Source organism: Cricetulus griseus, chromosome 3 (genome assembly GCF_003668045.3).
Source record: "Cricetulus griseus strain 17A/GY chromosome 3, alternate assembly CriGri-PICRH-1.0, whole genome shotgun sequence".
NCBI classification, from domain to species: domain Eukaryota; kingdom Metazoa; phylum Chordata; class Mammalia; order Rodentia; family Cricetidae; genus Cricetulus; species Cricetulus griseus.
Window position 1 is genome coordinate 274,019,779 of NC_048596.1, and position 121,896 is coordinate 274,141,674.

Below are 121,896 nucleotides of genomic sequence, written 5' to 3' on the forward strand. Positions count from 1 at the left end.
ATACTAGGGAGGCTTCCAAGCTTCAGGTTGTGCCTTTATCTATACTCCTTTTACACCACTAAAAACTGTCAGGGATCCCAAATCAACCACTGACCTATACTCCATGCTAATGCTAGCAGTCTGCTAAACCGCACTATACTGAACTCAGTAAAGGCAGATTTGTTTCCCCACTATTCTCCCACACATCTCTTGCCCTCTTGTCTTGACCAGAAGCATCAGGAGGTTTGCTTGGAAGGAAGCAGTCACTTATGACCGAGCTGGGGCTCTGAGAAAGAACTTTTCTTGCCTGTCCTCTCTTTCCTGTCCCGACAATCACGACTATTCCAAAAATCCTGAATGATACCTCTGCTCCTCAGATTGAATCTTGCCCTGATCGCATTATAAAATGGCTCCCCCTGCAGACAGCTAGACTCCATGGTGAGATTGCGGGGCTCTGCTCACCCTATCACGGCATCCCACAGACAGAACTGCGGTGGGACTGCAGGACCCTGCTCACACTGTCGAGACTCCCCCTGCAGACAGAGCAGACTGCTATGGGCTGTGGTGGACCCCATGTGCACTCACCCTGGCCTCCTCTCCCTACTCCTCACTCTAACTCCAGACACACTGACTCCTGGTCTTCTGCTTTTCAGTCTTCACTTAAGTTGTTCCCCAGTCTGAAGGGCTAGCCTCATAACCTTGTGATGTCTGAGTCACATCTGCATCTTTGATGCCAGGACAGGGTCAGGCAAATTTAGGCCTGGGGCTCATGCCTCAAAACCCAGAACTTGGTTGGCTGAGACAGGAGAATCATGAGTTTGAGGACAACCTGGGCCACACAGTAAGACCATGTTTCAAAGGCAGTAGTAATTTGGTAAACCAAAAATTTGTTTCTGACAAGTCTCCCCTAAATTACATATACCAGTACTTAGTTTCCAAATTTGTGGGAAGATGACACACATTCAAACAGCCAGTTAAAGGAGGCAACTGAAGCAATTACCTTTGTTCAAGGCCCTGCTAGCATAATCACTTTCTCATCTGCTCACACACTCACCATTTACTCAGCACATGGCAGACTATGAAGCTCCCTCCAAGGAACCCCTTATTTAAACTCTAGGTCAATCCATTCAGCCTCTCTCTTCCTAGAGTGAGAAACGTGTCTTCATTCCTCCATCACCAGAAATCAGCCCGAAGTCTGCCTGTGTTTAAACTCATCAGTGACATGGGGTGAGTGTTCCTTTTGTATGACATCCTAGAGACCCCTTCTGAGGCTGGGCACTGCCGTCCCCATTAAGGACTAGTAGCACCATCTTGCAGGCCTGCAGCAGCTAGAGAATATACGAGGGAAGAAGGCTTGGGATGGGGAAGTGCTTACCCAGGAGATGCCGAAGTTGATTACTTTCCTCTGGTCTCAGCTCCCCTCAAATGAGGGCCCGGTGACCCTGGACTGAACTCAAAAGTGAAACTTGGGGACGACTTGTTATAAACTCCCCGAGCTCCACCTTCTTCTTCAGCCACCACTGAACAGACACATGCTAATTGGGGAAAGTGCACCTCCCCACAAGTCTGCCCTATGAGGAACCCAGGGTGGGCATGGCCATGGTACAAGCAAGCAAGATGATGACAGGAACCTGGAGGCCCCAGTTGTGTTAAAGATTCCTGTAGCACGAATAAGAAAAACCCAGACAGATACTGGGGTTCAAGCTTAAGATCAGAAAAGCAAAGCAGCCAGCCACCAGAACACTCTAACCTCTATGAAATCTTCAGACTGAAAAGAGAATGAGCTCCCAGCCTTATATTCCTCTCTAGTGCTGGGATTAAAGGCGTGAACCACCACTCCCTGCCTCTATGGCTGTGTCTATCTTTTGCATTCTGATATTCAGGCAAGCTTTATTGGTTAGATCATTAACAAAATATCACTACAATGCTCTCTGCAATGCTAGGAGCTATTTGTTTTATAAACACTAGGTTTTGGAGTGGTAAGTTCCTTGGAAAGAAGAAACCAGCCTGGAAATATGTGGTTACAATAGGCAACTTTTCAAACTGTAGCAAGTAGAACTGTGTAGGAAGCAAAGAGGAAGGAAGAAGGGCCATCATGACTCTGCAGGAGAGCAAGCTGGGCGAGTTGAAGAAGTCCTTTCACAAAGAGAGCATGCATGCAGACAACTCTCAGACAGGTGTCTTCATAGAATCAGGTACAGCTCCTGGGGCTTCATGAAGATGCCCACAGGTGACAACCAGACCAAGGAGTCTAGCCTTTAGTCTTCAGGCAAGGTGGGATGAGTGGTTTATATGCAGGTCCTCCCTTTTGGAGGATGGGGTACTTAAGCTTCTGTGGAGCCACTGTCACTACGCTCTTACTCCATTTAACTGTTTTCCTAAAATGCAATCTTGGGGGCACTAATGCACACTGCAACAATCTTCACTTTGTAACCATAGGGGTGTGTCTCTCTGTGTGTGTGTGTGTGTGTGTGTGTGTGTGTGTGTGTGTGTGTGTGTGTTCAGACACCCATAATATACCAATACGCCAAAGAAATGAGTAATAATGAAAAGCCATGTGCTTTTGGAAGAGGGACAGATAAAGGGGCCCAGTGACCTCCAGGATTCTCTTCAGGGTACTTAGAAGAGCTTTGTCTTCAAACAGTGAAAGAATTGGGGCAGTCAAGAGAAATGCATAATTTAGCAGTCTTGATCAAGGTGTGGTTCCATCACTCAGCTCTGACCCTGCAAAGGTACTGTGATAAGCTGTTCTGTCATTCAAGGAGGCCAGTCTGAATTCTGCTGGAACCTCTGCTTTGGGGTGTGGCTTCTGTATCACAGTTATCATTATTGAGACGGAAGCACTGTCCTGAGAGACTTTGCTGTTCCTGGATACAAGATGACTGAAGGTTTAGGACAATGACTTAACTTTGTGCCTTCAGCCTTGAAAGAAGAGAGAGGTTAGAGCAATGGGCTGTGACTCCTTTGCAGTCTGAACAACCTTTTCACAGAGGTTGCCTAAGACCATCAGAAAACACATTACAATTCATAACAGTAGCAGAGTTACAGTTAAGAGGTAGCAACAAAGATAAGTTTATGGTTGGGGGTTATAACACAAGCAACTGTATTAAAGGTCACAGCATTAGGTCGAGAACCACTAGGTTGGAGAGACAGACACTCACATGCAGAGAAAGCAGGAGTCAGAAACAGTGCCTAACAAAAGCAGCTTGTAGGCACCTGTGACAACACGGGCACACGGGTGGGCGCATTAAAACGTAAGGCTACTGCGTTAGCAGTCACACTATTACCCAGTTAGTGAGGCCTCCACAGGACCTAGGTGAACAGAGGCGGCTCCTGCAGCAGCTTCATTGTGATCAGACCTACAAACATGGCGGGCACAGCCCTACCGGTAGTTTACTGGTCACCAACCAGACATACAGGCTATGAACCATGGCCAAGAATGATGTTGGAGAAAGCCAACTGACCGTCATCTACAACACAGCACCTTGCTGAGTCGGAGGCTCCAGTCCCCTAACTTTGTTTAGTTGAGGGAGAATACAGAACTGAATGTAAAAGGCCTAGCTGTGGCTCGTGACAGCCCAGTCTTGAGTCAGCATGAGGATGTGCTCCTGAAGGTTGTCTTCAAGACTCCTTGTCCGTGATTCTGAAAGTCCTGTTTTCATTTCACCAGGAAGTAGGTCCTGACCCTAGTCATGGGGTGTGCTATAGACCTCCTAAGTCAAGGCCCATGGAGAAAAAGGCCGCAGGTTTTGAGGCCTGTGAACATTTGGGTCAGTCCTGTCTGTAGCAGAAGCACAGCAATACTCAAGCAGACAGCAGATGGCCACTGACCAACAAGGGAAAGTCAAGTCCTGACAAGGTGCCCTTAGTGCAGTCTGAAACCACCAGAAGCAACTGTAGAATGGGGAGAGGCAAACATTGCAAAACTAGATTATCACTGTTGGGCTGGAAGGCCAGGCCCTCCCTGCTTTGGGTTTGCTCCTCACAGCCTCCAGCCCACAGCCAGACAGGCAGGCCGCCAGCCCACCATCTTCCATTTCCTGTGTGCTCTGGATGCGCCTTGCAGCTCTCTCAAAGGCACTACACTGTTTCTGTTGTCTCTCGGTCCGTGTTCATTTGTATACAGTGACCTACTGATACCACTGGCCTCTAACCTTTTCATCATTCTCCCCCCATCTTAAATTACAGTTCAGTTATCAACAGCAATGGACTTAGGCCCAGCTCTGACCCCAACTTGGGGCCAGACTACTGTATTTATTAAAATCATCTACTTACCTTACCTGCTCAGCTGTGGGCTCTCACGGTTCCTAGACACCTTTAGAGCCTCAGGACCAGGTTCTAGGTCTGATATGGAGCATCGGTTATCTTTTGCTAAACTGAAGAGACCTCCCACATCAGTCCAGGGCTTTTGAAACAGCAAGCAAGCAACTTCTTCCCCCCATTCTGGTACAGGTTTTCAATACTCTTCCTAACTTGAGTGGACTATTATGGACACTCAAGTTAGGAAGAGTATTGAAAACCATCTTCCCACTGGTTAACCACCAACTTTCCATGGGTTTACTACTTGCCCTTTCCTCTCAACAGTTCACACAGGCTAAAAGCAACCAAGGCTAAAGCTGCCTTGACACATAGGTAAGGAGCCCATCCTGAGCTCCAATTTCCAGTCATCAGTGTTTCGACTCAAGGGGACCTCAGAAACAACAAAGACAGTATGAACTTTGATACCAGACAGATCCAGGTTCAAACTCCACCCATTTTCCCAGTGATTCAGGAAAATTTTCCAGTTTTCTGAGTTTGGGTGGGTTTTGTTGTTGTTGTTGTTATTATTGTGTATTATAGGACATGAGTGTGTAGGGGAAAACACACATCATGGTGAGCATGTGGAGGTCAGAGGAATTTTTTGTTTCTGTTTTTCAAGACAGGGTTTCTCTGTGAAACAGTCCAGTCCTGGCTGTCCTGGAACTCCTTCTGTAGACCAGGCTGGCCTTGAATTCAGACCACCTGCCTCTGCCTCCCAAGTGCTGGGATTAAAGGCGTGCACTACCACCCACAGGGAGGTCAGAGGTCTTTATAGATTAAACCCAGACCATCAGGCTTATGCAGCAAGCACTTTACCTGCTGAGCCATCTTGCTGGCCCCAAGTCTGAATTTTCCATGTATAAAACATAATTTCTCCACAGGATTTGCTTTAGACCTGTAAACATGGTAAACGTCAGCCTTGGTGTACATTTATTGAATACCAACCAGCCATATAGGCAGTAAAAGGTAGGGAGGTAAAAGATGATGCTGGGGAGGGCAAAATGGCAAATGGCCATCACCCACAACACAGCATCCTGTCGAGCCAGGGATTACAGTCTCTCAACTTTGTTTCACTGAAGCAGAATACGGAATACAATTTGAAAGGCCCAGCTATGAGTCATGCTTATGACAAGTGCTGCCAGAACTCCTTGGGTCTACTTCTGTTTGACCCAATGTTTATCTGTTTTGTTTGAGATAGGGTTTCTCTATACAGCTCTGGATGTCCTTGAACTATGGAGATCAGACTGGCCTTGAATTTATGAGATCCACTTGCCTCTGCCTTCCCAGTGCTTCGATTAAAGGCGTGTGCCACTATTACCAGATTTTTTAACTTTTTTTTTTTTTTTTTTGAGATAGGGTTTCTGTGTAGCTTTGGAGCCTGTCCTACCACTTGCTCTGTAGGCCAGGCTGGCCTTGAACTCACAGAGATCCACCTGCCTCTGCCTCCTGAGTGATGGGATTTTTTTGTTTTGTTTTTTGTTTTTTTGTTTTTGTTTTTCTCGAGACAGGGTTTCTCTGTATTGTTTTAGAGCCTATCCTGGAACTTGCTCAGTAGACCAGGTTGGACACCAACTCACAAAGACCCTCCTGCCTCTGCCTCCTGCATTAGAATGTGCGCTGCCATCTAGAACCACCACCCAAACGGAACTTGCTGCTGCCACGTCTCTGTAGCAGCAAAAGAAAAAATTTGGTTTAAACAGATAACTGTGCCTGGTACCCCCACTGGTAAATCTGCTTTTAAAAAAAAAAAAAAAAAAACTGCATAGGGGCTGGAGAGATGGCTCATCGTTTAAGAGCACTGACTGCTCTTCCAGAGGTCCTGAGTTCAATTCCCAGCAACCACATGGTGGTTCACAACCATCGTTATAAGATCTGGCGCCCTCTTCTGGTGTGCAGATATACATGGAAGCAGAATGTTGTATACAAATAAAATCTTTAAAAAAAAAAAAAAACTGCATAGAAACTAATACAACAGGGTTCACTTAAAATTTTCAGGGGAAGCCAGGTGGTGGTGGCACACACCTTTAATCCCAGCACTCAGAGGCAGAGGCAGACAGATATGGGTGAGTTCAAGACTAGTTCTACAGAGCTAGTCCCAGGACAGCCAGAACTACACAGAGAAACGTTGTCTGGAAAACAAAATTCCAGGGGAAGAATGGCAAGTTTCATTTCTATTTTCCTGGCTTATAATTCTTAACTGGGTGAGTGCAGCAAGATAAACTTATAGGTCACTAAATGGAAGAGATAACAGTAAAGTAGTGGGATTCAACACCTTTGGCGCATTCAAAATGATGCTGGTTCAGACAATGTTCAGAATTGTGCAGTGCAGTTGAAATGAATGGGGTAGTATGTCAGAGATTAGCTATGAAATTCATTCAGGAACATATAGCTTATGAATGAAAAACTACTTCCTCAATTAAGATATCCCACCCCAAAGCTCACAACAGAAACATAAAGAAAAATCTCCATTTCATACAAACATAGATAAATATATTTAAATTTTAACTATAAGCAAATTCAAACAGACTTGTAAAACAGAATACTATTCACAATCGTCTGAATAGATTTTATACAACATAAAAATCAGGATGCTGAGTGGGTGCTGCTGGTGACAACAACAGGGTCAAAACTCTCACAACAAACTAGAGACCATTATAATTAATGAACACGACCAACCCAGCAATAATGGTTCTGGTCATCCTCCAGTCCCAAGAAATTCAAGATTTTCTCCTCCTTCCTCTGCCTGATTTGGTCCGTGACCGGAAAGTAAATTGGTCTTTAAAATCCACTAAGCAATTTGTGGCTTCTGAAACAGGAACAAAAGACTTGATGGGAGACTCATTTAAGTTGAGCTGTGAGAGGGAACTCTGCGTCTCTCCACTGCAGCTAGCCTCTTCCACCTCTGGTGAAGGTATCCTAGACAGAAAGAAAACATTCAAGTGAGACACTGTGTGTGTGTCTGTGTGTGTGCCTGTGTTATGTCTGTCCAGCTCTTTACATTTTTTATTTTATGTGTAAAGATGTCTGCATGTATATCTGTATACCACATGTATACCTAGTGCCCTTCAAGGACAGATGAGGGTGCTGGCTCTCCTGGGACTGGAGTTACATACAGATGGTTGAGGACACACACCATGAAGATGCTGGGAATTGGGCCTGAGTCCTCTGGAAGAGCAGCCAGTGCCCCCCCCCCCCCGAGACAGGGTTTCTCTGTGGCTTTGGAGGCCGTCCTGGAACTAGCTCTTGTAGACCAGGCTGGTCTCGAACTCACAGAGATCCACCTGCCTCTGCCTCCCGGGTGCTGGGATTAAAGGCGTGCGCCACCGCCCGGCTTGAGCAGCCAGTGTTCTTAAGGACTCAGCCATGAACTCAAAGATCAGTCTGCATCTGCCTCACATACTGGGATTAAGAAGTGGCCAACCATGCCTGGTTTTACAAAGCTGGTAAGCACCAAGGATGGGCCATGCACTACAGTGGAGGCTTCAAATATATTAGTACACATAATTCCTGTAATATTCTAGCCATGTACGTTGTACCACTCTGCTTCCACAGATGAGGCTACTGGGTAAATCACATAACCTAAAGCCATGGAAACATGGAGAGACTATAGAGTCAGATCCAAATTCTCAAATCTAATAGAATTCAGGTTTGGATGGGAATTTAAAAAAAAAAAAAAAAAGAGTAACTTATTTAAACATTAATACAGCTATCCAACCAATTCTTAATGCAGATGTAACAGGACCAACAAGTTAAAGAATTGCATTAGTTCTACAGTGATTTCTATTTTAATATCTTAACTATCATTCTACACAAAGAATCCAGCGTCAGGCTTATACTTGCCAGAGCTGCTAACTGACACACTTCAGTGCATACCCCAACTTACCTGAAGGTTCTTGCTTCTGAAGACTTGGTTTTTTTCTCTACACCTGGAGAGATAAAAGTACTAACATTAGCAGTCAGAGCTTCTCACTGTCTGGTGCTTTTCATCAGGCCTATTCAAGTAGCTCAGATCTCCAATCCTTAGAGCAATGGAATGTGAGCATTAGCATCCAGCAGGCTCAGCTGCAGGTGAACACTTCTGAATGAATCATTCAGATCCAGACTCAGGCAATAAGGGCTACCAGGGGAGATCTGCCACCCGAGAGATTCATGACCTGGACCTCTAGGAGGAGGATGTGAGACAGGCTCTTTTTACAGTCATCACAAAGCAAAACAGATTTGCTTGGTGGTAATAAACTATTGTAACTAGACAGTAAGCAAAAAGTTACTCTTCAATTTGCATTTGGTAAATTTTAACAATAGCAACTAATAGGAACAATAGCAGCAATAGCAACTACCACTCATCAAAAGCCTACTAATGCCAGGGAACACCGTTAGTGCTTCACTAGATAATCAATGCAATCTCTGAAGTCAGTATTACTAATGCTCCTGATGAACCTACTCTAAAGTCTCCCTAAATACTACCCACACAAAGAGGGATTACTTCCTGCAATTTCTTAGGAGTGTAAGTTGGGACACTAAGCTAAAGAAAGGTAACATATGAATGATTTACAAACATTCAGAAGAGGCAGTAATGTCTGCATGTGTGGTCTTCCATAACTGTTCCTGTAGGAGATCTATTTTCTGGCAGCATGTTTTGCAATCTGGAACAAGCACTCCCCAGTTTAACAAGCAGTCCAGACTCTAGGCTTTATAATGCATTACAGTAAACCTATGATAGGTAAGACAAGGTATCTTTTCATCCTTCCTTGGGAAGAGACAGCCTAGGTTGAATTTCAAAGGCTGGCTGATTGGCTCAAAGAAACTTCACTTATAATCCCCAACATTCAGGGGAAGGCTTCGACTTGCTGTCTTCACTGGAAGGCCTGCACAGAAACCCAGAACATTGGTCTCAGGTCTTCACCTGTGCTCTTGTGCTCAGACTGTTCCAGGAGACTGAGCAGTCGACCTCGACCTTGGCCTTTTTCCTGTGACAGAGAAAAGTAAGAGAAGCATTACTTCACATCAAGACTTAAAACACGATTTACTTAGTGTTGTGGAATCATCTTTTTGTACAGGAGCACAGCTTTCCAGGGGTGGTGCATACCATTAACCCCTGTGAAGAAGTGTGCCTCTGATTGGTTTAATAAAAAGCTGAATGGCCAATAGCTAGGCAAGATTTCCTGGCAGAGAGAACACTGGGAAAAAAAGAAGGCAGGAGATGCAGAGCAAGCAGGATGGGCAGTCTGGAAGTAATAAGGCCATGAGTCAAAAAGTATATTAATAGAAATGGGTTGATTTAAGCAATAAGAGCTAGTAAGAAACAAGCCTAAACTAAGGCTAAGCTTTCATAATTAATACAACTTTCCGTGTCATTTTTTTGTGAGCTAGTGGCCCAAAGAAAAGCCTGACTACAAGTTAGCCCAGATCAAATCTTTACCAGAAGAAAAATGTGGTGGCACAGCTGGTACTAGATTTGTCTTTGCTTTGTAATAAATGAGAACAAATTAGAAGAACAGCAACTGTAATAAAGGGGTTAAAACACTGTATCAGGAGCACAGCTTTCCAGGGGTGGTGCACACCGTTAACCCCTGGACTCAGGATGCAGAGGCAGGCAGATCTCTCCAAGTTCAAGGGCAACCTGGCATACATAGCAAGTTTAAAGCCAGTCAAGACTACACAGAGAGACCCTATAAAAAAGAAAAGAAAGAAGGGAGAGAGGGGTTGGGAGGGAAGGAAAGAGAGAGAGAAAGACTCAAGGATTGCTTCAGCATCAAGTCAAATCCACAAATTACATTAAAGAAGAGCCTTTGGGCTGGAGGGGTGGCTCAGGGATTAAGAACATGCTGCTCTTTCAGAGGCCTGGAGGTCAATTCCCAGAACTCACTTGGTGGCTCACAACTACCTGTAGTTCCAGTTCCAAGGACTCCTAGGCCTCTGGCCTCTGGCACCCTAGGGGAAATGGATTCATGTACATACCCTCACACAGACACATACACACATATACATAACTAAAATCAATAAAAGTCAAGACTAAAAAAAGGAACAGCTTCTGCCCTATGTTAAATTTGAGGATTTTTTGTTTGTTTGTTTTGGGGGGGGTGGTTTAAGACAGGGTTTCTCTGTGTGGCTTTGGCTGTCCTGGAATTTACTCTGTAGACCAGGCTGGCCTGGAATTCACAGAGATCTGTCTGCCTTTGCCTCCCAAGTGCCTATGCCACTACCATCTGGCAGGAAATTAATTTATTTTTTTAATGCTATCTAGTAATCCTTTATTTGAATCAGTCACACCCTCCAGTCCATACTGGTTTATTTTTACATAAGAATTATTCCTGCCCTTCCTCTTGTTATTTCGTCCTCTCTCACTCTTCTCTCCTCTCGCTCTCCCTTCGTCTCTCTCTTCAACCCCCCTTTTGCTCCCCCCCTTTTAATAAACTCCATGGTTAATGAAAAGAAAGAAAGAATTCCTGGCTGAATATTTAACATTGCAAAATACAGAGCATCTTCAGTGCTCCTCAGAGTTGACTGATATTTTGATTTTCATTATCACCAGTGCTAAGAACCCTGCTTCACATAAACACACACCACAAACTGACAGGTATATGCTTAAGGCCATTTCAGAAACTGATGGAAATCTGTCTTAATCCCAAGCCAAACTGCATTACAAATTTTTTAGGCAACCCACATTAGCAACTCAAATAGCAATTTTTAAAATCAAACATTCTCACAAAATACAACCAAAGATACAGTAATTTGCCGGGCGTTGGTGGCGCATGGCTTTAATCTCAGCACTCGGGAGGCAGAGGCAGGTGGATCTCTGTGAGTTCGAGACTAGCCTGGTCTACAAGAGCTAGTTCCAGGACAGCCTGCAAAGCCACAGAGAAACCCTGTCGCAAAAAACAAAAAAACAAACAAACAAAAAAAAGATACAGTAATTTGGGAATAGGATGTTGTCATAAAAGTGACTGCTATGAAAAATGGGGACCTGAGCTTGGGTCCCAACACAAATTTAAAAAGCTGGTCCCAAGCAGCTACAGCCCTAGCATGAGGGTTGGGGTAGATAAAGGCAGATTCCTGGAGCTAACTGGCTAGCAAGTCTACCTAATCAATAAACACCAGGTTCAATGAGAGACCTTGATTCAAAGGATAAGTTGGGCACCTGGCATAAACACAGGTACTTCCATGGTAAAACAATATTAAAGGTTATGCTTTCCATAATTAAACCATTATGTTTTTATCAGAGTAGAAACTTTACATGTACTGTAAAAAGCACAGCAATTAAAACTGCCATAGTCTTGAGTCTGAGTGGATGAGTTTGAGCCAGCATCCTTAATCTGTAAATCTCACGTCCAGTGAGAGATCCTGTCTCAAAATAGGTGGATGATTCCTGAGGAATAACACCCAAGTCTGACCTCTGGCCTCCATATATAAATGTGTGTGACACACACACACACACACACACACACACACACACACACACACACACACACACACCCTCACCCTCACAAGCACAAATCTTGTATGAAGATAAACAGGAAAAGACAGACAGGGAGAACGGACAGACGGATGGAGCTTTTCCTCAGGCGCGTACCTTTGGCTTCCTCAGCCGTTGCTGCTGCTTCCCCTCCACAGTTGCGCACACTCTTGTCCTCTTACTCCCTTCAGTCCCAGCCCCTCTGTCGCGCCTTGCGAGCTGGAGACAGGCCTCTACATGACACTGATACTCTCCAAGTGGGACCAGGGACTTACATAGGTAACACTTCTCCTTCCTGGGTAATTAGAAGAGGAGTGGGGTGGGAGGGAAGGCAGTTTTAAGATCTGCTTTTGCCTCTGAGCTCTAGGAATGTTTCATATTGTCTTTTTACATCTCAAAAATGTCTGCAGAGGAGACTTGTCAGCCAATGCAGATTCACTCAGTGGGATCACCAATAAAATTAACCCTCTGCCAATCACAGGGACTAAGTGATTAGCAGTTTTCCCTGGCTGTGTCTCTGTACCCTGCTGCTGCAGCAGTGGGATGGTAATGAAATCAGCTCTTCTACCTATCTCAAACAATGCTGACTGCTCCTCTGATATGAAACAGTCTGTCAAACTCTTCTGAAATTAAGTTAATCGTTTCTTCAAAGAGAAGTTAAAATTTCGACAGAAAAGGGAGTACTAAAAGCATTAAATCAATAGTGAGAGTTTTACCATAGTAGATGGATTTGTTTGGTTAGTAAATCAAGTCTGTCTATATGCTAACTTCCTTAACACTATAACCTGATGCATCAAGTAGGAAGTTACTAAAACATGTGGCTCTGCCAGAAGTTTTTGCACAATAACATAGTTACTGTTATCTTTTTTATAACAAGTTGTTTAGAGAAAGGAAAGAGTGTTCTTGATGTATCAATGAAGACAGAACTGTGGGAGTTGGTGAAAAATACTTATTAACTATTTTCTCGGTGGTCAGTACCTTTCAACATAATTTCTCAATGAATTCTTCAGCTCTCAAGATTGTTACAGCTAATAAATACTCATAGCTGATTCATAAGTTCATCTTAAACTTCCTCTTCTGACCATTACTGTTCAGTAACTATGGCAAAAGATTTGCTCTATAGAAGATTTTCTCTGAAGGACAATAAAATAACAGAAATAACATCTCAAACTATTCACTTACCTGGAAGAATGCAAGTAAAACTCTACCTTATGAGAAAAGTTAATCTAGGGAAACAGTAGATCTTCAAAGGTTGTCAATTATTGCAAAAAGCACTATTAATTCTTACGATTAGATTAATACAAAAGTAATTTTGTTGTCTGCACTGTTGAAATTTGTCATTTGATAATGACATATACTCTTAAATAAACACAATTATGACGTACATCATTTTAATGTGCATTTCTCACTTTACTGCTTTTTGGTAATGGCATATTACTTGTTATATTTATTTTATAATATGGAAATTGGGTAAAATAAAAATTGAAGCAGTCTTCGTATTTGGCAAAATAGGTGGTAAAACAGCTGAGGCAATTTGCAACATCAACAGGTTTTCGGCCCAGGAACATACAGTACAGTGGTGATTCTAGAGCCTTGAAGCTAAGAAGCTTAGTGGTCAGCCACAGGAAGTTGACAAGGAACACTCACTGAAGCTAACTCTCTTACTCGACTCAACAAGTTGCCAAAGAGCTCAATGTGAACCATGCATGCTGTTCAAGCATTTGAGGCAAAAAACTGGAAAGGTGAAAAGGTTTGATAAGTGGGTGTCTCATGATTGAACTGGAGGGAAAAAAAAAGAAAATTTAAATTGTTTTGAACTATAATCCCTCTTATTCTACAGAACAACAAACCATTTCTTATTAAGATTGTAACATGTAACAAAAAGTGAATTGTGCATGACAACTAGTGATGACCCACCAGTTCGGTGGCTGGAAGGAGAAGTTCTAAAGCACTTCCCACAGCCAAACTTGTACCAAAACAAGGTCAGGGGTAACTAGTCAGTGGTCTGCCGTTGGTCTGACCCACTGCAGTGTCTAAACCTAGGGAAACAATATGTCTCAGACTTGTGATCAGCAAATTAATGAGATGCGGCACTGAGAACTATGGGGCCTGCCATCAGCACTGGCCAACAGAAAGAGCCCAAATTCACCTTTAGGACATCAGACCGCGTAAGGCACAACCAACCCTTCAAAATTCTGTTTTATTTATCTGGCCTTCCAATCAACTACCACTTTTTCAAGCATCTTGACAACTTTTTGAAGGAAAATACTCTATCATCAGAAGTTTGCAGAAAATGCTTTCTATGGGGGTTAGCAAGCTAGCTCTGTGGATAAAAGGCACTTCCCTCTCCCCGCCACCTCTTTCCTCTCTCCTGCTGCTTCTATACCTGGAGGCTGGTCTCCCCCCTCCCCTTTCCTCTTTTTATGATCCCTTTCCCTAATTTAAAAAAAAAAAAAAAAAAAACCCTCTGGGGGGGAAAAGAAAATACTTGTCACTAAACCTGATAATCTGGGTTCAATCCCTGGGACCCACATGAAAAAAAAGGAAATCAGCTCCTACACCTTGTCCGCTGATCTCCACACACAATTTGGGAGGTGGGAGAGGAAGAAAGATACTTTCCAAGAGTTCCTCAAATCCTGAAGCATAAATTTGTACACTACAGGAAGAAACAAACTTTTTTCCAATGGCAAAAATGCACTGACTATAAAGGTTTCTATTTTGATTAATAAAGTGTGGTTGAACCTAGTCATGATTTAGAATTCATGGTCTAAAACCCCAGTTCCTTTCGACTAAACTAATGTATGAGACACAGCAGCACTATAGGGAAGACCTGGACATTTAAAATCAAGCAGACTTTGAATCTGTTACTGTTGGCCATATGACTTAGTTACAAATAATTTACTTTTATTTGGGAGAAAAAGAAAGAAAGAAAGAAAGAAAGAAAGAGAGAGAGAGAGAGAGAGAGAGAGAGAGAGAGAGAGAGAGAGAGAGAGAGAAGGAGGGAGGGAGGGAAGGAAGGAAGGAAGGAAGGAAGGAAGGAAGGAAGGAAGGAAGGAAGGAAGGAAAATTCGCTGAGGGCATAGTTCAGCAGCTGCTTGCTTAGCTCATGCAAGGTCCTGTATTTAATTCCTAGTACTTGAAGGGGCAGGGGAGGGGGGGAGGAAGAGAAAGAAGTCTATGCCACCCACTGTTTATTATACAGTTAATGAAGTATCTACAATGATGACAGGCATATGATATCAGGTGCTCATTAAACAACTAATACTTTAAGTGCTATCTCAGATACATCTTATTAGATGCTGAATATAAACAAAAATGAAAACGAGTGTCTGCACCTGAATAGTGTCTTGTCCAAGAACAGTGAGATTGTAAACAAACTTAAGCAATATGAGGATATAGTCCAAGAGGTCTATTAAAGCAAGATCCCAGAGAAGGAAGAATTTGTTAGTTGTACTAAGATACAGCTAGATAGCAATAGGGAGTTCTGATTTACTATTATATAGTGGGGTGGTTACATTTTAACAAGCTAGAAGACAGAGTTTTTAATGTTTTTACCACAAAGAAATGATGAATGAATAGATGTTTAACCTGATTTTAAGTATTACACAATGTACACATGACTCAAACATTATATGAGACTCCATTAACTTGTACAAGCTTAATGAAATTTTCATACATTAGTTTTTAAAATGGAGATCATTATAGAAAATCATAATGTCACAACACAGAGAATGAATGACTGTGGGAAGCCCAGCCCTAAATATAATTCCTGAACCTAAGGCTCAGGGAACATCATGGAAGACAGGACAGAAAGATTTTAAGAGCCAGAGAAAGGATGGAGAGACGGATCAGCAGTTAAGAGAACTGACTGCTCTTCCAGAGGTCCTGAGTTCAAACCCCAGCAACCACATGACGGCTCACAACCATCTCTAGTGGGATATGATGCCCTCTTCTGGCATAAATGCATACATGCAGATAGAATTCTCATATATATACCGGTTTTACAAGACAGGGTTTCTCTGTGTAGCCCTGGCTGTCTTGGAACTTACTCTGTAGACCAGGTTGGCCTTGAACTCACAGAGATCCGCCTGTGTCTGCCTCCCGAGAGCTGGTGTTAAAGGTGTGCACCTCAGCCACCACCACTGGGCCAGAGGAAAGAAGTCTACTGTGAGACTGTGTTTCCTAAAAGCTACATCTATGATATCTCAACAACATATGACACCACCAACAGACATGGTAAAGTAGAAGGGGGAATCAGTCAACTAACAACTACTTAGAGATGGAGAATTAGTCTCTCCTAGGGATGAGCCCCTAATTGGTTATCTAACACCAGTGGTCAGCCTAGAAACCATATACATACAAACAACACTAAACGTACTCAGCAGGTTGTATTTATGTGTGTCTGTGTCTATGCACAAGCATAACAATAACAATCAAAGAAGAGAGGACATGAATTTAAAAGGTAGAAAAGGGGGACACAGGCAGCTGGAAAGTGGAAAGGGAGAGGGGAAAGTATGTATATATTTTAATGAAAAAAACCAACCCTGAAAACAAAAGTTTCTGCCAAACATCTCACGATTCTACATACTGTTAGAAATGGATTTGCTTTCAGGAGGCAGCCTCTATACCTGACCCCTTCCTCAAAATGTGCTCTCTTAGTCAAGCTACAACCCACACCCCAAGGAAGTCTTCTATATTGCTCAACCTCTTGCAACTCAATTTCTATATAACATTGCAAAATGTTCACTGCTTCCCCAAAGCACTAAACACCAATATATAAACTCAAAGGAAACAGAAACCCAAGAGCAGTTCAGAAGCAGGATCTTTTTTAATGTATTGAAAAGGAATAGATGGGAGGGGCACTGAAATAAACTGTTAATAAGAGAAATACAGGCTTCCAAACAATAAAGGAAGGACAGACAACCAAAGAAACACATGGTAATAGGAACTGGTCTCTTCACTCTGTCCAAGTAATGGTGTGTTAGACAAAAACTTGATGAATGCATTGTGCCTACTTACTTGTTGTCCAGGGTAGTCTGTGTCCTACCATCACGCTTGTTCCTGGCTTCTCTTTGTCTCCGAGTCAATACTTTCCCATTTATAAAAAAAAAAAAAAAAAAAAAAAAAAGGAAAGAAAAAGAAAAAATTAGTAGGCAGTAGATTGAGGGTATAAAAGAAACAACATTCATATGAAGAAGCAGTTTAAAACTGTTCTGTTGTGTGGGGAAGAAGTCCCCTGACTAGAAAACCACAACCTTTCTAATATTGAAAACAACACTTGTGACCAAAACTGCCAGCCAAACCATGAGATCTAAAAATCCAGTTCAGGCCAAGGAAGGTTTCTGTGTATAACCTATACCTTAGCAATCAAGGAAGGGACATATACATTCCCCCACCAAAATTCTGTCTAATATGAAACATATTCCAGTAGGTACTCTATGAAATGCAGTAGTGACAGCTACAAGTGAATACCAATGGGCACAAACCCCAATCCTTACAAATTCCCCTGCATTCCATTAGTAAGTGAGGAAGGTTACAACAGGGAGCACAGCCGGTCTCTTCCACTACACTAGGACCTTTGACTTCTACTAGGTATATGGGTTGAGTACAGGTGATGTAAATGTTTGTTATCACATCAAAAGATATCTGCTTATAAAATCATAGTTCCTCTTAATGACCTTGCAGGTTATTTAATCAAGTGTTTGCTAGTCTTTGCCATAAAAATACTAAACATTTCTCTTCAAAACATGCCTTCTTTGCACTTAACACATCACAGAGAGTTTAGAAAACTTAGAAATAACCTAGCCTGTGAATCACTTGAATTTTCAGCTTGTATAATCTGGGTTACACCATCAATTGAATAAACTTCAATTAGGTTACAATTAAGGACTTGCCACACAAGCATAAGGACCTGAGTGTGATCCCTAGCACCCATGTAAAAACATCTATACAGCAAGTTCCAGAACAGTCAGGGCTACACAGAGAAAGAACCACCTCTCTCCCCCAGGTGAGCTGTGCTCACATTTCTGTTGTCTTCATGTGTATGAAGGTATGTGTTTCTTTTTCCTTCTTCTTTATTTCTTTTCTTTTATTTTTCGAGACAGGGTTTCTCTGTGTAGCTTTGGAGCCTATCCTGGCACTCGCTCTGGAGACCAGGCTGGTCTCAAACTCACAGAGATCCGCCTGCCTCTGCCTCCCGAGTGCTGGGATTAAAGGCGTGCACCACCAACGCCCGGCTGCTTCTTATTTATTTCAACACAGGGTCTTGTTATGTAAGCTGTTGGTTTCACCTTGTATTCCTGACCTTCCTGTCTCTGCCTCCTCAGTGCTAGGATGATACTGCCCTCAAACCCTGATACCAGAGTTGAAGTCCCAGAATAGGACCCACACTGTGGAAGGAGAGAACTGATTCCCACTAGTTGTCCCTCTGGTCTCCACATATGTGGTAGGATGATCATGCTTCCCCTGCCCCCATTCAAATATGCACCCATACTACTCATATATAAAATTGAATTGAATAAATCCCAAAGTACATACAACATGGTAAAACATATAAAGGTCTTCTGAATTACTCAGAGGAGGGTCTCTAGGCTGATTAATCATGCAACTAATTTAATCAGAGATTTGTGTAAAGGCTGCCTTCTCTCACCTTGGGCTTCAGTCAAAATTATTTTTCTCATCACAAGATTTTCACTTAATAAACTCTTATTCTCTCAGGTGCTAGCTTCAATAATTTTATTGTATTGATAACTTCTAACTCAAAAATATAAGTCCTTATAATTCCTCTCCCCACCCACCCCCAAAAACCCCAGACATCATTGGGTCCATTTTAACAATGGCACATTTAAAAGCTTAGAGGTCTCAAGCTTATAAGTTCCTCCTCTGGAACATGATTTATGATAGACTCCAAAGCCAGGATTGCAATGCTAAAGACCCCTTGTCCCTGCTAGTAATTTTTAAGTTTAGAAATAAGCTTGCCTATTGTTTATTTCATTGTGATACTGGGTATTGAACTTAGAATCTCATGATTGCGAGACAAATACTCTAACACTATGCAACATTCTTAGTTTCCTTCTTAAGAGGAAATAATAATACAGTATTATTATTATTATTATTATTATTATTGTGTGTGTGTGTGTGTGTGTGTGTGTGTATGTGTGCATGTGTGTGTATATATATGTGTGTGAGTGTGTGAGTGTATGTGTGTGTGTGTATATATATATAAAACTAGTTTGCCTTGTGCCTAGTTTGCTCAGTATCTTTCCTCATAAAATCAAAAATATTCTTGCAATACCACCACCCTAAAGAAAAGTTTATACCTTGAAAACAAACATTACATTTATGTAGATATGAAAGTCCAGAAATATTAGATTTTTTTGATTCCTCAATCTATCATGCACTGAATAACTTAGAAGTTGCAGAAAAAGTAACTGATCTAATTCTTACTAGTCCTTATATTTATAACTCAATTGATGTTTTTTGTTGTTTTGTTTTATTTTTGGTATATAAAACAGGCTGAGGTCTGCCTGCCTCTGCCTTCAAGTGCTGGGATTAAGGGTGTGCTGGGCCCCAGGCCTAGTCCTCAACCATTTCTTTTGACTTCACACCCAACCCTCAATCATTTCTTTGACAGCTTAAATTTTTGTTTAAGCAAATTGCCATAGTGTTTTGTTACCTGTCTTTTTTATTATATTGATCCATTTATTTGTGTGTGTACATATGTATGTGCACAGTCAAACGTGTGGGTACATTTGTAGCATTCAAATGAAGGTTAAAGGACAAGTGCTTTGTGGGAGTTGGTTCTGTTCTACCATATGGATTCTGGGGATTGAACTTAGATCCTTAGGGTTCACAGCAGCACATTTACCCACTGAGCCGTCAACACTGACACTAAGGTTTTTTTGGTTTTGTTTTGTTTTTGTTTGGTTTGGTTTTTCGAGACAGGGTTTCTCTGTGGCTTTGGAGGCTGTCCTGGAACTAGCTCTTGTAGACCAGGCTGGTCTCAAACTTACAGAGATCCACCTGCCTCTGCCTCCCGAGTGCTGGGACTAAAGGCGTGCGCCACCACCGCCCGGCTGACACTAAGTTTTAGTTAGGGTTTTCATTGCTGTGAAGAGACACCATGACCATGGCAACTCTTCTAAAGAAAGACATTTCATTGAGGATGGCTTACAGTTTCCAGCTTAATCCATTATTGTAGTGGAGAGAAACAGGGCAGTGTGCAGGCAGACATGGTACTGAAGAGGTAGGCAACAGGAAGTGAACTGTGTACTGGGTGTAGTTTCAAAACCTGCCACCACAAGGTGATACACCAACAAGGCCACACCTCCTAATAGTGCCACTCCCTATGGGCCAAGCATTCAAACACATGAGTTTATGGGGACATACCTATTCAAATCACCACATGTTATATGTGAAAGACTTTAGTTTGCTGAGAGAAAAAGTTTTGAAAGATTTTAGTTCACAGAGAGAAAAAGGTTCCCACAGGCCTTGGCCCATTACCAGGAAGCTGGCCCCAGCCCCGGGCACATCCTATGGTTTAGACGGGGGCGATCGCCAACACAACCCTCTTTGGGTCACACCTGGCTGGCCAACAGACAATCAAGGACTTTTCAGGGTACGTGCTGTGGTTTTTCCTTTGTAGAAAAGCAGGCCACACCTGGGTGACCACTCTAACATGAGATCATACTTTGTAATCAATCATTTTGTGCCCCTTGCCTGTATGCTGATCTGCGGTTTTTTTCCTATAAAAAGGAGCTTGCACCCCATGCTGGGGTGTGCAGCTTTCCCGATATTGCTGACACCCGAATGCTCATTCGTTCAATAAACCCTCTTGCTTTTGCAGCTCTTGGTCTGGTTTCTGAGTCTCAGGGGCTCCTCGGGATCCTGAGGCCCTTAGGGGTCTGGGGGTCTTTCATATGTAAAACTTTAAAATAACTTTTTTGTTTTTACAATAGTAGAAATGAACTTGGGGTTTTATGCATGCTAGGCAAGTGCTCCTCCACTGAACTGCACTTTTAATTTCTAGACAAACTCTCACCAAGTTGCTCAGGCAGACTGACCTTGAATTTAACTCTGTAGTCCAGGCAGGCCTTGAACTTTGGATCTTGATCCCTCAAGCTTTCTGAGTAGCTGAGGTTACATGCTTAGACCACCATACCTGGTTAGAATTTTAAAGTAATATTTATCTTCTGACCAGTGAATTATACCTTAGGAATCTATTCTGAGACAATCTCAACTTAGAGCAGACCGTATGGACCAAGATGTTTTCCCAAAGCGCTATTTATTATAATGAAAACTAAACAAGCCAATGTTCAAAAACAGGATTAAATCATTCAAGTATATAAAAGGAGGAGGGCTGGAGAGATGGCTGCTCTTCCAGAGGTCTTGAGTTTAATTCCCAGCAACCACATGGTGGCTCACAACCATTTGTAATGAGATATGGTATCCTCTTCTGGCATGCAGACATATATGTAGGCAGAACACTGTACACAGACATAATAATAAATAATAAATACATACATAATGAATCTTTAAAAAAGAACACAAAAGAAAATATGCCAAAATATTAAACATAAAATGGAATGGTGAGGCGGTGTTTGAGAATTTTTTCTCATTATACCATTCTATATCATCAAAGAGTGTGTGCCACTTTCATAATCTAAAAAATTATGTATATTTAAAGTACCCTAATAAAGTACACAAAGCCCATACTAATGGACAATGAATACAGCTGGAGTGGAGCTTTCTGAGACTGATTTTACTGGTTAATCTTTTCCCCCCTAAAACAGGGTTTCTCTGTGTAGCCCTGGCTGTCCTAGAACTCCCTCTGTAGACCAGGCTGGCCTCAAACTCATAGAGATCCGCCTGCCTCTATCTCCCAAGTGCTGGGATTAAAGGTGTTCACCACCATCACCCAGCACCAGCTAATCTTAATATCAGAAAAAGACAACAAGACAGTGTGTGCCTCATAGCTTAATTTGATAATGAGATTTACAGTATCATCTATGAAACACACTTGAAAGAAAACAAAAACACCTGAGGTGAATCTGACCAAGCCTCAAATCCAATTAGCAGTTTCCAGAAATTATACTCTAGAACAGAGAAACACATTAAAGTACAGCCAGCAAAATACAGTAAGAAAAAACCTGTGGTTTTTGTTTTTCCCTTTTGTTTGGAATCAGGGTCTCATATATTCCAGGCTGGCCTCAAGCTTACTATGTATGAGACTGACCTTGAACTTCTGATTCCAGGGAGGAAGTTCTAAAACACAATTAACTTTACTTAATAAATGAAGTACAATGGAAAGTCCTGGTGGTAGTGAGAATTCAAAAGATAATTAAAAGAGGTGTCAACCTCTGTTTGGATCCTAGATGACTGGTATGATGATAATGACAATGATATTATATCATAGTAAATTACGTATGTAGCAGGGTTTTCCTTTTCCCTCTTTTTTCTTTTCTTTCTTTTTTTCTTTTTGGTTTTTCGAGACAGGGTTTCTCTGTGTAGCTTTGGAGCCTATCCTAGCACTCTCTCTGGAGACCAGGCTGGCCTCGAACTCACAGAGATCCACCTGCCTCTGCCTCTCGAGTGCTGGGACTAAAGGTATGTACCACCTACACCCTCTTTTTTTCTTTTTTAAGATAAGCTTTTATTATGTTACCCTGGCTGGCCTGGAACTCTCTATATAAACCAGGCTGGATTTTTGCCTGCTTCTGCCTCTCAAGTGCTAGATTAGAAGTGTGCACTACCACACTATGTCCAGGGCTGTATTTTTATAAATAGCCTTTGTCTTTTAGACATGAACACTGAAATATTTGTAGATGAAAAAGTATTATAGAAAACTGCTTCAAAATGCTTTGGTGGAGAAGGGGGAAGAGATCATACACAGTACATATAAAAATAGATTAGCCTCATGTGGGTAATTACTGAAGTTGAAAGATGAGTTTAAAAGAATTCATTATAGCCCAGGACTCAGGAGGCAGAGGCAGGCAGATCTCTGTGTGTTCTAGGCCAGTCTGGTCTACAAAGCAAGTTCCAGGACAGCTAGAGCTGTTACTCAGAGAAACCCTGTCTCCAAAAAACAAAACAACAACAGAAAGAGAGAGAGAGAGAGAGAGAGAGAGAGAGAGAGAGAGAGAGAGAGAGAGAGCGAGAGAGAGAGGCACATACTAAACCAGTGCACATTAGACTGGATCACAGGTAGGAATGTTTCTGTTTCCCCAGATATCCCATAATAAAGATGCACTAATTTAAATCCATGACCCGTGATACATTAGAAAAAAATAGTAAAGGGGAGGAAAGTCTGCTTTGCAGAAGACTGCCAGCTGACCAATGGAGAAGTGGCAGGACAGTGATAAACGACTGAAGTGACATTATCCATCAGTGGGCACTATATCCTCTCACTCACAATGGGAAGAAGGAACCAACCCCATAAGCTGTCCTGAAACCTCCACACGGGCACTGTGGCGGTCAGTGGCCCTTTTGTTCCCTAGTAAATAAATGTAACATAAAAACATATTTAAACTATGGGTGAACAATATTTTGGAATAGGATATTTATACATCCTCAACATCATAAAAAGTGTGACTAGATCCTAAAGTAAAACAGTTTCACCTGCTGATATTCCTTCTGTACACAATACTTGTGAGTGTTACAGGGTTACTTTATTTTTCAAAGATGGGAATAAGCACATCTGGTGGAAGAAAATTGCTAAAAGAGATTCTGAGGCCTGGATGCTGTGTTGCTATTCTCTCATGGATGGAGGGGGGAAGCTCATGAAGCTGAGAGGCACAGGATGCTCAAAACTGTACAGGGCTTACAAGGCCCTTCCAGAGGTTAGATAGACAGCATACAAGGTGAAACTGCGGTCTCATTGAGTAGGGAGCCCCAGGGATGAGGGCTCTGTGAGTGGGCATCCATTTTCTTGTGGAATGCTCCATGATACAACTGCCTGAGAGTCACTCAAGCTCCTATTAAGTAACTCTCAAAGCATACTGGATCACCAAACTAGACTTGAGTGGGGTCATTTTTTTCGTTCTGTTTGTTGGTGTTGTATCTGGGGTAAAAAGATGTTTGTTTACATCTCTCCAAGAAAAGTCATACAACACTGGCTCTTCAACATCAAAACACAATGTGTAGGAATAACTACAACAAGAGTCAACGTTAAAAACAAGATGAGAAGAACAAAGATGCTTGAGATCCTAAGTGGATATGTTGCAGTTAGACACTATGTACTTTGCACATACATACATGCATACAGTAGGGTCTCATGTAGTGCAGTTTCAATGTTCTATGTAGTCAAGGATTACTCTAAACTCTTGATCCTCTTGCTTCCACCTCCCAAGTATTACAGGTGTACACTATGATCACTCCACGTCAAACACTAACTTTAAACTATGTAGTGTCACAAGCCTATAATCCCAGCTCTCAGAAAACTGAGGCAGGAAGACTGCTACAGGTTCAAAGCCAACCAGGCTTCAAACTTGCAGTCCTCCTGCCTCGGCCTACACACTCATCTAAAATGTATCTTAACACTTACACCTAGAAAGCACAATATAGGAAACAGAAATAAACGAATAGTTTTCGAAGATGAAAAACCCTTCTCCCATTGTGAGCACCTCAGCTCAAGCTCCGTGTGCCATTCTCCTATTGCCTTCCACAGTGCCCACCCTACCACCGTATCTGATTGTTGCTCTTTTCTGTACAAGTTTTACATGCTTGTATTTCAGTGATCTATGTTATCTTATATTAGTGCCCCTTTCTCTTAAGTCTTCAGTCACATTTCCCTCTGAAACAACACAGGATCTTCTTTGCATGGCTTCGTGAGTAGTTTTAGCAGGGTATAACAGCTATTCATGTGCACTTCTTATCTATCCAACTAAGCCATGATTTCCCTCCATGAGACACAGAGGCTGTGTCTGATTCATGTTCTCCCCACATCATCTAAATCACATTGCTATCTATTAAACCCATCCCATTTCCCAACTGTGAACACTTTACAATAGATTTTAGCAGCACTTTTTTGGTTGTGAGCCTCGCCTTTAACGGCTGATCCATCTCTCCGTTGGTGGCGCACGACTTTAGTTCCAGCACTTGGGAGGCAGAGGAAGGTGGATCTCTGTGAGTTTGAGGCCAGCCTGGTCTGCAGAGTGAGTTCCAGGACGGCCAGGACTATTTTACAGAGGAATCCTGTCTCCAAAGGAGACATGAAGTAATTCATAATTGCAGCTAGCATTTATTAAATATCTAGGCATAATGCTTTATATATCTACCCAAATACATTATAAAGTGTCTCGGACTCTCCTGACCCTGCTGTTTGATTAATTTTATAAGTGAGGAGCCTAGTTCTGAAAGAGGTAAATATTAGCCAACTGGCAAATATTACTGATAAAATTTAAATGCAGACCTGCCTACCTCCAAACCCCACATTCTATCTACTCTATCATACTGCCCCCAAACAAAATGTTAACCCTGTTCTCCCAGCGTTACCCTTGTCCCCCTTGTCCCCATTCTAATTATCTGTTATGCTACAGCAACCTTAGTGACCCGTAAAACTGCCGTCCTCAGCTTAAACATTCATTCTTCCCTCAAGTCAAACTCCTCTTTATAGCTAAGAGCTATACCTGTTATGTCTCTAGGCTTGTACCTCGCTCTCAGTTGCTGCACTCCAACTACACTCAAGACGTACACGCACGTCTGTAAAGTACTTTTTCCTCTCTGTCTGGAACCATCTTAGTTAGGGCTTCTGTAGCTGCGCTAAGACATCGTGACCTAAAGCAACGTGGGGAAGAAAGGGTTTATGTCAGCTTCAGCTCCACATCACAGTCTATCACTAAAGGAAGGCAGAGGTCACGGAGCAGTGCTGCTCACTGGCTTACTCTTCCTGGCTTGTTCAGCCTGCTTCCTTATAGCACCCAGGACCACCAGCTGAGGGGTGGCACTGCCCACATCCATCATCAATCAATAAAATGTACCACAAACTTGCCCAGACTGGTGGGGACATTTTCTCAACTGAGGTTCCCTCTCCCCAAACAACTCTAGCTTTTGTCAAGCTGACATAAAACTAGCTAGCACAATAACATATTCTCTTCCTGTGATAACTATTATCAGTTGTTAACTTGAGTATATCTGGAGTGAACTACAATCCAGAAATGGAGGGCACACCTGTGAGAGATATTTGCTTGGTTTGAAATGGGTGAATCCACTTTTAGTTTGGACCTTTGAGGTAGGAAGACACACCTTCGATCTGGATCTGAGGAGGGAAGATACACCTTTAATGTGGGCCACACCTTCTGCTGGAAGCCTGTATAAGGACATGGAAGAAGGAAGCTTCTGCTCGTTGCCTGCTTGCCCTTGCCTTGCTAGCACATCCATTCCTCCTCTGGCTTAGAGCCTCCTTCTTTGGGATTCCAGCATATGCTGAAGACAGCTGAGGCACCCAGTACTGGACCTTGGGCTTTCTGCTCACAGCCAGCCATTGTTGTATTAGCTGGACTGCAGCCTGTAAGTCACCCCCAATAAATCCCCTTTCTATATACATTCTGTTGCTCCAGAGGACCTTTTCAACCTTAAAACTCCCTCACTTCCTTTAGGTCTCTACTTAAATGCCACCTTCTTCTTTATATTATTTTTTATTTTATATGAATGAATTATTGCCTGAATGTATGCACCTGACTTCAGAGGTCAGAAGACAGTGTTAAATGCCCTGGAACTGGAGTTACAGATGGTTATAAGCTACTGTGTAGGTGCTGGGAATTAAACACAGGTTCTCTGCAAGAGCAGCAGATGCTCTTAACTGATGAGCTAACTCTCCAAGACCCAAATGCCACCACCTTAAATGATGACTATTTTAAATTGTTACATCGGTGCTCTCTATTCCCTCCTTATGCATTGTTCTTTTTCCTCCTAAAATATTTATCACCAGGCTAGAGACAATTTAGGCAGTTAAATGCCATACAGGCATGAGGGCATGAGTTTAATACTTAGAACCCACATAAAAAGTTGGGTATGATGTTGTATGGTAGTAATCCTAGCACTAGGGAGGTAGAGACAGGAGGATTCCTGAAGCTCACTGGCTCGTCAAGCTCCAGGTCCCAGTGAGAAACCTTGTCTCAAAAAAACAAAGTGGATGGCTCCCAAGGAATGACACCTGAGGTTGACCATGGCTTCCATACCTACGCTCACACATATACACATCCACACTGACACAAAATAAATAAATAAATAAATTTTATAATTTTATCCCCACTTGACATGTTGCTTTCTTATGGTTTATCTTCCATCACTAGAATGTACACTCCATGAGAGTAGTGACTTTTCATATCAATTCAATGTATCTGATATTCAGTAGGTATTAATACAAACTTGCTGAATAAGTGAGTAGAGAGCTTCATTTTTCCTAAGTGTTTACATAAAATGATCTTCAATGTATTTTCCAGAAAATAAATACAGAGGCAGCTTGCTTTTGTTCTAGTCTGGATCAAGGTAGTGAATCTTACTGCCTACAGACAAACCTTTTAAAGAACATTCAATTTTTTTATAGTTCTAATCAGATAGCCATGTCACTTAAATAAACTGAGCACACAAGCCAGTTTAACCACACTGTAGTATTGTAATCAAATAAAACTTACAGCAAAGTTAATCAGACATATCTTTAATGACATGCATAATTGTTATTGTGCTGCACGGTAACTAGGCATAAATGGTAGACATTTCATGTAAATGACACTAATTACTATTCCTGCTACACAGCCAAACCAAGCATGCCTAGGATCTGCTTCACAGAGAAACACAAAGGAGGGAGAAATCTTGGTACTTAGCTCTGAGGGGTAAGAACTCCTTCCTCTACTCCTCAGGAACTAGGCAAATGGTCTCTAGGCTCAGTTATGTGGCTTATTCCCATTCTCAAGATGGGAAACTTTCTCTCTGCAGTATGAGAAGCCTGCTATCCAAGATTTAGAAACTATTTTGAGAGGAATAAGAAACAACCACTAATTTCCATCTCTAACAAGGAAAATGTGACACAGGCAAGCTGACAGAAACTAAGAGATAGATGAAGGCCACACACACTGGTGTCTCCCATATTCCCTCACTTCCCCAGACTACCTAGATCCCCAAATTGTTCCCAAGAAAACACAGACTATGGGATGGTTCCAGTGAGGATTCCCTGCTCTAAAATCTCCTAAGAGGTCTAAAATGCCAGCTGTCACAGTCCAGGCTACCCCCAGCCTGTATAGGACAGGATCCCAATCCACTGCCCTTCTCCCCCCACCACACTCACTTGCAGGGATATTCACTTAGGTATAAACCACGCACTCTAAGCAGCTGTATTTACTTTCCTGAGTAAAAATTTACTTTTCCAGTAAGATCACAAACTCTTGGAAGCAGAAACCTTGTTTTAAAACTTCTCTAGTAACCCACATAAAGGATTAGCACCAATTTTTAAAAACGTGTTCCAGGGGCTGGAGATGGCTTGATGATGAATAGTGTTTGCTGAACAATCATGGAGGCAGAATTTGGATCCTAGTACCCATGTAACAAGCTGGACTTTCCACAAGTACCTGTAACCCCACCTCTGAGCAGAATGAAGACAGGAGGAGCAGTGGAGCTTGCTGAAGTCTAGTCTAGCTGAGAAAATGTGAGCCCCATGTTCAGAGAGAACCTGCCCCAAAGGAACAGGTGGGAGTACTAAGGACACCCAATGCCCTCCTCTAGCCTCTACACACATAGGATCCAGGAGTCACAATTAGGTCATCAGGTTTGGTGGCAGATGACCTTACCCACTGAGCCATTTCACCTGCTTGGGATCTCTTGAGATATGACATGGGTGGTAAGCAGAGAAATCTAGCAGAATTATTAGTCTACTCCAGTTATCTTTAGGGATGGGCGGGCACTCCTGAATCTTTAGGGTCATGGATGGCTGGGCTGCCAACTCATGTACCACCATTGTGGATGAGCCAAGTGGTCCTTTCTGGAAATTTTAACTTATAAAATACTTTACAAATACACAATTTCAGATTTCAATACATCTAAGGTATAAAAATCAAGTGGCACTAAGAAGGTTGCAACACTTCCAATTACCTAGGGCTTCTATTTCATTTGTATGCTGGGTCATGGAGAGCTGGCTATGCTGACACTAATTTACCTACAGGTTAAAAGCATATGTTAGAAAGGCAGAATCTGGATAGAAAAATCAAGGGATATGATTAACAAGAATATTTTCTTGGTTCACATCTCAGATATACTATATCAAAACTATGGCTTTGGTATACTTAGAAAGGTGACCGACAGTTTCAGCATTAAGGACAAACTTATAAATTAGGGACAGTTTTAACAGCTGTCTCTAAGTGGAATAACTATCAAAATAACCACGAGACATTTCTTTTAAATAAAAATGGACGATGCTAGAACTTAGGAGTCTCAATATTTAAATATATAAGCTGAAATGCAAGGTCTACTGCAGCGTATTAGCTTTCCAGCTATTCACAATGAAGAGAAAACGGAACATTAAGAGGAAAGCTTTTTCCCTTTCCCCTTTCCCCTTTCCTCAGGAACTTGGTACAAGGTATTATACCTACTAAGCACAAGGAATACGTATGAACTAGAAACTAATTATATAGAAACAACAGCAACTTTAAAGATAGAGCTATTTCTCCTGCACTGCATTATACAAGATTACAAAAATACTGTGCAAAAAAGTTAAGAGTTACCCTGTCAGCTGGGTATGGTGATGCACACCTTTAACCCTAGCATTAGAAGGCAGAGGCGGAAGGATCTCTATGAGTTCAAGGTCAGCCTGGTCTACACAATGAGTTCCAGGCCAGCCAAGGCTGCATAGTGAAACCCTGTAGCTACATGGTGAGTTGTTTTTTGTTTTGTTTTGTTTTGTTTTGTTTTTTACCTGTTTCCTGCTCCATCTGGCCATTGCAATACATGGCATGCTGTTCAATCTTTGTGGGAAGAAAGTCTTGGCCACACAGTGGGCAGGACACCCGGGCACTAGATGAGAATGCAGGAGTGGGATTTGCTTTCTTCCCATCTCTATTATCAACCTAAAGAGCATGGCAAACAACAATTGTAAGTAGGCAGCTTTAGTTTAAGTCTTTTTTTCCCCAAAGAACAAGACACATCCACATTTTATTCACTTTCAAAGAAACAACACCTATCAGTTTATACCAGATTCAAAGTCAAGGACTGGAAGCAAAGGCTTAAGTACTTAAAGCCTAAAGAAGTCATTAGTTAAGACAATCAATTTTACTAAAGCCTCGTAAGTCTTCTCTCTTGCTTCTATAGTTGCCAGTATGCATGTGGAAGTTTGGGAGTTGGTTCTCTCCTTCCACCTTGTTGAGGTAAGGTCTCTCTTGTTTCTACTATATACTCCAGGCAGGCTGGTTGTCCTAGTTAGGGTTTCTCTGACTGTGATGAAACACCATCACCAAAAGCAACCAGGGGCGGGGCGTTGGAGGAGCCAACATCTTTAATCCCAGCACTCGGGAGGCAGAGGCAGGGGGGATCTCTGTGAGTTGGAGGCCAGCCTGGTCTACAGAGTGAATGCCAGGATAGGTTCCAAAGCCACAGTGAAACCCTGTCTTGAAAAAACCAGCAACCAGGGAAGGAAAGGGTTTATTTCCACTTTTAATTCCATATTACAGTTCATCATCAAAGAACCTGGGGACAGGAGCCAATGCAGAGGCCATGGAGGAGGATGCTTACTGGCTTACTCATCATGACTTGTTTGGTCTTCTTTTTGTTTGTTTGTTGTTTTGGTTTTTTGAGACAGGGTTTCTCTGTGTAGCTTTGAGACCAGGTTGGCCTCGAACTCACCAAGATATGCCTGCCTCTGCCTCATAAGTGCTGGGATTAAAGGCGTGCACCACCACCACCACCACCACCACCACCACCACACCACCACCACCACCACCACCACCTTCAGTCTTCTTTCTTATAGAATCCAGGAACACCATCCTAAAAGGGCTGGGTCCTCCCACATCAATCACTAATTAAGAAAATGCCCTACAGGCTTGCCTATAGCCCATTTTCTGGAGGCTGTGTCAGCTGACATGAAACTAGACAGCTCTCAAGCTTCCAGGCAGTTCTCCTGGTTCTCCTGTCTCTACTCCCAATCTTGATTCAGGAGTACTAGAATTGTGGATGTGTATCATCCAGTCTTTAATATGAATTTCAGGAATCAAACTCAGGTCTTCAAGCTTGTACAGCAAGCACCTTTATCTGATGAGCCATTTTGCTGGCCCAAACTGATTATTCTGTAGGAAATCAAGAGCTTAAAGTGGGTCTGAAAGTTCTAGATGATACTATTCCAAGGTCACTGAGCTTCTTACAAACCTAGGTTCTACTGTTCACAGATGTTCTAAGAAAACACTATATTGTGCACAGTAAAGCTATTTGAGCAAAAGGAGGATACAGAATACACCTTAATTTGCAAGCAGTCTTGAGTTACTGAAAGTTAGTGGTTACTGAGAAGCTGCTTAGCATTCTAAAGTTCACTAAGCACAAAGATGTGATACAAAAGGAGTATCACCAGTGCTCACAGAAAAAAGAAATGTACTGGCCAGGCAGTGGCACACGCCTTTAATCCCAGCCTTTGGGAGTCAGAGGCAGGCAAACTCTTGTGAGTTATAGGACAGCCAAAGCTACGCAGAGAAACTCTGTCTGGGGGTTGGGGGGACACTATATTGTTTTATATTCATCCACTGTTCTATAAAATACAATGAATGTACCCATAACTATTAATGTATTTAAGAGGAAGGAATCTATTATCGTCTCATTGTAATTCTAACTACATCATACAAAACTCAGAAAATTTATGAAAATTCTTATCTTAAAAATAAAGATTTCAGGGACTGGAGAGATGACTCAGAGGTTAAGAGCACCGACTGCTCTTCCAAAGGTCCTGAGTTCAATTCCCAGCAACCACATGGTGGCTCACAACCATCCATTATGAGATCTGGTGTCCTCTTCTGGTGTGCAGATATACATGGAAGCAGAATGTTGTATACATAATAAATAAATAAATAAATAAAATATTTAATAAAAAAATAATAATAATAAAATAAAGATTTCAGCCGGGAGTTGGTGTCGCACGCCTTTAATCCCAGCACTTGGGAGGCAGAGGCAGGTGGAACTTTGTGAGTTTGAGGCCAGCCTGGTCTACAGTGCGAGTGCCAGGATACCGCTCCAAAGCTACACAAAGAAACCCTGTCTCGGAAAAAAAAAAAAAAATTAAAAATTTAAAAAAAAGATTTCCCGTCCCGTCCCATGCCCTCCCCCTCAATACCACTAAAGAGGTCTACTTAAGTATTTACTAGAAAGGAATTAAGGCAGAAAACATGAGTAAAGCAACTTTTACTAGGACCATGTAGCTGATAAGACTTGGTGTCTATAGGACTGTTTCTACTATTTTAAAATACCACACAGGCAAGATGGCTCAGTGGGTGTTTGACACCAACTTGAGTTCAACCCCTAGAACCTACATGGATAGAGAGAACCATCTCCTGCAAGTTGTTTTCTGACCTACACACACAACACACACACACACACACACACACACACACACACACACACACACTGTGTAGAATAAATAAGTAAAAAAACACTACACAAATAAGATATCAAAAGTGCTACTCAGATACAGAATTCATAATCCCTTATAGGTATGGCCAATCTTCGGCCCGCAGGTGTTGTGGAATATTACTTTAACTAGGCAAAGATGTGTTAAAGTCTGTTTATGATGTGGAATATTATGTAAAGGTGTGTTAAATTTGTTTCATTGTGCCTGCCTGACTGACTAGTCTAATAAAAAGCTGGATGGCTAATAGCTAGGCAGTAGAAGAACATGAGGGGCTGGCAGGCAGAGAGAATGAGGAGGAGGAATCTAGGCCCTAGAGAGAACAAGGGAGAAAGAGAAGGGGATACTCCAGGCTAGACAGACAGCCACCAGCCAGTCAGATAGGGAGTAGGACATACAGAAAGAAAGGTTAAAAAAAGCCCCGAGGCAAAATGTAGATTAAAAGAAACAAGTTACTATAAATTGTAAGAGCTACTGGGACAAGCATAAGATAAGGCAGAACATTCATAATAATAATTCTCCCTGTCATGATTTGGGAGTTGATTGGTTGCCCAAACCAAAGTCTGATACACTTAGACCACATCCCAGGAAAGCTGTGAATGTCACCTAATATATTTATAGATGACAATATGATGTCTCTATGACAAAATATTGGAAAACTCCTGTGGCATAAACTTCTGTCCTCAAAAGAAATGTCACCCTAACAAATAAGCCCATTGAAAATACATACCCTACAAATCACCGAGCCCTTCACCCTCCCTACCTGGATTATTAGTAGCTTAGAAAGCTGTTCACTTGGATCCTTCTTGCCATATGACCATTTTTTTGGTTTGGTTTTTTGAAACAGGACCTCCCTCCATACATAGCACTGGCTGTCCTGGAACTCACTGTGTTGATCACCTTGAACTCAGAGATCTGCCTGCCTCTTCCTCACAAATGCTAGGATTAAAGGTGTGTGCCACCACACCAGGCTCTATATGACTCTTAATTCACATAAAAACTTATGAAAGTTTGGCTTGGAACACTTCTCTTATCTCACCTGAGAACACAGTATCTATATGACATTGCACCTCAAGAAAATTCTCAAGCACAATATTGAGAAAACATTATTCTACCATTTCCAAAGAAAACTTGGCTTAGCCTGGCTTGTTGGTGCACACCTTTAATCCCAACACTCAAGAGGCAGAGGCAGGTGGATCTCTGTGAGTTTGAGGACAGCCTGGTCTACAGAGTGAGTTTCAAGACGGCCAGGGCTGTTACACAGAGAAACCCTGCCAAAACAAAAACAAAAATAAAGGAAGGAAGGAAGGAAGGAAGTAAGGAAGGAAGGAAGGAAGGAAGGAAGGAAGCCGGACTACTGTAAGCAATCAAATCAAGAGAGACTGCAAGGTCGCTGTGCATAAGTCAGTGCTACCAAGCAGTCAAGCAGTTACCCCCATTAACAACTAATAGCACTGAATAGTTACAAAATTTTCAAAGCAGATAAACTTTCTATATGCATACCTCTACTTGTGCCAGATCAGCTAAATGTTTTATACACTCTATCAAATTTAATATTCTAAGAAACCCAGTCTTTAAAAATGTATTTGGGGAGCGGGATGGGGTGATACCCGCCTTTAATCCCAGCACTCAGGGCACAGAAGGTGGATCTCTGAGCTCACGGCCAGTCTGGTCTACAGAGCCAGTTCCAGGACAGCTGGAGGTACACAGAGAAAACCTGTCTCGAAATCCCCAGCAAAAAGTTGGGCATGGTGGCACATGATTGTAATCTCAGCACTGGGGAGGCAGAGACAAGCAAGGATCTAACTAAGGCTCAGTAACCAGCCAGCCAGCCTATTGGAATTGATAAATTCTAGGCCTATGAAAGAACATAAAACAAGGTATGTACATGGCTTTACTGCCTCCCAGGACTCAGGAGGTAGACGCAGTGGATCCCAAGAAACCTCCAAGATTACTTAGAGGCATACAGAGACATAATCAACAGCAACGTTGTTTGGTGCAGCAGTGCAGAACGCACACTATAAACTCTAAATAGGGTTTGTGTTCTTTGGCCCTGAGAGCCGCATCGTCTGTAGTGATGGATAGATGCATGCTCTCTGCACGTTAGGATGACCAGAAACTAATACTCTGTTCCCTGATTCCCATTTAGAAGCTTCAATATCTTCTCTAGGGAGAAAAAACAAAAACAAACAGAGGCTATTTTGTTATTATCTAGCAGGATCTATCCTTAGTAGATCTGCTACAGAGGCTAATTCTTCATGCACTGGCATGAGGAAATCCCAGCCTGTCACTGTGACACATCAGGTTCCAAGAGCCCAGTGCATGATTCATGAAAGCAGAGTTTCCAGCCAATTACCTGCAGTGCAGAGACTAGGAAAGGATCTAACATCTACTGTGAAAACTGTTTCCAAAACCCCTTTACACTATAAAAAGGAGTGAGAAAATTAAGTCTCTTTAAAGTGGTCAAGACCATAAACATAAATATAAGCAATTTTTTTATTTCTATAAAAATTTATTCAATCTCCAAACTGCTTTTTACAGCAACAGAATTCCGGGAAATTACTTAGTTAAATCCAAAATGAAAAACATATACAGTACAGGAGCCTGAGAGATGCTCAATGGTAAAGTGCTTTCTACTCAAGCATGAGGACCTGAGTTGGGACCCTGAGCAATCATAGAAAAGCCAGTTGTGCACCCTGTAACTCCTGTACTGGGGGACAGGGAGGGGAAACAGAGATGCAGGAAGCAGAGATTAGGAGAACCCAGGGGCTTCCTGGCCAGCCAGATTAACCAAATGGTGAGCTCCAGATTCAGTGAGAGACCCTATCTCAAAAAGTAAGGTGGGGACTGACTCAGCCTCCATATGAGCACACACAGATGAGTGTACTCAAAAGAAAATATACTCTAAGAATCTTTTTTTTTTTTTCCCTGAGACACAGTTTGTGTGTAGCCCTGATTGTCCTGAAACTCTCTCTGTAGACCAGGCTAGCCTCAAACTCAGAGATCCACCTGCCTCTACCTCTCTAGTGCTAGGATTAAAGGGTTGTGCCACCATGCCTGGGTTACTCTAAGAATCTCAACTTTATGGCTATGGCCAGGGACGGTTAATGATGCAAACAGAGACGCTTGTTATTTTTCTTCCCTTTGTATTCCTGATAACATTTATAAATTTAAGTTGAACAATATACTTATACAGTGATTACCCCCACATTGTTTAATTTTTTCAGCTTCTCTGTATGTAACAGAAAATGTCTATAGATTTAGAGACAGATCTAGTTCAGGTTCTAGTTCTATAATTAACAGCAACATCAACTAGTGCAAATCATATAAACATTTTGAATTTTTCTTTTCCTATCTCTAACAGAAATAGTAAAAGCACTCAAGAAATGGTAAGTGGCTGTGTGTGGTGGTGCACACCTTTAATCCCAGCACTCGGGAGGCAGAGGCAGGTGGATCTCTGTGAGTTCGAGACCAGCCTGGTCTACAAGAGCTAGTTGTTCCAGGACAGCCTCCAAAACCACAAAGAAATCCTGTCTCAAAAAAACAAAACAAAACAAAAAAATCAAAATAAACAAACAAAAAATAGTGATATTTTTATAAACAGTACTGAAATGGTATTTTTTATTGTTGTTGTTTTGTTTTTGAAGACAGGGTTTCTCTGTAGCTTTGGAGCCTATCCTGGCACTCGCTCTGGAGACCAAGCTGGCCTCAAACTCACAGAGATCCACCTGCCTCTGCCTCCAGAGTGCTCAGATTAAAGGTGTGTGCCACCACCACCTGGCCTGAAATGATAATTTTAACTATAAAAATTTCTCTCTTATATAAGTGCTCCCAAAACTAAACTCTATATCACCAGAATCTTTCAGGCCGAGGTGAACCCTGTGTCACACAGAAGACAAACAGCATAAACAAATGAGTGAGAAAACCACAGAGAATGAAGAGTGCTCACCCGCTTATCGCTCACTGTCATTCTGACTCCAATGGGGATGTTGCTGCTATCCGGAGAGTCTTCTCTATTGACGTCAAGGAGCTCAGGGGAACTTAATTGTGTTTCTGTAATTTAAAGAAAGTAAATACCGTTAATTCTCATTTCTTTAACGTTTAGGGTATGATAACCCTAAACTGACAATATCGACCCAATCCGTTTCTTCTTCAAGCTTTATTATGACTAATTTACACACAACAGAACTCACCAATCTTTCAGGTTGTAATTTGGTGGGTTTTGACTAATACATACCATGTAACTACCACAACACAGAAAATGTTTCCAGCATCCCATTAAAATCATCCTGCACCCCTCTGAAGTCCTAACATTTTGCCTTTCCTAGAATATCACCTAAATGGAATCAGCCAGATGTGGTGGCACACACCTGTAATCCTTGCTATTCAGGAGGCTGAACAGCATCCAAGTTCAAACATGAGACAAAATAGTGAGACCGTCTTCTTAAAAGGTTAAAAAACCTCACAGTGTAAGCCTTTGGTGTTGTCTTTACTTAGTGTCATGTGACTGAGGCAGCCATGTTGTCAGACATCAATGGCACATCCCTGTTTTCTGGTAAGTAGTACTCTACTAAATGAATACACCACAGTTTGTTTATCTATTTACCAGTTAATCCATTTGGCTTATTTCACTGTAGTCCTAGTATCAACAGCTACTGATTTCAACAGAAACCAAAAGGTGCCTATATTGGCTCTAAGGTTAAAGGATGAATAGGGAAAACAGAAAGTAGGACAAAAAAATAAGATAATGTACTCTAGGACTGGAGAGATGGCTCAGAGGTTAAGTAAGAGCACTGGCTGCTCTTTCAGAGGACCCGAGTTCAATTTCCAGCAACCACATGGTGGCTCACAACCATCTATAATGAGATCTGGTGCCCTCTTCTGGCGAGCAGACATATATGGAGGCAGAACACTGAACACATAACAAATAAGTCTTTAAAAAGGAAGAAAAGAATATTCTATACAAAGATATGCCATCCTTTAATATGTTTTTTAAGCATTACCTATTAGTTCAACAAATACTGATGGAATAACAAGTCCCAGCCATTGTACTACCTACTACTAACACAGAGATATAGTGTAAATCAGGAGCAGAAAACTATAGATAACTTGTGGGCCCAATGTGGCCAGCAGCCTGGTTTTGGAAATAAGGCCTTACTGGAACACAGCCATATTCATTCTGCTGCATACTGTCTATGGCTGCTTTTGCAGTGAAAAAGAGATGAATAGCTTTAACAAAATATCTAAAGAGCCTAAAATATTTACTAGTCTTATGATGGAGGAAGTCTTCTGTACATATGTTTCTCTTATTGGTTGATGAATAAAACTCTGTTGGCCAATAGGGAAGTAAAATAGAAATAGGTGGGACCAGGAGACTAGGAGGATTCTGGGTAGTGTAGTAAGAGGAGTCACCATGTGATCGCCGGAGGACAGGACATATGAGTCTGGCATTCTCTCTGGGTAAGATAAGACCTTGTAGAACTACATATATTAGTGGTTATGGGTTAATATTTAAGACAGAACTAGCCAATAAGAAGCCCTAGACATTGACCAACAGCATTATAAATAATATAGTGTCTTGTGTGTTATTTGGGGGCTCTGAGGAGGCTGCAGAACCAGGTAGGAACCCCATAACAATCTTAAAAGAAGTTGGGGTGGGGTGGGGTGGAGTGAATTAATATAAAGATTTTTTTGAAGTTGGCTAACTAGAAATTCTAGACATCTATCAATATAACAAAAGAACGGCAACTGTATTTCAAATGACCACAAATCTGGTAAAGAAATGTAAACTCAATGCCTATGTCCCATTCAAACTTTATGATGACACTGCAATTCCAGTGATGGTGAGAGGAAGTGGGAGGCCTTTGGGAAGTCATGAGGTCATAGGAGTGGAGAAATAAAAAGGGTGGGATCAGAAGCCTAGAGAGGGCTCTCACTCTCTGTCTCCCATGTAGGGACATAGTAAGAGGGTACATCCATGAGTCAGGAAGTGGGTTGTATGAGACACTGATATGTCTGTGCTCTGATCTTGGACTCTCCAGCCTGCAAAACTGAGAAACAAACGTCTGTTGTTTATAAGCCACAGTAAAGTGTTTCTTTTTCTTTTTAAAAATGTTTTTAAGATTATATCCTTCTTTTATATTTGTCTGCATGTATGTCTGGGCACCACATGCGTGCTTGCTAGCCACGGAGGGCGGAAGAGAGAACTGGATCCCCTAGAAGTGTTGTTACAGATGATTGTCAGCCATGTGGGTGTTTAAGGGGTGAACCCAGGTCCTTTAGAAGAGCAGTCGGTGCTTTTAACTTCTGAGCCATCTCTCCAATTATAACCATAACTAAGATTTAAAAAAAAAAAACCATCTCAGAAGGTAAACCTTGTTAAGTTCTCACCTGACACCACACCTAACACACTCCTGCTTCACACATACAATGAACAGTCAACATTGGGCAAATAAACAATCTGTAAGATTCTAAACTATCTTCAGAATTGTTAAGGGGTTAAATACACTTACAGTATTAACTATATTTGAAAACTGGACACACACACACACACATACACACTTTATCTATTTTGGTGGTAAAAGGCTCACAATTTTTTGTTTGTTTGTTTGTTTGTTTTGTTTTTCGAGACAGGGTTTCTCTGTGGCTTTGGAGGCTGTCCTGGAACTAGCTCTTGTAGACCAGGCTGGTCTTGAACTCACAGAGATCCACCTGCCTCTGCCTCCTGAGTGCTGGGATTAAAGGCGTGTGCCACTAACTAAGAATTACTCCACATAGACTGATGCAGTAATAAAAAGGATGAACAGATGAATGGTCTAACTATGAAAATACTTAAGAGAGCCTTGGTGCCTCAGAAACAAGCAATGCTGGTACCATCCTGTGAGTTAGCCTTGATTGCCAACTTGACTGATTTAAGAGACCTAGAAGACTTGTAAAGTACAAATGGGCGTGTCTGTGACAGCGGTTCCTGATACAGTTAGATCCTGGGGCTCTAACCCAGTGGTTGGAGTCATCTCTTGGGGATTCACAATGATAGTAAAAGGGAAGAGGTGAGGCCTAGTTCAAGAACATTGGCCACTGATAATTACATCCTTAGGGCAGTATCTTACTCAAGTTTTTCTGTTATTTCTCTTTTTAGTGGTTCTTTTTTTTTTAAGATTTATTTATTTATTATGTGCACAGTGTTCTGGCATGTAAGTGGTTGTGAGCCACCATGTGGCTGCTGGGAATTGAACTCAGGACCTCTGGAAGAGCAGCCAGTGCTCTTAACCTCTGAGCCATCTCTCCAGCTCAGCCCTTCAGTGGTTCTTATACACCATGAGGTAAAGAAACTTCTCTGCCTCACATTCCCACCATGTTGACATTCTGCTCAGGAGCATGGAGAGAAGCAACTACTGACTAAACTCCCTGAAACCATGAGTCAAGATTGGGCTCAGTGGTTAAGAGCACTGGTGGCCTTCCAGAGAACCTGGATTTAACTCCCACGCAGTGGCTCACAATTATCTGTAACAACAGTTCAGGAAACTCGGTGCCCTCTTCTGGCCTCCATGGGAACTGCATGCACATGGTGTATATACTCTATACAAAACCGAATAGTGCTAGCTAATCAGAGAGTGGAAAAATAAGCCCTTCCTAACTGAAGTTAGGTAGCTTTTATGATCATGACTTCCTATCATTAGTTTACAGGTTAAATCCAACTGTTTGGTGACATAAACCACTTCCATGTGGGTGCTGGGATTCAAACCTGGGTTCTCTAAAAGAGTAGACAGTACTCTTAACTGCTTAACCATGTCTCCAGCCCCTAGGACTTTGTTTTTTTAAATTAGTATATACACGGCTTTTATTATCACATTTCATATGCACTTGTTTTTATGACCCTCCTCCCTCCTCGTGCTCCCCCTCCTCCTCCCTCCCCGTGCTCCCCATTCACTACTCATACCCCTCCTTCCCCAGGTAGTCCTCTTTGCATTTTCATATCACGTATATTCTGCTACCTTATTTTTCCTTAGGAAATCCTTTTATTCTTCCATGGCCCCCTTTCTAGTTTTATGACCTATTCCACATCCCCTTACACACATGTAAAAGTCTATTAACTAAGGTTTTGACAATCATTGTATTTGCAGGTTCTTTCTGAAAGATGCCACAATGACATCATACGTCATCATCTCAAACAGGTAGGTTGAGTGACTTCCCAGGATGGCAAAATTCATCAGTTCCAGGCAGAGAAGAGGATAAAGTTTTCTTCTCACAAAGCCACCACATTCTTTTTTTCTTTAATTTGTTTTGGTTTTTTTGTTTTGTTTTGTTTTTTGAGACAGGGTTTCTCTGTGTAACAGTCCTGGTTGTCCTGGAACACTGGATTTGTAGACTAGGGTGGCCTTGAACTCACTGAGATCTGCCCCGCTCTGCCTGCAGAGTGCTGGGACTAACAGCGTGCGCCACCACCACCAGGTGGCAGCAACACATTCTTGAGGGCCCTTGCCAAAACCAGAGCATGCTGGTAATGGAGTCTCTTAGGTTATCATGAGACAGTGATCCAAATATATTTCAAATGTAATAAGAAACCACTTCCATTAAAAACCAACATTACTCACATTCTTAAAACAATAAAATCCTTTTCACAGGCTGCCAAGTGTCTTAAAATATTTATAGGATTTTTCCTAGAGTACATGTTACCTAAGTTTTAGTCTTTGTGGTAAAAAATTGAGAGAAATTAAAATAAGAAAACTATGAATACTCTGACAGGCTATATGTGTTCTAAAGGAAACCCAAATAAGACTTTGAGTAACATCTGTACACTACTTGTTTTCCAGTGAGTTTAATATTAATAGGTAGTTCCTTAATATCACATGAATGAGATTCCTGAGTAATACAATGGGCTCTACTTTTAAGAAAAATGAAGGCTAAAACAAATTCTTTAGAAAGTACAAGTGGCTCATTTATCAAAATAATTATCCATATTATACAATGACTCATCAAAGAGTTCCCTTAGACATGGCTATCTTAGTTCATCTTAAATCCTTTTATATATCTACAATAGTATGTCTTATGCCTAAGCAAGGAATATGTCTCCTACTTTAGATAATTTTAAACTAAAGCATTTAACCAGATCTTGTCTATGATTAAAACTATGCCAGCCACAAAACTACACAAAAATTCAGTCCCTAAACTCATAAAACCTCAAAGAACAGCAGTTTCAAAACTAAGTACTAAAGGGCTTTGCTTAACAAAGAAGGTAACCTGAAAACAGCATAACTTTGAGAACACATAAAAATCAAACATTTAAGTCCCCTTGGCTCTGAATTCACTGTTAAATATTATTTTTGATACGTTGTTGCTTCTTCTGATCATGTAGGCAAGCAAGCAGACAAAAGAGCCAGTTAATTTCAAAACCAAATTACCCCTAAGCAGAAAATAAGTTTGATAATCAGAACCTGTGTCCACTAGAAACAAGTATGTGAGCATGTATACACATACTAGTGATAAGCACATACACACATAAATCACACATAACCCTTCTGCGAATGGTTTAAATAGTCAAAAATTTTAATAAGACTGAAAAGATAGATAAGTAATATCAGAAATTCAGTAAAGTCACGATGTGCTTACCAGGACAAACAGTGATTTCTTCTGCAGAACTCTCTGGCATAAGGACTAAGCTTCTCTTACTGGTCAAAGCGGCAATGCTGAAAACAGAATCAAATGGAAATGAACTCCTCATGAAATAAAGCGGAGCACAGGTCCACAAGCAACGATGAGTCGTTTACAAAGCCATAAGTAAACTGATAGATCCTGTACAAAGTCACAACCAGAAAGCAAGGACTCTGCAGTACAAGTGAGCCAGAAATGGGGAAAATAAGCATGCTTACAAGTTCAGTTCCAGTGAAATCACTGAATGAAAAGAAACTCCCTTTTCTAGTCTTCACAAACCTTCTAGAAGGTTTAGAGGGTAAGAAAGAACTACCAGTGACTATCAGAGAAGACAAAAATTGTACTATAGTATTAAATGTCAAAGGTGTTTTGCATCCTTGTAAGGACTCAGGCATGCTGGCCTGCCCCTGTCACCAGGCAGAACGCACTAAGGCAGTTCCCTGGTCAGCCCAGGTGCAAAGGACCCCTTTAAAAAGAAAGACCTCCACCTACTTACACTCTCTTTCCCTCTCTTTCCTCTCTTCTTCTCCCCCCTCCTCTTCCCCTGGGGCACAGGTCTCTTCCTGGCTCCCTCTTCTGTCCTCTACTCTGTGTCTCTTCACCTCTTTTCTCTTGCCCTCTCCACTTCCTTTTCTAATAAAACTTCTCCCTTAAGCTCTGTCTGCCTGCCATGTTTGTCTCCTCCCCCCTCCCCCCCCTCCCGCCTTGGTCACCCTCACCTGCCATAGAATCCACTGAGGTTCTCCTCTCGATTTATCATAACAATCCTGGCTACCAGTTACAGCCTTCTGAAGGCAAGAGACATATAAACTCAGAAAAAGAGAACTTCTCCTGACAGCACAGTAGTTTTTCCTCACCTTATAGTTAAAAGTTTCTCCATATTTCAAAACACAGCTTTCCAAGCAACAAAAATAAAATAAAATCCCAAAGTGTCCTACAGCAAAATCTGCCCACACAAGTTGAATATCTTTTCTGGGAAAACTTTAATTATGAATGGATTCCCTTATCCAGCCTTCTGGTTTTTCCTGTTTGTTCATGAGTGTGATCTCTTCCTGACATCAAAACACATGGCTGAGAGATCTGAGCATCTGAAATAGTCCCCTCATGCTTCACACAATTTTATGATTAGTTTGATCAAGTATGCAAGAAGACACTTAAAAACACAAATCCTCACATCAACCAAGAGCCACAGAGAAGAGAGAATAGCCACCACTAAGACTCATGATAAATAACTAAATCATGACAGGAAACCACAAGTGATTTCTCTCTCTAAATAAAACATTTCAGAGCATTTGTTATAAACCCAAGCCAGACACAATTTACTCTGCATGTAACATTAGGGCTCTATTCAAAAAGTCCATCACAAGACAATTTGTTGACATTTATAAAATGGGCTAATCAATTTGAAGTCAAACCACATTGTATGTGATTTCAACTCTTTCCTAGTGACAAAGCATATAATCATTTATTAAAACCTACATCTGCTTTGCACAGGCTCACCACAATAAACAGAGAGGCCTACAGGCAGCAGAAGACTAACTCCAGACCAGGCTGGCCTCAAACTCACAGAGATCCACCTGTATCTGCCTCCCAAGTGCTGGGATTAAAGGCGTACGCCACCAACGCCCAATCCAAAAGTGTCTTAACAGCAGGAGAATCAAACCATATTCTTCAGCTTGGGGATAAATACCTAGTACTAACCACCACTTTTTTTTTTTTTTTTTTTTTTTTTTTTTTTTTTTTGTTTTGGGGACAGGGTTTCTCTGTGTAGCTTTGGAACCTGTCCTGGAACTCACTCTGTAGACCAGGCTGGCCTCGAACTCACAGAAATTCACCTGCCTCTGCCTCCCAAGTGCTGGGATTAAAGGTATGTGCCACCAATGCCCGGCTACCACCAAACACCTAACAAAGACCACTACCTAAATTCTAGTAATGGCAACTAGGCCTTAAATTCCATATGAGAGACAGAGACAACAGTCATTCAATACAAAGATCAACTCTTGAGAAATCCCCAAAACTCAGCTGTCAGACCGATTAGCCATTATCTATTACTAAAGAAAAAAGATTGGAAAAGTAACCCCATCAACTAATCATCAAGAATAGAAAAAGTGGGGCTGGAGAGATAGCTCAGTGGTTAACAACACTGACTGCTGCTCTTCCAGAGGACTTGGGTTCAATTCCCAGCACCCACAGGACAGCTAACAACTGTCTGTAACTCCAAGATCTGATACCCTGACATCGACATACATGCAGGCAAAGCACCAATGCACATAATAAATAACATTTTAAAAACAGAAGAAGTGGTGCAAATATATAGCTATAGTATCAGATAAGACACTAACTAAACACAATGGCAGAGACATAGAGTGAGGGAGGTACAGAATCTGTGTGGCCTGAATAACACACAGGTTTAAGAAATCAGATTTGGGGGCTGTAGAGACGATTCAGAGGTTAAGAGCACTGGCTGCTCTTCCTAAGGTCCTGAGTTCAATTCCCAGCAACCACCACATGGTGGCTCACAGACATCTATAATGAGAGCTGGTGCCCTCTAAATAATAAATCTTTAAGAAAAGAAATAAGATTTGGAAATGCATATAAGCATAAGCAGACCAGAAAGATGGCTGTTTCTGGTGAAGCCAGTAAAGGAGACCATCAGAATAAAAAAAAAAACAAAAACAGAGTTTGTCAAAGAGATAGAAGGGAAAGCTTTGAAAATCTACAAAGTAAGTGAAAGCATATTGGAGAAGAGCAATAACAAAGGTATACCAAGTCTGTATGCAGTAGTAGCTATACAGTTCCTCAGCCCAGCAAAGAAACTCAGAAGCTATTTTCAAACACAAGCCAGATGCAAGCAAGGTAGCTCTACCCCTAGGAAAAGACCCAGTTTTTTTTTGGTTGTTGTTGTTGTTGTTGTTTTGTTTTTTTTTGTTTTTTTGTTTTTTTTTTCGAGACAGGGTTTCTCTGTGTAGCTTTGGAGCCTATCCTGGCACTTGCTCTGGAGATCAGGCTGGCCTCGAACTCAGAGATCCGCCTGCCTCTGCCTCCCGAGTGCTGGGATTAAAGGCGTGCACCACCAATGCCCGGTGAAAAGCCCCAGTCCTTATAAGCCTCAAATCCAGTTTCAGATTTCCGTGAGGCAGTGATTACTCCAGTAGACAGATCTGTAGTGGAGACAAATCCCATTTTTGTTACACCATATGGCTTGGAAGGCAGTGGCCAGGAACCAATTTTGAGGAGGAAAAAATGTTGTTAAAAACTGAAATGAGGGGGGCTGGAGAGATGGCTCAGAGGTTGAGAAAACTGACTACTCTTCCAGAGGTCCCGAGTTCAATTCCCAGCAACCACATGGTGGCTCACAACCATCCATTATGAGATCCGGTGTGCAGATCTACATGAAAGCAGAATGTTGTATACGTAATAAATAAATGAAATCTTAAAAAAAAAAAAAATTGAAATGAGGCTGAAGAGATGGTCCAGTGGTTAAAAGCACTGGCTGTTCCTCCTAAGGACCCAGGTTCAATTCCCAACACAGACACATAGCATCTCAGAACTGTTTGTAACTCCAGTCTTGGGAATCTGATGTGTTCTTTTGGCATCCAAGAGTACCAAACACAAATATACATGCAGTTAAAACACCCACACACATAAAAATAAAAAATTTAAAAAATAACTGAACTACCCTGGGGGCCTGAAATCAAGGAACATCCACAGGATGAGGAACCTTAATTTGGCCTGCTACAAACCTTTAGTCTGGGGAGCCTCTTAAAGGCAGCTGTGAACAGCAGCAGGGCTGGACTCTGGCCAAAGGGAACAGGCAACAGGAGGCTGGCTTAGATTAGATCATGTATAAGGAGAGACAAACCCATGCTCAGTAACCAGGAACAAATCTCATCAACCAAGCACTATGCTGGAGTTTAATAGCGCTGAGCCTTAGGCCTGTGAACAGATCAAACTTTACAACCACCTACCTACATTCATTTCTGTTAAGCCCAAGAACTCTGAAGCTCCCGGGGTGTAATGATACCCAAATGGCATCCCTCCAGTATGTTTATTAATACATAGGAGACCCTGAAAATATGAAGGCAGGTCTTTTTGCCTGCACCAATCTCAGTGCTATGGTATGATTTCCATATACCCAGCCCATGTGGAAGACACTCCTTAGATAAACAGCCACTTGAGAGGATACAATATAGGCAGGATAAGGAAGATGAAAAACTCTGCCCATCCACAGAATGCAAAGCTAAGTATGACCCACAGACCCTAACATGCAAAGAAAGAAATTGATTTTGGAGAGAACTCTGGCAGACAGCAACACAGCATAAACCAAAGGAAAGACACACCAACAGGCCACAGTCAAAATGATCCTCCTTCTCCTAACTCTATGAGCATTATTCAAGGATCCAGAAAGAAAGTGCTAAACATCTCATCTTTTCTTCTTATTTATGTTTTGTTCTTTGTGTTTGTATGTGTGGGTTTTCCCCCCTCCATGCTTAGAAGGATTTAAATTTTTTTATTTTGTGTGTGTGTGTGTGTGTGTGTGTGTGTGTGTGTGTGTACAGGCATGGGGATCAGAGGACAGTTTTTGTGAATCAGTACTCTCATTCCACATAAGAATCAAATTCAGGTCATCAGACTTGTGCAGTGAGTACCTTCACCCACTGAGCTTTCATGCAGGATTTTTTTGTTTTGTTTTGCTTTTTGAGATAGGGTCTCTCTATGTACACCTAAATGTCTGAAAACCTATGTAGACTAGGCTGGACTCAAACTCACACAGATCCTCTAGTCTCTGCCTCCTAAATAAAGGGTTTTTTTGAGGGGCAGGGATTGTATTGCATTAAAAATTTTAAAAATGTCTTTACTTGATATGTCTCTTCAAATATTTATCTAATTTTATTTACCCATTTTTTTCCCATTTAGGAAAAAACTTTTCCCTAGTCTCTTAAGACAGGTTCTCATTGTGTAGCGCTATCTGGCCTAGAACTCACTGTTCAGGCTGGCCTGTCACTGCCTGGGAAGAGCTGGATTAAAGGCATGCACCACCAGTGCTCAGCTTTCTTCTTCACTTTTTCCCCCAGTGATTCCTCTTTTCCTCTTGCTCTCTACATTTAGTATCTTGAGTTTACCTTATCAACTTTCTAATATTCATATATTTTTATTTCTCAATCCCTCATCTTACATTTATGAAATTTTGCTTTTAAAGTTTTCTATTTAGTGATACTTTCTTTCTTACTCTCCTTTTTTGTCTCCCTACCCCACAAAATTTTTCTCTAATCCATTTCTTATTTTTCCTTTCATCTATTTAATTTTGTTCTCCCCTTTTCTACCCTTCTCCAGTCTCCTTTCATTATCTCATTCACTTGCTATTTCCACACTTACTTTAAAGAATAATTAACTTTATACCTCATTCTACAGCAGTGTGGCATTTCCAGCTATATCATTGGTGATTATATATTACTGAACTGTAACTGATTTATTTATATTTCTCTATCTCGTACAATTTGATGTTATTGCTGCTCTAGCAGTGTGTTTCCCCCAGTGTATACCTTCAAGAGTAGGCTGCTCATCTCTGTGAGTTCGAGGCCAGCCTGGTCTCCAGAGCGAGTGCCAGGATAGGCTCCAAAGCTATACAGAGAAACCCTGTCTCAGAAAAAAAAAAGAGTAGGCTGCTCAACAAGAAGATCCACCTCAAAATCCAGAAGAGCTAGCTAAGCCAACAGATACATAAATCAGAACAATGAAATGTAAGAAATATAGAAAATCAAGACAACACAACACCTCTAAAAGACTATAATCCTCAACTATGGAATTTTATAGATGAAGCTCTCAAGCGTTTTCTGGTAAAAATGACCAATGATCTAACCTAGCACACAAAGATGTAATCCAGGAATGGAAAGTCAGCAGCATAGGAAAAAAAAAAAAAAAACAGCAAAATCAATGAATAAAAATCATCAATATGAATGAAAAAACAACAAAGAGAAATTCAGAGATTTTTTTTTAAGGGAAGGGAGAGAGGAAATAAAGGAAGGAGGAGGAGAGGAAGCAAGGAGAGAAAGGAAGGAAAGAAAAGGAATGGAGGGAGGAAGAGAGGGAAGAAGGAACTGAAAAGCTTATGAATAAAAAGTGAAGTAAGGTGCTGGAAAGCTGGCTCAGGAGGTGAGAGCACTCACTGCTCCTGCTGTGGGCTCCCAGCACCCACACGGCTTGCACCCGTCATGTGAAACTCCAGTTCAGGGGATCCAATGCCTCCTGCTACCTCTGCAGGCTCCTGCATATAAGCAGGGCACGTACATATACCCAGGCACACACACATACAGTAACGTTTTGGGGTTTTTGTTGTTGTTTTTTGTTTTGTTTTGTTTTTTGGTCTTTTTGAGACAGGGTTTCTCTGTGGCTTTGGAGGCTGTCCTATAACTCAGTAAGTTTTTGTTTTGTTTTGTTTTTTTGTTTTTTAAGTAAACTGGAAAGCATCACCAGCAGACTTTACTAAGCAGAAGATAGAATATCATGGAGAGAGAACAAAGTGAAACAAATACTAGATTCAATTATTACTGAGGAAAAAAAAATGATCATTACCACAACATCTAAGGATTCTGAGATAACATAACATGTGGTACAAACCTTTAATCCCAACACTAGGGAGACAGAGGCAGGTGGATCTCTGTGAGCACAAGTCCAGTCTCATCTAGTGAGTTTCAGGGCAGCCAGGCTACATAGTGAAATAAGACCCTGTCTCAAAAATAAATAAATTAATTCATTAATTAATTAAAAAAGAATCTCTATGATAGACATACAAGAGAAGACAGAGCTGCTTAAGAGGTCAAACACATGAGGAAATGGCTCAAACATTAAAGTGCCTGACAGACAAGTCTATGGACCAGAGTTCAGGTCACAAGAAACCCACTTAAATGCTTGGTGGATATGGCAAGTGACCTGTATGTAATTCCAGTCTCAGAAGGCAGAGATGGGGATTCCCAGAGTTAGCTGGCTAGCAAGACAAGCCATACTGGCAGGCTCTGTGTTGAAGTGAGACACTTGGCCTCAATGAATAAAGTAGAAGAGTGATCAAGAGGGATGCTATATGGGCTTCCACAAGCATATACCTACATATATGCAGACCCACCCATATACAAAAACATGAATACATATACATGAAAATGAAAAAAATACAAAGCAAAGAAACAATATTAAAACCTGTAAAGGAAAACACCAACTCACAAAACAAAGGCAAAAACATGAGGATAATATCTGTCTTTCATCAGCACTGCTCAGAACCAGGAGACAAGGAAAAGACATGCTAACCAATGACAGCAGGTAAGTGCCACCTGGGAGTGCTACATTCAGCAAAGCTATCTCTGAAAGACAACAGCATTTCAGGACAAGCAGACTATGGCAGTTCATGATCATCAAGCTGGCCCAGCAGAAGATTTGTAGATGAACACTACATACAAAGGAAGGAGAAAACCTGTCTTAATTACAAGAGCACAGGAAAGAGTAAAGTTTAGGAGAGGAGTGGCTAAATAAAGGAGATTTAGGAAGGAACCCATCATGTCCGACACTGTAAACCAGCAAACCCATGATAGTAAGAGGGAAGAAAGAACAAACAGCAATTCAACCAACTAAAAGACAACCAACAAAATTACAGGCATTATTAAGTATCTCACTATAATAACTTTAAATATAAATGGCCTTGATTCACCAATGAAAAGACACAGATTGACTTATTCCAACCTTCTGTTGTCTCCAGTAAAAGCCAAGAGATAGAAAATTGAAGCAAACAGAAACCAAAAGCAAGCTAGTAGAGCTATTCTGGTATTTAATAAATTAGACTTCAAACCAAAATTAGTCAGAAGACATAAAACGCCATCACATATTAAAAGGGAACAATTTACCAGGCATGGTGACTCATGCCTTTAATCCCAGCACTTGTGATACAAAGGCAGGTGGATCTCTGAGTTCAAGGCTAGCTTGATCTACATAGTAAGTACCAGGATTGCCAGAGCTATGTAGAGTGACCCTGCCAAGAGAAAAGAAAAAGGGAGGGGGGGGACCCCGGAAAAAAAACCTTTCAATTCTCTCTCTCCTCAGCCAAAATCAAGAAAGCAAACAACAACAAATTCTGGTAAGGATGCAGGGAATTTTAAATTTTATACCTACTATCAACATGGGGGTTCCAAAAAAGACAAACAGAAATGAAAGGAAAGATGGAAGGGAGGGAAAGAAAAAGAGAAAGAACAGGATTACAATCCAGTTATATTATTCTTATGCACACAAAGAACCCTAAGTCAACGTACCACAAAGATACTTGGCATATCCATGTTTAAAGACACATTATTCACAATAACCAAGAAATGGAATCAGCCTAGATTTCAATCAATGAATGGACAAACAAGGTCCATATGCACAATGGAATTTTGTACAGCTATAAAGAAAAATGAAATCATGACATTTGCAGGGAAAAATGGATGCAAGGTTACTATTAAACAAAATAAGCAGATTCAGAAAAACAAAGACCACATACCATGTTTTCTTGTATGCAAAACCTAGATTTATACATAGTATATGAATCTAATACATAATAAACACATGTTAATAAGTATGTATATTTGTAGAGCATGAAACTATGAAGGGGATCATGAGAGGAGGGGGAGAAATAGAAAGCAATGGACTAACCAGAGAGAGGGTTAGAGATGGGCCACAGGAAGAGGGAAGGAGGCAAGTGAGTTAGAACAACTGCACAAATACCAGGAAAGACTTGAAGCCTATTGTGTATGTTAATCTGAAAGGGAAAAGTAACATAAGCAGAGAGAGCCAAAGGAGAAAGAAGACAGAAAGGCAAGCCACAGAGAAACAGTCAGGAAGCTAGGATTAGAGTACAAGAAATAAGCCAGGTAACATTTATACTAAGATGACTAGAGTGGGTAAGAAAACCTTTATGATCTCTTCCAGGCTTAATAGTTTAGGTTTCTAAAAGTTATATATTTGCAATGGGCAGTGGTGGCACATGCCTTTAATCCCAGGACTCGAGGCAGAGGCAGGTGGATCTCTAAATTCAAAGCCAGAGAGAGTTCCAGAACAGTCAGAGTTGTTACACAGATAAACCCTGTCTTGTGGGGAAAAAAAAAGTGGGGGAGGCATTGATATGCCTATTTGCAAACTTAGAGCTAAATAAGATTTCTAGTCTTGACACATAAAGGAGATAAAAGTTCCCTGGCAAGTTTTCCAAGTTAGTCTCTTTCAAGGGGTTCATCTTCTTTATGCCTTTACCATAGAAAGAGACCTGAATCCCACCTTTGTGAGGCAGACACAGAGTTTCCTTCTTCAGAACTCTTCAGAACTTCTTCAGAAGTTTCTTCAACAAACAGACCTTGGGAAGACTGTAAAGAAACAGGTAACATCCTAAATACACAGATAAACTTATTTCTTCCCTTGCTGTTACTTATTTTGTGGATATTTATATGTGCAAGTGGAAGCCAGAGGTCAACGTTGGGTGCCATTCCTCAGAAGTTATCCACCTTGGGTTAATGTGTTTGCTTTTGTTGTATTTTGCTTGTAACAGAATCTCACTAAATGTAGACCAGGATGGCCTCCAGCTCAGAGATTCTCTTCTGGAACTAAAGGCACAATAGGCCATATTTTTTGCTATTTTTGGTTTACATTTATTTGTTTATCTTTGGGGGAAGGAATGCACATGTCACTGGTGCACATGAGGAGGTCAGAGGGCAAGTATCAAGATCTCACTTTCCACCATGTGGATTCTGGAAATCAAATTCAGGTCATCAGGTCCCTCTTTCTTGGTGGTGACAAGTACCTTGTTTCTTAAGACAGCCTCTCTCACTGGCCTGAAGCACCCCAAAGTAGACTAGGCTAAGCTGACTTGTTAGTCCCAGGTCGCCATCCACCTGTCTCCAACTCTCCAGTGCTAGACTTACAAGTGAGTGCCAGCCACCACACCCAGCCTTTCTTCATGGTTCTAGGTGTGGAGCACTGACTCTCAAGCTTATATGGCAATCAGTCCCAGTTTCTTCCTTTGAAAAAAAAATCTAATTGTTCAAAATTATCATTTAACAGTTAGTGATAAGAATAAAACATGCTGGGGGGGGGGGGCGCATGCCTTTAATTCCAGCAGTAAGGAGACAGAAGTAGGTGGATCTCTTCGAGTTCAAGGCCAGTCTGGTCTACAGAGTGAGTTCCAGGACCAGCCAAGGCTACACAGTGAAACCAAAACAAAACAAAGGCCAGGCATGGTGACCCATGCCTTTTATCCTAGCAACTGGGAGGCAAAGGCAGGCAGATCACTATGAGTTCAAGGCTAACCTCATCTATTTAGTGAGCTCCATGAAGAAAGCAACAAATGCAACATTAAGTGGGTTTTCTGAGAAAGTATCTTGGTTCTGACACTTCCCTTCTTCCAGGAAAAAACTTGATAAAGTTTTCAGGGTTTCATAACATCTTATCAATGCCCAAAACAAGTTAGGCAACCTTCTACGATTCCAATAAAAGATGAAATTTAAAAGAAGGAAAAGAAGAAGTGAATAGGGGAAAGGAAGGAAAACTGAACCTATAATTAAAAAGAAATGTGGCTATGACAAATCAAAGTTGAACAATACTACTATCTGAACTAAAATACAGCATCAGTGGGCCAGCAAGATGGTTTAGTGGAAAAGGGCACTTGCTACCAAGCCTGAGTCTGACCTCTGGGATTCATACAGCAAAAGGGGAGAACTGACTCCCCACAACTTATCCTCTGACCTACACACACACACACACACACACACACACACACACACACACACACACACACACACACTATGTAACTTTCTAAAAACCTTTTTGTTAAAATATAGCAACAATAAATATTGCACCCAACTCTTTGAATTAAGCAATGAATTTTTTCTTTGGAGAAAAAGGGAGAAAACACTGACACCTAGTGTCCACATAACAGAATTTTGTTGATTTAGGGAACCGAAGAGATGGCTCAAGAGTTAAGAGCATGTGTGCTAGAGCAGCAGAGTCCAGGCCCTGCCCCTAAGTCAAGCATCGGACAAAAGACCTGATCCCACAAGCTGTCTTCTAATCTTCACCTTTATGTTGTGGCACCCCTACATAAATAAACAACTGTTTTAAAAATATGTGGCTTTTTTAAGTGAAAAATAATAAACACAATGTCAACCTGTGGCCTCCAATCTGTATAACACACACACACACACACACACACACACACACACACACACAAAACCCCCCAAAACAGACAGGACTATTAAAGAAGAATGGTCCCTATGGGCAGTCCCTAAGTATTAAACTAGGCAATTTAATCAAATTCACTTTAATCATTACAACTCTAGAAAGTTGTCTTCTGACCTTGTACATGCTATGGCATTTGTGCATGCATGCATGCGCATGCGCCCCCCCCACACACACACCATATAAATAAATAAACTATAATTGTTTTGTTTTTCAAGACAGGGTTTCTCTGTGCAACAGCCCTGATCTGGAACTCGCTTCGTATACCATACCGGCCTTGAACTCAGAGAACCACCTTCAGAGTGCTGGGATTAAAGGCATGCGCCACAACACCCGGCAATAAACTGCAATTTTTAAAACGTTACATCTCTCCTATCAGAGAATGTCAGTCAGTTTGAACAGCATGCTGGCGTGTGTTTGAGAAGCTAGTGCTCATGTACCTCTAAGGGGGGTGCAATGTGCATAACTTCTATAGATGACAATTTGGTAATGGTTAACAAAACTCTAAGTGTAAGCATCTTCTGATCCACCACTGTATCTATAAGAAATTATCCTACAGATATCTCCCATGTAGATGAAATTTCCTCAAACACAGTACTACTTGTGATAGGAAAATGTTAGAGACAACCTACATATCCACCAGCCAGCTACTGAATAAGATACTTTTATCTAATAGTGTATACCTGTATCTCCAAATAGAGAGAGATAAACTGAGTACTGTATGGAATGATCTCAGAATAATATGTACAGTAAACTACCATTGGTATAAAAAGGGCAGGGAGCTAAGGGTGTATCTCAGTGTGCAGTGCTTGTCTAGATGCACGCGGATCTGGATGCCACCCCTCCCTCGCACTCCACAGAGCACATCATGACAGTACTTGCCTGTAACCCCGCCCCAGTACTCACGAGATGGAAGCCGGAGGATCACATGCTCAAGGTCTAAAGCCAGCCTGGGCTACATGAGAACCTATGTGAACTGAAGTCCCCAGAAACAAGCTACATCTACACTGAACATTCTACAAAGCTGTTTAATTATAACCTCAATGACTGTGGCAAGAATGTAATGCTGCATGTCCAGAACCAAACTATCTTAGCCACATAGCAGCCATTTATTGCTCACCTGTGTGTATGACTTAACATCCTTGTGACTAATAAGTAATAGAATGTATGAATGGAACCCTAGTTTTCAACAACCCAAAAGCTAAAAATGTTATCAGAAAGTATCTGAGGCCATTTCACTGCAATCCACCTGCCTGATATTCCCACCAATGTATATGAAAAATGTTTTTTTTTCTTTAAAGACTTATTTTTATTATTTTAATTGTATAAAGGTGAGTCTCTGCATGTGGGTATGTACACACTGAGTCAGGTATCCTCAGAAGACAGAGGTGTCCAATCACCTGGATGAAGCTATGCTGGGAATTACAACCTGGTCTTCTGAAGAGCAGCAGTGCTCTCTTAACTGTCGAGCTGTTTCTTCAGGTCCCTTGAAAGGTGTTTTGATCTATGACTTTCTTTGTCTGGTTACTATAAAATCTTCATAAAACTGATACCTTGCTGGAACATGGAATTTGGGGTAACCAACCCAGCAACAGCAACTCATATTTGGCTACAGGATAAACTAAGTCTTTTTTCTTTATTAGTTCAAATTAGGAACAAGCTTGCTTCACGTGTCAATCCCTTCTCCCTGATTAACTAATTCTTCAGAAATGACAGGTATGTTTTTGCATTGACACTTGTCTAAAAATAAATATTTTTTTAAACCGAGGAAAGGTATTTTTCATATTACATAAAGTATCATGAAAGGTACACTTAAAATTAGTAGCATGGATTGAATCCAGTATGGGAAATGTCTGGATAGAAGGTAGAGACGGAAGACAAATATATTTTTAATTTACATTTCCTAGAATTTTTTTAAAACATTGCCTGTAGAAAAACATTTTAAAAATAAAAAGTTTAAGCCAGGTGGTGGTGGCACACACCTTTAGTCCCAGCACTTGGGAGGCAGAGGCAGGCAGATTTCTGTGGAGTTCAAGGCCAGTCTGATCTACAGTGTGAGTTCCAGAAAAGCCTGGACTACAGAGAAATCCTGCCTTGAAAAACTAAAAAAGTTTGGAAAAGAAAATATGGTATATCCTAACAAGATGGAATAATGTTTCGATGTATATCTACTAAGTAGAATAAAATGTTTGATAAATTATAAAATAAATGAACAAAGTTTGTGCAGAAGAATTGCTCAAAAATTTAAAAGAAAAATGTGTTTTGTATGTTTAGAAATGATGATTGCCTTTTGGTGGTTGGACTGCAGGTATTTATTGTAATTTTTCCTTTTTTGAGACAAGGTCTCGAAATGCAGCCTAGGCTGGCCAGGATGCCTCAGCCTTCTGAGTGATGGGATTATAGGTGTGTAATCCTTATTTTATCTGTAAATAAATAATCCTTAGTTATAGTATCACTGACCCTTACCTGACCATGACTGGTTGTTGGTTCTTCCTCCAACAAAAGTTTCTGTTTCAAGCTTTTAATTGGGCTTTTTTGAAAATCCTTGGTTTTTGAGGGCCAGACAGATGCCCTAGATTCCTGCCTTTCCTCTCTGGCTTCATCTCCTGTATCTTCTGAGATGCCTTCATTTCTTTCACTAGTCTCATCTTCTTGGCCACATTCATTCTGGATCAGAAAAGGAGGTCTAGGTAACACTGGTTCCCCAAACTCTCTTTTTTTAAAAAGCTGCCTCTGAGCCATTTTCAGGCTCTTCTGATAAACCTCCAACTGGCAGAGAATGACATTGGTGTATTGGTTAGGATCTACTCCAGCAGGGCAGAATGGAATACCCCAGAAGTAGTGCACAGTGCCCCCGATGTCCTGGAGACCTCTGGTGTCTGCTGGGGTAGGAAGACATTGCCTAGACGTGTCCCCCCTACCCTGGACAGCTTTGGGAAAAGCACAACCACTCCCAGTACTTTCCTGCAGCTTCCCACACTGTGTGTGCTCAGCCAAGTGGCCAGTACATCTGTCAAAACATTTAACGTTCTCATTCTCAAACACTGGCTGGCTTGACTGATCCCAGCTTCCTGAGCTGCCAGAGACCGGCTCCTCTTCAGTGTTTTCATTGTGGTCCCAGGGCTCCTTTCTTCCCTCAGCCTCGTTTCCCTGACTGACATGTGAGCCTTTAAACAGTGATGAAGGTACCAGCTGCCATACGCCTGTAGGTATTTGAGAAAAAGTACGGCTAAGGACAAATTTTTTTTTTCAATTAAGACAAGTTGGTAAGCTATCACTTACCAAGAATTACAAAATGTGGTTACAAAGAGCCTTTGTTTGACTTTAGCCAAAAGGTGGTTTTTCCTTGAAGATAAAAGTATGTTGGATATTAATGAAATTTCAACTATTTCTGTTTGAACCTCTTTTACATCATAACAAGGATTTGGGGCAGCAGAATATCCCTGTGATATGGTTATACTTGATGAGTGGAAGGAGTCAGAACAGGAAGACATGCCTTCAGTGGTTCCAGAATCTTTGGTGTTCTCTTGATGGGAATGTGAAGATGGTCCAGTAGCCAGAGGTTGAGATCTGGTAGCAGAAGCATCAGAAGACCAGCAACTCTGAAACAAGTGATCCCGTAGCAGACCAGGTTTATTATTACAATAGCTGTACATGAAGAGCCACAGGAAGAACAAAAACGGCAGGCACTGTCCCTAGGAGTTTGTCCTCTTCAAAATATAGCTGCTCAATTCAGATTCCCCAATGTGAAGTGAATGCCTGTATATATATTTACTATACAGTGTCTCATATGAAGACTATATAGTATAAAGAATGATTCGAATTATACATATATTCACATGGTGATACACGCCTGTAGTCCTAAGCTTTGCAGAATGCTGCAGTAGGGGACTGCTTGAACTTACAAGTTCAAAGCCAGCCCTTTCAACTCTAAAGGTTCCAGTTCAAACAAGCTAACAATAGAACCAAGAATGGCTCAGAATCTGCTACTGGAAAGTATCCTTAACACTTAAAATAATTTCTATTAATATATTCAAATCATAATTTAATATTAGTGTTTTGCCATGGGAAGTTTCAGGTACCCTGAAACTGGAGTTACAGTTGTGAGCCATCATGCAGGTGCTAGGAGTTGAACCCAGGACCTCTGGAAGAGCAGTCAATCCTTTTACCGCTGAGCCATCTCTGCAGCCCCTTATTTGGTTATTTTTAAAACTGCCCATTCTTTCTCTCATTTTCTTTGCTGTCCCCATAAATGAGGGGAGACAAACACCTGGCCTTTGGAATTCTTGGTATTCTGTAAAGTTGCCCCCTTACTATGATTCTTTTAAGCCATTGACTGAAAAATCTGTGTAGTGGAAGCAAACTCATACAATAACAAAAACACTTTAAACTGGATTAACCAGCAATTCAACAACACAGACTTTCAAAAAAAGTACTGAGATAAAGTTAGTTGAAAAATCCTATAAACTACCATAGCTTGTTTCTAATGCAACTATACCAGTCACTAAGTAACTAAGAACATTATTAATAAATCCCACACACTTGCAACACAGCATATATTTACATTCAGGCTTTCAGCAATGGCTTTCCTCAAGAGCTCCTCTTCTTTCTCCTCCTGGCTGTTCACCTCCCTGGCTTCCTGCTCACTCATTTTGAGAGCCAAAGCAAATTGTTCTTCTTCAGACATCTCTGTAAGAGTGTAGGGAAGAGAAGAATACCACAAACAAAAAGTTAGCAAAATACAGATGATGGCAAAATACAGAATCATCAAACTGTCAACGGACAATACTGTTGAACAAACCATTTAGGATGATTTGTAATCTAATAAAGAAAGCCAACTCAGGTAAGTGTGATCAAGATTATTAGTGCTGGGCAGTGGTGGCGCACGCCTTTAATCCCAGCACCCGGGAGGCAGAAGCAGACGGATCTCTGTGAGTTCAAGACCAGCCTGGTTTACAAGAGCTAGTTCCAGGACAGCCTCCAAAGCCACAGAGAAACCCTGTCTGGAAAAACCAAAAAAAAAAAAAGATTACAAGAACCCTGTGTTAGCTGGAGCATAAGCCCTCCTAAACATAGTTTGCCTATACTGTTCACTATTGTGTCTCTAGCACATGAGAGCACCTGGAAATCACTATCTGCTGAATGAACAAACAGAAACCACTATAGAGCTTTTTCCTATATACCACACTGCTTTAACATTTAACGAGAACAATTTTATTCTTCAGAGTCTTTGTTTTTTTCAGATGAGGTCTGATGTCCAGACTGCCTTGAGGATGACTTCTGCCTCTAGTTACACTAGGGTTATAGACATGCACCACCTACTTTATATAGTGATGGGGACTCAACCAGGACTTCATGCACTCTAAGGAATCTCTCATTATCTCTCTCTCAATCTCTCTCTCTCTCTCTCTCTCTCTCTCTCTCTCTCTCTCTCTCTCTCTCTCTCCCCCCACCCCTGGAAAACACTGTGTAGACCAGGATGGCCTCGAGCTCACAAAGATCCTCCTGCCTCTGCCTCCCAGTGCTGGGAATAAAGGTGTGTGCCATCACTGCCTGGCAGGTAGACAGATTTTATAAGCATGAAGCCTAGGGTTCAATTCCAAGCAATGATGACATTTTTGCATCTAGATCCTAAAGAAATATCAGTCTTTAGTTTTCTTGTGGACATGGTATCAGACTTAAGGAGTAAGTTAGACAGTAGTGTGTCATCTAGTATCTGTAGGAGCTTATAAAGAACTGCTACTAAAACTTCTTTATCCTTGACAAAGTTTACCCATGAAGCCAAACTTATCTTTTTGTTTATCGCTATTGATTTGTTTTTGTTTTTGTTTTTCGAGACAGGGTTTCTCTGTGTAGCTTTGGAGCCTATCCTGGCACTCGCTCTGGAGACCAGGCTGGCCTCGAACTCACAGAAAACTGCCTGCCTCTGCCTCCCTCGTGCTGGGAATAAAGGTGTGCGCCACCAACGCCCAGCTTAGCTACTGATTTTTGTTAATTCAATTTTTATTATATCAGTTCTATTTTAATTTTCTACTTCTTGACTAAGTTTTGGTTTGTGTATTCCTAAGAATTTATCTACAAAGTTCAAGTTATCTATTTTTTTGTCATACACTTTTTCATACTACTTATATATATACAACTTAGTTCTCTTTCCTATTCTTGACTTTACTTTCAAGTACAATTCAACTTATTTTATATGATTGCACTGGTTGGTTCTTTTGTCAATTTGACACATGCAAGAGTCATCTGAAAGAGAGAATCTCAACTGAGAAAATGCCTTCCATCAGATTGGCCTGTAAACAAGTCCACGGAGCATTTTCTTGATTAATGATTGATATGAGAGGGCCTGGCCCACGTAAATGGTGCCACTCCTAGGTAGGCGGTGCAGGGTTTCATGAGGGTGAGCGAGCCATGGGGAGGAGAAAGACAATAAGCAGCATCCCTCCATGGTCTGCTTGGGTCCCTGCAATGACTGCCTGCAATGACTGCCTGCTATGACTGCCTGCCCTGACGGGCTGTGATATGGAAGTATAAGCCTAACAAACTCATTTTCTCTCCAAGCTGTCTTTGGTCATGAGGCTTTTCACAACAACAGAAACCTAAACAGGACAAAGGTAGAAGACATGACAAACATACAGTGGCAGAGACTATGCTCCAAATATGATACTGAAAAACTGTAACTTGAAAAAGGAAATAACTTTCATCATTTTCCACTCTTCAAGTTAAAATCTGACATCTCCTCCTCATGTCCAGAGGGGTAAGATATTTCAGGTTATAAATCCTGTAGAGCAATCCACAGCAAAGACCTCTTCTTTGAACCCTTTCATCATGACCATTAATAGTTTTACTTATTTTCATAACAAAAACTAGCTGCTCACAAATGTAAATACTTCCAAATATGGGCAGAATCACACACAATGGTTTTATATTTCAGATACTCCTTCCCAAAATACTTGTAGAATTCTGAGTTTCCAGTGCTGTCTTACTTGGTTCTCAATGTAGTGTTCCCCTGAAGTTCCCTAACTTACAAATGCAACTCTTCACTCACACAATATTTTGAGAAAGGTGAACAGTATTAGCTCATTTTCTAATGAGCAGGGGAGGAGGGGTGAGAGAGGGAACTGGGATTGACATATAAAATAATCTTTCTAATTCAAATTTTAAAAATTAAAAAAAAAGAATGCCCTTGCCAAGAACTATCCAGTATGTTTAAATGGATCAACCAAAAGTCAAAACCTCTGGCCCCATTTCTGTTCATGAGCTCAAGTACAGAGTTCTCTGCAGAAGGCATGAACAAATCAGTTTCTCTCAACAGTTCAGAAAACTACTTTAGCATCAATAAATCTCAGCCACCCTACTATACGCACACCTAATGCTCTCATCAAAGCACAGAACGTCCTATGGTCCAAGGTGATGAATTGTATCTGGATCACATAGTGAAACCAACCTGGGCACTCACTACAGAGCTGGGGATGGCTCTCAACACTGATTCTTCCGCCTCTACTTCATAGCATGGTCCATGTGTGTTGTTTCAGCACAGTCATTTCTGAGCAGTGACACCATGCACAACTTAAGCTCTGAATCTTGGCAATGCCTGGCCACTGTGGATTTCAGCTTTGTAATAAGCTGCTTAACACCACCCATGGCAGAATTACCTATAAGCTAACACTAATTTTAAATAGTCCACATTAAACTTAAAATTTTTTCTCAATACAAAAGAATAATAAGTCATCTCCCAATCATGCCTTTTACTGATGAACAGAGGTCAGCTGAAAACTGCAATCTGTCTATGATTTACACAGTAAAGAAAGAGGAGCCGAATGACTTTCTCTTGATGGTTCAATGGTTAGAGCACAGGCTGCTCTTGCAGAACACCTGGGTTCAGTTCCTAACACTCACACAGCAGCTCAAAGCCAAACATCTCTATCTCCAGTTCCAGGAGATCCAACGCCCTCTTCTGGTACCAAGCACATACAAGCAAGCACACACACACATAAAATCTTTAAGGGGTGGGTAGAGAATCAAGGGCTCTAGGAAGAGTGCCTAGCCAAGAAGATCACATTTATAATTTCAACAGTCTTCCTCTAGCAAGTCAAATGTGTAAGCAGAAAGTAACTCTCTAAGAAACTTGCAAAAGTTAAAGAAAAAAAAAAAAGGACAGGGAGCATATACACCCTAAACAATTTTATTCTCCTAATGAAAATACTACATCAATTCAATTAAAAAATGAAAACATACGTGCAATTTTTCTTTTAGCCAAACACTTTGATCTGTTCGACTGTTTTGTCTTCATTTTCTGCAATCCATTCTCTTCTTTTGCTTCCTGTTGTAAACAAGATACATGATCAAACTAAATGACTAAAAGTAGTAATTTCTCCTTTCTTCTATATTTCCTTTCGATTAGTAAAAGCCTTTGAATTATCAGTGATTGTTAAAATGGTACACACAAGAAAGTCCTTTTTCAAATTAAAAAAAGAGAGCATGCAAGATCTAGACCCAATTAAACCATAAGAATGGAATTGTATAATATACTGACACGATTATTTATCACATACTCAGAATCACATAAATACTGGCCAATTGAGTGACCTGAGTGCCGGACCGAGTTCAGCAGCGGGATCCAAACACCGAACACCCAGAGGCAGTCCTGCCTTCAACGGCCAGCCCAGCAGTACACTGCAAGCCTGGGTAACAGTGACACTTCCATCCACGAGAAGAGGACCAACATCAGAGTATTGGATCTGTTTGCATCTACCAGAAGAGAACCTTGGTCCCACACCCACCAGGAGAGCAAGAAACTCCTGCTACACCCACCAGAAGAAAGGATGAGAAGAGGACAAGGTAAAAGCACATGCAACAACAGAAAACCCAATATGACACCACCGGAGACTAGGAACCATACACCAGCAAGACCTGACCATCATGATGCAGATGAACCAGAAGAGAATGACCTTTAAAGCATCTTCAGAAAAATGATAAAGGACCTCAAAGAGGACATGAGAAAATCCCTTAAAGAAATGGAAGAAAAAACAAACCAAAAAATATAGGATATCAACAAATCTCTCAAGGAACAGTTCAAGACCTAAAATTGAAATACAGACAATAAAGAAAGCACAATCTGAGGGAATGCTGGAAATAGAAAAGCTGGGTAAATGACCAGGAACAACAGACGTAAGTATAACCAACAGAATACAAGAGATGGAAGAAAGAATCTCAGGAGTTGAAGACACACTAACGGAAACAGATTCATCAACCAAAGAAAATCTTAAGTCCAACAAATCCCTATCACAAAATATCCAGGAAATATGGGATACCGTGAAAAGACCAAACCTAAGAATAATAGGTATAGAAGAAGGTGACAAAATCCAACTCAAAGGCACAGAAAACATATTCAACAAAATCATAGAAGAAAACTTTCCCAACCTAAAGAAAGACATGCTAATGAAAATACAAGAAGCCTACAGAAAACCAAATAGACTGAACCAAAAAAAAAAGGTCTCCTTGCCACATAATAATCAAAACACAAAACATACAGAACAAAGAGAAAATATTAAGAGCAGCAAAGGAAAAAGGTCAAGTAACCTAAAAAGGCAAACCTATCAGAATCACACCTGACTTTTCCATGGAAACTCTGAAAGTCAGAAGGTCCTAGATAGATATTGTACCTACACTAAGAGACCATGGATGCCAGCCCAGACTACTATACCCAGCAAAGCTTTCAATCATTATAGATGGAAAAAACAAGATATTCCATGACAAAACCAGATTCAAACAATACATATCCACCAATCCAGCCCTACAGAAAGTTCTGGAAGGAAAACTGCAACCCAAGGACGTTAACTACAACCAGAAAAATATAGGCAATAAATAAACCCACTTTATCAACAGCCAAAAGGAAAAAGGGATAGAATCCCACATATAATCTCGCCACCATCACCAAATCAAAAACAAACAAGAATGAACAATAATCAATGGTCATTAATATCCATCAACATTAATGGTCTTGACTCCCCTATAAAAAGACACAGATCAGCAGAATGGATAAGAAGACAGAATCCTTCCTTCAGCTGCATACAAGAAACACACCTCAACTTCAAAGACAGACAGTACCTAAGAATTAAAGGTTGGGAAAAGATCTTCCAATCAAATGGACCCAAGAAACAAGCGGGGGCAGCAATCCTAATATCCAACAAATTGGACTTTAAACTAAAATCAGTCAAAAGAGATGAAGAAGGTCACTTCCTACTCATCACAGGAGAAATCCATCAGGATGAAGTCTCAATTCTGAACATTTATGCCCCAAATACAAAGGCATCCATGTTTGTAAAAGAAACATTACTAAAACTCAAATCACACATAAAACCGCACACACTTATAGTGGGAGACTTCAATACCCCACTCTCACCACTGGACAGGAACACCAGACAGAAACTTAACAAAGAAACAAAAGAACTAATAGAAGTTATGGCGCAATTGGACTAACAGATATCTATAGAACATTCCATCCAAATACAAAACAATTTACCTTCTTCTCAGCGCCACATGGAACCTTCTCTAAAATCGACCACATACTTGGCAACATAGCAAACCTCAACAGGTACAAAAAAACTGAAATAACCCCGTGTCTTATCAGACCACCATGCTTTAAAATTAGAATTCAACAACAACACGAACTACAGAAAACCTACAAACTCATGTAAATTAAGTAACACCCAATTGCACAATTCATGGGTCCAGGAAGAAATAAAAAAAAGAAATTAAAGATATCCTATAACTCAATGAGAATTCGGACACAACATATCCAAACCTATGGGATACTTTGAAAGCAGTGCTAAGAGGAAAGTTCTTAGCACTAAATGCCCACATGAAGAAACAGGAGAATAATCACACTAGAGAATTAACAGCACAACTGAAAGCTTTAGAAAACAAAGAAGCCAATACACCCCGGAGGAGCAGACACCAGGAAATAATCAAATTGAGGGCTGAAATCAATAAAATGGAAACTAGGAGAACAATACAAAGAATCAATATAACAAAAAGTTGGTTCTTTGAGAAAATCAACAAGATAGACAAACCTTTATCCAAACTTACCAAACAACAAAGAGTGAACATGCAAATTAATAAAATCAGGAATGAAAAGGGGGACATAACAATAGACACAGAGAAAATCCAGAGAATCATCAATTCATACTTTGAAAACCTATATTCCTCAAAATTTGAAAATCTAAAGGAAATGAACAATTTTCTGGACAGATTTCACTTACCAAAATTAAATCAAGAACAGATAAGCAACTTAAATAGACCTATAACTTCTAATGAAATTGAAGCAGTCATTAGAAGTCTCCCAACCAAAAAAAGCCCAGGGCCAGATGACTTCAGTGCAGAATTCTACCAGAAATTCAAAGTACAGCTAATACCAATCTCCTCAAAGTATTCCACACAATAGAAGCAGAAGGGTCATTACCAAACTCTTTTTATGAGGCTTCAATAGGCTTGATACCCAAGCCACACAAAGACACAACTAAGAAAGAGAACTACAGACCAATATCCCTCATTAACATTGATGCAAAAATTCTCAATAAAATATTGTCAAATCAAATCCAAGAAAACATCAGAGAAATCATCCATCCCAATCAAGTAGGCTTCATCCCAAGGATGCAAGGATGGTTCAACATACTAAAATCCATCAATGTAATCCACCATATAAACAAACTGAGGAAAAAAAAAAATCACATGATCATCTCACTAGATGCCGAAAAAGCCTTTGACAAAATCCAACACCCCTTCATGATAAAGGTCCTGGAGAAATCAGGGATAACTGGAACATACTTCAACATAATAAAAGCAATATACAGCAAGCCAACAGCCAACATCAAATTAAATGGAGAGAAACTCAATGCAATTCCTCTAAAATCAGGAACAAGACAAGGCTGTCCACTCTCTCCATACCTCTTCAATATTGTCCTTGAAGTTCTAGCTAGAGCAATAAGACAACAAAAGGAGATCAAGGGAATACAAATCAGAAAGGAAGAAGCCAAACTCTCACTATTTGCAGATGATATGATAGTCTACATAAGTGACTCGAAAAACTCTACCAGGGAACTCCTACTGATAAACACCTTCGGCAAAGTGGCAGGATACAAGATTAACTCAAAAAAATCTGTAGCCCTACTATATACGGATGACACATTGGTGAAGAAAGAATCAGAGAAGCATCACCCTTTACAATTGCCACAAACAACATAAAATACCTTGGAGTAACACTAACCAAAAAAGTAAAAGACCTGTACCGTAAGAATTTTGAGTCTCTAAAGAAAGAAATTAAAGAAGATACCAGAAAATGGAAAGATCTCCCATGCTCTTGGATAGGCAGGATCAACATAGTAAAAATGGCAATCTTGCCAAAAGCAATCTACAGATTCAATGCAATCCCCATCAAAATCCCAACACATTTCTTCACTGACCTTGAAAGAACAATTCTCAACTTTATATGGAGAAACAAAAGACCCAGGATAGCCAAAACAACCCTGTACAATAGAGGAACTTCTGGAGGCATCACCATCCCTGACTTCAAGCTCTATTACAGAGCTATAGTCCTGAAAACAGCTTGGTATTGGCACAAAAATAGACAGGTAGACCAATGGAATAGAGTTGAAAACCCTGATATTAACCCACACACCTACGAACACCTGATTTTTGACAAACAATCCAAATATATACACTGGAACAAAGAGAACATCTTCAACAAATGGTGCTGGCATAACTGGATACAAACATGTAGAAGACTACAGATAGACCCAAGCCTTTCGCCCTGCACAAAACTTAAGTCAAAATGGATCAAAGACCTCAACATAAACCCAGCCACACTGAACCTATTAGAAGATAAAGTGAGAAATACTCTTGAATTAATCGGTATAGGAGACCGCTTCCTGAACATAACACCAGTAGCACAGACACTGAGATCAACAATTAATAAATGGGACCTCCTGAAACTGAGAAGCTTCTGTAAGGCAAAGGATACAGTCAGCAAGACAAAACGACAGCCCACAGACTGGGAAAAGATATTCACCAACCCCACATCTGACAGAGGGCTGATCTCCAAAATATACGAAGAACTCAAGAAGCTAGTCTCCAAAACACCAAACAATCCAATTAAAAAAGGGGGTACAGAACTAAATAGACAATTCTCAATAGAGGGATCTAAAATGGCTGAAAGACACATAAGAAAGTGTTCAACATCCTTAGCCATCAGGGAAATGCAAATCAAAACAACTCTGAGATACCATCTTACTCCTGTCAGAATGGCTAAAATCAAAAACACCAATGACAGTTTATGCTGGAGAGGATGTGGAGAAAGAGGAACACTCCTCCACTGCTGGTGGGAGTGCCAACTTGTATAGCCACTTTGGAAATCAGTATGGCAACTCCTCAAGAAAATGGGAATGAGTCTACCACAAGATCCAGCAATTCCACTCATAGGCATATACCCAAAAGAAGCACAGTCATACAACAAAGACATCTGTTTAACGATGTTCATAGCAGCACTATCTGTAATAGCCAGAAACTGGAAGCAGCCTAGATGCCCCTCAACCGAAGAATGGATGGAGAAAATGTGGAGTACACAATTACACAATGGAGTACTACTCAGCAGAAAAAAAAAACAATGGAATCTTGAAATTTGCAGGAAAATAGATGGAAATAGAAGAAACCATTCTGAGTGAGGTAACCCAATCACAAAAAGACAAACATGATATGTACTCACTTATATGTGGATTTTAGACATATAGTAAGGGATTACCATCCTACAATCCACACTGCCAAAGAAACTAGTAAACAAGGAAGACCCTAAAAGAGACAAACTTTGTCCCATGGAGAAGGGGAAAGGGTCACCATCCCGAGCAAATTGAGAACATGGGAAGAGGGGGGAGGAAGCTACGAGAGTGAGAAGGGAAGAAAAGGAAGGATGCAGAGGTCAAGAGGAAGCAGAAAGGTTGAGTCAGGTGTAGATTAGAAGAAAGGACATATGACAGGTAGGGTTTTAGTTGGGAGGTGGTAGGGGAGGAAGGGAGGGAGAAGGGAACTGGGATTGTCAGGTAATTCAATCTTGTTTGCAATTCAAATATATAAAAAAATAAAAAAAAAATTAAAAAAACTGGCCAATCTCCAAAATACTAGTAGACATATACCCAAAATCAGAGACACTTGGTTCAGTAAGTGCTTGAATTCAGTATATTCATGTATTATAAATCATTTTTTGGCCACTGGTTGGTGAAAAGAAAAAGGAAGTAAAGTAATTCTATAAAATCAATAGAAAACCAAATATACTAACACCACTCCACATCAAAACTTAGAATGTAACACCTAAGAGACAGAATGGGCACTCTGAGGTTGAGGCCAGCCTGATCTCTACAGCGAGTTCGAGGACAGCCAGAACCATGTCTTAAAAAAACAACAAAACTTAATAAGTAGCACTGCAAAAGACCAAACAAGCTGGGTGGTGGTGGCACTCACCTTTAATCCCAGCACTCGAGAGGCAGAGGCAGGCAGATCTCTGTGAGTTGGAGACCAGCTTGGTCTACAAGAGCTAGTTCCAGGACAGCCTCCAAAGCCACAGAGAAACCCTGTCTTCAAAAAGAAAAAAAAAGGCCAAACAATAATCAAGATTAACAAAAAAAGAAATAGAGGGGCTGGAGAGATGGCTCAGAGGTCCACTGACTGCTCTTCCAGAGGTCCAGAGTTCAATTCCCAGCAACCACATGGTGGCTCACAACCATGTGTTATGAGATCTGGTTCCCTCTTCTGGTGTGCAGATATACATGGAAGCAGAATGTTGTCTACATAATAAATAAATAAAATCTTAAAAAAAAAATAGAGAAAGCAATTTTAAAAAAATAGCTAGGAGAAAAGCAGATGGAAGAGAATAGAGGCAAAGATGATACATGTATTATTGCGGATCCTGAAGAAGGAAACAAAATATTAAATTAAAATATTAAATTTCAGGTGGGGAGAGAGGGATGAGGAATCATGAAAGTGTCTACAGTTTTCTAAGAAAATGGTATGAACAATCAATTTCCCAGATACATCCTATAGTAAATGCTAAGCAAATAAAAGAAAGATTCCTAAAACATTCAGATTGACAGACATAATATCTGACCCTCAAAAAGAAAATTAGTAGATATCAAAGCAAAACTACCAAAAAGTAAATAAACAACAACAAAAAGAAAAACAACGCTAAAGGCAATAAACTAAAGAATTACAAAGCAAAAATGTTTAAACAAAGAATTTTGTATCTCATCAAACAAACATCGTAAACCATTTAAGAACTCAGGGCTGGAGAGATGGCTCAGAGGTTAAGAGCACTGACTGCTCTTCCAGAGGCTCCGAGTTCAATTCTCAAAAACCACATGGTGGCTCACAACCACCTTGAATGAGATCTGGTGCCCTCTGTTGGCATGCAGGCAGAATATTAAATAAATAAATAATCTTTATTAAAAAAAAAAAAAAAGAACTCAGAAAATGTTATACTTGTAATACCTTTTTAACAAATCTAGTAAACAAACGTCATTCATCCAAAAGTGATTAGAGAAACACCAGGAAAACAACTGCCAGTAAATATTTAATATATTTAATTTTAGATCTAAGAGTAAAACAAGATTAGGGACAAATACACAAGGAGCCAGTGAGATGTTTCAGCAAGTATGCAAGCATGTTGACCTGTGTTAGAGCTCTAGAACTCAAGTAAAGTGGGAAAGGAGGGACTCCACAAAGCTGTCCTCTAGCCTACATACACATTCTGTGACATAAACACTAATAAACTAACAACCACAAGAGTGTGAATTCGAATTCCTGGAAAGAAGCTGTCTGCAAAGGTTGATGTACTGATTAAAATTTGGAATGTTTTGGGTCCTAATTACAATTTACCTTGGGCTATCTCTGCCCCTTAAAGACACACTTTTTGCCTACCTCTATGTTGGACCTAACATCCTATGGCTAAGAGATGAAAACCTTTTGGAATATATTAACTTAACAAAAACCCTAGTTTTCACCAACCAAAGGGCTAAGAGCCATCAGATAGTATTTAAGATCTATAACTGAGATTCTGCAATTTTGCTATAACCACCTACTTAATGTGTCTACCAGTGAATTTTTGAAGTGCCTTGATTTCTAACTTTCTTTGTTCTGTTATCATAGAAATGTCATAAAACTGCTACCACACTAGAATATAGAATTTGGGGTAACTTCAATCTGTGTTCCCAGGCCATGGTCACACAATAATGGCTCAAGAATAAACTCTCTCATCCTTTTTCAGACATTAAAAAAGAACAATATATTAATGTTCTACTTTCTAATAGTATAGAAATTATGCTACTATTAAATAAAAAATATAGGAAAATAAATCCATCAACTACTACATAAATTGAAAGTAAAAGTCAAATAATACCAATCAAATCTGAAAAACCAGATAATAGCCAAAATAAGAAAAGACAGTTAAGAGGAATTATGAAAAACACACCATAAAAGTAACATTAGAAAAACACAAACAAATTCTATCAGTATTCCCACTGCAGAGAGGCAGAGAGAGGCAGAGAGAGGCAGAGAGAGGCAGAGAGAGGCAGAGAGGCAGAGGCAGAGGCAGGAGGATCTGTGAGTTCTAGACCAGCCTGGTCTACAAAGCAAGTTCCAGGACAGCCTCCAAAGCTACAGAGAAACCCTGTCTCAAAAAAAAAAAAAAAAAAAAAAAAAAAATTGAAAAGTGAAGATAGCAGTTGGAAAGCATAGGCGGGCAGATTGTGAGTTCAGGGCCAGCCTGATCTACAAAGTGAGAGACTCTGTCTCAAAGAAACAAGCAATATATTAAAGAACTTATAGGCAAAACATCCTTAGAAAGCAGAAAATTAAGGGCAAACCCTGAACACGGGTGCAAGATTTGGTCCTTCAAATCATCAGGTTCATTGAAGCATCACAAGAGTAAAGGAAACCAGAAGCAGAGATGCGGTTTGAATGTGAAATGTGCTCCCACAGGCTTGTATATCTGAATAGTTGGATCCCAGACAGTAACCTTGTCTGGGAGGATTGTAGAACCTTTAGGAGCTAAAGTCTCACTGTAAGAAGCCGGTCACTGGGGAAGGTCTTAAGGCTTTACAACCTGTCCTACTTCCTATTCACATTCTGCTCTCTGAGTGTAGATGCAACGTAAACAATAATTTACCCTTCCTGCTACCAAGCAGCCTTCCTTGCCTACTCTCATGTCCTCTCTGCCATGATGGGCTCTGTGACTTTGGAGCTGCAAGACAAAATAAGCTCTTTCTCCCTTAAGTTGCTTTCATCAGGGCATTTTATCACAAGAGTAAAGCAACCAAGACAGAACCTGGTACTAAGAAGTAAGGTCCTTGCTATGATAAGCCTGTCCATGTGGTCCTCAGGCCTCTGGACCTGGTCTGTGGGGAGAAATATGGAAGTGTTTGGAACTTTGTGTTAGAAAAGCCGGAGTGCTATAAACAGAGCTCAATGGACTATTCTAATGCTGAGAAAGATCAGAGGGATGGCTCAGAGGTTAAGAACACTGGTCTTCCAGAAGTCCTGAGGTCAATTCCCAACATCCACATGGTGGCTCACAGCCATCTGTAATGAGATCAGAAGCCCTCATTTGGTGTGGAGACATGCATGCAGACAGAATACTGTTCACATAATAATCTTTAAAACAAACAAACAAAAAAAAGAATGAACGAACAGTGGTGCTCAGGTCAGAAGTTTTCAGAGGAAAACAATGATTATCAGGAACTAGAATAGAGGTCATTTATGTCACATTTTGACTAGGAATCTGGCTCATTCTGCCTGTGTGCTGAGAACCTGAGTAAATTTGAATTTAAAGACAGTAAACTGATTTGTTTGGCAGTAGGAATTTTAACACAGAATTGTATCTAGCACTAAAAATTGTGCTACAGTGGAACACTAGCAAAGGTGTCCTCAGGACAAAATCCATTGGAGGCTGTATTATGAAAATCAAATGCATTTAAAGGAAGAAAACCTAAACTGAAGGGACTTCCTACTCCTCAAAGCAACTACTTAGCAAAGTCTCTTCAAGGTCAGCACTCAACAACCAATACAGCTGTACTCCACTGGAGTCAGCTACATCTTGAGCTGACAGCAGGATTGGCAATGCCTTCCTTTGGTACTCATTTTAGAAGCATGCAAGAAACAAGATTAAAGAGGTCACAGAGTCCTGTATTCCATGTTTTCTGAGGGCAGCTGAGGTCAGGCAATGTGTTAGGGTCTGAGTCCATATAAGGAGACCCTGAGCCACATATGAAGCCTAGGTTGCAGTGGACACCCCAGAATACTGGAGGTGCCAGGACCATAGGATGAAAAGGGATGAAAGCATGGGTTGGAGCCAACACGAGAGAATGTGCTAGCAGGGCGTTGGTAGTGCACGCCTTTAATCCCAGCACTCAGGAGGCAGAAGTAGGCGGATCTCTGTGAGTTCGAGGCCAGCCTGGTCTCCAGAGTGACTGCCAGGATAGGCTCCAAAGTTACACAGAGAAACCCTGTCTTGAAAAACCAAAGAGAGAGAGAGAGAGAGAGAGAGAGAGAGAGAGAGAGAGAGAGAGAGAGAGAGAGAGAGAGAATGTGCTGAAGGCAGCAGAACCAGAGCCCTATGCACGCTACCACCTTTACATGTTAAAGAGAAGGCATTCCCTGGCCTCTTGTACACCACACAACATTTTCTTGGTTTCTCTGGTACTTTTTGTTTAGAGTACTTTAGTTCTTGGGTACTTCTGAGCTTTGTGGGGGTTATTTATTTTTTTGTAATTTGTTTTGTTTTGTTTTTGATTCAGGGTCTCTCTGTAGCCCTGGCTGTCCTGGAACTCATTATGCAGACCAGACTGGAATTGAACTCACAGAGATACATCTGCCTCTGCCTCCCAGTGCCAAGATTAAAGGTGTGCCACTACACCTGGTGGTTTTGTGTTTTACAATGCTAGCAAACCTAGGAAGCCATTACTCATGCTAGGCAAATGTTTGACCACTGGGCTATACCCCAGGTAAGACATTTTCTTCAAGAAATATTTAAATGAAGCTAAGCATAGTGGCTCATACCTTCAATCTCAGCACTAGGGAGGCAAAATTATGAACATCTCTGTTAAGCCAAGGGCAGCCTGGTCTACAATGCAAGTTCTAGGCTGGTCAGAGCTACATAGTGAGACTGTTACATAATGAGACTAGGTATCAAAACGTTAAGAACACTTACTGCTCTTACAAAGGACCAGATCAGATAGCTCATAGGTGCCTATAACTCAGTTCCAGGCAATCTGACACCCTCTGGACTCCACAGGCACCTGCATGCATATGGCACATACAAACTCATGCAACAACAACTTACATACATTAAAATAAATAATAATTTTTTAAAAATAAAAGAAAAACTAATGCAAGTGTTTTCTAAGAATGCTAAAGGCTAAGCTCCACTGACAGGTACTTAACATACAAAATTACTGCTCTCCAGAAAAGCATAGTTCAATAATAGAGGTTAAAAAATTTCATGGCAGGGGTCAGTGAGATGGCTTAGAGGTAAACATGCCCGCCACCAAGTCAGATGGTCTGAGCTTAATCCCCAAACCCACATGGGAGGAGAGAGCAAACTCCAAAAAGTCACTCTCTAGCATCCACAAGCATGCATCTACACACATTCACACAAAACAATGAAAATTTAATTTTTAAAAATTTTAATAGGGTAGCAATTTCAAAGAGTGACAAATAATACCACAGAAATAAGCACAAGTTCTATGAACCATAAGAAATCAGGAAACTGACCTAGCCTTAGAAGACCTACAACGGAAACCAAAAGAGCTGATACCCAAGCTGAAAACCAGCTGAAAAGCACAAGAGGCAACCCAAAGGTCAGAAGAAATATGGACTAATCCATACTGACTTTCAAGTGACAAAACCAAAAAGTTGTTTTTCCTAATACTAACTGCTCCTTAGTATTCTAAAGTCATTTAAAGTATTTTTTCCTGGGCAGTGGTGGCACACGCCTTTAATCATGGCACTAAGGAGGCAGAGGCAGGCAGATCCAAGTGAGTTCAAGGCCAGCCTAGTATACCAAGTGAGTTTCAGGACAAAAGGACTACAATACAGAGAAACCCTGACTCCAAAAACCAAAATTTAAAAAAAAGTCAAGTATTTTTTAAAATGCAAAAAAGCTAATTGGGGAGGTGGGAGTGTATAGAAAGATGTCTCAGTGGCTGAAAGCACTTCCTGTTCTACAGTTCAGTCTCAGCACCCACATCGGGTGGCTCAGCCAGCTCCAGGGGATCTAACACTCTATCCTGGCCTCCTGTGGTACCTTAACTCACATGCAATATACTCACACATACACTAAGGAAAAGGGCTACACCAACATGGAAATCAGATCAGTGTCTTGCTCAACCATCATCAGAGAGGCTTCCTTCCTATAGCAGATGGGACTAAAAAGAGATCCACAATGGACAAAGTGAAGAGAGTAAAAGACCTTGGAACTCCCAGTCCTAAAGAGGGTGCCTCATCAAATCCCTCCCTCAGAGTTCAAGGAACCCTGCCAAAGAAGAGAAGGAAAAATTATAAGAGCCAGACGGGTTGGAGGACACCAAGAAAAACAAGCCTTTCAAACACAGCAGGACTAATGCATACATAAACTCAGAGACCCTGACAGCATGCACAGGGCCTGCACAGGTCTCAGTCAGTTGGGGTCCCAGTGCTGTGAGGAAAAGTGGAGACAAGTCTCCATCCCTTACCCAGAAGCTATCTCTAATTGATAACTGCTCACAAAGGAAGACTTAGTTTTCTCCAAACAAGTTTCACTAGTTATACAAACCACTCTTAAGGACAGATCCCATGCCCAGCAGTAGACAACTCAAAACAAACTCAATGGCATTTCTGGAGGTTCTCTGTCTCATAATGCTTTGTCTGGACACTACTTTTCTTTTCCCTTACAGGTCTTTTGGGAATACATTACGGTTTTCGTATTGTGGTATTGTGTTTTTTCAGTGTGTGAACTTGTGTCTCAGCATCTATTATGTGCTTCTTGGGCTTTTTCTTTGGCTCTTTTTCTTCTGTTTGTTATTATTTTATCTTACTATTATTTTTAGATGTCAGTTTGTATTCTAATGAGAGAGAGAAAGAGTCTGGATTTTGAGTGGGTGGAGAATTGGGGAGGATCCGGAAGGAGTTGGGAAAGTGGAAACCATAAACAGAATAATCTGTATAAAAAAAGATTTAAAAATATTAAGATTTAAAAAGGAAACCAAGGAAAGTAAAATAAATACAGCAATGAGTAAAAAGGGAAAACAATAGGAGAGGAACACACTAAAATACCAAAGTTTCTGCAGTAGTGATTACAAGATGTTCATGCTGTGCCTCATTCCATGGGAGTAGGGTCATACTCACAAACAGCCACACACACACAGACACATATACCTAAATAAACAGTTGCAATAAATGAACTGAAATCTGGGGAGGAAAAACAAGGCAGAAGAGACATTTTAGTCTATTGCAAAAATCTACATTACAGATGAACAGGCATAGACATGGAGACTGAAACAGACAGACCTGAGTGTCACTTTAAAGGAAAAACCTAAAGCATGTGGAAACCAAGTGGGGTAACAGATGAAAACAAGAATCAAAGGTGACTCTGAAGGTGATAGAGAAAAATGAATGCTTTTCCCATTGAGTCACGTGAAGCTCTAAGACCCAAGGACTGGTTCATAATGCACTGGAACTCACCTAACGAGCAGATAAAAAACAAACAAACAAATAGGAAATAAGTAGAAGGTTTAAAATCTAGAAAACTCTCTCTCCTGGAAACCTTTCTTGGCTCAGTTGGTAATGTGCTTCCTTAGCATGTACAAAGCCTGGGTTCCATCCCAAGCAACACTCACATTTCCTTTTACTTTCCAAACACAAAAATTACCCTGTATATTTGGTTTAACTTACTCTAACAGTTCTAAAATATATTGGGTTGACATATTACAAAAAGGAAAACTATAATTCATCCCCAGCTAAAGAGCATGGCTACTTTCTTTTAAATAACCCACAATTCCACTTAGAAATCAAAAGAAAATCAAGTAAAAACTGCGACTGTGAAGGTACAGTTGAAACAAACCTTTGTGGGTAAAGAGGCCTATGTGAGACCTACAACTCCATGTCAAATACTCACCTCCCCATCACTATCAGATATCACTATGAGTAAGTCCTCAAGTCTACGCTTCTTCTTCATACTGACAGAACTGGTAGTTTCTGGATCCTTCTCCAAGTTCTGGCTTTCAGAGGCTTCTTTAATTTTTTTCTTTCTTCGTGGCATCTTTTTACCTGAAATGCAAGTTCAATAATTTACTCAAAGTAAATGTTTCCAATCTAGGGTGTTCTAGAGGTTGGCCTCAACCTTCTAATTTGGTCATACAACAGCTATTTAAGGGAAGTAACTCTAGATTTTAGACTTTTCTACTGTTCATTAAAAAATTTACCTTTTTTCTGTAAAAGAATATGTACACATATGCATATACATATCTATGGACACATGTGTCCATATAAATACATACAAATAAATCTAATCTCTCTAGTGAAATTTCAATACCATAAAAACAATTTATCTTGGTTTCTTTTTTTTTAAGAATTTATTTATTTATTATGCATACAACATTCTGCTTCCGTGTATTCCCCTTATCTTGATTTCTTATATATTAATTTAAACAACTGATTTCTTCAAGTATACAGTAACAATTTACCCAAATGATCTTTTTAAAAAATACTAATGCTCGGGGCTGGAGAGATGGCTCAGAGGTTAAGAGCACCGACTGCTCTTCCAGAGGTCCTGAGTTCAATTCCCAGCAACCACATGGTGGCTTACAACCATCTGTAATGAGATCTGGTGCCCTCTTCTAGTATGCAGATATACATGGAAGCAGAATGTTTTATACATAATAAATAAATAAAATCTAAAAAAAAAAAAAAAAAAAAAAAAAAAAAAACTAATACTCTTAAGGGCCCAGGACCAGCCAGCATAGAAAGACTTGGTGGACTTTGCAGAGCCCCCGTTGAGGGCCCTACCCTGCCTGGGGAGTGGTGGGTGGATGGGGTGGGGGTAGGCTGGGGTGGGGGAGGAGGGTTGGGGGTGAGGGGAGAGGGAGAAGGGACTTGAAATAAGCTTGTTCCCTAACTAGAACTAATAAAATAAAAAAAACAAAAAACAAACAAACAAAAAACTAATACTCTTAATCAGGGGAAGCAGCTCCCAGTCCATCAGGAAGATCACAAGGTGGAAGACAACCCAGACAACATTAGTACAGTCTCAAAATTTTAACAGCCAAAACCTCACTACCTCAATCTGATAGCCAATGTTTACAGATTTATGTGATAATTATGTTAGCAATATATTTAGAGGTAAAATATTGAATTATTCCTCAAGATAAAGAAGAATAGGGCAAACATGTCTGCTTTGGCTGTGTCTTGTGTCTATAATACCAGCTTACTTGCAGGAGGACTGTAAGGTAGAAACAACACTGAACAAAATAGTGAGATCATGCCTCAGAAACAGAAGGAAAAACAATGTTTGCTTTCAGCACCAAAGATTATACTGGAGTTTCTAGGTAGGTTAATTAAGGTGCCTGGGAGGCCAGCAGGTGGCAGCCCCTCACACTAGAGTTACAGGTAGCTCTAAGTCACCAGGGGGGCACAGGGAATTTAATCAGTATCCTCCAGAAGAACAATCAGTTCTCTTAACCATGGGCACATCTTTCCATCCCCCAATTCCACTTTTTAAAAAGAATTATTTATTTAAGTTTATATTATGAGTGTTCTGCCTGCATGTATCATATGTACCACTTGTGTGCCTGGTGCCTTCAGAAGACATAAAAGGGTGCCAGATCCTCTGGGACTGAAGTTATTCACAGGTGCTAAGAACCAAACCTAAGTCTTCTATGAGCATAATAAGTGCTCTTAACTTCTGAGCCATCTCTACACCAATGGTTCCCAATCTTCCTCATGCTGCGACCATTATGCTGCGATCATTCTTGTAGTATGAATTCCAATTGTTCTTAATGATAAAAACCCGGAGTTAGCTATGGGGGTTGGGGGTGAAAGCTGAAGGATCAGAGAAGCAGAGTGACCAGCCACTAGAGTCCTTACCTCTACCAATGCTCAGACCAAAGGGCCGATCCTGTCCTCAGTCTGCATCCTCAGACTGACTTGGTCTCTACCAATCCTCAAACTGCCCTGAACTGTCACCTCCTGTCTCTCTCAGCTGAGTCAAATCACCCCTGTCTCTACCCTGGTGCGGGATTAAAGGCATGGGATCCCAAGTGCTGGGATCACCTTTGTGTGAACTCTGTTTCTCTTTTAGGCAGATTCAACCTCGTGTATAGCCCAGGGTGGCCTTGAACTCACAGAGATCCATTTGCCTCTGTCTCCCCAGCGCTGGGATTAAAGGTTTGCACCACCACTGCCTGGCCTCTATGGCTAACTAGTGACTTGGCTCTGCACTTCAGGCAAGCTTTATTTGTTATATCATAAACAAAATATCACTACAGTTCCTCATGTTGTAGTGGCCCCCAACCATAAAATTATTTGTTTTGCTACTTCATAACTGTAATTTTGCTACTGTTGTGAATCGCAATGTAAATAAATGCAGGATATCTGATATGTAACCCTTGTGAAAGGGTCGGTTTACCCCAAAGAGATCAAGATCCACAGGTTGGGAACCAATGCTCTACACTCTGAGTTCAAGGCCTCCAGCTTGGTCTACAGCTCTAGTTACAGGACAGCCACGCTACAAAGGAAAGCCCTGACTCAAAATAATGATGATAATAATAATCTTATGAATAAATTTAACATAGAAACATATAAAATTTAAAACTAAAAATTTTACAATATTCCTTAAAAGGAGGCAGAGATTAAACTCAGTGGAATGGGTGTGTGTGTGTTCATACCCACAAGTGCCCACACACAGGCAAAAACAGATGTCCAACACACCTTGAGCAGTAATAATAGTTACCATTCACTTCTAGGTCTATCACACCCATTACAGACGTTACTCCTCCCAAGAGTTCTTCCATGGTGGACACCACTACCTAATAAGTAAGGGGAAAAAAAAGAAAAAGAAAAAGAAAAAGAAAAAGAAAAAGAAAAAGAAAAAGAAAAAGAAAAAGAAAGGAAGGAAGAAGAAAAGAAAAGAAAAGAAAAGAAAAACCGGTAGCTGGCAAGTGGCTAAGCTGGGAAATGACATATCATTATCTGATTCCAAACTACTTGCTTTGACTCAACTACAAAGCACTGTCTCTCATAACAAAACAAACAAAAACCCTAAATGTTGAGCTCTCTCTCTGCTCAGCGTTGCCGGTGTTTGACACAATGACTAAACTGCAGTTAGACTGGAGTCGAGCAGACACCAGGTTCACATCCCGAGGAGACCAGCGCTACTGACGACGGTAAGCAGTAAATGACACCCACTTCCTGGGAAAATCCTTCTCGGGGGCCTACGGCACGAGGATCCCGAGTTAGAGGCCATCTTTGGCACCAGTGAGTTCAAAGCCAGCCAGGGCCACTACCCAGAGACCCGGGTGCGGACGGTGTGCTGGGCGAGGAACTAGTGACACCAACAACCGAAGTAACGTGGAGGGAGGCGGCGGCCCAGTCGCCTGCCCGCTGAGGGTCCGTCAGCCCGGCTGGCGACGACGAGGAGCCCTCCCTCCCTCCCAGGAGGCCGCGCCGGGCGCCCGGGAGCCGCAGCCGCCCTCACGGGCGGGGGACACCGGGGGCTCGCAAGCCAGGCGGGCTCCAAGCGGCGGCGAGCGCGACCGCGCATGGGCTCCCGCCCGGCCGAGCGGCCTACTCCTGACGGGGCGCGCCTGGGGCGGAGAGCAAGAGGCAGGCGCGATGCTGACGGACGCAGCGAGAGAGCGAGCAGAGGCGAAGCCTACTCACCGCGGCGCCGGCCGTTCCGCTCGCTGAGCGCCTCCTGGACGCTGGGGGTCGCGAGCGGCCGCAACTCCTCACAAAGTGGAGAACCCGCCAGGCGGCGCGAACGGCGGGGGCGGGGCGAACCGGCGGGGGCGGGGCGGGAGGGCGGGAGGGAGGGGCGGGTGGGCGGGCGCGCAGGCGCGGGGCAGTGTGGGCGGAACTAACGACCCAGAACGGTCGCAGCCCTCAAAACCGCTTTGCCTAGAACCTGGTCGTGGTTTGAGGGAAAACGAGGAAAGTCACTAGGGTCCCCAAACACCTATAGTAAACCCTTCGAAATCAGCTCTGCTACATCAAGCCTCCTCTGGAACTTTATTTGCATGAATTCTGAATTACACTGAAATTAAATGTTCACATGGACTACTTAGAAACTCTCAGACGGTAAATTAATGGCTGATCATGTCGGTGTAAAAGGGAACACCCTGAAACTCAGCTAAGGCACCGTAGCAATTAGGACGGGCCACTTCTGAGGATGATCTCAGGTGATGAAATTTAAAATATGCCTCTCCCTCCCTCCCTCTCTCTCTCTCTCTCTCTCTCTCTCTCTCTCTCTCTCTCTCTCTTTTTCCCTCTTTTAATGTTTTTTCAAGCCAGGGTTTCTCTGTGAAGCCCTGGCTGTCCTGGAACTCGCTCTGGAGACCAGGCTGGCCTCCAACTCACTGAGATCTGCCTGCTTCTGCCTCCCGAGTGCTGGGATTAAAGAAAGGCGTGCGCCACCAACGCCCAACTAATATATGCATTTTTATGACAATGCCATTTGTAGAAAAAATACAGAAATGAGGCTGGAAGACGGCACAGTGGTTAGAAGCATGTACTGCTCTTGCAGAGGATACACATTTGGTTCCTAGAACCCACATAGGGTGGCTCACAAGTGCATATAACTCCAGCCCCAGGGATCCAATGCCTTCTAACATCTGCAAGTCTGGCATACACACACACACACACACAGATATTTTTAAAAATCTTAAAAATACTGAAACTTCTACAAGTGAGCATAAGAAGATATGTTTCAGGAAGTTCATTTCCTTGAAAAAAAATGCCAACAGCAGAAGCATCTAATGATGAATAAAACATGAAATATTCATACAATAAAATTCTACAATTAAAACTCAACTGGGGGAGAGGGAGGCCTGAAACACCGGCCCAGGAGCAGCATCAGAGGAGGCCCGAGGCTCAGGCCCAGGAGCAGGGCGTAACCACTGGATGAGATAACAGCAGTGGCTTCCAGAAGCTCTCACAAGAAGTTCCTATGGGAAAGAGCACCTGTGTCCCAGCCAGCATCCACCGCCATTCCTCGGTTAGAGATGCCCGGACGCTACAGCGACCACTGGACCCTCAGCCCCAGCTATACCTAGAGGAGCAATCACCAGAGCCGTGGTCCCGCCTCCAAAGGGAGGAACATCCACTAGATCCGCAGCCCCACCTGTACCTCAAGGAGCCTTGGGACCACTTCCACCAGGAGGAGCTATCACCTGAGACTCTGCTCTGCTAGCACCTGAAAGAGCAGTCACGGAGCCAAAGCCCCCAACTATACCAACTGGAGAAAGAGAGACCCCCTGAAGCACAAACTCCACCTATACCGATTGGAGGAAGAGATGCACAGACAACAAGGTTAGAACACGCTCAGCAATATGAAGAGCAATGCGGCACCACTAGAAGCTAGTGATGCTACATCAGCAAGACCTGAGCATCCCAATGCAGATGAAGCAGAAGAAAACGACCTTAAAAATAACTTTATGAGGATGACTGAGGCCCTTAAAGGGGAAATGAAAATTCCCTTAAAGAGAAGGGGGAAAAGACACAAAAAAAAAAAATTGGAAGAAATTGACAAATCCCTTAAAGAAAACCAAGAAAAAAGCAATCAAACAAGTGAAAGAAACAATTCAAGACTTGAAATCTGAAATAGAGACAATAAAAAAAACAAAAACCCAAGGAATCCTGGAAATGGGAAAACTGGGTAAACGAGCAGGAACCACAAATGCAAGCATAAACAACAGAATAAAAAATGGAAGACAGAATTTCAGTCGTTGAAGACATAGAAGAAATAGATTATCAGTCAAAGAAAATTTTAAACCCAATAAATCCTTAAAACAAAACATCCAGGAAATCTAGGACACTGTGAAAAGATTGAACCTAAGAATAATAGGGATAGAAGAAGGAGAAGAAATCCAACTCAAAGGCACAGAAAATATATTCAACAAAATCACAGACGAAAACTTTCCCAACCTAAAGAAAGACATGCCTATGAAGGTACAAGAAGAAGTTTACAGAACACCAAATAGACTGAGCAACAACAAAAAAGTCCCCTTTCCACATAGTAATCAAAACAATAAACATACAAAATAAAGAATATTAAGAGCTGAAAAGGAGAAAGGCCAGGTAACATATAAAGGCCAACCTATCAGAATTACACCTGACTTCTCAATGGAAACAATGAAAGCCAGAAGGTCCTGGACAGACATTACACAGACACCAAAGGACCACGGATATTCCATGATAAAACCATATTTAGAAGGGCAGTGGTGGCGCATGCCTTTTGTCCCAGCACTCAGGAGGCAGAGGCAGGCGGATCTCTGAGTTCGAGACCAGCCTGGTCTACAAAAGCTAGTTACAGGACAGCCTCCAAAGCCACAGAGAAACCCTGTCTCAGGAAAAACAAAACAAACAAAAAAAAAAAAAAAAAACATACAAAAGTTCATTAGATTCAAAGCACCACATCAGTCAGTGTTTCTTCCTTCGTGGGCTACAGAAAGTACTAGAAGCAAAACGCCAACCCAAGAGGTTAGCTACACAAATGAGAACATAGGTAATAGATAATCCCACTCGAGCAAATCCAAAAGAAGGGAAATATACACACAATATCAACAACAAAAATGAAAATAACAGGAACTAACAATCACTGGTCATTAATATATCTTACTATTAATGGACTCAATTCTCCTATAAAAAGACACAGGCTAACAGATTGGATACAAAAACAGAATCCATCCTTCTGCTGCATACAAGAAGCACACAACTTCACAGACAGACATTACCTCAGAGTAAAGGGTTATTTTCCAATCAAATGGACCTAAGAAACAAGCTGGTGTAGCTATCCTAATATCTAACAAAATAGACTTCAAACTAAAATCAATCAACAAAGATAAAGAAGGGCATAAGATCACAAGCACATGGGAACTGAACAATGATCATCTGAACCACCACTGGGTCAAGGAAGAAATAGAGAGAGACGTCCTAAAATTTAATAAAAATGACCACACAACATACCCAATTTATGGGACACAATGAAAGCAGTGCTAAGAGGAAAGTTCACAGCACTAAATGGCTACATAAAGCTGGAAAAATCTCACACTAACGAATTAATGCAACAACTGAAAGCTCTAGAATAAAAAGAAGCAAACTCACCCAGAAGGAATAGATGGCAAGAAATAGTCAAATTGAGGGCTGAAATCAATAAAATAGAACACAGAAAACAATACAAAGAATCAGTGACACAAAGAGTTGGGTCTTTGAGAAATTCAACAAAACAGATAAACCTTTATCCAAACCAACCAAAGGACAGAGAGAGGATATCCAAATTAACAAAATCAGAAACAAAAAGGGGGACATAACAACCGACACTGAGGACATCTAGAGAATCATCAGCTCATACTTCAAAAACCTGTCCTCCACAAAACTGGAAAACTTTAAGGAGATGAACAATTTTCTAGATAAGTACTACATGCCAAAATTAAATAAAGAACCGATAAACAACTTAAATACACCTATAACCCTTTAGGAAATAGAAACAATTATCAATAGTCCCCACCCACCCCCAAAAGAAGCCCAGCCCCAGATGGTTTCAGCACAGAATAATACCAGATGTTCAAAACAGATCTAATACCAATACTCCTCAAATTATTCCACACAACAGAAATAGAAGGAACATTGCCAAACTCTTTTTATGAGGCTACAGTTACCCTGACACCCAAACCACACAAAGACACAACTAAGAAAGAGAATTACAAACCAATTTCCTCCGTTACCATAGATGCAAAATTACTCAATAAAATACTGCCAAAATGGCCGGGCGTTGGTGGTGCACGCCGTTAATCCCAGCACTCCAGCGGCATAGGCAGGCGGATCTCTGAGTTCGAGGCCAGCCTGGTCTCCAGAATGAGTGCCAGGATAGCCTCCAAAGCTACACAGAGAAACCCTGTCTCCAAAAACCAAAAACCCCAAAAAAAAAAAAAAAAAAAAAAAAACATACTGCTAAAACGAATCCAAGAACACATCAGAAAAATCTTCCACCATGACCAAGTAGGCTTCATCCCAGAGATGCAGGGATGGTTCAACTTATAAAAATCCATCAATGTAATTCACCAATAAACAAAGGGAAAAAAAAACACATGATCATCTTGCTAGATGCTGAAAAGGCCTTCAACAAGATCCAACACCCCTTCATGATACAGGTCTTAGAGAGTAGGGATACAAGGAACATAAAGGCAATATACAGTAAGCCAGCAGCCAACATCAAAGCAATCCCTCTGAAATCAGGAACAAGACAAGGCTGTCCTCTCTCTCCATATCTATTCAATATAGTACTCAAAGTTCTAGCCAGAGCAATAAGACAACAAAAGGAGATCAAGGGGATACAAATTGGAAAAGAAGTCAAACTCTCGCTATTTGCTCATGATATTATAGTTAACGTAAGTGACCCCAAAAATTCTACCAGGAAACTCCAACAACTGGTAGACACCTTCAGTAATGTAGCAGATACAAGATTAATTTTTAAAAAATCAGTAGCCCTCCTATATACAGATGATAAATGGGCTGAGAAAGAAATACGAGAAATATCATCCTTTACAATTGCCACAAATAACACAAAATATCTGGGGGTAACGCTAACCAAAAAAGTGAAAAACCTGTATGAGAAGAAATTCAAGTCTTTAAAGAAAGAAAAGATAAAAGAAAATGGAAAGATCTCCCATGCTCTTGGATAGGCAGGATCAACATAGTAAAAACGCAATCATAACAAAAGTAATCTACAGATTCAATGCCATTCCCATCAAAATCCCAGCACAGTTCTTCACAGACCTGGAACGAACAATACTCAACTTCATATGGAACAACAAAAAACCCAGGATAGCCAAAACAACCCTGTACAATAAAGGATCATCTGGGGTCAGCACCAGCCCTGAAATAATGAAAACAGCTTGGTATTGGCATAAAAACAGACAGGTTGGCCAGTGGAATAGAATCGAAGACCTGATAACAACCCACACACCTCTGAACACCTAATTTTTGACAAAGAAGCTAAAAGCATATTCAACAAATGGTGCTGGCGTAACTGGCTGTCAACATGTAGAAGACTGCAAATAGATCCATATCTATCACCACGCACAAAACTCAAGTCCAAATGGATCAAAGACCTCAATATAAATCCATGCACACTGAACCAGATAGAAAAAGAATTAGGAAATACCCTTGAATGCATACGCACAGGAGACCACTTCCTAAATGCTACAGGAGAACACTAGTAGCAACAATTAATAAATGGGACCTCCTGAAACTGAGAAGCTTCTGTAAAGCAACGAATGTGATCAACAAGACAAAACAGCTCCCTACAGAATGGAAAAAGATCCTTGCCAACCCCACATCTGACAGAGGGCTGATCTCCAAAATATACAAAGAACCCAAGGAACTAGACAACAAACTACCAAATAACCCAATTTAAAAATAGGGTATAGACATAAATAGAGAATCCACGAGAGAACAATCTCAAATGGCTGAAAGACACTTAAGGAAATGCTCAACATTCTTAGTCATCAGGGAAATGCCAATCAAAACAACTCTGAGATTCCATCTTACACCCATCAGAACATCTGAGATCAGAAACCCGGATGACAGCTTATGCTGGAGAGGATGTGGAGTAAGGGGAACAGTCCTCCATTGCTGGTGGGAGTGCAAACTTGTGCAGCCACTGTGGAAATCGATATGGCAATTTCTCAGAAAATCAGTAATCAACCTACCTCAAGACCCTGCAATACCACTTTTGGGCATATACCCAAAGGAGGCACACTCACACCACAAGGACATTTGCTCAGCTATGTTCATAGAAACATTATTCATAATAGCCAGAACTTAGAAACAACTTAGATGCTCCTCAACTGAAGAATGGATAAAGAAAATGTGGTACATTTACACAAAAGAATATTACTCAGTGGTAATAAACAATGACATTCTAAAATTTGCAGGCAAATGAACAGAACTAGGAAAAAAAAAATATCCTGAGTGGGGTAACCCAGACCCAGAAAGACAAATATAGTATGTACTCACTCATAAGTGGATACCAGACATACAGCAAAAGATACCCAGCCTACAATCCACAACCCAGAAAAGCTAGAACCCTCTTCCAGAAGCAGATGGAAGCAGATACAGAAAAGGATTTCAGGGTGAAGCCACACGTGGAGGTCCACACATGTAAACCCATGTAAGGTAGAGGAAGCAGGGGTGTAAGGCCACAGCAAACGCAGAGGCGGCCTTCAGACTCTGAGACTGTCTCATAAACAAACAAACAAACAAACAAACAAGGAATCCCAGGAGCCAGAGAGAGGCAAAGGTTAGTGAGTTTATGAAACACCTTTAATGTCAGCACTCAGGAGGCAGAGGCAGGTGGATCTCTTTGAGTTTAAGGCCAGTTTGGTCTGCACAGGACAGCCAGGGCTCTGCAGAAAGACCTTCCCCAATGAAAACCAAAAAAAGGCAAGGAAAATACTATTAGTAGAATTCTAAGGTCAAGCCGGGTGGTGTTGGTGCATGCTTTTAATCCCAGCACTTGGGGGCAGAGGCAGGCGGATCACTGTGAGTTCGAGACCAGCCTGGTCTACAAGAGCTAGTTCCAGGATAGCCTCCAAAGCCACAGAGAAACCCTGTCTCAAAAAACAAAAAAACAACAAAAAAGAATTCTAGGGTCAACCCCCAACTCAGCCCTGCAAAAACCCAGACCTATATTCACCAGCTTATTGAATGTTGCACTCAGATGTCTAATAAGCCTCACCAGCATTAACTGTCAAGATGGTAATAAAGTAAAATAAATACATCAAGAAATATTTTAAAAAAATAAAATTATAGGTAAAATGCACTCATTTAGATTTAGGTATGAGAAAGAGTTAAATTCAATGCCATAAATATTTTGGCTCTAAGAACACATAGACTGGTTTTTATTTTAATTACATTTATCTACTTTCGTGTTTGTGTGTGTGTGTGTGTGTGTGTGTGTGTGTGTGTGTGTGTGTGTGCATGTTTGGGCCTGCATGTGAGATGATGAGCTTGTGAAGGTCAGAAGATAATTTTCAGGAGTCTGTTCTGTCTGTCTGTCTGTCTGAGGCAGGCATGCATAGGAGGTAATTTAGCCTAGGACCCTATTTGAGTTTGAATTATAAATATACACATACATCCCTGTAACAATGCAGTTGACCCCCCAGCTCCTCCACCTGTTTGTACTATGCAAAAACACATTTCCCTCCAGACAACACACCTAGCAAGCTCAAAACCTCAACCCCCAGTCTGAATACTCCCATCTCGGAACAGGAGTTTCTCCACTCCTAGTAACAATCAAATTTAGACAGTTTCTATTTAAATGTGTGCTCAATGTATTCAGATATGAAGAACAGAAGGGCCAATCTGGTCTGAACTGGTTTTGGATGATGTGCAGAAAAGCAAAATACAAAGGTTTTAAGGAGAATCCCCTATTTACCATCTTCAAGTCTATGCATAGCTGTGTGCGCCTAGTTCTAAAATCAGATACATTATGGGAAGGGAGATGGGCACTAGGAAGTCAATATATGACCTAATCTGTCAATCAAACTAGAGAACCACCTGAATTACAGCCCTCAGCAACCAGCCCTACCTTCTTTTAGACCCAATAAAAACAGGCCTTTGAGTGCTTTCACTCAAATTGTAATACTCTATAAAAATGTAGTATTCCTTTGCTCCAAATAAAGTTATCTTGCTTCCTATGCAAATCTTTGTGAGCTCTTACCTACTGGATTGCATGAGAAACATCTCCCATAGGCTCACAACTGTCCCCTGTTTGGCATTGCTGTTGGGGAAGGTGATGGGTGGAGCCTTGCTGGAGGGAGCACTTAGGGTGGGCTTTGAGAGTTGTAGCCTTCCTGCATTTCCAGTTCCCACTCTGTGTCTGCACGTCGCTGTGATCTCTAAATCCCCTGATCTGGCTAGCCACTTAACTGCCATGCCTCCTTCCCATTGTGGATTCTTGCTCCATAACTATAAGCCAAAATATACTCTTCCTTTTGTAAGTCAATCTTAATCTAGTCCTGGTATTTTACCACAGCCACGGAAAAGTCAAACCTTATTTTTCAATTCTTTGAATAAGAGGCCACGAACATAGAAATAGTCAACCTTGACCCTGCCCACCCCACCCCTCACCACTAGTAACACTGGTACCATGTGAGAGTTCCAGGGATCAAACTCAGGTTGTCAAGCTTGGCTGCAAGCACCCTTACAGGCTGAGACAGCCCTTTCTGGTTTGAGAGTGAGTGACTCTTGTATCTCACGATGGCCTTGAACTCCTCATCTTCCAATTCTATCTCTCAGGCTGTGGGAGTACAGGCCTGCCCTAGCACACCCAACTTAGCTTGTTGTTTGTGACATCTTTGAGAGGGCTTTAGGAGGACAAGCACTGTCTCCGTAAAGCAACTTTGGCTCCTTTGGTTATTTTGAAATTTCAACTGTCAGTCAGCAGAGAAGCAAACTAGCTGCCTGGATCAGGGGCGCCTGATCACTGGAATGTGTCCTTAATTTTCTGCCTTTTTATTGTGCCTCAAAAAGACGGATGTGCACACCTTTAGTCTCAACACTCGGGAGGCAGAAACAGGGGGGTCTCTGAGTTCAAGGTCACTCTGGTCTACGTAGTGAGTTCCAGGACAGCCAGGGCTGTATTAGAGAGTCCTTGCCTCAAATAATAGTAAGATATATCTAATATTACTGTAATATAATTCAAGTCTGTGCCGTACTTCACACCATTATCATGCAAAACGCGTTTTTCCGATTCGGACTGTTTGTCTTGCCTTGAAGATTCCACTTTACTAGCAGCTTTTGACTCTGTTTTGAGTGTAGAAGATGACTGTACCAAACCACCATCTGTTTGGCACCACTCATCAGCACAGACTGATGGATGACTTCTTCCAGAGAACAGAAAGAACGCTATCCTATAGACTTATTGGGGGTGAATCGAGACTGCAAGGGCAGATGGTTGCATTAAAACATTTTTTGGTTAGTTTTGTTGTTGTTGTGTTTGTTTTTCGAGGCAGGGTTTCTCTGTGTAGCCCTGGCCGTGTTGGAACTCACTCTGCTGGGATTAAAGGCGTGCGCCACCACCGCTCGGCTTCCACGTGTGCTTTAACGAACTCCGACGTCAAACACTGCTGGAATCTGGGCTTCAGGTTCCCTGCCGAAGAAATGGGAGAAAGTTTCCCACATGCAACAAAAAGAAACGAGGAGCGTGTCAGTCAGTGGCTCACCGTGAGCAAAGATGAGCGCCCTGAGCTAAGAGCTGCCCGGCACGAAGAGGCCTTGGCGCAGCAGACAGCTCGCAGCGCTTCCCCGCGCCCCCGCTCTCGTCCCGGGCTTCCGGAGGTCCCGAAGCTAGGCGAGCCTCGGGCTCCGCCCCAACGTGCTCTGCGGAGCGCAAACCTTGCGAGACTTGCGGGCCGGGTCAGACCCCGCCCACCCACCCTCGCGGGGCGGCGGCGGCGGCGGCGGCGGCGGGCGCATGCGCAGCTCTTCAACGGCGCGGCTTTGGGGAAGATGGAGAGTCCTCCGCCTGGGGCTACGGAGGAGGCTGCGGACCCTGGCGGGGCCGGACCCAACCGCAGCTCCGAGGAGCGGGAGGGTCCGGAACCGGACGGACTGCACTTCGACCGCGAGAGGGCGCGCCGCCTGCTGGAAGCTGTGTCCGGTGCGCAGCCGGCGGGGCGGGAGGAAGGTGAGTCGGGGACCCGGACGGGGACGGGGACCGGGACGGGGATGGGGCGGGACGGCCTGCCTCTGCCCCTGCCGCCTGCCTCTGCCCTGCCGCCTGCCCTGCCCCTGCCCCTGCCCTGCCCCTGCCCCTGCCCCTACCCTGCCGCCTGCCCCTGTCCCTGCCCCTACCCTGCCGCCTGCCCCTACCCCTGCCGCCTGCCCCTACCCCTACCGCGTGTCCTGCCCTACCCGGCGTGTCCCTGCCCCCCCCTGCCGCCTGTCCCTGCCCCTACCCCTGCCCCTACCCCTACCCCTGCCGCCTGCCCCTGCCCCTGCCCCCTGCCGCCTGCCCCTGCCCCTGCCCTACCCCTACCCTGCCCCTGCCCCTACCCCTACCCCTGCCGCCTGCCCTGCCCCTGCCCTGCCCCTACCGCCTGCCCGCCCCCTGCCGCCTGTCCCTGCCCCTGCCCCTGCCCCTGCCCTTGCCCCTGCCGCTGCGCCTGCCCCGCTCGGCACCTCGCTCGCTCTCGGGAAGGGTGCGGGCCCGGGAACACGCCCTCCTCTCGCACCCAGCGGAGGGCAGCGCTTGCCCTCTGGAGATGGACGGGCCTGAGCCGCAGCCGAGCCGGCTGCCACTCCCGTCTGTCCCTAATCACACATCTTCTCATCGCTTCCCTTCCCGCTCAGCCTTACAGTGCTGACGGATCTGAGTGGCTTCCTTCGGTTTACCTTATGTTTATTGGTTTATCTTTATTGGTTTATTTCGTGACGCCCCTGAAACTAGGTAGCGGGCCTCCTGCCCTACGACGGGTCTGAGCTTTGGAATCCCAGCTTCCCCCTGAGCTCGAGGTCTGTGTCCTGTCTTGCCATAGTTCATTCTTGGTAGACCTGTCTAGCCTTGAACCCGCCTCACCCTCCTCAGTGCTGGTATTAGGGGTTTGCACCACCATACCCTGCAGTACCGTATTTCACGCCCGCAATACCATATTTCTATGTGTCTGTCGCCAAGCCCTTACTCCAAAGAGGAGATAGATCCAGGAACCAGGGAAACCGGCCTCCCTAATCAGCTGTCTCCACATGTCTCATGTCACAATGATGAAAAGTTCTGGGGAACAGCGACTCAGTTGGGGTTCTCTTCTGACCTGAAGTTAACAGATGGCTTTGTTTGACCCAAAACTGGGTGGGTAACAGGATGGAGGAATTCAGGAAGAGTGGGCCTCTTCCAACAGTCTTTTCCAGAGCCAGCTACTTAATGCTAACCCAGATGTACAAGAACTGTATTTGGGTTTCTGTGCTAGTCAGGTCTCTGCAGAGAAACCAGATTTTGTCCTGGTTGGTTTGCTTGCTCAGCAGACTAGTTGGAAAGTTTAATGTGTTTGTGAACTGCTTGCTCTGGATAAGATTGAAATTTCCCACCATGTGCAAGGGAGACATGTTTGACTGTGTGTGTGTGTGAGTGAGTGTGTGTGTGTGTGTGTGTGTGTGTGTGTGTGTGTGTGTGTGTGTGGTACCCAAGGAGGCCAGAAAAGGCCATCATATCCCCGGAAACTGGAGTTACAGACCATTATGAGCTACCATTTGGGTGTTGGGAACTGAACCCTGGTGCCCTGGTTCTCTACAAAGGCAGTAACTACTGAGGGGCATGTCAGAATTGGGGATACACAAAAATGGGAAGAGTGTGCCCTGGCCCTTGAAGCAGAGAACACAGCAGCTGCTGCCTAATGAACTGTATGCTTACACATGCATGGACATAGTACATATGTCACACGTTGTACAGCCCACTTTATTTCCTGTCATCACTTCTGTGGTCTCACTTACCTGCAGCTTTTACATCTGCCCGCTTTTCTTCCTGTGGTACCTCCATTATTATAATTTATATATCATAAATTCAACCTTGATAAGTGTACCGCTCAATGATTTAAAATATCTCTTCTATTTTAATTATGTGTACTGTGTGTCCATGTCAGAGTGTATACAGATGCATGGGGTCCCTTGGCACTGGGACTACAGACAGTTGTGAACCAGCATGAGTGCTATGAACCCAACTCAGGCCCTGTAGAAGAGCAACACACATTTCTACAAGCTCGCTGTCTCTGCAGCCCCCAACTCAACGATTTGATTTTTTTCTTACATTATTTAGAGAGAGTGTAATATGCATGCTCACACATGTACCGTGGTGTGTATATGCATGCTCACACATGTACCGTGGTGTGTGTATGCATGCTCACACATGTACCGTGGTGTGTGTGTATGCATGCTCACACATGTACCGTGGTGTGTGTGTATGCATGCTCACACATGTACCGTGGTGTGTATATGCATGCTCACACATGTACCGTGGTGTGTGTATGGAGGACAAAGAACAACTTGCAGGAGTTGGTTCTCTGCTTCCACCATGCGGGTCTTGAGAAAGAAGCTCAGGCCTTCAGGCTTAGTGGCAAGTTCACTTACCCAACCCAGCATCTCACCACCCCCTAGTCAGAGATTCTTGGTAAAAGTAGAGACTTGTGTAGTCCCCACCACAGTCCCGTTACAGAACATTTCCATCACCACAGGCAGTGTCCATCTCCCGTCCTTCCCACTGAATCTCCTCTCACGCCGGCCCTGGGTAACCGCTAAAGTGTTTTCTGTCTCCACAGACCTACCTTTTCCTCAGCATCCCAAGCAAACAGAACCCTGCCGTGTGCAGTCTCTTGTGTTTAGCTTCTTTCTCTCTGCATGTTTTGGGGCTCAGCCAAGTCATAGTGTGTGTTCCTTTTTATTGCTAAATAGAACACTGCTGGGGCTTAAAGAGGTGGCTCAGTGGTTAAGGTTAAGAGCAGTGGCTGCTCTTCCAGAGGACCTGGGTTCAATTCCCACCACCTACATGGCAGCTCACACCTGTCTGTAACTCCAGTTCCAGGGCTTCTGACACCCTCACACAGACTCACATGCAGTCAAAACACCAATGAGCATAAAATTAAAAATAAAATAATTTTTAAAAAAGGAACCTGCTGTGTGGGTATATTATATATGTTTGTATATTTGCTATTGGACTATCTGGATAGTTTCTAGTTTGTACCTCTTTCTGGGAAATTCTTTTGGAGAGGGCGCTCATTATCTAGCCATGGCTGGCCTGGAGCTCACTGTGTAGATCAGGTTGACCTCAAAACTACAATAATCCACCTGCCTTGGCCTCCTGAAAGTTAGGACAAACGGTGTGCACCATCATGCCCAGTGAGAAAATCTTTGTGTGTGTGTGTGTGTGTGTGTGTGTGTGTGTGTGTGTGTGTGTGTGTGTGTGTGTACAGGCTCATGAATGCCATAGTGTTTGTGTGGAGGTCTCTTCTTCCATGGTGGGATCAGGTGGGTTGTAAGGCCTGTGAGGAAAGGGCCTCTACCTGATGAGCAGTGACTCCATTGTGGGATTATGAAGTTTTTGTGTGGACGTCCGTTATTTCTCAGGGGTCTCTTCCTGGGAGTGAATTTGCTAGGCTACATGGCAACTCTGTGTCTTTAACATTTTGAGGAACTGTCAAATCTTTCCAGAATGACTTCTTCAATTTCTGTTTCTTTCTTTGAAGCATGAACTTTAGTTCTCTATGTCCTCCCCTTGTTTGTTGTTTTACTGTTTGTTTTTGCTTTTGAAACAGGGTCTCTTTATTATGTAGCTCTGGCTGCCCTGAAACCTTCTGTGTAGTTCAGGCTGGCCTCAATCTCACAGTGAGCCGCCTGCCTCTCTACCTCACGAGTGCTGGGATTAAGGCGTGTGCCCCCACACCAGTTGTTTTGAGTTGTAGTGGTTTCTGGTTTACTAAGTAGTGATGGCATGACCACTGTTTCACTTACTACTCATTTGTATGCTTTGATGAACTATCTAGGCACGTCATTGCTCATGTTATAACTTGGTTATTTGTTTTATTGCTGAATTATAAGCCATTTTATATTATGGGTGCAAATCCTGTATTTCAGATATGATGTCCACATATGTTTTCTTTGTGACTTGTCTTTATTTCTTGTTTTATTTTGTTAAGATTGTCTTCTTTTGGGGTGTTTCACTATGTTGTACTGGCTGACCTGGAACTCTCTGTGTAGATAGGGCTCCAGCCTCAGACCATAGAATGCTAGGATTAAAGGCATACACCACAGGTCTGGCTATCTTCTTTATTTTTTATGGCATTTATGTGCATGTGTGTGGGCACATGGGTGCCCTAGCACTCGTGGGGAGGTTAGAGGACAATTTGTAGTAGTCAGTTTTTCCTCTACCATGTGATCCCAGGGATGGGACTCGGGAGTTCAGATCAGCCTTGGCAGCAAGCGCCTTAACCCACTGAGCCATCTCACCAGCTCTTGTGTTTATTTTATAAACAGTGCCTTTTGAAGCATAATTAGCTTCTACCATATGAAGGAACATGTGGAGCTTGTTTTTCTTTGCCTGTCTTTTCTAACTTAAAACAATGCCCTGCAGTTCTATTCATTTTTCTGCAAATGACAGATTTCATTGTCCTTTGTGACTGTATAATGTTCTGTTGGGTGTATGTAGCATGTCTTCTATGTTCTTTTCATTTTGTTTTATTTGTGAATGTGCACTGTGTGTGGAACTGGCATAGCTATGTGTGGCAGTTAGACGACAACTTGCAGGAGCTCTCTCCTCTCCTTAAGATTGATTAATGGATTGTGTATGTGGTGTTCTGTCGGCATGTACCCCTGCACACCAGCAGAGGGCAGAAGATTTCATTAGAGATGGTGTGAGCCACCATGTGGTTGCTGGGAATTGAACTCAGTACCTCAGAAAGACCAGCCTGTGCTCTTAACCCTTGAGCCCCTGAGTTCTCCTTTTGTCAAGTGGGTTCCAGGAATAAAGTCAGGTAGTCCTGTTTGGCAGTAAGTACCTTTACTTCCTGGGCCATTTCATTAGCCCTACATTTTTTTAAAGATTTATTTATTTATGTATTTATGTATATGGGCACTTTATCTGCATGTACATCTGCACACCAGAAGAGGGCATCAGGCAGCTGTGAGCCACCATGTGGTTGCTGGGAACTGAACTCAGGACCTTTGGAAGAGCAGCCAGTGCTCTTAACCACTGAGCCATCTCTCCACCCCCCAGTCCTACATTTTCTATAATCATTTATTTAGCTAACTTCATAGCTTAGCTATGGCAAATTATGCCACCTTACATATGAATTCTCCAGTATTTGGGCAAGCTATTTTATTTAATTTTTTAAGGGACTCGTTCTTTGTTTCAATAGACTCTTGTCAATATTTTGTATCAAAATAGTTGCACTTGGAGCTGGAGAGATGGCTCAGTAGTTAAGTACTGTCTTGCTCTTCCAGAGGACTTGATTTTGGTTACCAGCACCCATACCATGTGGCTCTCAACTGCTGAGGTACCTGGGTCACACTCATGTTCTCACAGACAGACACACAAACACCACAATTAAAAATAGATCAAAGAAAAAAAAACAGAAGACAAGTGCACTATGATGTTCTCTTTCTCCAAAGAGAGAAAAATTCACCCACTGCCAAAGCTTTCACAGACTCCCGGGAGCAGCTCTGAAAGGTCCACACACTGCCAGCCATGGCCATAGGAGGCTGGCCAGAGAAAGTCCCCCAAAACAACGGTATAAAATAACGTAAACATTCTTAAGTTTTACATATGAGCCGTGAATGGTTTCTCAGCAGTGGTTGACCCGAAGTGCAGTGGATGACACTGGTAGAGAAAGCAGCTGCAGAGGGTGATGAGTTCACACAGCCAATGATGACTTGGTGGCGAAGACTCGTTCCTGTGTGTGTGTGTGTGTGTGTGTGTGTGTGTGTGTGTGTGTGCGTGCGCGCAAGCGCGCTCGCATGCACTCGTGTGTGTTCATACAGCCGACGACTCAGTGGCAAAAGCTCTTTCCTCTGTGTGTGTCCATCTGTCTGCCTCGCCCCCCCCCCCCCCGTCTGTCTGCCTCAGAAGGAGAGTACTGAGTGGTCACCTTAGCATTAAGAGGCACACGATCCATTTTGTGAGCAGGGGGAAAAGGGGGTAGAGACAAGTTTTGTCTCAGAGCTGGGGCTGGATGGTAGAAAGCTTACCTAACACTTCAGGTCCCTATGCATTGGGAAGTAGGGATGTCAACAAGTCTAACCATCTTGATTTGGTCACGTCTGATTTAAAAAGTTAAAAGTAGGGACTGGAGAGATGGCTCAGAGGTTAAGAGCATTGGCTGCTCTTCCAGAGGTCCTGAGTTCAATTCCCAGCAACCACATGGTGGCTCACAACCATCTGTGATGACATCTGGCTCCCTCTTCTGGCCTGTAGGCATACATGCAGGCAGAACAATGTATACAAAATAAATAAATAAATCTTCTTTTAAAAAAAAAAAAAGTTAAAAGTAAAGGTGAAGTTGTTCAAAGACACCTAAAACTGAAAACCTCCACATCTGGGTACTGGTTTTTGGTTGGGCCAGCTTCTTAGAAACCCTTTCTGTTCAGCTAGGACTTCATACAGAGCATCAGGGTTTCCTGTATCGGGATCCTTTCCTGGACTCTCAGGAATGCAGGCCCATGCTTGTGTTCTTCCTCTATGGAGGCCAGTACACACTAGGCCGAAAGGTTACCTTCCAGCAGTGAGAAGCAATTGGATTGCTGCTTTCACACTGTGCAGTTACTTGGAATGGCTGCTACTATCGGGTGTGGTGCCCTGTGCCTTTAATCCAACACTCAGAGGCAGAAGCAGGCTTGGCTCTGTGAGTCTAGGCCAACCTGATGTGTACATAGCAAGTTCCAGGGCACTTTAAAGCACTGGCTGCTCTGGCAAAGTATCCAGGTTTGATTTCGGGAATCCACTTGGCAATCCACAACTGCCTCTAACTCCATTTCCCTGGGACCCAATGCCCTTTTCTGGCCTCCATGGCTCAGACATGCATGAAAGCAAAATACCCATACACATGAAATAAAGTAATTTTTTAAACTCAATTATAGAATTATCTAATAAGGGAAGCACATCCATGTCTTGGGTGTGTTTTTTAGTTAGGGATTCCATTACTGTGAAGAGACACCATTACCACAGCCAACTATTATAAAGGAAAAATATTTAATTGGGTTGGCTGACGTCTTCAGAGGTTCAGTCCATTACCATCATGGTACAGCGTGGCAGCGTGCAAACAGACAGACACGGTGCTGGTTCCATCTTGATCAGAAGGCAACAGGAAGTGGACTGCCTTCACTGGGTGTGGCTTGAGCATTAGTGAGACCCTGAAGCCTGCCTCCACAGTGACATACTTCCTCCAACAAGGCCACACCTCTTAATAGTGCCATTCCCTCTGGGGGCCATTTCCTTTGAAGCCACCATAGTGTGTATTGTCCTTTTCCTAAATGGCTCTCTCTCCTTCGGTCTACATTAAAACTGCTATTAATGTTATTGGAGACAGGAGCTCACTATATAGCCCTGCACAGCCTGGTGTGTAAGCCCCACACTCACTCTGGAGACCAGGCTGGCCTTGTGCTCAGAGATTCACCTGCCTCTGCCACTTGAGTGTTGTTATTAAAGGTGTGCATCTCTTCATGCTCCTTTAAAACTGCTTCATAAGAAGTCCTCAGCTCCACATTGTTTTAAAGGGTTAACGTGAATGGGGGTGTGACCCTGTAGTCACACCTACTAAGGCAGAAGGATCCCTTGAGCCAGGAATTCTTGCGAAGCGTGGGGCATCTCTCCTAACAGCCATGTGAGACTAGGTAAAGAACACTGGCCTATATGAAGGAAGTCACAATGCAGTTGGTTTGCAAGCACAGCATGAGTCATGGCTTGGTGCGAGGAAGAGCGGAGATGTGCCTGTGTGCTGGTCTGGGCTCCATCATTGGTGCCTGTGTTTGGGAGAGACCAGAGGCAGTGCTGTTGGACTCACCTGCATGATCTCTTTCCCTCCACAGTGGAGTACATGATCCAGAAGAACCAGTGTCTCTTCACCAGCACCCAGTGCAAAGTCTGCTGCGCCATGCTGATCTCTGAGTCCCAGAAGCTGGCACACTACCAGGTAGGCCTCTATCATAGCCATGCTTGCCTTGCCGTCCAGTGCCAGCCCTCTCCTCTCCTGCCTCACACAGTCTTCCATAGCGACCACATGTTTCCTTCATGCATGTTTGCTTGGGACGTGAAGTGAACTTAATTTCTGTGAGTCTCATCTCTCCCGACCAAATCAGGATCAAATGTGGAAAGAATGACTTTTGGCTTTACGTACATCTGAGTTTGAAGCCAACTCTGTTATGCTATCTTATAAGCAGGAAGTTTCACCATGATTGGCCTGAGCTTTTCCATGTGTACAATAGACAACAGTATTCTCATAGATTTTCGAAGGTTAAATGTGATAGCCTGTAGAGGGGCCTACTACATAATAGGAACTCAGCAAATGAGTTTTCTTCCCCCATTTCTTCAGAATCTGGTGTGTCATGGCTGCCCTCTCTGTGAAATGGATGGTGAGAATCTGGTGTGTCATGGCTGCCCTCTCTGTGAAATGGATGGTGAGAATCTGGTATGTCACGGCTGCCCTCTCTGTGAAATGGATGGTGAGAATCTGGTGTGTCACGGCTGCCCTCTCTGTGAAATGGGTGGTGAGAATCTGGTATGTCACGGCTGCCCTCTCTGTGAAATGGATGGTGAGAATCTGGTGTGTCACGGCTGCCCTCTCTGTGAAATGGGTGGTGAGAATCTGGTGTATTATGGCTGCCCTCTCTGTGAAATGGGTGGTGAGAATCTGGTGTGTCACGGCTGCCCTCTCTGTGAAATGGATGGTGAGAATCTGGTATGTCACGGCTGCCCTCTCTGTGAAATGGACAGTGAGAATTTGGTGTGTCATGGCTGCCCTCTCTGTGAAATGGACGGTGAGAATCTGGTGTGTCATGGCTGCCCTCTCTGTGAAATGATTGGCCTTTGACTATCTTTGATCTTTCTCTTGGGTTCTTGCAGAGCAAAAAACATGCCAACAAAGTGAAGAGATACCTAGCAATCCATGGAATGGAGACACTAAAAGGGGAGGTGAAGAGACTCGACTCAGATCAGGTAATGTAGCTGCATTGTTGAGCCTGCTTGCATCCCAAGCAGATTGGTTTGTTGTGAGCACAGGCTTTGATTCTGACTGCCTTGGCTGCCAGTCTCAGCCCTGTTGTCTAACTTGGGCAAGTCTATGACTCCGAGCCTTGATTTCTTCCTCTGTTAAAAACAGGAATACTCTGAACATGGTGGTGTGTACATGTGATGTGACCAAGCACTTGAAGGTAGAGGCAGGAAGATGATTAGTTGAAGGTTGTCTTCCGCTGCATAGCAAGTTTGAGGCCAACCTGAGCTACAATGAGAGAATGTCTCAAAACAAACAAAAAAGACCATTATAGCTACCTTGGGGGGGGGGTTGTAAGTTGAGAAAATATTTATAAAACAGCACCAGACCCTGAATCTGTCATACAGTAGTGGTTCAGTAAATAGAATCATTCATTGTTCTGCTTTGCCACCCAGAGGGTTATTGAAGCAGAGCAAGAGAGGACATAGAGAGATGCCCCGGCGCTCATTTTCTTTAGCTGTGGGGAAAACAGACTCTCAGCATTTGGCCTGAACAATCAAGGAAAATAAATACCTCCTCTGATTAGAAAGCAATTACGTTTACTTTTTATCTCAGAATTACTATAAGAATTACGCTGGAACAAGCTGTAATTCCTTGAGTGTACTGTGACTTTCAAAGTCACTTAACCTCTCTGAGATTCACTCATAAAGATGATCTTGCCTCTTTAGTATTAGGAAGTAAAGTTTTAGTCCCCAGGAAACGCTCTATAAGTAGGAGGTTACTCTCCAGACTGCATTTCTGCTACAGTGGCCAGGGGTTTAAAGGGACCTCGCTTCCCCTCGAGAAATCACTTCCAAGTGGCCCTGGTGGCTTGGACCCAAAAAGGAAAGACCATTTCTCCTCTTTGCACTTCAGTTTTTCAGATGACTGAGTGACTCAGATGAGACCACAGCACCCACCACCAGCTAGGAATTACTAGACTCAAAATGTCTGCAGTTCAAAGGTTGAGAAATGTTGAAGAAACAGCTTATTCAGAGGACAGGCTTTTCGGGAAGATTAAAATACACTTTCTAGCATAACCATAGTAACAAATGGAACCTGATAACAAACTTGTGCTAAAACCCCTGGGTTTGTACTGTGTGCTCGGCACAATAGAGTACAGGATAGTTGGCAAAAATAAGTCAAGTTGTCCACACCCAGCACTGCACTTGAGCTTGCATAAAAGTCTCCTAAGCTGTTCCACTGTCCGTTCAGAGTGACAGAGGGTGTAATAGAAATCTGATAGACTTTGGGAATTCAGCTGGGGATCGAGGTTGATTCTTCCTGCATATACATAGGAGGGGGCTTGGTGCGTGTTCAGTTGGTTTTTGGGTTTTTTTTTTTTTTTTTTTTTTTTTTTTTTAGTGAAAGTCATTGAAGGCTGATAGTAGACCTAATGCCAGGCAGGAAGGTGGAGGAACATTCTAGCCAGTAGGGATAAACCAAGCAAAGCAAGGAAGGAACAGAATAAAATGGGAAGTCGTGCTAGAACCTGACAGGGAGCAGCTGGGGAAGACTGTTGAGGTGTGTTGGGTCTTAAATGTCCACCAGGCCACGGGCAGGGGAAACGTTGGAGGTTTTCTGGATGCGCAGTGGCGTGATCAGACCTGTGTTCTCTCTCCCAACCAGAAGAGCAGCAGAAGCAAAGACAAGAACCACTGCTGCCCCATCTGTAACATGACCTTTTCCTCCCCTGTTGTGGCTCAGTCGCACTACCTGGGGAAGACCCACGCAAAGAACTTAAGGCTGAAGCAGCAGTCCACTAAGGGGGCAGGTACTGGTTTCCTGAGTAGTGCTCTTGGGACCCCTCTCATCCTCGGGGCACCAATGGCAGGCAGTGCTTCAGAATGCTCACTGAGGCCTCAGACTTGGAGAGGTTGCTTTTAAGAGCCCTGAAAAATCCACAAAAGAGTTGGGATGTAACTCATTTGGTAGAATACCTATGAGTTCTAATGTTCCTAATGTTCACAAAGGTTTGGCTTTCATCCCCAGCCTCACATAAGCCAGATGTGGTGCACACCTGTAATCTCAGCACTCAGGAGGTGGAGGCAGGAAAATTAGAAGTTCAAGGTCATCCTCAGCTACATAGGGAGTTTGAGGCCAACCTTTGCTAGACCCTGCTTCACTGTAATTCGGCCTTAGACTTGGGTTCACTTTACTTCCATTTGTGTTGTTCTCGAAGATTTTCTGTAGAAGCTTCTTAGCCCCAGCTTTTGTCCTGACCAGTAATTGTAAATCAGGAGTGCCAAAGGCCGACACACACTGTGAGCATTCTGTCACTTGCCTCTCCTACTACCACCCACCTGCTCTGACTATTAAGTGTTGCTAGTTGACCGCTAATTCCCCATCTTTCTCATGGGCTGAGGTTATGCCCTGCTCACTTTGACCCACAAAAGCTTCCTGTTCTCAAGGCAGGGGGCTAGCCTTCAAAACAGGACATGCTGTGTTGTCCAGCAAGCTGTTAACAGCTGCTGTGAATCCATTCCCCAGCACTGACTTCACAGTTAGCCTCCTTAACCCTGTCACTGTTGGTCCAGCCTTCACTTTCATCTTGAATCCTGAGGTTTTTAACCTAGGCTAGCTGCAATTAGTCAAAAGTGGGAGGCCTTTGATATCTCTCTCTCTCTCTCTCTCTCTCTCTCTCTCTCTCTCTCTCTCTCTCTCTCTCTTCTCCCCTCTCTGTCCTCTCTCTTCTCTCTCTCTCTCTGTGTGTGTGTGTGTGTGTGTGTGTATGTATGTGTGTGTGTGTGTGTGTGCGCGCGCGCGCGCGCGCACAAGTGCGCGCATGCGTTGTCTAATTTGGGTCAAGACCACACTATTGATAGAACTTTTGATCCTTTTGTTTTGCCTGCGTCACTGAAACAAGACAGTGGTGTTTTAGAAGGTTTTGAAGATAAGATAGAAAAATGTACTCATAATTATCCACTCTAATCATATCCAAATCTAGTTACCCAGGGTATGAAACAGAATATAGACTTTGAAGTCAGAACAGCACAGAGTTAACTTCTGGCGCTTTTACTTACATTTGTGCCTGAGTTCCTGCACCTGTGAAGCAACAGCACCATCTGCTTCTGGACCACGCAAAGACAAATAAAAGCCACTGGACAGCGAGGAGTAATAACACACACCTCAAATCCCAGCACTTGGGAAGTGGAGGCAAGAAGATCAGGAGTTCAGTGCCATCCTTGGCTATAAGTTTGAGACCACCCTGGCCTATATGGCACCCAAAAAAATAATAAGAGGCAACCCCCCCCCAAAAAAAAAGTCTAGGATATGGCAGATACTCACTAAACAACAGCTGTTGTTACTATTGTTGTCACCATTAAAAAGCCAGTGAGTGAAATCCCCTCATGAAATGTAGTCATTGGTCAGGAAGCCACTATCTCGAGCAGGGTTCTCGGCCTTCCTGACCCTGCAACTCTTGACCGTGATTCCTCATGGTGTGGCACCCCCAGCCATAAAATTATTTTTGTTGCTGCATCATAACTGTAATTTTCCTACTGTTGTGAATTATAGTGTAAATATCGGCTTTCTGATGGTCTTAGGCAACCCCTGTGAAAGTCATTTGACCCGCCCCCAAAGGGGTCGCGACCCCCAGGTTGAGAACTGCTGATCTAGAGTGCGCCACTGACCGTGCTTATGGTTGAATTGGTAACTTAGATGAGGACTGATTGATCTTTGCCTATAAAGTGAGGGCTGATAACAGCAATAGCACCACAATGTTAAACATTAGGCCAAGGAAAATTCTCTTAAGAACTGAATTTGTAATGTCATAGACATAGCTTCCCACAAGCAAGAGACTCGTGTGGAACAGGCCGCCTCCAGTACCTGTGCTCTGAGCGCAAGTTATCCGCCCTCACTTTCAGCTCTTGCAGCTAGTGCATCAACTGTGTCCACTCTGCTGTCACTTCTCCTTTAGCCTTACAGTTTAAGCATTATGTTCATACTGCTTCATGGGTTCATTTGAGCTCTAACCCTGAAAACAAGCATGTTGTAGAAAATACAGATAAATTGAAACGAATTTCCATGATTTTACCATTCAAAGCACTGTTAACCTTCTAGAGTACTATTGCTCTTCTATAGCCTTGAGAACTCTGTGTGCACTTATCTGTTTGTATTGTATTTGTTTTGCGTTCATCCTTGACTCCATGTATATGTGCTTATAAACATAGACCACATAATTTTCTGTTTCTGTTAAAATGGTGCACATACATGAATAATTCCAATTCAACATGCAAAACATTGAAAGCAAGCAAAATGCTACTCAAGTTCTACTTCTAAGGAGAGCACTGTTAACAGTGGCTCATGCTTATAATCTCTGCACTTGAGAGGCTGAGATGGAGGATTTCTGAGTTTGAGGCTATCCTGGGCTACAAGAAGTTCTAGGCCAACCTGGGTTATAGAGGGAAACCCTGACTCAAAAGAATAAGCAGGCAAATATATCCCTATGCTACATGACATGCTGTCATGGTGTGTGTGTGTGTGTGTGTGTACATACGTGTGTACATGTGTGTACACTTACCTGCCTAAGCCAGAATAATTGAATCAAGGCTTTGTGAGCCGCCTGGCAAGGATGCTGTGAACTGAACACAGACCTCTGGAAGAACAGAAGGCCAGGCATTCTTAGCCACTGAACCTGCTCTTGCCCCTGACTGGGTGAATTCTTTGAGCAGAGTCAGGAATGTTTTCTGATGATGATGGATGATGATGTATCATTGGTAGCCTGCAGACCTACTTGCTGTACTCGTGAGCAAGTCATTTTTACTGTCTGAGCTTCAGTCTTCTCTGTAGTAAGGCAAAATAATGCCTGCCTCATTGGAGAGCTTGTGAGAACCAAAAGGGAAGCTGTATGTACAAAATGTATAATTGTTACCTTCACCATTCTCTCTCCCACACACTGCCTAGAATTTAGTGTAGTCTTAGCACGCGTCTCTGCCAGGTGTGGTGGCACATACTTCAGTCCCAGCCTGATTTACATCTTTGACTCTTAGGCCATCCAGAAAGCTACATAGCTACATAGTGAGACCCTTTCTCAAAAAAAAAAAAAAAAAAAAAAAAAAAAAAAAAAAAAAAAAAGTGAATAAATAAATAAATGATAAAAGTAGTTCCTAATCAGGTTACCTGACTCTGTATGGGCTCAGAGCTTGAATGTCTACTTCAGCTTGTAACTGGGGTATATTGAGGATGGAAATGCAATATTCACACTTCTTATCTTACTCGCTTTGAAATTCCAAGAAATTCTGAGGGCTAGAGAGACTACAGCTTGGTCTTTTACAATTAGGCAACTGGATAGCACACACGAGCCTCTTCAGAGTGTGAGACCATCAGGGCTCATGTTCCTAACCTGGCAAACAAATGAGTTGTCCTTGCACTTGAGTGCTCAGCTCTTGCCACCTTTCCCAGCTCGAGAAGGCATTTGTGATGTGAGTCTCACAGGCAGTGCCTCGTCTCCAAGTGTAATGGGTGAGGTGACACTGCCTTCCTTTCACTTCAAGCATACTCGAGCCTGGCACCTTCTGGGTGGCTTTTCATTGTTTCTATTTGAACTCTCTCACCACAGCTCTGTGGAAACACCTTACAAACCCTTTCCTTGTGGCCTCCACCTTAGCCTTGCACCAGAGCAGAGAGACGCTAGACCCAGACAAGTTCTGCAGCCTGTGCCACTCAACCTTCAATGACCCTGCCATGGCTCAACAGCATTATATGGGCAAGAAACACAGGAAGCAGGAGACTAAGCTCAAACTCATGGCGCACTATGGGCGGCTGGCGGACCCTGCTGTCTCTGACTCACCAGGTGAGAGGGTGCGGCTCACACGGAACTGGCTCGGGAACCGAGCACTGGAGCTCCTTGAACTACCCAAGTAGATGCTGCTTCCTGCATCTGCTAAACTAGAGTTTGCAAGCACAGAAGGCAAGCGGGCAAGCTGGGCTTGGTGTATACTCCAACACTTGGAGGCTGGAGCAGGAGGATCAAAGGCCTAGGCTATGTAGTGGGAACCTGTCTGGAGGGAATGCAGAGGAACAAGCAGGAAATTCAGTGATAAAACCCAAAGACACCACGGTCAACTGAAGAGTGTGTGAGACTCCGAGCTCCCCTGGTGTTGCTATCTTTCAGTTTTCAGGTACTGTAGAAGTCAGGTGCGGTGGTGCAGGCCTTTAATCTCAGTCTGTGCTCAGGAGACAGGCAGGCAGAGATTTCTGTGAGTACGAAGCTAGCTTGGTCTACATAACCAGCTCTAGGACTATACAGAGAGACCCTGTCTCAAAACAAATAAACAAACAAAAATTATGGAAAGCCAAATTTGTGTTTTTATTATCATTACCGTTAGCTCTATGTCAGTGCTGTGCATGAAATACAGGATCTTGTACATGTTCAAGAGCCACCAGTTTGCCGGGCAGTGGTGGCGCACACCTTTAGTCCCAGCACTCCAGAGGCAGAGGCAGGCGGGTCTCTGTGAGTTCGAGACCAGCCTGGTCTACAAGAGCTAGTTCCGGGATAGGCTCCAAAGCCACAGGGAAACCCTGTCTCAAAAAACCAAAAAAAAAAAAAAAAGAGCCACCAGTTTATATTGTTCGGGTGTGGGTGTGGGTGTGGGTGTATGGGTGTGTTTTGTTTGTGTTCAAGACAGGGTTTCTTTGTGTATCTCTGGCTGTCCTGGAGCTGGTTATGTAGACTAGGCTGGCCTCAAATTCACAAAGATCCACCTGCTCCTGCCTCCTGAGTGCTGGGATTAAAGGCGTAGGGCGTGTTCCTCTGACAACACCAACACCACCTGGCTTAAAGTTTTTTGGTTTTTTTTGTTTGTTTGTTAAGAAAAAAATGTGGACAATGCAACCCCCGGGCATGTGGTCCTAGTCTATATAAGAAAATAAACTATCCCAGCACTTGGGAAGCAGAGGGAGGCAGATCTGAGTTCTAGGTCATCCTGGTCTAAGAGCAAGTTCTAGGACTACCAGCGCTGCACAGAAAAAAAAAAAAAAATTTGTTTTATGTTTTGTTTTTGTTTTTTCTTTTTTTCTTTGTTTTGTCCTGGCACTCGCTCTGTAGACCAGGCTGGCCTTGAACTCACAGAGATCCGCCTGCCTCTGCCTCCCGAGTGCTGGGATTAAAGGCATGTGCCTCCTACACCACCTGGCTCAAGATTTATTTTTGTAATTATGTGTTTATGTGTATCTGTGGGTAGGTAATTATGGATGCCCAAGGAGACCAGAGGAAGGGGTTGATTCCCTGGTGCTGGAGTTAGAGGTGGTTGTGCCACCTGGTGGGAACTGAACTCAGGTCCTCTGAGAGAACAGCAAATATTCTTAACTGCCTAGCCATCGATCCAGCCTTAACCTCTGATTTAAGTCCCTGGATAAGGTCCACATTGCTTGATTGAAGATCTCCACAGCCTCTACCAAAGTCTGAGCATCCTTAGGACATCTCTCTTTCCTCCGCCTTTGAGACCTGCCTGCATCCCTGGGGAGTCACAGTGAAGGAGGAGGCCATCCCAGCATCCTTAACGTAAAAGTGCCACCTGGCATCACGGGAAATAATTAAGGGCGCTTCCTATTAGTATGGTCAGGGCTGGGAATGTTGCTCAGTTGGTAGAGTGGTTGCCTAACACACACACAAAGCCCTGGCTTTAGTTAGCAGCACCACGTGAACACGGCACAATAGTGCACAGCTATAATCCTGGCACCTGGGAGTTAGAGACTGGGGGATGGGGAGTGTGCACGAGTACACACACACACACACTAACACACACACACACACACACACACACACACGCACGCACGCACGCACGCACGCACGCACATAAATAAATGGAAGCAAGGGCATTGTTCTTGCTGTGAATATAACCTGCCAGTCTGTAAGCTAGAGCGGGATTGTTTTAGTTTGGTTGGGGGGTTTAGGGTTTGTCTTGTTTTCTGAGACAGTTTCATACATAGCTCATGCTAGCCTCAAATTAGCTGTGTATCCACAGATGACAAACTCCTGAGTGTCCTGCCTCCACTCCCAGCTGCTGCATTTGCAGGGCAGTGCACCATGCGTGGCATCAGCTCAGACGCAGCGGCATCTTAAGAAGCTGAGTGTGAGCTCTGACCCTCTCTTCCCAGAAGAGGATTTATTATCTGAGGCCGAAGCGACTGCAACAGGCCACTGTGTCACTCCTTTAGCTCCCCACAGGAAACCCTTCTTCTCCAGAGGGTTCACTGCATCAGAGGCCACAGCACAGTGCACAACAGAATGCTGTGCCCAGTCATGCATCTGTTTGTGCATCCAGAATAACTTCAACATGCTGAACTAGAGTCTTCCCAACCTTTTAAACCTGTACAGAGTAAGAAATGGACCAAAGGCGGCATTTCCACGTAAACTGCCCTTCCTCCTGTGATCCCTGTGAGTCATCCCACTTCCCCTGAGTGCTGTCATCAAGTGAACGGGAAGATGTCCCTTCTTTTCTTTTTTCCCGTACTCTACCCCGAGTGTATACCCAGCCCTACCTTATTTCTAAACATTTAGTTTTTAAAAACGATTGCACCTCTTAGCGACATTTTTGTAACATGGTCAACTTGACATAGGAAAATTGTAAATGTAGGACTATTTACAGTTATTACTACTAACTACCAAGATAACTAATTATAAGGGATCTGGAGGAAATATGATCTCAATGAATATTAGACTGTCAGTTGGGTGAGAAGATCCGCCTCAGTCTAGCTCTGGTCGTCTGTTTGCTGTGAATCAAGGAGAGCAGTGCTACATTCTTACTGATCTTTAGGTCAGCCTGGGCTACGTGGCCTCTCCCAAAAAATAAGCAAACAGGCACCACCTTCCCTAAAATGGGGGCATGTCCTGTGTTGGTGAAATTAATACTAAAATATTCATACTATAAGTGATTTGTGGATTTGGGATAATTCCTATCCAGATGCCAGTAACATTCTTCATAAAAGTAGAGAAATATCCTAAATGTGTATTGTGTCACATGTGACCTCCAGCAGCAAAGGCAGCCTTGAGAAAAAAAAAAAAAAAAAAGAACAAAACTTGAGACATTGCAGATTTTCCAGACATACTACAAAGCTACAGTAAGCCAGGCACTTCTCAGAATCCCAGAACTTGAAAGGTAAAGGAGGAAGGTCAGTAGTCAAAGGTTACTCTTGGCTGCATAGATAATTGAAGATCAGTTGAGTTACATGAGACCCAAACATGCCTATCACCTATAATCCCAGCATTTGAAAGATGTGAGCAGGATGACCAGGAGTTCAAGGCCAGCTTTAGCTATGTCCAGAGTCCATGCTAACCCGCACTAGATAAGATCCTATCTAAACAAAGGATTTTGTTTTATATTGTTTTGCCTACAAAGTGGTGAGTTTCATTATGACATTTTCATACATATATATCATAGTCCTTTGTTCTTAGTAATCCTCCTTCCCCTTAACCAATACTTGTTATTTATTCTTTGTTTTATTTTGGGGGACGGGGTCTTATTATGCAGCTCCAACTATCCTAGAACTCACTTTATAGACAAGACTGGCCTCAAACTTGCAGAGTTCCACCTGCCTCTGCCTCCCCAAATGCTTGAATTAAAGGTGTATGCCACCACTATGCCCAACTCAAATACTTTTTCTTTTTCTTTTTTAAACATTTTAACCTTTTGAAGCTGATACTAATGGTAACTCTATTTTATATATCGGGAACTAAAAATCTTAGAGAAGCTGCGCTTTCCCACCTAAGGAGATCAGGGTTAAACAGCTGACCTGTGGGCCCACAGATTAGCAGGAAAGGTGGGCTGTGCGCATAGGTGAGCTCACTACAGAGATGAGGTTTGAAGGTAACAGATAGGTCAGAGGCATCAGAGCCAGGACAGGAGGGGCTTTCAAGTTGTGTGTGTGCTGCCTGATAAGGTGTGTGAATGAGCCAAGTGTGATAGTGCACGCTTGTATCCTTGTCACTTGGGAGTGAGACTGGAGGAGCACAAGTTGAAGCCTAGCCTGAGATAGGATCTCAGAAGAAATTATAGGCAATGTATGACCCATGTCTGACATTTTGGCCTGGTGTGGTGATACATTTATAAATCCCAGCACTCACGACACTAAGACAGAGTAATTGCTTTAAGGCCAGCAAGAGCTACCTTATCATGTAGTGAGGCCTCATTTCAAAAATCAAATTTAAAAAATAACACTAGAGAGATGGCTCAGCAGTTAACACCACTTGCCAGACTTGAAGAGTGTCTGGATCCAGCAACCATATCAGGTGGCTCACAACCACCTATAACTCCGTTTCCAGAAGATAGGACTCCCTCTTCTGGCATTTTAGGCACCTGCACACATGTGCACATACATACATGCACTTGAGTTTAATTTTTTCTTTTGGTATTTCAAGACAGGGTTTCTCTGTGTAATAGTCCCAGCTGTCCTAGAATTCACTGAAATCTGCCTAACCTCTATCTCCTGTGTGCTGGGATTAAAGGTGTGCGCCACCACTGCCCAGCTAAAAATACTTTTGAATTCTAAGATGCAGCTAATTTAAGTATAAGTTAATATAATTAATTAGTTTATGGTTGTGAAAAGCTAAGCTTTGGAAGGCAAAAGACTTAGCCATACCACATGAAACAGAGCCAGGGGTCCAGTCTGACCTCTCAGTCCTGACTCACTGCTGGAGCCATATGGTACAAGGCCACTGTGTTACCAGAGGAACCCTGGTTGTGAGCCCAGGTGTCTGAACTCCAGGGTAAAGACAGATTGATTTTCATAACAGCTGTATTCCTTAATTACTGTCACTGCAAGCCCAAGGAGAGCAGGCCTTTCCAGGTCATCAGACTTGATGCAAGTTTCTTAACCCACAAGGCCATCTCTGCAACTCATATTCTGCCATTCTTCATTTATTCAGTAACAGTCTGGTCTGGTGTTTGCTGGAGTAGGAACTGGGGTTACTTGATGAGAATAAGGGGGGCAGGGTACAGTGTTACATAGTCTGTGCCTCCAGAGCACCCAGTCCTCTGGGGTCTTAGCCAGGGCCCCTGAGCTCCACCCTCAGTCTTCAGAAGGGCTTGTGCGCACTCTGTGCAAAAGCAGCACTCCTCCAGTTCCTTCCCGCTGGGTAACTGACTGCATTTTCATGTGTGTTTCAGCTGGGAAGGGCTATCCCTGCAAGACGTGTAAGATAGTACTGAACTCCATAGAACAGTACCAAGCTCACGTCAGTGGCTTCAAACACAAGAACCAGTGAGTAACAGCCTTTGAAATTCATGAGTGTTCAGCAGGAGGCTGGGGTTTCTCTGTCAGGTAGTTCCCTGCTGAAATGGAATGAATACAAGAGCCTTTTCTCAGTCAACAGAAGGTAAGTGAATTAACGGGCAGTTTTCCTGGGTTTCCTCCATAAGCATTCCTCCAGCGTGTGGATAGACGAGGATGAGAGAGTCAGTAGAGATGCACAGGTTTCCAAAGAGCGCCTGGATTTCTTGGCCTGTAGCAGCTTGAGTAGGAAAACATGAGTTGCCCTGCTGATCTGAGGCCCCTTTTTCAATTGGTTGTTTGTACAGGAGCTCCCTCTGCAGCTTACTACCCAATGTGAGAAAACACCCAAGTGTTGGCAAAGCAGACCCGGCCCCTGCTCTCACAACCTTACATTCTGATGGGAAGCACAAAGCAGACAGTCCAGCAATTAAAGTTGTGGTGCGTGTGTGGTAGTGCACGCCTATAATCCCGGCACTTAGGAGTTCCAGAGTATCCTCAGATACTAAGCAAGTTCAGCCTGCGTTTCATGAGATCCTGTCTCAGAGGGGCTATGACATCCCTTACAGGGGAATTAGTGAGTACTAACCTTGTTCTCCGTGTTCAAACACACTTGAGCAGCTTAGCATCCGGCAGTTTCAGTAGACAGCCTGGAGCCAGCCAGAACTTTGGAGCTACTCACACTTGAAAGTGGTAGTGTATTCACACACAGTGGCACACCCTTGCAGTCCCAGGATTTAGGAAGCTGAAGAGGAAGATCAAGAATTAGAAGCTAGGATGGGCTACCTAACAAGATCCAGCCCTGCCTGGACTGACAGTGAAGTGTTACAGCTCTGAAAAGAAAGGTATCTAGGCAGTCAGGAACCAAAGAAAGTCGAATCACACAGCAAACCTCATACAAGATATTTATTGAAAGGGAAAAACCCAGAAGGGTGGCTGCCTCTGCTCAGGTGAGAATGGCAGAGAACTGAGCAGAAAGCAGGGTTTATATAGTGTTTATTGGGGGTGAAGCTTTCCAGGGTGGGGATTGGTGGGATTTCAAGTCCTGAACCTAGGCTTTTTACTTTGTAGGGCAGGGTCTAGGTCCCACATTAGGGCAGTTAAGAGTGTTCTGTGGGTGGAATCTGGCATTGGGGTCCTCAGGGTAGGGTCCTGGCCATGTGCTTGCCTCCAGAGGCTCAAAGACTACATCAGAAAGGAAGGGAAGACAGAGCTAGTACTGGTTTTGGTTTTGGTTTGTTTACTATTGTGACCTTGGGTAATTCAATAAACCTCTTTCAGTCTACTATTTCTGTAAAACTACAATTATTGAACAATTCCGTTTCATTAAATCTTCAGGGTGAGCTCCAGTAGAGCATCTCCTTTACATAGTATCAGTAAGGTTGAGTTGCTTGCCCTGGGTCACATAGCTACTTGGACTTAAACAAAGTTTTACACCCATGTGGTGCCTTTGCTCTCCTGTTGCCTCATGGAGCTCATTAGCATGCCCCACCTTCCAAGGCTATGGAAGGGTCACTATAAATAAGTTTGCTGCTAAGATAACTTTTCTTACTGGGTGGTGGTGGTGCACACTTTTAATCCCAGCAGTCAGGAGGCAAGTGGATGTCTATGACTTTGATGCCAGCCTGGTCTTCATATTGAACTCTAGCATAGAACCAGGGCAACACAGTAAAACACTGTCTTGGAACTCCCCCTCATCCCCCCCCCCAAAAAAAAAGCAAAGTCAGGAGCCAAGCAGTCGGGCATGGTACAGACTTGTGTAATCCTAGCAGTTGAGAGGTAGAGGCAAGGAGGATCAGAAATTCAAGGTCAACCTGGGATACTTGCAAATCTGTGTCAAAAACAAACAAAATAAAGCCAGGTGTGGTAATACATGCTTGTAACTCCAGTACTGGGAAGGCAGAAATGGAAGACCCGTAGAGATGGAAGACCCTCGGGGCTCACTGGCCAGCCAGTGTAGCCTACTTGGCAAGTTCTAGACCTAAGGAATGACACCCAAGGTCATATTCTCTCTCTCTCTCTCTCTCTCTCTCTCTCTCTCTCTCTCTCTCTCTCTCTCTCCTTTCTCTCACACACGGAAGGAATTATGTTTGTTGGAAAGTAAATGCAACTCAAGATCATATTAAGCAAAACAAGCCAAATCAGGGAACATTATTTTCTCTCCTTTGTGAGACCTAAATGTCATAAATTTCTAAACAAACATTTTAAGCCAGTCATTATAGCTTTGTGAAGTTCAGCTCCCTGTATAAAATGCTTTCTTCACCATGCAGAATTGACCTGAGGTTGAAATGGTTTAATGGCCTAGTGGTCAGTGGCCCTCAGGAAAAGGAAGGCCGCCCTGCCCATACTACCATTAGAACAGGCTGCTGAGCATGCGTGCCACACACTCACCTTGTGTCTTTATTCTTCTCAAATTACAGGTCACCCAAAACCGTGGTGTCATCCATAAACCAGATGCCAGTGCAAACGCAACCCACTCCAAAGGACTCAGGTGTGACAGAAGACTAGAGGTGTTCCTGCCTGGTCAGCCTGTTAGGACAGCCACAAGCCAGTTCTGGCGGCTGTGGTTAGCCCTTGGTCCCTCTTCCTCCTTCCTACCATCAGAAGAATATGGAGGCATGAGGCCAAAATGGGCTGCAAACAGCCTCTGACTGGGCCGCAATGAGGCTCCTCCTGCCCGCCTCTTTAGTGTGGCCCTACATGTCATGATAGAGGAGACAGGGCTCTTGAGGTGGTGTCTGTCCAGGCCCCTCTGGGTGTATGTCCTGCAGTCCCAGTGTCTTTTTCCTCTTGAGGTCAGTTTGGAGCAAGTCCCTACAGATGAAGGACAGCACCATCTCTGGGCTCTGGGCAGCTCCTGGGAAACTGGAGCTTTCCTGAGGACTTCGTCAGGGCAGCAGACAACAAACTGGAGTGGCTGCCATGTAGAAACTTGGAGCTAATATGTCACTCCCCATCCCGCCAGTGTGCAGGCTTGCCTGGTGTAGACCCTGCCACCGGGAAGTCTCCTGGAACACAGTCCTGACAGCACTGCTCTCAGCTGCCGTCTCTCCAGTTCCCAAATGGTGCTTGCAGGCATCTACAGTAGCTAGGAGCTTGAGGGAAACCTGAGTGCCCAGTGGGATCATGGGAAGCACCACAGGGGGCCTTGTCCTTTATCAGAGGTGCTCTGACCCAGGGTCCTGTGAGAAAGTCTCCCACCTGCTGTGTTTCTTGATTCTGTGCCCTGAAAGGCAAACGGCCCCCTGCCAGGCTACTGTGCCCTTGTGTAGTAGACTATCCCACCCAGGGTGCCGTGGTGCTACCCTTCCCTTGTCATCCTCAGGGAGATTTGGGGGGACCCAGGAAAGACGACTAGAGAACTGGTGTGAGGAAGGTGTGAGGAAAAGGGCCCCCAGGCCTGAACTAGGAGTGGATTTTTCCACATAGCTGAGGAGCAAGGATTCTAGGACCTATCCCTAAGGCTTCATTGGTAACACAGTGGGTGCCACAGAGGGTAGGGACAGGCCTTAAACGTAAACCTTTGGCGACTCAGCCATCCAAAGAAAGAATTCTGTGAACCAGGCTGTAACTTCAGATCTAGGGTTTATAGCCAGCCATATTGATAGTGCTATAATATCCCCACACTGTCTGAGCCCCCCAGGATCCCCAGTAATGATCTTACCCCAGGAAAAGTCTTCCTGGTGCCCTAAACCTAGCCTGGTTCATCGACCCAGCCACATTCACCTTTCACGTGGGCCTCCTAGAGGTCTTGACAGTCACTCTAGCTCCTGAGTGGAGAACTGCAGGGAGGCCAGTGTGAAAGAGAGCTGGGTCCCTAAGGCTGTCTCCAGGGTCATCCCTTCTGGGTAGACCACCAACTGCATGCCCAGGATGCTGTGTCTTAAATTCTGGATATGAATGATTGGGTGAGGATGCGTAAAGGCAGGTGTCCTTTTCCTGCTCAGATTAAAGAGCTAGAGGGGTTTCCACGGAGCTTCTCACAGGCTTCTGGTCCTCGGAAGGGCCTTTTCTGTGACTCTGAAATGATGGAAGGAGGGCTCTGCCGTGGGAACTGATACAGATGGGCCAGACCAAGCAGCCTCAGCTCTAGTTCCCTGCAGCTCACTGTCCTGGCATCTGCCCCTAGCCTGCTGAGAAAAGCTCTTCTTGGCTCCTAGAATAGGTTCTCAGCTTTCCACTTCCACACTGTGGGCCACCTCAACGGTTTTCCCAGAATCCTATGTATCCCAGTATGTCAGAACTAGTAAAGATGACTAGGTAAGGAAGTGAAGGGTTAGGTCATGAATGGGCTGACCTGCCATGACCCTCATCGCATAAGACCACCTTGTCTAGATCCAGGAGTCCCTAGCAGCTGCATGCCCAGCACTACTGGTGTGGAACCCTGGGAGCAGCTTGCTCTTGCCCTCTGGGGACACGCCACTTGAAAGCCACTAGTTAGAGAGTGACATACGGGCCTGTGGGAATGCCCTGGACACAAGCACTTCCAGCCTGGAGTATGAAAAGGCTGAGAGATGAATTTCTGGTCTGAATAACTCTTGAGGTTATGTTTTCTAGTTTGTTTCATGTAGCCAGGCTGGTCTCACGCTTGTCATGCAGAAGCCTGGCCTTGAACTGCTGATCCTCTGCCTGTAACGCCCTACATCTAAGAAGACAGGCATGTGCCACCACATACAGTTTCACCCGTGTTATTGTGTATGTGAGAAGTTCTTTTTGTTTTGTTTTTGAGGGGACAGGGTCTCACTATGTAGTGCTGGCTGTCCTGGAACTCACTCTGTAGGCAAGACTGGCCTCAAACTCACAAACGTCCGGCTGCCTCTGTGTCCCGGGTGCTGGGATTAAAGGCGGGAGCTGTTACCACCTGGCCAGAAGTTTTTGTTTTGTTTTTTTTTAATGCTTTCTAGTAATCCTTTATTTGAATCCATCACAGCCAAGCCTTCCTACTGCTGAACAGTTGTGTTTCTCCTCAAGGGTTGTCCCAAATAAAGCTGCTGTCATTTGATGTGTGCGTTCCTTCACTCAGAAGTGGGATGATGGGATAGGCACAGTTTTTAGCCAAAGTGATTCTGATGATTGCCAATTCAGTATGTAAAGGCCCCAGGTTTCTTGTCTGTACTAATTATTATCAGTCTTTAAAGTTGGATTTTCTGGTGGCAACCAGAAAGATGCCATCTAATGACACTTTACTGTCATTATTTAAAAAAAAAAAAAAAAAAAAAGTCTGTGTAGCCCTGGCTGCTCTGGAACTTGTATAGACCAGGCTGGCCTCAGACTCACAGACATCCAGGTGCCTCTGCCTCCTGAGTGCTGGGACTAAAGGTATGTGCCACCAGACAGGCTGCTTTCTGCATTCTTTGTTAAGACTGTATGGAATTCAGCAACCTAGAATGAAGCCGCATATCAATGCACAGGTCCACACACAGAGTAAGCATCAGAGAGAGCTCCCCTGCATTGTAGTGACCCAGGAAGGTCTCATGGAGAGGCATGGGCTCTCGAGAGGCAGTCTAAAGTAACACAGGGAACTCAAGCACTGGAATCCCGCAGCCAGGGCTCAGATGCCTGCTCTACCTCCACAAAGTCCACAAACCTCTGTGACCTTGGTTAGTTAGCCCCAAGGAACAGCGACTACCTCAGAGTCTCTGCCTGTGCCAAGCCTGAAATATAAAGACCATGCATCCTTTTAGCACTTTTCCTGGTCACTGTCCATAAATGCTGTCCAGAAACATGAAAACCATTATGAAAATAGGCCAACTTGACAAGGCAGTGACCGGTGCTGGCCACTAGGTGGAAGGCACTCCTTTTCCTTTTCTTTTTTTTTTTTTTTTTTTTTTTTTTTTTTTTTTTGCTGGTCAGTAGACCAACCCCAGGACCTTTGGTTTAACACCAACAAGAATAGGGATAGGGCGGTTTTCTCTTACGTCTCTGTGTTTGATATTTCACTTAACCCTCAAGACAGCTGGGAAAAGATCCAGTTTTCACAGGAAAAGCACGAGTCGTGTCTCAGGTGCTTTTACAACCAAGCAGCGTTGGAAGGATCTGACCCCATGCTCCCAATTCTTTTCAAGTTTTTTGTTTTTTGAGACAGTTTCTCTGTGTAGCCCTGACTGACCTGGAGCTCGCTCTGTAGACCATGCTGGCCTCAAACTCACAGAAATCCGCTTGCCTCTGCCTCGAAGGTGCTGGGATTGAAGTCATGTGCCACCACTGCCCCACCTTTTACTATTTCTGTTTATTACTATTTTTATGGTTGCTTGGGCACATGTGGAGGCCAGAGGACAACTTAGAGAACTTCCCTCCTGTGAGATTCGGAGGTCAAGCTCGGGTGAGTGGGGTTTTAAGCTCCCTGAAGCATCTCTGGCCAGCTCCCTACTGTTCCTTTACACAAGCTGCCATCTGTATTTCCCAGGCTCCCTGGCCTTCCACCATCACACTTCACTTGAAAGGCTGCAAAATTAACCACCTGCCTAAGAGAAAGCTGGTGTTTGACCAGCTCCAGATCCTCTCTTCCTTCAGTTTGTGATGGGCTCTGTCTGTAACCTGGGCTGAATTCCAACCCTCCATGTAGCTAAGGGTAACCTTAAACTCCTGATCCTGCCGCTAACTCCCAAACGCTGGGAATCCTGCCACCACAGATAGTTTATATTTTGTTTTGGTTTTAGTTTTTGTTTTATTTGAGTCGGGTATCGCTCTGTAGCCCAGGCTGACCTTGAATGCACTGTGTAGCCCGTGACTCCAGCCTCACAGCCATCCTCCTGCCTCCCAACTAGTGGGATTCCAGTGCTGAGCCACCACACAGGCTTCCACATCCTTTTCTTCCTTTACCCAGGGTGCATTTCTGCTCTATTCTTACACCCTGTGTGTTTTAATTTTAAAAGTGGGGAGAGAGCATAAAGCAGGGCTCACATGGGAGGTTTATTGGAAGAGAGAGAAGGGGCAGATAGGGGAAGCAGAGACAGTTTCCCTGAGGACAAGATTAGCAAGAGAGAGAAAGGAAGAGGGGAAGAGAGAAAGAGATGGGAGGTGAGTAAGGCCCACCTTTTATAGGGGAAGGTAGTGAATAGACACAGGTGGTGCTCTTAGTGGCTACAGCTGAGGACATATCCTGTCAGGACCCTGAGGGCAAGCCAGTACAGATGCCTGAATAGTAACAGTCTATTAACTGTAATCCAGCCTAGGCAATCAAAGCAGAAAGTTGGAGCTGTTAGTGGTACCTTTGCCAATGTCTTAGGAAAACCTGCCTGAGAATTAAACGAACACAAAGGAAACCAGCTAAGAAGTGAGAAAAACATTTCCGACATCTAGCTATGCCCAAAGCTGAATAGCCTAGAAATTTCTAATTGTGATTATTTTTTCCCTTGAATCTATTTGCTGTGTTTAGTTCCTCTCATTTTCAGTGAAGAGTTAGTTCTGCCAAGGGGCTAGAGACACACTTCAGAGATACAGAACTTACCTGCTGTGTAGGAGACGATCCTGCTTCAAACCACGTATCTGGGGATAGAAGGAGTACGTGGGAGGAGGAAAAGGAGGAGGTGGTTGGGAGAAGGCGGATGCGGTGTGTAAACACATAAATAGCATAGGCCTCCAAGGCTAATTTGGTTGCCCTCCCTGTACCCAGATGCCCTATGTTCCCTTTAAGCCCCGCCCTTAACACAATGTGTCAGGACGATAGGTTCAACCGCCTTTTTCGTTTTTTGCTTTTTGCTTTTTTGTGGTTGTTGGTTTGTTTTTGAGGCATTTTTTCCCCTATGTAATCCAAATTGATCTGGACTTCATAATCTTGCTGACTCAGGCTCCCAAGTGCTAGGATTATGAATGCACCACCAGAGCTGGCTCCTAGAAGCTGCTCCCTTTGGGCAGAAATTGGGTCTTACCACACCGGATCCCTGGTGAATAGCAGAGAACATGATTCCTGGGAGGGGCAACTGTTAGGGTTTTTGTTTGTTTGGGGTTTTGTTATTGTTAATTTGCTTAGTTTTTTTTTTTTTTTTTTTTTGAGACAAACTCTCAGTATGTGACCATGCTGTCCTCTAACTCAGAGATGCCTGCCTGTGCCTCCTGAGTGCTGGGATTAGGCATGCACCTTTTAAATTTTGTTTTGTTTTTCAGTACTGAGGATTAAACCCAGGAACTCCAGTATACAAGGCAAGTGCTCCACCACTGAGCCACTTCCCAGCCAAAATCAAGAGATGAGCCTCTAGCAGTTGTAGAGGTCAAAGGAACCAGGTTTCAGGGGTTGGAGAAGGCTTGGAGAACGAGGTGGGGTGTGGGGTAGAGTGGGTTGTTTCAGTGATGACTTCCTGTGAGTCTTTGCCTCCCTGTGTCCTTCTCACTGTGTCTTTGTCATTGGTCCTATAAATGGAGAGGGCCTTTCCCCTGTCCCTTGGGTGTTGGCTGGCCTCACGATTGGATTTGATTGGAGAATATAATGTCATGACATTGTGTGACTTCCAAGGCTGGAATGTAAGAGTCCTTACAGCCTCCCTTCCTGCCACAGTTCAAGAGTCTGAGTTGAGCTGTAGGAAGACGAGCAATCACGTGATGAAGCCAGCAGCCAGTTTCATTCAACTGGCATTCTATACTTGTGCTTTGTTTGTGATGGTGGTATGAGGTGTTGACAAATGCTTTACCACTGAATTAATAACCCTACCCAGAGAGGTCATCACATACCCTCAGCACAGATAATCTGAAGTATAAGTAACCCTAGCTAATCCATAGAATGGCAAGTGAAAAAAAATTGTCTAAAGTCACTGTCTTAGGGTTTCTTTAGCTGTGATAAAACACTAACTAAAAGCAAAGTGTTAGTGAGGAGGAAAGGGTTTATTTTAACTTACATTTCTGGGTAACCCTGAAGGAGGTCAGTGCAGGAGCTTAAGCGGGGCAAGAATCTGGAGACAGAAGCTGAAGCAGAAGTCACGGAGGGGAGCTGCTGACTGGCTTGAGCTCATGGCTTGCTCAGGCTGCTTTATTATAGAACCCAGGACCACCATCCCTGGGGTAAGGAGTGTAGAAAGGAGAATTTCTTTTTACCTCAGCCCCTTACTGTATGCCAAAGTCCTGAAACAGGACCTCAAAGTCCCATGGCTACAATTGTGACAAAGTGCTACAAGGGAAAGTCCCAGTGTAACCACAGTTTGAGACAGAAGACAAAGCTCACCCTGGGCTGAGACTGGCTAGGTCTCCCTGAGCAATTAAATTCCTTTTTCTGGGGGTGTGGATCAAACCCAAGGCCTTGTGCATGTGGGCCTCTGTTCTGATGCTGAGGTACACCCCAGCCCAGGAAATGACATCTATAATGGTGCTGGGATAGCAAGGCCCTGGGTTTGATTGCCAGTACCACATAAACCAGGCCTAGTGGCACACTCCTATAATGCCAGCATTTGGAAAGTAGAGGCAGGAAGATGGGATGGCCAACGTTATCCTCAGACACAGACACAGAATACGAGGCCAGGTTGGGCTTTATACCTTGTCTCAAAAAATAAAATGAAACAAAATAAGATACAACAAACTGTGCCAGGCATGACTATATATGCCTTTAATCCTAGCACAGGAGAATCTTGAGTTCTAGGCCAGCCCCAAATTAGTTAAGCAGGGATATACTGGGTGTGTGTAGTTCAGTGACAAAGAGCCTCTTCTCAAGTACAAGGCCATGGTTCTATTCCCAATACAGCAAGCAGGGTTGGAGAACTAAATTTAGAGATTAATCGGTCCATGTGTGGTAGATGGGAAAGAGGATGGTGATACTCCAGACAGACTGAGCAGCTCGTGCCAAGGTCCCAAGGCAAGAAAGCGCTTGTCTCTTTTCGAAGCAGAGTGTGCTACCAGATAAAGAGAGGCTCATGGGAATCAAGGCCCTCGGGACAGGTCAGCTAAGACTAAAGCAGAAGAGCCCAGGTCAGCATGTAAAAGCTCTTGCTACACAAGCCCAATGGCCTAAGGACTGACATCCAAAGTTGTCCTCTGGCCTTCACACTAGTGTCATAGTACACATGTGCCACCACACATGTGCACACACACAACTAAACATAAATAGATAAATAAATTTTTAAAAGACAAAAGCAGGTTAGAGGCCAGGCTGGTCTACAGAGTGAGTTCCAGGACAGCCAGAGCTACACAGAGAAACCCTGTCTCAAGAAAACAAAATATAGCAATAAGAAGAGGAGGAGATAATGACAACGACAATAAAAGCAGTAAGCACCAGGAACAACTTTTTAAGTCCAGGCAACAGGCGCACTGAGGAACAGGGCTCAGGCTACGCGACCCAGGACCCCAAATGTCTTATGTTGGATGTGACTGTCTTCTTGGCAAAACAGCCACCATCTCAGGGAGTTCAGCTGTCCTCCTTTGCAAAAGAATTGTCCCAACTGCCCTGTTAACTGTCACAACCCTCCTGGTGGGGTGGGGTGGGAGGCGTCACAAGACCCCCAGCTGAGAATCCCACCACTCCCTACCGCCCATTGTATGCAACTGCTTTATAGCACATGGTCTAGGTATAGGCAGAGGAAGACAAGGGGCACGGGCTCCATCTATGCAGCTAGGGGAGAGCCTTCATCCCTGCTGTGTAGACTTCCTGGTGTGGCCTTTTTGGGGAGAAGACCTCAGAGCCTTGTAAGTAGCCCCTCACCAATGCTCAGTAAGGAAGCCCAATAAACTCATTGGTTCCCCAGAGTGAACTTTGTTGGAACTGTGCCCCAGTTTGTCTTTGAGATCTCAGGGGGAAGGGGAGATATTGTTTACATCTCCCTCTGGAAAGGAATTTTAGAAACACAGAACAGAACAGCTGCAGGGTGGACAGCTCCGCCCCCACCAACACTCTGTGCACCCCCAGGCCAGACCCAGGATAAGATGGGGGGCACCGCTTCTCTGTGCCCAGGGGCTCATGTTTGTTACGGGGGACCCGCCAGGAAATACTCTTCCTAGTTCTTCCTAGCCCTGCTCCCAGCTTCCCTGGCTTCCTGGCTTCCATGCTGTCCACTGGCAGAACACACACTTCACCTGGTACAACTAGAGTTTCCAGCTCCTACTTCCAAAGGTGAACTCTGCCACAAGTGCTCATCAAACCTAGAGAGGGCTTGGGCAACACATAACCTTCGCTAGGTTGCTATAAGCTGGGGAAAGAGTGGGCCTTGCAGACGTTAAAGATATGCCCATCCTTTCCTTCCTCTTCCCTGCTCCCTCCTCCCTTTCTCTGAGATTGTAGCCCAGCCTGGCAGGTTAGCCCCAGATTCATGAGAAGCCGCCTTTCTCAACCTCCCAAGTACTTGGCTCTCAAGGATCAAGCCGTGGTACCTAGTTCTTGGCTTTTATTTTCTTTTGGGGAAGTGCTGAACCTCCAACTCGGACTCAGCTACCTCCCAGCCTCCACAATTTTTTATATCCTTCTTTTCTGTTTTTTTGTTTTGTTTTGTTTGTTTTTGTTTTTGTTTTTTTGATTTTTCGAGAAAGGGTTTCTCTGTGTATCTTTGGAGTCTGTCCTGGCACTTGCTCTGGAGACCAGGCTGGCCTCAAACTCACAGAGATCCGCCTGCCTCTGCCTCCCGAGAGCTGGGATTAAAGGCATGTGCCACCACCAGCTATATCCTTCTTTTCCAGAAGTCAGATTTAATCTCCACCTTGTAACAGTTGACTCACTTCTAACAAATAGAATGTTGCAGAAATGAACAGACAGCTTCAACCAGACAGGGCAAGGATTCAGTTAAGAGTGTCTGTTGTTCTTCCTGAGGACCTGAGTTTGGTGGCCTCGTGGTGGCTCACAGTCATCTGCAACTTCAGATCGAAAGTTCCAGGGCATCTGACACCTTCTGACTTCCCCCAGACACACACATGTTGCACATACAAACATGCAGACAAACGGCTCATAGAGACAAAAATAAATAAAATGATTACATCTAAATAACTGTTTCAAATGGCCAGAGTGTGGCTCCTGAAGTGTGTCATAGCAGCTATTGCAGCAGCCATCTCCTCTCTCAGACCTCTGACTGACTCACCCAGAATGCAGTGAGGACCCTCAAGTGGCCCAATAGAAAAGCTCTCAAGCAGAATACTGGGGATTCCCTATCAATAAGTAAGATTCTTACCATGCAGTGGTGGCGCACACCTTTAATCCCAGCCAGCATTCAGGAAGCAGAGGCAGGCGGATCTCCAGGAGGGGGAAGTGAGGAGAGAGAGAGAGAGAGAGAGAGAGAGATTCTTGGTATAGTTAGGCTCCCAGTCCATCTGCATTTTCTTGAAGAATCCAGTTTTAGCAAACAGCCCTGGGCAGAATGCCCTGTCCCCAGTATCTAGTCCCCCCTGACATCCAGCTGGGCTCCTGGCCCTCTACCCACCCCTTCCCACTCACTGCTCCCGGACCCCACCGCAGGGTTTTGACCATGTGTGTCTGCTGCAAGAATCATGCCAGTTGCACAGAATCCCCTTCACCCCATCCCACCCTTGCCCACCCCATGTCACCTCTTAGTCCTTTT

At 42.9% G+C, this 121,896-nt stretch overlaps 2 protein-coding genes and 1 long non-coding RNA gene across 21 annotated transcripts; 1 reads left to right on the forward strand and 2 right to left on the reverse strand.

The window, feature by feature from the left end:
• Nucleotides 1–6,742: 6,742 nt before the first annotated feature.
• On the reverse strand, nt 6,743–88,880 carry Uimc1 (ubiquitin interaction motif containing 1). Of its 11 annotated transcripts, none has more exons than XM_027409831.2 (16): nt 88,727–88,864; nt 88,554–88,653; nt 75,403–75,554; nt 61,449–61,533; nt 57,775–57,899; nt 56,707–56,812; nt 55,677–56,413; nt 51,258–51,343; nt 41,928–42,004; nt 36,268–36,371; nt 29,634–29,784; nt 16,751–16,820; nt 11,849–12,026; nt 9,182–9,245; nt 8,162–8,204; nt 6,743–7,194 (listed from the first exon to the last, which is right to left on the reverse strand). In XM_027409831.2, the coding sequence occupies exons 3-16, from the start codon at nt 75,544–75,546 to the stop codon at nt 6,996–6,998; spliced, it is 2,169 nt and encodes a 722-aa protein (XP_027265632.1). In that variant the 5' UTR covers nt 75,547–75,554; nt 88,554–88,653; nt 88,727–88,864; the 3' UTR covers nt 6,743–6,995. The 11 variants fall into 11 exon arrangements, with proteins under 11 accessions (XP_027265632.1, XP_027265633.1, XP_035298876.1 ...); XM_027409832.2 differs by having other exon boundaries at nt 88,554–88,630; nt 88,727–88,860; XM_035442985.1 differs by having other exon boundaries at nt 88,554–88,627; nt 88,727–88,854.
• Nucleotides 88,881–88,964: 84 nt separating this feature from the next.
• Nucleotides 88,965–114,437, forward strand: Znf346 (zinc finger protein 346). 9 transcript variants are annotated; one of them, XR_004769425.1, is made up of 9 exons: nt 88,966–89,190; nt 97,065–97,168; nt 98,098–98,190; nt 99,854–99,998; nt 103,785–104,018; nt 105,573–105,728; nt 106,192–106,604; nt 109,333–109,426; nt 111,856–111,879. XR_004769425.1 is itself a non-coding variant. In XM_035442988.1 (8 exons), exons 1-8 carry the CDS (start codon nt 89,013–89,015, stop codon nt 112,084–112,086), a joined length of 1,212 nt encoding a protein of 403 aa, XP_035298879.1. In that variant the 5' UTR covers nt 88,965–89,012; the 3' UTR covers nt 112,087–114,437. The 9 variants fall into 9 exon arrangements, 6 of the variants coding, with proteins under 6 accessions (XP_035298879.1, XP_027265628.1, XP_027265629.1 ...); XM_035442988.1 differs by lacking the exons at nt 105,573–105,728; nt 106,192–106,604 and adding an exon at nt 109,744–109,876 and having other exon boundaries at nt 88,965–89,190; nt 111,856–114,437; XR_004769423.1 differs by lacking the exon at nt 105,573–105,728 and having other exon boundaries at nt 111,856–111,878.
• LOC113834903 lies at nt 109,535–117,013 on the reverse strand. Its single transcript, XR_003484199.2, has 3 exons — nt 116,886–117,013; nt 110,025–110,180; nt 109,535–109,676 (listed from the first exon to the last, which is right to left on the reverse strand). It is a non-coding gene; the product is annotated as an uncharacterized LOC113834903 (long non-coding RNA).
• Between the last annotated feature and the right edge of the window lie 4,883 nt (nt 117,014–121,896).

Excerpts from the sequence above, each read along its gene's own strand:
- Uimc1 (XM_027409830.2), bottom strand. The coding sequence starts at position 75,546 with ATGCCACGAAGAAAGAAAAAAATTAAAGAAGCCTCTGAAAGCCAGAAC. Across the intron at positions 56,813-57,774 it reads CCATTGCTGAAAGCCTGAAT|AGTTGCTGGTCTTCTGATGC; the intron begins GTAAATATATGC and ends CACTTGTTTCAG. Across the intron at positions 29,785-36,267 it reads TGACAGTGAGCGATAAGCGG|GTTGATAATAGAGATGGGAA; the intron begins GTGAGCACTCTT and ends CATGCTCTTTAG.
- Znf346 (XM_035442988.1), top strand. The coding sequence starts at position 89,013 with ATGGAGAGTCCTCCGCCTGGGGCTACGGAGGAGGCTGCGGACCCTGGC. Across the intron at positions 97,169-98,097 it reads AGAAGCTGGCACACTACCAG|AGCAAAAAACATGCCAACAA; the intron begins GTAGGCCTCTAT and ends GGGTTCTTGCAG. Across the intron at positions 99,999-103,784 it reads GCAGTCCACTAAGGGGGCAG|CTCTGTGGAAACACCTTACA; the intron begins GTACTGGTTTCC and ends CTCTCACCACAG.